General features: G+C 38.5%; 1 protein-coding gene across 1 annotated transcript; it reads left to right on the top strand.

Moving 5' to 3' along the window:
* Positions 1-72,616: 72,616 nt before the first annotated feature.
* PELI1 (pellino E3 ubiquitin protein ligase 1) lies at positions 72,617-130,611 on the top strand. Its single transcript, XM_081833598.1, has 7 exons — positions 72,617-72,952; positions 116,338-116,477; positions 119,507-119,636; positions 123,089-123,190; positions 127,153-127,350; positions 127,445-127,633; positions 128,176-130,611. Exons 2-7 carry the CDS (start codon positions 116,407-116,409, stop codon positions 128,740-128,742), a joined length of 1,257 nt encoding a protein of 418 aa, XP_081689724.1. The 5' UTR covers positions 72,617-72,952; positions 116,338-116,406; the 3' UTR covers positions 128,743-130,611.
* Positions 130,612-144,179: the final 13,568 nt, after the last annotated feature.

Genomic DNA, 144,179 nt, shown 5'->3' with positions numbered 1-144,179 from the left:
CTCATATATGGCTCTATTATTTTTATTAATGGAAAAATGTCCCAGCACAGATGACCTGAAATAGTAGATGGTTCCCAAATGCATTTCATTGACTTATAATACAGGTAGGCTTTTGGGGAAGTGCATTCAGTCTTTTGTTGCTGTTGAGTCCTTAAGAGTTCACTTTAGAGTTCACTGAGGAGAAATCACAGGGAAATTTGTTGAGTGCATCTTTTCCATTAATCCGTCCATTAAGAGGGAGACTTTGCTTCTTACCTACAAACTGAAAGTGGAAGAAATAACATTACTGAGAGGAAACCAAAGAATAAGAGGAAGGAATGTAGTGTGAAAGCACTTAACTACTTTAAATGAGGGCAGACTACTCCCCCACCTCACTTCCATCCCAGAGAACTGAACACACCACTGTGTGTACAACCACTGTGAGCAGCCATGAGAACTTATGGACAGTTAGGATAGGGACCAGACAAAGGACCCAAACGAATGTCCCAGTAATCGTAGATTCTGGAAATTATAGACTGATAAACTTACCATTAATCCCCAGCAAAGTTCTACATTGGATAGGTAAGCAGGCAGCTAGTGAGCACTTAAAAAAGATGACTACTAGGAACCAATGCGAGTTTACCAGGAACTGGTCAAGCCAAAATTTATTTCCTTTTTATGTATTTTTTAAAATGAAGTGTTTGACTAATACATGAGAATGCCAAAAACAAAGAACATCTTGACAAAAGGACATTCTATTTATCTTCCCCCACCTTTTTTCTTTTTTTTTTTCAATATTGGAGTTAGGATTCAAAATGAGCAAACTGAGCATCTGGCAGCCAAAAGAAAGTAAACTCTAGAGCCAGAAAGAGTTGGGTTTGATTCCAGGCTGTACAACTTACTAGTTGTGTGACACTGGGCATCTCTGAGTCTCAGTTTTTGCAACTGCAAAATGGGAATAGAGTATCTACTTGACAGATAAGAAAGAAAATGCAAACAGAGTATGCAGCACAGGTGCTCGAGAAAGGGAAGCTATTATTAAGATACAATGTAAAATGTAAAAATTCAAATATAATAAACTCAGGAAAGAGAAGGACTGAACTGAGTGATTTCTACAAAAAGATTTTTTTAATTTACTGGAAGTTCCGTGTGAAATAACCAAGTAACATGTTTTAAGTGCAGACTGAAGTTTATTAATATAAGTATGTGCAAACCCAAAAGGAAGAGTCCCTTGATTCCAGTTGGTCAGATCCTATCGAAAATTCTTTGTCCTTTTTTTTTTTTTTTTTAAGATTTTATTTATTTATTTGACAGAGAGAGACACAGCGAGAGAGGGAACACAAGCAGGGGGAACGGGAGAGGGAGAAGCAGGCTTCCCACGGAGCAGGGAGCCCGATGCGGGGCTCGATCCCAGGACCCCGGGATCATGACCTGAGCCGAAGGCAGACGTTTAACGACTGAGCCACCCAGGCGCCCCTCTTTGTCCTTCTCTGAGGAGGATACTTGAAAGATAGCAAGGAGACATTAAACAACATTTGGGATAGCGGGAGACCCAGAAAACACAATATCTGAAAAACAGTCAAAAGAAACGGTGGTGTTTATCTAGGAGAAGAGATTACATGATGGCTATCTTCCGATATTTGAAGAGCTGTGATGTGCAATAGGGTATAAACTTGGTTTGCACAACTCCAAATGGTAGAATTGGGACAAATGATTGGAAGTTGCAATGAGATAGATTTTGGACTCAACATGTAAGTTGCTCAACAATGCAAAGAACATTCTTGAACAATAGCAAGCTTGTAATTACTGAAAATATTCCTGCAGTGGGGAGGGGCCAGCTCTCAAAGATAGTGTAATAAGAGATTTTTGCACTGGAAAACAGAGTGGCCTGGTTTTAGATTAGTTAGTAATACACCATATATATGCCACCGTCCACCCAGCAATGGCAGACATGACTAATCAATGATAGCTTTTTTTCCCCTATTGAACTAAACTCAGCCTGGCAGTCTTTTTGCATGCATGCTCCAAGCTATCACCACTAATTAGTTCATCAAAGTTGACAACCCACCTAACCTCGATGATCTCTTAGAGTCTCAAAGACCCAATAACTTAGAAATCTCCCCATATTATAACTATGCCCCCATATTATAACTACTATAACTTTTATATAACTGTAAAACATGTCTGTAAACTAACTAGAAGGAGAGCCCCAGTTGAGTGCAAACCTATATTCATGTATCTGTGTATGTGTGTGTGTTAATGGCTGTATATGTGCCTTTGTGTGTACGTATATGTAGGATAGATCATAGACGACTACACAAAACAGGAATCACATGAGGGAAATGACTAATGATCCACGAGAGCCCTTAAATAGTGAATCCCAATTGAACCATGCCAACTGTTAATGGCATTGTCTTATGAATACCCACCTCTTTCTTGTCCATAAAGTTCAACCCTTGGGCGCCTGGGTGGCTCAGTTGGTTAAGCGACTGCCTTCGGCTCAGGTCATGATCCTGGAGTCCCGGGATCGAGTCCCGCATCGGGCTCCCTGCTCGGCGGGGAGCCTGCTTCTCCCTCTGACCCTCCCCCCTCTCATGTGCTCTCTCTCTCTCTCTCTCATTCTCGCTCTCAAATAAATAAATAAAATCTTTGGGCGCCTGGGTGCTCAGTTGGTTAAGCGACTGCCTTCGGCTCAGGTCATGATCCTGGAGTCCTGGGATCGAGTCCCACGTCGGGCTCCCTGCTCGGCAGGGAGTCTGCCTCTCTCTCTGACCCTCCCCCCCGCATGCTCTCTATCTCATTCTCTCTCTCAAATAAATAAATAAAATCTTTAAAAAAAAAAAAAAGTTCAACCCTTTTCTTACTCTCTCCCACCTCCTATAAAATTTCACTTCATTTTGTAAGCTGTAACTTTTGGGACATCAATGGCAAGTTGGTATAAAAAGAGAGAGAATTTGAAGGGTTGGCAGAGATAGGGCTGGGGTACTTAGTAAACCCTCAAGAAAATGGGGGATTTTATTATTAAGCAGAAGTAACCAAAGAGGTCAATAAGAAACTAAATTACAATGTCCAAGGTTATAGTGAACTTAGAGTCCAAGCTAGTGGGCAGCAGGAACCTCTTGGGAGGGGTAGTAGTAGAAGACGGTGGTAGCTCATATTTTCGCTTCCCAGCTAGCAATGAGGAGGAAGAAAGAACCCAGTCAGTCTAACTTCCAGGAGAGGGACAAACATACAAAGGCAATTAGTTAGAGAAAAGATAATCTTTTTAATAAATAGTGCTGGAATAATTGGGTATCTATAGGCAAAAAATAAAATACCTTGATCTATACCTCTTACCATATGCAAAAATTAACTCAAAATGAATCACAGACCTAACTCTAAAACTCTGTGGAGTTTTCTTTTTCAAAAAGATAAAGCTATTTAAATTTTAAAAGTGAGTGTTTAAAGAAAAATGGAAGTAAATAAGAGTATCTACAGATGAAGTGCAGATATGCAAAAATCACTACGGGGGCACCCCTTTGCTACAGCCTCCTCGGGCTCGGGAGGGTGTCATAGCCGCATCCAGGCAGGATGGTATTTAATACAGAACTCCACTCTCAGGAGGAAAGTCAGCATGCAATCCAGGAAACTCTACTGGAACTCCTGTCGTGTGGGTGTGGGAAAATCATGTTGGAAGAGGGTGAGAAGAAGCTGCCGTCTGCAGCCCAGTGCTCCCCAACGCCCAGATCTCAAGTGTAGGAGACAGAACGTGAATCCCAGACGCCACTAGTCAACACTTGGGTGGCTACTTTAAAGCAGCCTGGCCTGACAAAGTGGGTTCAACTGGACAAGCCAGAACATGAAAAGTAGAACTGGCAGAACCTGCCGCTAAGAGAGCTGAGAAAGGTAGGGGCAAGTTGTCTGCAGCTCATCTCATGTCGTAAATTCTCAGTTGTGAAATTATGACACCAGTTACGTCTTCCTTTATCAGGATCAAACTCCAATATGTCACAAACTATAAAACAGCTATGTAACAAGTATTGTAACACACCAGTTGATTTTCTAAGAAAGGAACAAACAAAATAGTCCTTCCTTCTTTACCCTTAAAATTCTTATAAAGGCAATATACATTGTAAGGCTTAAAAGCATTAGCTATGGTGTCAAGTTACGTGGGTTTGAATTCCAGCCCTGTCTTCTATTAGACCTGTAAGCTTTCTGAATCTTAGTTTTCTCTTCTGTGAAATGGGGATGACCCAAAACCAAAACAAAACGAAACAAAAAAAACGCCTTCCCGCAGATCAAATGATAATGCACATGAAGGTGTCTCTTTCATGGTGCATTCAGCACATAGTAAGCACACAGACTTATGGAGCCAAGAGCATCTGAAACCTCCTATCTGATGTATTAGCAGAGCAAGACCCAGAGACACGGCTGACCTACCCAATATCTCGCAGCTACATTAGGGGCAGACTTGCTTTTCAAAAACTGAAGTGCTGTCATTTTTTACTTCAGTTTCCTTTCCTCTCTTGGTGCTTGGGATCATTTTCCTTGTGCCTCTTCTTCTACCAGCCTTATAACAACTTGCACCATATTTTACTCTGATTTCCCATGGCTTCACTGTGACCCCACATTCTTTTAGCACTCCTACATGATGAAAGCTGCACACCATCTGTCATTTGATGAGTGTGCAACAGTCCCTCAAGAGCTTAGTAAATGCCTTTTCTATGAAGCATCCTTCTGTTTTAAGCATAATGCAATGTTATAATTTAACTTTCAAGATCCACTCAGGAGAGAAGGGATGATAAGACAGGTCCATACATAAACATTCTCCCCTGGGCAGCATGACTATAAATATACCAGGATGTGCCCTTCTTGAGCTAACAACAAATTGCCTAATGATCTTCCATTTCCAGGCTTTTAAGAACCCTTCTTTCAGAAAGAAAAGATAGTTTGGTTTCTACATCATCTGTTCATATAACGGGCATAGGCTATTTTTCCAAACAGATTTCTAGTCGCACAAACTAATACAGGTGCAAATCTCCTTTGCCTTCCCATTTTCTCAAAGTCTATAGGGTTGAGATATAAACTACAGCAGGTTTTACTAATAACAGCTCACCAGAAGGACAAGCTATTTGGAAATTAGGTCACATCTTAGGGCTTTCTGCCAGACTCACACACAGGAATAGTAACATTATTGCCAGAAGTATCTTTGAACACAAAGAACAATGACAGATAATGTTGTTCTGCTGGGAAATGCTGAATGGCTGGATTCTTATAGGGTCTCTTGGAGTAAAGTTTCCTGACATAAATAAAGGGGTTGTGGGGACTGTTTTCAATGTCTTCTTTTCCAAAATAGACTACTTCTCTACTCAGTTTCTCATTATATTTTATATTCCCTGTGCCTAAAATGCCCAGCATGGCGTAGGGGATTAAAATGTACAGAAGGGAAGAATGAATGATCTCTTTTCTTTCTCTTCCTCTTTTCCCTCATCCCCATATTGCCTCAGAGAAACACATACATAAACACAAGCTTTAAGACTCTCCCTTTGGGTTCTGTTCATGAAATTTGTGGGACATTTGGTCAGGGCTTTGTATTATCAAGTGGCCTTTGAGTGCTCAGCACACCACCCATGTCACACCACCTGTCCTTCCTACCTGGGAAAGTGGTAGACTGCAGAATCTCAGGCCTCACCCCAGACTCAAAGTCTGCATTTTCATGTGGTCCCCAAGGGAGACTTGTGCACACATTCAAGTTTGAAAAGCACTAATATAAAGCCTACTTGAATGATGGATCCTCCAAATACCAACTGCTTGCTGGTCTCTAGAAATGTATAGCCTCAGATTGCATTTCAAGTAGCTAATTGTTTCCAGAAAGGAGAAAAAGACAAGGAGGCCATCATACTTCCGGTGCTTGCAAATTGACAGCAGTCCTTGGATACATAGCAAGGGACAGAGCATCTGTTTCAGGGGACTGAAACTCACAGTTGGCATAGGCAGGCAAGTGACACTCACTTCTGTACATGTCAGCAAGACTTTGAAACTATCCAGGGCCTCTTGTTCTTTTTCTTCTGTGCATTACATAAAAATTGTTGCCAAAGCATTTCAAAACTTAAAATTACAACTGATTGCCTGGTTGTCTATTAAAAGAATAAAGATCTTGGAAGGAGGTGGGCAATAAATTCCCATTCCAGAGGAAATCAATTGAAAATTTTAATCTGTCAGCGGTTAATTATTGTATGTATTGATTTCCATGGCTTTTAGGGCTCTTAGGGCTCTTAGCAGCAACGGGGGAAAGGCTAATTGTTCTGGAATGTGTGTGCACTTGGAGCATAGCCCCAGGGAACAGGGAGCTTGACCGTTAGTCAAGAGTGTGTTATAAACAAATTATAGGCAAAGATTCCTTTATTGTGATAGAATTCTCAATTTCAGCAACTCTTTAACATTTGTAAGGCAGGCAATACCAAGGATGGAACAAACGTTTAACAGCCATCTGCTTTGCATGTGGAATTGGACAGACACATGCAGCATGGTGCTTTAACCTTCATTTAAAATACTATCAGCAGCATTGTTCAGTGAAACCCTCTCCATCAGCACAAACTCAAAGAACATGCCGTGCCACTATTCTGCTGTTATGTCTTAAAACAACTGACACATAACTGATAAAGGATGAGAGAAAATACTGGAAACATCTAGGATACGTGTTCCATTGTAGATAGAATCTCATCTCCGTATGTTGGTTCATGGAGTTCCTACTGCTTCCAAGCTTCCCCCAACCATATTCATTGGTTCAAATCCTTCATATATTTCTCACAGACGTTCTCTGTGGAACTTTCTTAGAGCTTGCAGATTGGAGTTCTCTTGCTTCCTTGATGTTCTCATCACAAGTTATGTGATCTTGGAACTCTTTCTACCTTACCTTATAGTTATTTGACATGCTTTATCTCTGCTGCTACACTGCGTAGTTCTGCGAGCTACACCTTATTAATCTCTGTGGCTTTCCATCCAGCACAGTGCTTGGCATGTTGTGTATAGTCCCTAAGTAGTTACTGACTTGAACAAATAAGGGTGTATTGAGTACTCATTATCCAGTATCCCATAGCCCAGTGTGACCACAGAGCAATCAACAAGGAAAGCAAATATTCAGGGAAAAACAATGGGACTCCACTAGAGCTTTAATTCTCTTTTGTCAACCAGTCAACAAATATTTAACTAGCACTTACTGTGTACCTTGAAAGAGGAAATTATGGAACAAGGAGAAGGAGGTTACAAAGACAAAATTTTCGGGGCAGATAAAAGGCAAAAGTATGAAGCAGGCAGTTTTATCTATCATCTTTTGTATACCTACTGTCCTCCTTCCTCTGATTTCCTGCTGTCTTCACTTTCTTGTCTCCTTTGCTACATCCTTGTAAGTGCATCTAGTGTAATTCTTACCACTCTATATTATAATTCAGTCTGGAAATTAAGTTTAAACTTAGGCCAGAGTTAGGGTTCAAATATGTCTATTTCCCAGCAATGACCTTAGAACAAGGCCTGAGTTCTTAGAAAACAGAGCTGAGAGAGAACTTGAAAAAGGCAGTGATCACTTAGGACTTTGGAAGAGAAGGGGCCCAGATCCGTCTGCATCAGCACCCAGAAAACAAACGTAGCCCTCAGTGAAAGGGAGGGGCATTCTCCCCATGTCTGCATGGATCGAACTGGATTGCAGTGAGACACGGACTGAAGGACTAATTGTATTTTTGGCATTCATCCATTCAATGTTCACGTGTCTTAAGCTGCTAGTAAGTGGCGCTGTTCTAGGCCCAAAGGATACAACACTGAATAAAATGGACAAAGCTCCTGCCCTCTTGGAACTTATTCCTGTTGCGTGCTGACCAGAAGGTAGCGTCTATAGAAACATATGTTCTTTTAAAATCTACCCCCAGGTGCCTGGGTGGCTCAGTCGGTTAAGCATCTGCCTCAGCTCAGGTCATGATCCCAGGTCCTGGGATCGAGCCCCAAGTTGTTGGGCACCTTGCTCAGCGGGGAGCCTGCTTCTCCCTCTGCCTGTCACGCCCCCTGCTTGTGCTTTCTCTCTCTGTCAAATACATAAATAAAATCTTAAAAATAAATAAATAAATAAAATCTACCCCCCAAAAGGAGAGGCAACTGGCTGAGCTTGAGAAGAAAATGTGGTCTCAGCCATTCTTCTGGCCCAATTTCCTCCTGTCTTTTACTTCTACATTTGCTTACTGGGTTAAACTAGACTCTTCATTTTGGAGCAGGTCAGACTGGAAAACCATAAGAATTCTCTACTCTGAACTGTACTAGAGACACTTGCTACTAGTCAGGCTGCCTACTACAGAGAGGTATCCCCTGTGAGGTTGTTTTCTGTAATTTTTTGAAAATAACGTGAAAAGCTTTAAACTAGTGTAGCAAGTCACATTGTTTTCTTCCACCATTAAATGAAAGTTTGGAAGTCAAAAATCAAGAGAATAAAGATGCCAGACTCCTGGCATCCCTGAGTCTGGAAAGCAGTAGATCTCAACAGGCAAGAGCTGAAATGGGAAAGCATAAGTAGTCAGTGTGGGAAACCATGCGAAAAGCCTGGCAGGAAGCTAGGTTCCTACAAATGTAAGCGGGGCAAAGCCTGCAAAATCTGGGTTCGTTCTCTTAGGAGGACCATATTTGTACTCATGGGCTGATGGAGCCTGGACAAATTTGGGTTACATTATAACTTATTTACTTACTTTGTCCCCTTTTAAACTACAAGCACATAGATAATAGGAACCTGATGTCACCAACACCTCGAAGAGCGATGGGTGCCTATTAGGCCTAGCTCCAGTGCTTAATAATTATGTGAGAAAGGAGAGGGAAAAAGGAAATACCGATTGCAAATATTTAAGATGGATCTGGTTTTTTTTGCAAATGGCAGTAATCCAGAGCAAGCCTGGTGACAATGTGATAAATCTCCATCAACAGCAGATATTACAATAAAGTGGGGAGATTGGAAGAATTCCAAAGATACTTGGAGAAATGGAGGCATTATTGGAATAGAACTTCCAGTTGCAACTGCATTTAACGAAACACATTGGGTGTCTGAGCTGTGGCGTGTGTGCTAAAATCTTTCTGATACTTTATAGTCACACCTCGTGTGTCAGGTGCTAGATTGTGTGTTATTGATCATAAGGCCCGCAGGAATTTAAAAAAGAGCTCATTATCAAGGAAAGTTTTCATCTACCCAGTTTTTAAAAGAATCAGTATTACAGTCTTGGCACTGACATACTGAACTTAAGAAATGGAGAACCAGGGATGCCTGGCTGGCTCAGTCAGTAAAGCGTGCAACTCTTGATCTCGGGTTTGTGAGTTCAAACCCCATACTGGGCATGGAGCCTACTTAAAATTAAATAAAAATTTTTAAAAAATTTAAAAAAAAGAAATGGAAAACAAACAAACAAAAATAGAACACAAAACTGATCAGCACCTCAACCAAAAATGAGGAAAATGATTAAAGGATTACACAAAGTGAAAATCTAAAAAGAATGGTGAGGATGCTTTTGTTTACAAATAACAGAAATAAACTCTGGCTGCTTTAAGTAATAAAGGGGACTTGATAGAACAATAATGGCAGAATGATAGCCAGCCAGTTCACCCTAGGATGTGTGTATGTGTTTGTGATTGGTTGGTGTTCATGCTGTACCTTTTGTTAAATATTTTGGCCACCCGCTCTGGACACTGGAACTCCTCATAGACTCCAAGGGCAAGACACAGCCAGCTCTCAGAAATGGACTAGAACCTGTGTATCATACATGGTAATTTTGGCAACAAGCAACAGAAAACTCTGACTCAAACTGGCTTATAACAGTGGCTGGCAAATGACAACTTGTAGGTTGGACACTGTCTTACAGGAACACATTCGTGGTTACTCATATATGTATCACGTAGGGCTGCTTTAGAGCTACAATGGCAGAGTGGATTAATTGCAACAAAGACTGCATAGACTACAAATCTTAAAATATTTACTATCTGGCCCTTTAAGAAAAAGTTTGGTGACCCCTGACTTCTATAATAGGCCATTTATTATCTAATATAGTTGATTCAGTCCAGGGTGGGCTCAAAAATGCCATCAAAGCCTCAGGATTTTTAGAATTCTTTTTGCTGCCATCTTCCGTATTGCCTTCATCCCAGGATGGTCACCCTCATGGTGGCAAGAGAACAACAATGGCAATTAGGACTATGTGCTTCCTTGTTCATCTCCAGCAAGAGGAAGAGTAACTACCCCCTTCCCCGGATATAGAATACAAATTTTTAATCAGATTGGGTCAATCAATTCAGGATGTATGCCCATCACTAGATCAATACAGTTGCCAGACGAGGGCCATGCACATGTTGTCTTAGACCAGTTTGCAACCCCCTCTAAGAATGGGTGGATCCAGAATGTGATCAGCATTGCTTAGAAAAGAGAACGTAGAGAGTAGATGTTAAGTAAGCAAGCAACAGGCATTGGCCAACTATGGGGAGCCTAGGAATCTTCCCATCCCTCCACCTCTATGTCTCTGCTTCCCTCTTTGACCCTGATTCACTGTTCTTTCTCATCAAGCCTCTTTCTTCTACTTCTCCCAAAACATGGTGGAAAATAAAGCTGTCAGTAGCTCAGATATTTAGTATTATGGTCTTATAACTGAAAGAAACAGATCTCTTTTTCTCCATCTTATTTTTTGGTTCCTGGAGAAAGATTTTGATTGGCCCAGCCTGGGTCAGAGGAGTATCTTTCAATCAAAGGTGAGATCATGTTCTGGAATTGGAAACTCTCACCATAACCAAGTGGACAGTGGTAGAGAGAGGGTCAGGTCTGGAAAACAGTGTTGTGAAGATGAGCCAACAGGTGTCTGCTACAGTATGTTCATTTCTTTATGTCAGATTAAATAATCCAATACTTTCTATTATAGGTGATTGTGTACATTAGGATTATTTTTCATTTTGAGAAAAACAGACCCCAAAGAGCAGTCATTTAAACAGGATAGTTTTTCTTTCTTTCATACCAAGTGGCAAAAGTAAGCAAGTTGGTATGGCACTTCTATCCACTCATCTGCTGTGTCGCCCTTGTCTTCATGATCCAAGATGGCAGCTGGAGTTCCTTGTTAGTGTGTCCACAGTGGTAGCAACGGGACGGAGGAGGGGATGGGGAAGGGGCAAGAGGTATACAACAACTACCATTTAAGGAAAGCTCCAGAAGTTGCCATGTAATACTTTCACCTAGTCCTTTGCAAGGGAAACTGGGAAGTAGCCTTTTTCTTCTGGACAGCTAAATGCCCAGTCTAAAAATCAGAGGTTCTGTTACTATGGAAGAAAAGAGAACACATATTAAGTGACAAATAGCAGAGTGATCATAGTCTCTGCATAGTGATCATTCATTTTTAGAACACACAAGACTTTCAAGCTAAAAGGGTTTACTTTGAACTCTGAAAGGGAAAAAAACAGTCATCATTAAGGAATTTAAAGGAGAGTTTAATAATACAACTCGTGTCTTTTACTCCCATAATTAGAATTTCAGTGCATTAAAGTAACAGAAAAACACACAAAACCCAGCCATTGTTTGCTTACACCACGTATGGCCTTCAAATAAAGGTAGTGGTGTGTTCTAGTGAAGAACAATCTCCCAGACTATGACAACCCATTCATGTCATTTTAGACAAAATTCTGTGGAATTCTATAGCTGCTGTGGTATAAAAGGAGACAGACTAGCATTCCTTCAATTCAGACTCAGACTTAGAAACACAAAATGCTGAAAAACTATTATTTAAGCCCAAGAACTTCTCCTATCAAACTGGAAATGTCCCTAATGACCAGGTGTATTTGTTCAACTAAAAGAAAACTGTTCTCAGTTCTACTTCCTACAGTGATAGCTTGAAAGGCTCCATCAAAGCATTTGTAACTTGCCTATCAAATTCTGATTGATGGGCCTGTGCTTTTCACAGCCAGTTTGCTATGGAAAGAAGATTCAAACAATATTCTCCCTGCTACCCTGGTGACTGCACGAACCTGACTCAGTCCATTTGGATTTAGAAAAAATAGTAAAGCTCAGGTCTCTTACCAGTGAATGAATGGAGAGTAGAGAAAGGGATTTTTTTTAGCACCTGGAAAGTTCCCGCAAAACCAGGCCTTGCTGCAGAGGGTGTGTCAGTGTTCAGGGCAACACCCTTCCTACAGTCAGGGAGTATAAGAGCATGTACTCAAGTATTATTAGGTGACAAGAATAGAACATTATTCTAAGCAATAAAGTGTTATTCAAATTCTACCAAAGTACACAGATGCCGTAACAGGGTAATTATTCTAAGAAAGGGTGTTTAATTTAGAAATTACCTAACCTTCATGGTTTCTATTTTTTATGACATTTGTAATCTAAATTAGCAACAAACCTGTGTCTCTCAAGCTTTTACATCAAACTCCAAACCTGATCTGCAATTTTATTTTAGGATCAGCGATCCATTTACTAGTGCTCAGTCTGTTTCAGAGTTTTAAGGCCAGTCTAGGGCCAGGTAATCTGCAGACAAAGGGTAGAGAAGTAAAATGAATGAGTGCTGTTATTTTCAAACAAGGCAGAAGAGTAATCATTTCACCATTGGACTCTCTCTTTCGCCCTGTGGTGTTCCTAGAGATCTGGGCAGAAAAGAAAGTCACAGCACAACTGATGTTTGCCAAGTGTTGGGATTTTGGCCTCTTGATGCAAATCAACAAAATAATCAATCTAGTGTTGGTTATACTTAATTAAGTCTTAGATCCTCTGCAAATTCATGTATTAATTCATTATTTTGGCAATAATTTTTTCAAGTACTTGTCCATACCTGGCCCTGTGCTACACTGTGGATATACATGCAACGATCAGAAAGGGTCCCATCTCCAAGGGTTCCCACTACCATCCAGTGACAGTGATATTCATTTCAGTTACAGGAATAATCAGCATGTTTATAGAAAAGTGATTAACAGAAAATGATCATAACAATTAGATGGAATTACAAGTAATTTGTTTAATTGTCCAAATTTCCTATAATGTTATCCTATTCCTATAATGGTATTATACTCCTCTAATGCTTTTAATAAAAAATACATCAGAAATTTCAAACCCTAGTGTTAAAAACTGAGTGATGAATTTTGATCAATCAAAGTTACTCTAAGGAATAGAACTGCCACTGTAAATCAGTTGCTTTTTAAAAACAAAAATTAATTGTGTAATCATAATAACAAATTCTATCTACCATATGCATAACAGTTATTACTGCAAATCCACTTAAGGCTTCCCTGGAGTAGAGAGAAGGGCATGGGTGAAAACTAGAGAACAAAATAGCTTATACTGTTTTAGGCCTTCTGATGAAAAGGACGGCGAGATGAATGACCCTTTTTAATCTCTTTGCTAAGTATGTGTCACTTAGTAAGGGCCCATGATGTCAATGGTTGGGCTTACCAGAAAACACTCTTGAGCAGCCTCAAAAATTTTGTCATTAGCACATGTAGTCCACCTTATATTACCAAGAAAAGTACTTCCTAAAATGTCTCAGAGAGGGAAGTATTCATATAAACACGTAACAGCTCTGTTGGTCATCAGACCTAGACAGATGGTGTCGATGGTTTTACCCACAAACCAACTTGCTGTGAGAATCCTACCCACTTTCAGCTGAGGATGCAGGTCACATGAATTCAAGGCCCCTAACAGTGCTATGAATACCAGGAGGATGATCCAGACAGGGCTATGAGTATTATTCATGAAAGACGGTATAGGACAACTATTGAGTTGTTTTGAGCAGGAAACCTGATGAATTCAACCCTTCAACTAACTGCCTTTCTGATGCCTTCAGAGCAGAAATACCCTGGTTATTTGAGTATTTATTTATTTATTTATTTACTTATTTAAGATTTTATTTCTTAGAGAGAGAGAGCGAGAGTAGGAACACAAGCAGGGGGAGTGGGAGAGGGAGAAGCAGGCCTCCTGCCGAGCAGGGAGCCCGATGTGGGACTTGATCCCAGGACCCCGGGATCATGACCTGAGCCGAAGGCAGACGCTTAACGACTGAGCCACCCAGGCGCCCGGTTATTTGAGTATTTAAAAGGAGGCTTTACCACAAAAGAAGGGATGGCAGGACAAGATGCTTATCAAGTTCTTCAAAAGCAACAATTGAAGTGAACAAACTGTTGTGGGTGCTTTTACTATATGAATTTGCAAAGTTGTATGCTCATTTCTGTCACCAGGAAGTAGGAGATAAAAATCCCTTTTAAAATCACTGAATCAACACAGATATGATCTTTACAGACTTTTCTCATTTCTGTCACTCCTGTCTCTGAAGATTTGAACTTTTATTCATTCAAAATATTTATTGATTTCCTACCACGTGGCAGGCAATGATCTGGTGCTTAGAATGTATCAGTGAAGAAAACAAACAGGGATCTGTGTCCTTATGGAAATTACATTCTAAGTAGCAAGCAGAAAATAAACTATAAACACAATAAGTAATTCCACTAGACATTAGAAAGGATAAGTGTTATGGAAAAGGAAATATTAGACCAGGGTAAGAGGCTCAGGAGTGTTAGGTATGGAGAAGGAAGGCAAATCCAGTGTAAATAGGTGGCAGGGTGGGGCCCATTGAGAAGGCAACAACTGAGCGAACGTGTGAAGGTGAGGGAGTGGGCCGGGTGGCTGTCCAGGGAAAGCATTCCAGGCTGAGGGAACAAACATGCCTGGGTGTTTGAGGAACAGCAAGGAGACCAGAGACCACTCCAGTATGGCTGGAGTGGAATGAGTGAAGGTGAAGTTAGCAGGAGTTGAGGCCAGAGAGGTGATGGGGGAGCAGGTCTCTGGGGGTACATAGACCTTTGTAAGGATTTACAACTACTCTGAGTGAAATAGGACATCATTGTGAGGTTTTGAGCAGGGGAGTGACATGATCTGATTTGCATTTTTTAGTATCTGACTTAATTCTTGCAGCTAGACTGTCATAGAAGTGAGGGGCAAGGGTAGAAGCAGGGAGGCTGGTTAAGAAGAGATTGCAGCAATCCAAGAGAGAGGTGACAGTGGCTCAGACCAGGGAAGTAGCAGTAGAGGTGGTGAAAAGTGGTTGGATTCCAGATATATTGAAGTAGGAACCAACAAGATTTGGATGTGAGGAAAGAAAGAGAGTAGATGTTAGTTGAATTAATCATTGTTGGATCAGTCAAGGATGACTCTCAAGTGTTTGGTCTGAACTATTAGGGATAGAGTCGCCACCATCGGAGGGGGTGGAGCAGGCTTTAAAAGAAGAATGAAAGTTCAAGTTTGGACTTGTTAAGTTTCATACATCGAGTAGGCAATTGGATAAAGGTCTGGAGTTTAGGAGAGAAGTCTGAGCTGGAGATACACATTTGGCAGCTTATAGATAATATTTAAGGCCATGAAATGGGGTAAGATCACCAAGGGAGTGAGCAAGGAAGAGAAGAGGCCCAAGGAGAAAGCCCAGGGGCCCTCCAAGATTACTTAGTCAGAGAGAGGAAGAGGGACCAGCGAGGAGACTGAAAAGGAATGCCCAGTGAGGAGGAGGAAAACCAAGAAAGGGTGTGTCCTGGAAGCCAAGTGAAGACACTGTTTCAAAGAAGAGGGAGTAGTCAGCTCTGTCAAATGCTCCTGACACACATCTAAGTTGTGGACTGAGAACTGACCTATGGGAAGCATAGGTTACTGGTATCTTTGGAGAGAGCAGTTTCAATGGAGTGTTCATGGGAGAAACACCTGTTTAGAGCGAGTTCAAGAGGTGAGAAGAAGAGAGAAATTAGAGGCAGCAAATATAAATAACCCTTTAGAAAAATTTTGCTTAGAAGAGAACAAAGAAATGGGGCTATAGCCCCATTTTTCTTAAATGTTTTCTTCTTGTGTTAATATAAAAAACTACACAAGAAACAACACGTGTTGGCGAAGATGTGGAACCAAAGAAACCCTTGTGTACTATTGGTGGGAATGCAAACTTGTGTGGCCACCGTGGAAAACAATATGGAGGTTCCTCAAAAAATTAAAAATAGAACTACCATATGATCCAGTAATTCCACTGCTGAGTATTTACCCAAAGAATATGAAAACACTAATTTGAAATATGCACCCCTATGTTTATTACAGCATTATTTACAATGCCAAATTATGGAAGCAGCCCAAGTATCTATTGACAGATGAATGGATAAAGATGTGGCATAAATGTATATATATATGTATGGAATGTAATGGAATATTACTCAGCCATAAAAAAAGAATGAAATCTTGCCATTTGCAACAACATGGATGGATCTAGAGAGTATAATCCTGAGTGAAATAAGCCAGTCAGAGAAAGACAAAAACCATGTAATTTCACTTATATGTGGAATTTAAGAAACAAAAAAAAACCTGAACAAAATAAAAAAGAGACAAACCAAAAAAAAAACACCAGACTCTTAACTATAGAGAACAAACTGATGGTTACCAGAAGGGTTGTGGGGGGGGGATGGGTGAAATAGGTGTTGGGGATTAAGAGTACATTTATCGTGATGAGCACTGAGTAATGCATCGAATTGTTGAATCATTACACTGTACACCTGAAACTAATATAACACCATATGTTAACTATACTGGAATTAAAATTTTTTAAATAAATAAAAACAGCATGAAAAATTAATAATTACCAAATGAATGCCCTGTTGTTGTTGTTGTTTTTTAAGCACAAATGTGTCCTAAACACGGTTATTTACTATGGAGTTATTTAACAAACTGTTAGTACTGTGTTCTGTACAAGATCATTTCAGAGATTACAAAATCACCTCCACTATGAAAGATTCTTTATGAGAAGAGATCTTCTCCAACTGATATATGTTTTGGTGTTTCTTACTCCCATCCCTTCTCAAAATGCTACCATTCATCTGAGATGGAGTACTGCAGTGAAGCAGGAGAAAAGCTCTCTTTGTTACCATACCTAAGACCTTGGTAAAGTCTCCTTGCATCCAATGCCTTACTTCTAATTGTACAAGCGAAAAGGGAGTGAGTTGGTGTGCGGGCACTGTGGGTGTTGCAAAGATGGGGGAGGGGAGAAATAGTATCTTCGATGTCAGATCTTACTCTGGTAACCAATTTTGCCTGCAATATTGATGTTTTGTTTTAATAACTAAGACTAATTTCAAACCCAAAGGGCTCTGTCTGCACACACATATGCATGCGTGCGTGCGTGCGTGCGTGTGTATTTTAAATGTTTCCTTTCTTTTGGAGGGATAAGAACAGCAGGAATTCTTTGCTGTTCTGCTCTTTACCACATTCAAACTATTGTCACTGTCTAAGCCATATATTATGATACCTAAGTCACAGCCAATATTCTGAGACTCATTTTTAAAAACCTGATTTAATTAGGGAGCTTTGAAAGCATCCTCAAAAAGAGAAGATAATATGAATATTGCATCCACGATCATAGGTAAAGATCATCTCTAAGTAAAAGGAATATTTTTATCTTATATCTTTTCACTAAAGTGAATCATTCAACTCACCTTGCTAGGTAAGCAGTTTCATTTTATAAGAATAAATGTTGAAATAATATTTACTATCTTAAGAGAAGAATTTATAGCAAATGGCAATTTTTAAAACTACTGCTAACTACTAAAGTTTCAGAATTGCAGGTGTCCTAAAATACTATGAGGTTAATATTGCCATCATTCCTATGCCAGAAACTTTCCCACAGGGTGACGGAAAGCACTAGCACTGGGGACCCCAATGACTTTGATGACCTGCGCAGGCGCAATGAAGGAGTGGGTTCCCCCTCCTGAGTCCACCTGGGCACTGTGGAGGCCGGCAAAGTGCAGGGTTTTTATCTAGGAGGAAGTGACTCCCATGGTGGAGGGTCTGGCAAGACAGAACATCAGGAGGATGCAGGGCCTTGTACTCCCATGCAGTGCAAATGCTATGGGGCAACTAGGACTCCATGCAGTAGAAGCTCCAGTTCATGGAGTGCTACATGCTCAGGTCATGGTGACCTGCAAAGGTGGAGAAGTTCCGGGACCAGCCAGCCTGGTGCTGCTGCATTACAACAACAAAACCAACGACTTGATGGATGTCAGGAGCAAGTATGAGGATGAGCACATAAACCACATTACTTCCATGATCAAAAATATAAAGGGGTTCCTCTCTCTCATTCATTGGGGAATGAGAAATTTTGCCTACAGGGCCACCAGGTACGGGAGAAGGAATCTCTTGAAAAGAATGGAATGTCTTATCTTTTAAGCAAAACTAAGAAAAGACGAAATCGAGAACTGCAGTAAGTTTAAATAATACGTTGGTTGCTACTGGATGCTTGGCTCCGTTATGCATTTTAATCCCTAGAAATGGAAACAGAAGAAAGTGGCACTAAATCTGAGGTGAGGGCTAACACAAGATTTGTCTAGAGCCCAAATTTCATGTAATGAGAGCTTGTTTTGACTCTATGGATCTCCCTCGTCTCCCTAAGCCAGAGCCCTCTGAGCTACCAGATTGCTGGTGGTTAGACGGATAGCAATGGCTGGCAGCTTCCCTTAACGTGCCACTGGTCTGGTGCAGTTTGAGGAGGGGTAACTGTGTTTGTTGCCAACCTCCCGTATCCTAGCAGTACCACCACACCATTTTCCGTTGGCCAGGAAGCAAGAGCCATGAGGTTATATCTAGTGTGAAGAGAAAGAATATTTGGGTGGTATTTTTGTTTTGCTTGGTTTGATACTAATACTCAAGGGCCTGAAATTGATTAAGATGTGGAGCTAAGGGAGGAGTGGTCAAGATTAGAGCTTTGAGAGACGCCTGCTCGATGTGCCTTTCTCGCCACTAAGGCACGGCTATGCTTTTTTTGAGGTTCCTGCTCCTCACATCTTTTAGCCTGGCCCCCACATGATACATGAAGAGCACAAGTCACATGGGTTTGGGAAGTGGAGCTTCTCTCTCGCCCACTGCCATGAGGGCCTCTGAGCCTGTCTTCCTCTGCTATTCTGCAGGAGAGTGGTGGGAAGGGCAGTGACACTTTGCCCTTGAAAAGAAAGGGGATTTGAATTCTAATACGTATCAGTGTCTGGGAAGGCACAGTATAAGTTGGATTCTTGGCTGCTTAATTAGGAGGAGTTGTAAAGTACTGAATTTGGCAAGACCTGTGTTTTTTGTTTTTTGTTTTTTCCCAAGCAAATGGAATGAGAATCTAAACGGGGCAAGCATTGCTTACTTAGCCCCCTGAAATCGCAGAGCCCCTGTGAAGATGCCCTGGTAACAATGACCATAAGGAAGCTATGGATCCCTCAGCCCAAAGGAGGGGCAGCATTCCCTTTACCAAATACCACTTCCTGTCAGCCCAGAGGCCTCTGGGCCATGCCATTATCCTTCCTCAGCACTGGCATCATGCTGATTAGGATCTTGTTCCCTTTCTACTACCTATTACTTACAATAATAACATAGCCTGTATGTTTGATGTTTCAAGCCTATGCTATATTTTCCTAGTGATTAAAAAATAAATAAGGTTTACTACCTCCTCCCCCAATAAAGCCCCAACTAGGAATCAGTCCAGTATTTGAATCCCAGCCCCTCCGTTTACTAGCTAGGTAGCTTTGGGCCAATTATTAACCAGCCAGGTCATGGTTTCCTCGCTGGTAAAGTAAATAGGAATCATTTTGCCTAACTTCATAGGTAAGGAGCAAGTCATTTAATGCAGGTAAATCACTTGGTAACCAGTAAGCTTTCAACCGTTGGTGGCTATCAGAGTTCACTATTTGGATGAAGAGGATATGGTTAGGAGCCCTCCTAGATAGATCTAGCACAGGAGGATCTGCAGCAAAGTGTGCAGTGGGTAAGGAGAGTCGATGCAGCAGGTGCATCTCCTGTTCCTTGGGAACTCCCAGGAACTGCCACATCAGTCCCAGTGCTGCCCCCAACACGCTCACCTGTGCTAATAACTTTTCTGGTGGAACTGAAAATACATGGAGAACTTTGCGAGAAAGTCAACTGTGGCTAACTGTAACTAATTATCTATTCCCCTGAGAACCCCATACTACAAGAACACACAGACACCGATCTGGCTTCAGAGCAATCAAGAGTCAAAAGGTAGGGCAACCCTAGAACACTATTTTCCCTGGGCTAGAGCAGAGTCAGAGATATTTTGGGACCTATCTTCATGGTAATTATTTCTAAGAACCTTGATAAAATGTACAAAGCTAGATTAGGAAGTAGCAACATGAAAGCGGTGGTTGGAGAGAAGGGTTCTCTAAGAGAAAGAACTAATTAATTGGTTTGACTGGAGCTTCTTTTATATATTGATTCCTACTACTCCTTGGTCAGCACCTCCTTTCAGGTGATGAGAAAATGGTGAACATAGAGCAAAAGGACCTGGCAGGTGCACAGAGCTAAGCTAACAAACATCCTTACTGTCCCCAAAAATATTTTCACCCCTTGTTTCTTGGGGACTGCTTCTTCTCGGGGTCCTTCCCACTACTTTCCTGGTAATAGCACCTAAGAGGCTATGAAACAAATCCCAAATCTGGGTGAAATTTATAGCTGAAAGAATATAGTCATAGGCTTTGGGGTGACACAGAATTGGGCCTCTCCTAATACCAGCCCAGAAAATTGGCTAAGTTGCCTAACCTCTCAGAGCCTTGGTTTGCTCATCTGTTAAATGAGTCTTAATAAGGTCTGCTTCTCTGGGTTGTTGGCAGAATCAAATGAGAAATGTATACAAAGCCCCCAATACTGTGCATGATACACAGAAAGCACTCAGGAAGTGGTAGGGCATTATCATTAAGTAAAAAGAGTAATGATTCTTTAATGGCTTTTTTTAACATGGGAGTTTCTGTCCATCTCAAATACAGGATGATAAACCAATCATTAATAGAGTTTGTGATTATGCTGCCCAACCCCAGTTCCTGTGGAATGCTGAGTGTAATCAGCCTGAAGCCCTCAGCCAGGTCCCTGGGCCTGATCTTTAAATCCAGCATCACTATGGCAAAGAACTGGAGGAGGGGAGAACAGCACCACTGTATCAGATATGCCCTCCTTCCCTTTTTTCCTAAAGCCTGTTTGCTCCCTTCTCTTGATAACTCTTCAGTTCCCAGGGAGCAAAGACTCTTGGGAAACAGGAAGTAGCAAAAAGCCTGTGAGAAAATCCCCAGATGAAGATCAGCAATAATCTCTCCAGACAACAGTTTGGTCAGAGGAGGGAAATTCCCCACCAGCCCTCAAAAACAGTCCCTCAAGAAAGCTTAGGGAAGGTTAATTTGGGAAATCCCCTCAGAGGCAACAGAACAGAAACGGAAATGTGCTTCTTGAGAGAAATCTAAACAGAGTAAGACAATCAGTGGCTGCCTGGGGAGCGCTCTGTGTAAAGCCACACTGCTGCTCCTGCCCACCTTCCTCCTTTTCATCCTGATCCTGAGGGTAACTCCGAAGGTTCCCAGTTGCCACAGTCACTTGATACCCACTCTCCTCCAGGCTCCCAACGCAGGGGAATTAATGGCACAATTCTTAGCCTCTTGGCATGGGCTGCTGCTAAGCCAGATTCACTTCCAGTTAGGACCTTCTGTAAGCCCTCCCTCCCTTTCTTCTCCCCTCCCCGCCCCCCCATGGTAGACTATCAAGCCACAGTTGTCATACTGCGAGTTTCCCATCAGGTTTTACTGAGTTCTAATCTGATTGTGACCTTGGGGTCACATTTCTGAGCTGCTGCTAAGCTCCAGGAGGCAGGGAGAAATCCTTCCCACAGGAAAGGGAAAAAAAAATCACATAAACCTCGTTCTATGAAGGGCAGAGAATGGAATATCCACTGCTGCGCCGTAGCAGAGAAAGTATATAAACACTGTAAGAAGGGGATCTGGGGAGGGGGCTGGGGAACTGTTGGCTCCATGACTCCCCCATCTCTACATGCAGCTGAGGCCCAGGTCAACCAGCTCTCCACAAATCATTCCCTTCCCATAGGACTTCTATATGGTGTGTTTTTTGTTTGTTTGATCTGTGACTTAAAATGACCACTTTAGGAAGATGACAAAAATGAGATTTTAGTAAAAGAGAGAGGAAAGTAGTCTCCTTCGTGACAGCTGAAATTTCCTTTACTGAATACTTACCCAAAATAGGTATCAAATTTTGGTAAAAAGGAGTTTTTAAAGGAGAAAGTACCCTGGGTTTCAAGTCCTATAAAATATTGCGTTCTATTAGACTGTGTGCCCTTTTCCATAGTCAGAACCAATCACTGTGTGATTCACAATTACAGATTGTACTTTCAAATATTTTTTGACTCCTAGAGAACAATCCTGCCAGAAATCATTTTCCTGGTATCTTCAAACAAACATGGTTCTTACTCACTTCAATTCATGTGGCTTTGTTAAGATTCTCTTTCCAAAAGTTGTAAACATTCTCAGCCACCTACTTTTCCCCATGCTTGGAGTGAGCCAGAAAACTCCAGACTCGGGTTTGCGTGTTTCTAAGCAATTAGAATAGTCTTTAAATTCATTCGATAGGGGCGCCTGGGTGGCTCAGTCTTTAAGCATCTGCCTTTGACTCAGGTCATGATCCCAGGGTCCTGGGATCGAACCCCACATCGAGCCCCACATCGGGCTCCTGGCTCAGCGGGAAGCCTGCTTCTCCCTCTCCGGCTCCCCCTGCTTGTGTTCCCTCTCTTGCTGTGTCTCTCTCTGTCAAATAAATAAATAAAATCTTTAAAAATATAAATTCATTCTATATACACAAATAATAATTATAATAGTTACATTCAAATGACTATCAAAGTCTCCTGTGCTTGCAAATTCTAGATAGATCATCAACATGCCCTCAATAGGTATTATTCCATTTTTCATTTGAGAGCCTAGGAGGTATTCAATTCACAGTTCTAACAAGACCAGGGAATATTTCCTGATTTCAGGGGGAAATTTTCATGTGCTCTCAGCTCTACTGTAGTTATGAATGTGAAATCAATTAAATGATGATGCACATCAGCAAAAAAAAAGAAAAGAAAAAAGAAAAACAGCCCTTTAGTGCAGGCACAAATGAAACAGATTCCAACATGGGTCTGAGAGTAATAAATAAACTAATAAAAAAGGAAAGCATGGAGCAACTTTGTTGGAAGTAAGCTGTTTGCCTTTGCCCTGGAAAGTTTATAGTGTTTTAAACAATTGTAAACATGTCAGTATACATGGATACTGTCTCCATAGCAGCATAGCAACAGTTAAGAGTTTCTCCAAACATACCCAAAAGGAAACTAAAAATAGCTTGTCTTCAATATCAAAATACATACATATACATATTCAGACAACAGTACACAGAATGACGTGTAATTAGAAGTTCTGCAGACACCAACCTTTCACAAAAGCACATTGCAGGTAGTTTTAAGAAACAATGAGTTCGGTACCTTTAGAAATGGGGTGGAGACCAAAGAGTCCAAAGGAGGGAAAGGCAGATGCCAACTTGAATTCTAAGATCAGAGGCTCTTGACCCTAAATGCCTCCAACCATTGCTTTGCCAGCTTCACCTGACATATCCCTTGCTGCCAAGGGCCCTCGCATCCTGTTCACCTCAGGCTCCTACCATTATTAGAGTTGAGGGTATGATACATGGTCTTAGCTCCATGTATCGCAGTGTTCTCTCATCTTCTTAAGTGTTCTAGCCAATGTTCTCCATCCTCCTGATGGGAGGGTGAACAGTATTTGCATTTTTAAAAATAACGGAAACCCAAATGCCACACTTTTCCAATGAACTTACCTCACCTGACAAACAGTGACAGAAATAGTGATTCTGAGATGAAGACAGCATGTCAGTACATTTTTGGGGCCTTCACCGTCTGTGCTTTTTATTTATAGCCAAGTATTACAAGTAATTCAAAAACATCATCTAGCGGCGGGGCACCTGGGTGGCTCTGTCAGTTAAGCGTCTGCCTTCGGCTCAGGTCATGATCCCAGGGTCCTGGGATCGAGCCCCGCATCGGGCTCCCTGCTCAGTGGGGAGCCTTCTTTTCCCTCTTCCCCTGCTCGTGCTCTCTCTCTTTCAAATAAATAAATAAAATCTTAAAAAAAAAAAAAAGCATCATCTAGTGGGAAATATTATTGTAGGGTATATATAACTTATCACACAAACTTGGACACTTTTTAGAGTGGGGGGGGGCTATTTATAATTACACTGGGGAAACAGATGTAAACCAAGACAGACCAGGCAGGTCCAGATGAACAGTGGGTCCTACAATGTCACATACAAGTATAAGTGTCTTGAGGGCAGGGATGATGTTTTAGTTACTTTTGTATCTTCAGCAGCAACTGTCGTGCTTTACACTTAGAAAGAATGCAATAAATGATTGTTAGATTAAGAAATTCTATAATTAGGTTATGTTTTTGTAAAACTTTTAGAAGTACTTACATGTAATACTACAGTAAAACATGAACGTATTTCTTTTTTTCAGTCCACAGACCATGTGTTGAGGTTAAATAAAATCCCACGGAGCACTACAGGGTGACTCTTACTTCATCATCTAATCTTCTCCTTAAAAGTAAAGAGGATAAAAATGGGGAAGCAAAATATATCTCTGAGTCACAAAGAAAATAATTCTATCAGTCTGAGGTGGTGTATGAAAGCACCAGAAAAGGGTTGGAGTATGAATGCAGATAAGAAGCAATTTCATAATTTCTACAATGGTTATTATCCTGGTTTCATTTTCTCTGCCAGGAATGTTGATCCCTGGGGAGAAATGGAGATCAAGTATTGGATGAGTACACTCCAGCTGGGAAGAATGCTATTTGTCTTTCATGATGAGGAGTTGAGAAGAGTACTAGCCATTGGTGAACTCCCAGGAGCGAAGGTCAGAGCCTCTTTACTTTGTGCCCAGATCTCCCAGCAGCACAGGGAATGTCTTACGCAAGTCCCTTTCCCATCTGATGGACTGCCAGTTCTTGGTTTATAAGCTGCATCAAAGGATTGCCATGGGAAGTAATCATTACATTCAAGAGAAGCACTTAGCAGCCCTCCTATGAGAAGCACTATAAATCTCCCTACCCCTCCGTGGAGAGGCAGCAGAGCTTGGCAGGTGGTGTGGTCTGTCAGGATCTGACTCTGCAGCTCTGGTGTTTGTTTGGGTTTGCAAGACAGATCACCCTACAAGGTGTTGCGTCAACTTTCTGGGCCCCGATTTCATCTTTTAAAGAAGGAAAATAATAATTGTACCTGCGTAAAGGGTTGTTTGTGAGGATTAAATGATATGCATGTGAAACACCTAGAACGTGAATGTGAGCTATTATTCTTTGTTAGGCAAGGGAACTATTGGAGACAAATTTTTAATTAAAGGCAAAAATTATGCTTTTATGTTTCCAACCCCAAATCAACCCAAATGGGTATACCTAATGCCAGAAGGAAGCTGCCTGGCCAAGGTATCTCTCATCCCCCTCCCCAGAATTTAATTGCTTATCACTCTAACATCAAGGGGGCTTTGCATTTATTATTATTATTATTCATTAAATTTCATTAGATCCAAGCTAGTTTATGGGCTGGGCTGTAGCTAGCCACTCCATTTCAGGGAAAGCTGAAAACCTGCACTAAAGGAATAATATCTCTATTGAAATATCTAACTTAGAGGTTAGGAAAGCTCCAGAGAAGTGAGGAGTTTTTTTCACAGAATTATGTAAGGCTTTATATTTAATGCATTTCTGGTGTCTGAGCGGGGGGAGGGGGTGGGAAATAGGCCCTTTATAAATATCAAATCATGTTGTTGTCTATGAAGAGTGTGCCAGTTGGTTACATAGAGCCAAATTCTGTTCAGTTTGATAATTACTGAATATGACATTCATAGAGGTTCTTTTTTAATTCTGGGAATAAGAAATCCAAAAACTCATTAAATTATGAAATGTTTCAACCCTATTATCCTAATATAATCACCCCATGGGCTACACTGCCACAGGAAGTCTTTGGGACAGCTCCTGGTGTTTAGAAAGTCTCAACAACAGGGATTCAATTCATTTAAAAGCCACCACAGTGTGGTTTTAAAAAGGAAACACCTGATTTAGGGTTATAGTTAATGATTCTAAGGAAAGATACAGTTACTCACACCCAACACAGAGTCTTCTGTCCAACAAATCCACACTGGTGTTCAAAGAGAAGGACCCCCAAAAAATCTGTTTAAGAATATTTGGGGGCAGGAGAATTGGCCACAACATCTGTCTGTTCCTTTTGAGTAGTAATAGTAATAGTAATAATTCATTTACCTAGTTATATTGCCATTTCTTCCTTAGCCACGTTCAGGGAAATCTAATTATTTCTCACAAAATAGGAGTTTCTAATGAAACTGTTATTATTCAACACATTTAATAAACAATAAAGGTCTACATAGTACCTAGATTTTGTCTTTAGGAGCCCTGTCTTCATGTCCTGCTTGAAATGTCCTTGCACTAATGAATGGAACTAGCATGGTAGAGAGAAAGTACTTGGGACAGGGAGTCAGAATTCTGTGACTTATAGCTACATACTTGAGCAAGTTATTCTGGCAGTGAAATGTTGGACATTCACATGGTCTCAAAAAATCACCCCATAAAGTACTTCTTTATTACAAAGGGGAAAGATACCTGCATAATGGACACCATCTTAGCCCAATGATCAAACGCCATGGTCAGTAATGGGCAAACTGACATTATGTGACCTCATCCCATGCCCATGGCAGATGGTTCTCAGCACGGTTTCCCAGGAAGTCAGGGCACAGCCTCACAATCTTTCTCAAGACTGATGGCATCCTCCTAGAGAAGAAGTTCGAGAACCTAACATGGTGCCAATGTCATCCCACTTCGGCCTGCAGATAATAAACACAGCATAAAGTAGTACCACTTCTAACAGTCACGAGGGCCTCCAGGACATCTCCCAGTTGGCTCTGTAGAGGTAGAAGTCCTCGGTAGAGGAAGCATTGTAGATCCCAGGGCCTTACGGATAATATAGTCAAGATGGCTTTACTGACTGAAGAGAAAAGAAACTGTGTGTGTGTTTGTTTTTAAGCCAAAAGCAAAACCAAACCAAAACAAACAAACAAAAACAAAAGCAAAAAAATGAGCTGCCAAGTGAGACACAATCTATTCAATATCACAGATTCTTTGTGATAACTGTTCTCATTTTTGAGGCCACTTTGCTGACAAGGATCATGTTCCCATATCCTACAGAAAGAAAATTTGCTGTGGGAAAAGTGGGTTCTGCTCAGTCCATTAAGGTTTCAAAATTGTCCTCCAAAATTAAAGCTTAAAACGTACTCATTTGAATACTCCCAATGGTGGCAAGTGGACACCCTTTAATGCTGAATTTGTGCTTAGGTGTCGCTTTTCCCATCTAACAAACTGGTTTCTTCTTGTTACTTCTCAGCTCAGCTCCTTATCTGTTTCCGTTTTACCACTTATCCCAACTGGCAAGTGTTTTTTAAATTTGTTTGTCAGCATGTTGTTATGGGGGTGGTTTTGGTCTGTCTTTCCAATTACATCAACTCCAACAGAGCAGGGACTGTTTCTGTCTTGTGCATCACTGAATCCTCAATTTCTAACACACAGCCTGGCACACGGGGCAGTCAGTGGATATTTATTGAATAAATGAATCAATAGATGAATGAATAACTGAGCAGAGCTGATTTTTTTTTAATATCTCAAGTTATTTGGCATTAAGTCTATGGAGGAGAAAAAGAAGTAATCAACTTTCTGTGAAATGGCTAAAAATTGAGGTGAAACACTAGTTTTACGTGATTCCCAAACCCTACCCCTGCTTCTAAAGGCAACTCTAAAATAAAAAGTTCCAAAATGCTTTGAGCAATAGTGTCGTTGCTAGAATAAGTATATGTCTCCCAGTGTGACTCCTTGAAGGATAATACTAATTTGAATGTATAAATTGTGTCATTTTTTTTTTAGTTGTGTCTGTTTTTAAAGCAAGTTTTATTCATTGCCTCAGAGTCCTGCATGCCCCAAATATCTTACATAACACATGGAGAGGAATGTTCTCACTATAACCCTTACTTTAGAAAACTCTCTGGTTGTCAGCTGAAGCCCATGAACAAAGTGTTCTTTCAGTGCCGAGCAGGACCACAGCTGAATAGCAGATCAGATTAACCAATGCCACCATAGATGTAATGACATCCTTAGAAACCCGAGAGTCCTCACTGAAAGAACAAAGATCAATATTTCGTTTCTTATATTCCTTCTGGGCATTCCATCACATTTATGGCCTCCTGTTCTGCCACTTCCCTCACTTCTAGCTCCATATTGCTCTTCTGGGAAAATGAAAAGGTCAGACTAGAAATAATAGTCATACAAATATAAAAGCACTTTCAACAAAACGTAAAGTTAGATCACACAATATTTGTGCTTTGTTAACACCAAGGTTTGCCTTTTTTTTCCTAAATACATTTTTTGCTGATATATTTTCAAACCTTTCAATGTACTTTCAGTACAAGCCAGGTGGACTTTACTCTTGATTAACTCTCAGGTGAAAGGAAGAAGCAAAAGTTATACCTAATTATTTTATATCCATTTTATTCACGGAACCCCGCAATCCTAAGCATTGCAATTAAACTCCTGGCCTCAACCATTCCCAGATATAGACTTTATACACTGCTGCCAAAGTTCCAACTCACGCAATACACCAACCTCCTAACTTTCACACGTTTAATTTAATTTTTTACATGGGCTGAAAACATTCTTTTATTGAAAAACTATATCCAGACATATAAAAACTGTGTATTTATTATTAACACCTTTCATTTATGTGACTTTAAACACCTTTCATTTATGTGACTTTACATAGTGTCATCTATGAACGGTGCTGCAAACACATCTTTAAAAGAAATAACACTGCACTTATTCATATCCAGTACTACCATCCTTATAAACATCTGGCATGAATGTTTAGATAGTGTTAATTTAATTTTTCAATAGAACAAAAAACTAAGACTAGTTTTGGAATAATAGACTTAAACCATCCACCAAAACATTTGAGTTTGGAACTGATGGTGCTGATGGCCCAGGTGGTCAGAGGGGACTGAAAGCTTTAACTCTCTAATCACGTGGTAGCCTCCACTGGCAGCCAGCCTCCATCTTTAGGTAGGATCCAGAAGGCACATCATTAACATAACACAAGACACCTTTGTTGTTCTCATCACTTAGGAAATTCTAGGGGTTTTAGGAACTGTGAGCTAGAACCATGGGCAAAGACCAAATATATGTGACAAATATATTTTGGTCATCCAAATGACCAAATATATATTTCTTATAAATCACAATGTTATACAACCTTTCCATTAATATCACCAAGAGGCTGCCAGGGTAAAAATGGAAGTTATCTGCCAAACAGAATATATTTAATGAATGACCCATATCACCTGAGCAAGTCCACAACCAGAGGATGATGAGACAGGGCCAACCAGATTTTCAAAAGACCTGAGTAGCACATAGCACTGAGTGTGACAAGACTTCCCATCCCACATTCCTGTGGCCAATGCGGTGGAGAGCACGGAGAATGGAAGAGCTAATGGTTGCAACCTACTGCCTTCTACAACTCAGCCAGACATCACCGTGGGCCTTCTTGTTCTCTGGATTGTGAATAATCATTTTTATGCCTTCATTATTTTCCACAAATTTATCATTTGTGAAAATAAATTCCCTGGTCATGATAATGAGATAAACAAAAATGACGGACTTTTTTTCAACCTACTGGAGCATATTTCATTTTTTTTTCTTATGACACAATCCATTTTTATGTTTTTAAATTACTCACTTCTCAGGAGCCTAACCATCCTGTTGAGCAAGAGAGAGAGAGGGTACCTTGCCTGAGGTGCCCAGGCATTAGCTGATTAGGCCTCTGGGCAATGGTACCACCACCGTAGCTCTGTCGCAAGGTTTCCTTTCCATCTCTTCCCACAATGCCCTGTCCCCACACACCAGCCCAGCACGCCTGTCTCTGAGGGCCTTGGGTCTCCAAAATGATCCCTTTTTTTTTTTTTAAGCCTCATACAAAGAGGCCAGCCATGTGAAGGGTCCAGCCTCATGCAAAAATGAGAAGCTGAAATGTTCCTTTGTTTCTATGCCATCTGCCCCCTCTCACATCCCTCTCCTCTGACGTTCCAACAAGGAGGAGGAACAGGCAGAGGGAGATGGTCCTGGGTTTGCAGGAACATAGGAATCTTTATGGGATCATCTCTTTCTTTGGGCCTCAACCTACCTCTTCAGAGTCTGCCAAAATTTTCAATTGGCAGGAGGAGTCAGATAGCTCAGTGGAGCCAGAAGGTGATCCCACTGGCTTAATGATTTGTTATCCAATTTGTGTTTGGAAATTAATTTATTGGTTTGCAATTTCACCTGATTGTGAATTGTCAATTAATATTTAATAAGACTTTTAATTCCATTAGAGTATTTCATGTTTAACCATACTTTAAAAGAATGTTTTATACCTTGTTCAGTGTTCCCCACTCTCCAGTTTTCCACACACTCAGCTCTTTCAATTTCAGAGTATATTAATCAGGGTAACACTAATGCCATGCTAGATAACTATCAAAACGTCAGTGGGTTAGTACAATATACTGGGCAGCCTTTGCTAGGGTCTTCTTCCGTGACAAACAATCCCCAAATCAACAGCAAAGGCTTATTTTTTGCTCATGGTGTATGTTGACTATGTGTTAGTTGCAGCCCTGCCCCCATATGTCTTCTTCATCTGGAACCCAGACTGAAAGCCTGTAGCCTGAAGGAGCAGCTTCTACGTGAAGCTTGCTGTTCTCAGGGCAGGACAAAGAATAATAGTGGAGTCATGCCACCGCTCTTGACGCTTCTGCTCACGTGTGGTCTATATCAATTCTGCTGACATTTCACTAGCCAAAACAAGTCATATGGCCAAGTCCAATATCAATGAACAGGAAGTACAACCTTTCTCCCGGGAAACTCGCCACCATAGACCCCTGCTGTACAGCAGCAGATAGTTGGGAACAGTAGTACAATCTATCAAACAGTAGAATTTTGTTTCTCACTCACATGACAGTTCAGTACAAGTGTTCCTGGTTTGTAGGCAGCTTTCCTCCTTGTGATCATTCAGACTCAGACTATTTCCATCACGTGGTTCCACCATGTGTATCCAGCCAGCAGATGGGGAAGAAAGAATGGGAAGAAGCTCGACACACTTTTTAAAAGCCTGGGCCTAGAAGAGACACATATCCCTTCTGTCACATTTATTGGTGACCACCTGGATGCAAGGAGTCAGAAAGATGGTGCACACTGAAAAATGTAGCCTCTGCCTGAACAGCCACCTCCCACAATAACTCCACTAGGGAAGGAAGAGGATGAATTTTTGGTGATCTCTTCACCATTCTTGCCACACAAAATTTCAAGCTCCCTATCCTGGACATGCTTAGGCTTTATTTCTAGACCCACTTATGCTGAAATTGGAATGGCCAAAAAATATTCAGGATCTCATGGTTTGGTTTTATTTTTGTTGTTGTTATTAATACAGATCTTACTCAAATAACAAAGCATCAGCTACTTAGAAAATTGCTGTGTTCCTTTTCTAAGATAGATGTTTATCCTATCTATCATGTTCCAAAGACCAGTATAGAATTTTATGTTTTGATAGTTCAGAAGGAAAATATTAGTAATGATTTTCACAGGTTGCCTGCTAATTTTCCATCATCACTTTGGGGTAACACAACCACTAACATAGTTGTGTTTGTCTCCAAACCCCTGAATTTGCACATGCAATCACTCAGTTGCTTACCTACCCAAGTGAAAAGAATACTGATTGGTTATTTACGAGACTGGTGAGTAGGAAGAGGGGCCTCACAAAATCGGGGATGCAAATATATAGACTAAATTGAAAATTGGCCTCAGTGACCACAAATACCTAGCTAAAGTAGTTGCTTTTGCAGTCAACCGATAACCTTTTTATCACTAAATCCCCCAACTAACTGCCACTCACTCTCTAATGAGCCCTCTACTTTGGCCTTCTCCAAACCTAATGGTAACCCAGATGCACAAGATATTGGCCCAGAGTTCTTTGCAGACATAGTCCAGGACTCCCAGAGAACTTTGTTTTTACCTCTTTAACAGCATAGTCACATTCTGTCTTGTACCTTAATGGTTTGTATACAACCCTTCCATCTTCTTCTAGATAACAAGCTCCTTGAAAACAGGATCCACACCATGTTTATCTTCCTGTTTCCCACAACACTTACATGGCACATAATCAATCCTTAATTCTTATTTGTTGATGTGAATTAGGTCAAGTTCCAGATTAATCCAGGCCCAAACCTGCAACTGAGACCACATTCAGATGGTGTTCCCACTAATTTGGCTGCTGGGCACCCACATTGCATTTGCTAGGTTGAGGGCCTTCAGGCTGCTCATACCCTCATACCCACTTCTGTCTTCCTTTTCTTTTTTTTTTTTTTAAGATTTTATTTATTTGACAGAGAGAGATACAGCGAGAGAGGGAACACAAGCAGGGGGAGTGGGAGAGGGAGAAGCAGGCTTCCCATGGAGCGGGGAGCCCGATGCGGGACTCGATCCCAGAACCCTGGGACCATGACCTGAGCCGAAGGCAGACGCTTAACGACTGAGCCACCCAGGTGCCCCCTGTCTTCCTTTTCAACAAAGGTGCTGATGTCACTGAATTTTGCCTCTACAGCTTCACGTGCTAAGAAGAACTTGAGAAGGAACGGGAAATCTCTGTCCAGACCTCACCCTTAGCTTCCTTTTTTCCTTTCTTGGTTTCCATTTTGGTCATGTGACAAACATAGGAAAATGTTTTGGAGTTCTCACTATAAGGCTTCTGAAAACGTAGAGAAGCCTCCTAAACCTCTGGGCCTCCTTTGTGGTCTCTCCTTACCCTTACATTCAGAAGCCAGAAAGGTCATCCTGTTTCCTTCAATTCTTTAGAAAATTGGAATTTAAACCCAAACAGACCTTTCCAACTTCTCTACTGTGAGACTTTACACATCTCACTAGTATCTGTGAAGAAACCAGAATCCAATGTTACAACAAAGGAAAGGGAAGGAACCATGGGAAGCAGCAATGACGTGATGGAAAGAACCATCTAGGCAGGAATGAAAGGACTTTGGGCTTGATCTCTGGCTCTTTTCTTTTTCATCTGGCTGACCCTGGACAAACCATATCACCCTTCTGGATCTCACGCCTCAGTATATAATGCGCAAGCTCATTAGGGTACCTCTACAGTCCTTTCTGGGCTAGGAAGTAGGAGACACTAACTAGGCAGGTGATGGCCATTATACTGGACCCACCATCTCCAGTCTACCAGAGGTGTGGTTTTCAATCCAAGCATCTGCCATCTGCCTTTTTGCATGTTGGCTGTCAACCCATCACCTGGGCTAGATGTAAAATCTTATCCAGTGAATTAAGTGACATTTCTCCCATTTTCCATTTAGAAGAAGCACAAAAATACACATCCCACCCCAATAAAACAGATTTTAATTTTTTAAAAAATGTGACTAGTGGAACAATACCTTCCCAGCACCACCACCTGATAATATCTCTCCAACTGTTTACTCCGGATGGAACAATAACAAGGCCTAAACTTCCTCTCTTCTGTATTGAGCTTAAAAGTAAATAATGGTCCCAAGTAAAGAAAAAGCTTTAATTTCTGAGCTCTAGTTGGAGCAGGGGGGTTCTGTTGTTTGGCAGGATGTTCTAGTGAGCTTCTCACGATAGGAGTTAGGGCATTATCTGGCAACAGGAGAAAGGAACTGAAAGTGTTCTGCATAGAAAATGTAAAATTCTATCTCCCTTGTGGGCACAGGGATTTGGGCATATATGTTGTATTTAGAAGGGAAACAGGGTTGGGGATGGTTCTTACTCTTAATTTGAATTTGGGCTACTCAGTCTCTGACAATTGCTGCGCCCGCACTTACGTATGTGTTTGTGGTGTGTGTGTGTGTTGTGGCGGGGGAGGGGTAGAAAGGAGATGCTCTCCTGTTCATACACCCAGAGCCTGCAGGCAGAATAGAAAACGTCCGTACATCCCAGCAGTGAAGAAACTGTGGAGAGAGCCTTTCCTGGAGGGCCAGGTCCTGCTATTGACCGTCCTACGGAAGTTTTTTTTTTTAAAGATTTTATTTATTTGACAGAGAGAGAGAGATATAGCGAGAGCAGGAACACAAGCAGGGGGAGTGGGAGAGGGAGAAGCAGGCTTCCCGCCGAGCAGGGAGCCCGATGCGGGGCTCGATCCCAGTATTCTGGGATCATGATCTGAGCTGAAGGCAGACACTTAATGACTGAGCCACCCAGGTGCTATTCTTAACTGAATAACTCACACCTTGGGAAATGCTGTTGTGGCATCATTAGACTACCTGGTCAGACAAAAGGAAGCATCTGATAGTGAGTTTAAATTGAATTTCCCCCTTTGGCAGAAAGTTTCACCCGAGGCCAGCTGGTAGAGAAACTAAGAAGGAGAACAGAGGATTATTGATTTCTTAGGTGGTGTTACTGTTTCTCTTTCCATCTCATACCTTTTAGACCTGAGGGGGAGAAATGGGAATGGGTTTTCCTAAAAAGAGGAGGGTCAGGGAAAAGCTGGACTAAGCACTGGCAAAACCGAAGAATGGGCCCCTCTCAGAGAAAGGAGACAAGAAGAGTCTTTGAAACGCTAGAGCAAGGTGAAGAACTAAAGTGTGCCTACAAAGAAAACTTATGGACAATTTAAATTGCTTCAGTGATTTTACCTTACTCTGCTAGAACATGCATTTTCAGCAGGGGTGGTATCACCCCAAGGGGGCAAAATTGGTCCTTGGTAGATATAAAATCTTGGTATAAAATCTTAGATATCACAGTGGTTTGTGGCCCTCTAAAAGGCTACAGTAAATAAACAGATATACAGTGTATTGTGGTGTTTAAATTTCATGGGCAGGGATGAGGGATGGGATGGGGTGTAAGTAAGAGGAAAAAAAAGGTCTAAAAAGTCTCCTTAGGGGGTGATAAAGCGCTAAGGAACGGAGTACTAGAACAATCATACTTACCTTCAGTTTCACATTATCCACTTCTGTTTGTAATTCCCTCTAGTCACTTCTATCCGTCCATTAAAAAACACACAAGTCTTGTATTAGAGGAGGTGTGGGGAAATAGGCCCCCTTCACGTGGGCTCCCAGTAGGGGCCACATAGAGGGAGCAGCAAGAGGCCAGGGATTCCACTGGGGACAGGCAGTGATAGAAGCAACGGCCCAAGGCAGAGAGAAACACTGGTGGGGAGGGCGGGGAGAATATCGTGGGACAATTCAGGAGCTGACAGGAGGCCAATCGCCTTTGTTGTTCTCAAAGTATGGTCCCAAGATGGGTAACGTCAGCAATCACCCGCAACTTGTTAGAAATGCAAATTCAAATTCTCAGTCCTGCTCTAGACCCGTGAAACAGAAACTCTGGAGGTGGGGCCCAGCCACCTGTTTTAACAAGTCCTCCAAGTGATCTATAGTGAGTCAAATTTGAGAGCCCCTGAGCTAGAGGCAGGTGACCCAAGAGAGTGGAGCCATCCTTTAGGTGATAGAAGTAAGTGCAAAGTGGGGCCTCAGTAAATGAAAATGTCCTACTCTCTAGTTTTTAGTCATCTTTTAAAATTTTCTTTCAGATCTGATTAATATAAACATTGCTCATTTTCATAGGCAAGGAAAACAACTCGACAGTCATATTTGCTGAGTACAAAATGGAGGGAAATCTACACGAAGCTGGCTAATTAAGGCCACGTAAGTAATCAAGGCAAGCAAGTCAGGGACAATAAATCTCAGACGTGGCTGGTTCTGCTATCTTCACTGATCACCCAAACTGAATGATCAGCAGTTGCTTCTTTATTTTTTGCTATGTGGACATTGACAAAATGTTCATAAAGTATTCCTAATTCATAGCAGAAAGATTAAGGTATTTGCTCAAATCTCTACGTTGGGAAACTAAGTTGCCTATTCAGGATCACACCATCATTGATGGGCAAGATCCAAGCTCCAAGATTCTGATTCTAAACTTGCGAAGTATCAAGTTCAATTTTTTCTTTCCCTTTTAATTCTTTCCTTCTTTATGAACTACAGCAATTTAATGTATAACTTTAATTTGCTCTATTTATGAAACATTCATAATATTTGTCCTGAAAAATATTGCCTTTTTAATAAGAGGTAAATTAAGGTTGAATGCAAACAATCTGGTAACAACAGACTTGAATTTGGCTCATTTTGCTCCTTAGGCCCCTGCATATTGTATGAGCTTGCAAAACCCTGTATTAAAACCCAGGTTCGTGATGATGCTTTTTCTCAGAGTTAACTTCCATCAGGGACCTACTAATCACAGAGTAATTATAGAAGAAACTCTAAAGAATAAGGACTTTCCACCAGCCACTCCAGTATTAGTCCCTCCCCCAGGTTACACTATGAAGGTAGACTCCAGTGAAAATACACCAAGGATTTTTTTTCTTTAAAAATTTGTTTGCTGTGATTAATGTTTAGGATATAAAAATTATGCCTCCACGTTATTCCTGGTTTACATCTAAAATGACCTTGTATCAAGTGTTTTGATTCCCATGATAAGGAGGTAGTGAGGATTAACCTAGAAGGTAATTGGCTTCCCCTGCACCCCAGGATTTAAATTTACATTTACACCCAGGATTTCTTTTTTATATTGTTATTCCCCTTTCTCCTACTGGGCCAGGTGACATATCACTTTTACAATAACTTCTCCCCTGTGTTTCTCAAAGGCTCATCCTGGCCTAGATCACACACTGAATTTCAGATCTGTGCAGTTATCTGAAAGCTCACAGCATCTTTCTTCTCGTGGGCTTTTAATCAGATACTGTTATACCTGGGTACAGAGGTCTGCCTCAAGCCAGCGCTCACTCCCAAGCCCCAGATGCAGACTGACCAACGACCTAATGAGAATGTATTCCTGCAGAAGAAAAGAACCCCTCTTGAGATGTGCACTCTTTTGTGAAGTTCTTTAATTGCCTTTTTTTTTGAACAAGTGAGACAGTGAGTCACTAAATGTTCTATTATCAAATGAGTACAGATGTAAGGAAAGCCTTTTTTTGCATTCTTTTTGTTATTTGTAACACTGAATTAGCCAGCTAATACACACTTAATAGCAGGTGTAATCCTCCTTAAGGACATTTCTTAAGGATCGCCAACCTCAAGGTGTACCTGATTTTATTCAAACTATGAAGTGATGATATCCAGTGGAACCTCTATGTTCCCAAATAGGTGCCTTGGTACAAACTGTAGATAAACAAGTCAAACCACATCATAAAAGTAAGTTTGAGCTACAGATAATAAGAGCTAACGTTTATTGACCTTTTTAGTTTTTGTTTTTTGTTTTTTTGGCCAAGGAACAGACCTATATGTTTTCCATGTATGAATTTGCACTTCTTAACATCCTGATGACAGGTGCTCTCATTATCCCCACTTTACAAATGAGGACAGTGAAGCCCAGAAAGGTTAACTTACACAAGGTCACACTGCTGGGGGGTGGCCAAGCCAACTCACAAGAGCTCTAATATGCCACTTGCAAAGATCTCCCCCACCCTCACTCTTCCTTCACTCCCTCCCACTAGTCCTCCTTCCCACCCCTACCCCATGCATTTTATACTGTGGGGTTAGCCTGGAGCCCCAGTTGCCTCCAAGCTCATTTGTCTCCCCAAATCCTACGTTCCTGGTTAGCCACATCCCTGCCCCTGGCTGGAGTCACGCAGAAAGTCTGAACATCTGACACACATTGGTCATGCCTCCTCCCTTTGGGGACTAATTTCACACTGTGCTTAGTGATGCATACAAGAGCATTATCTCCTGCTGCAAGCAGCAGTCCCTAGGGTATCGTGTACCCTGCCCAAGGCTAAAATTGGGGAAACTGAGGCACGCTAACAGTGCAGGAGCAACTTAATTCCTCAAATGCTTGGCAGATGAGGTAAAGATGAGATGGATATATTTGGACTCATGTTTCAATCTGGTGGCTCATCTACCACACTGCCCCTCCCCTCAAGCCTTTCTCCCCTGAGGACTTCTTGGTGGGGAGTTGCCCAGCCCACAGCCAAGCCAAAGCAGACTGGCAGAGCACTGCTAGGGCACCACACCATTTCTAATAAAGGCAAGTGACTACTGCTCCTTCCTCTCTCCCCTTATATGAGTGCCCAGTGGATACGGGGTATCTGACCTGTGTGTCCTACCTTAAGGACCCTGAAGTATTATTAATTATCGTTAGCTGACAAAGCCGACAGGATAAAAAAGAAAAGAGCCTGTCCATGAATAGTAAACATGTCGTCCTCCTCTGCACCCCACCCCACCAAATACTTGTGTCAAAAGCAGCTGGAGACCACAATTGTTCCATTCAACATTTGTCCACTTGAGACCATCTTGGGGTCTGCCTTATCTCTGCCAGCATCCGAACTCATGGGGAGTGTTAGGATGGGTCCATACTAGAATGGGTTTATCTTTGCCGCGTATGACTTGGACCATATTGAGGTTATCCTCCAAAACTTATTTGAGGAATGTGTACTCTAACATCCAGGAGTTTTAGAGCCTACTTGGGGAGAGCTTTAACAGTAGGATGAAGCACAAAGCCGGGCTCCTGGTAAGGCTGAACTGTGGCATGAATAGTTTCTCTTCATTCCACAGTCAACACAGATTTATGGCATCTGCCAGGTGCCAGGCCCTGGGCCTGCAGAGGTGAGCACTACAGACAACGTTTCCTGTCCTGATGAGACTTTACGATGGCTTGTTCTGGGAGGATTCTTGGACATCAACTATTTACTTTCAAAAGATTCAGTGGGAATTATTTTAATTTAAGAAATACTCATGACAGCTGGTTTGGGGGCAACTTTTCCAAACATGCTGTAACAAAATTGGCAATTTTAGCTAAATCACACCCTGTTCTTCAGACACTTGACTTGCATTTTTCTTTACTACAGTAAATTTGTGTTCGGAACGTGGAAACTTGTAGGGACCAGCCACTCCGGCTCAACCTTCAAGACAGCTTTTCAGGCTAGGCTTCATTTTCTAGAAGAACAAATCCTTGAACTATTTTCATTGAAAAAGGACAGTAACTGACAGGACTGACTGGACAGGTAGGCCATTAGTGACCACTGGTGAAATGAAAGGAAGTCTGCTCCCCTAATCGCCACTCTTCCCTGCCTCCCCCTCCACACACAGAAGCCTGTGCAACGGGAACTCCTTCATGTAAAAAAGGTAGGTCAGATAGAGTCAGTGTAGGGTAATAACAACCTGGGGACTCCCCTAGAACCAATGCCTACCTCTGGGGAGAGAATGAGCACATATCCTGATGAAAGCAGTCAGTGTGGGTTTTATAGCAAATTGAAAGCACAATCAATAAAGCTCAGGGGCTTCAGGGTATCTGCAGACTTGAATTTTGAGGCAGTATCTCATCCCTCTGGTCACTCATGAAGATCTTACATGTAGGCTCAGGAAGGGATATGTGTCAGTATTTGTAGATGAGATAAAAACACTCAATACTGCATGGACCCAAGAGTTCTCCATGGCTCCATATAACACACGTCCCCAGAATGCTCCATAGGTATGTTATGTAGTGATTTCTATTAATTAAATGTGTTATAATTTTGATGAAGCCCTGCCCCTAGCCTAATTCAGATGCTCTCAGGCACATTGGGTAAAGGGTGGGGGGAAGGATAGAGCTCAGCCATCTGGCAGCATTCCATAAAACTGGACAGATTTACCATAAAATATGGCACTGGGGCAAGTGGTAGATACAACTTTATACCCTTTTGAGGATGATAGAGTGTATTTCCCTTAGATTCTGCCTGGATATTTTGCCAGGATCAGGATGTTTTGGAGAGGCATTGCCACCCTGACTCCAAACCCCAAATTAAAATTACAGCAAGTAAAATTAGAGAGTGTCACGTGCTACTTTAATTCTGAGCTGCTGTTCTTTAGTGGCTCCTCATTTAAGAGTACATAATTATTTTCAAATTATCATTTATCCTTTCATGGTTAAATTAGATTATCAGCTAGAACTTTCAGGGAGATTGGAATTCTACATGCAAACTAGGTTCTTCTGATCACTATTTATGCTCCTTTTGCTTGGCTTTATTTCCTGAAACTTCAGATCATCTGTTTCACAGATAACCATCCTATGACACTGGGGAATATTCAAATGGAAACGATCGGCACTATTTCATATGGCATATATGTAAAAGACATAGTTTGTCTATAACAGAAACTTAGCATTCAGTAGCAGTATAGGCTTCCAAGAATATTAAAATATTTCTTTAAGGCAATGTAATTCACGTGACCTCTAACTTCTTAATTATACCCAGGTGTGTGCATGAGTTTTTGTGTGTGTTTTCTACACGTTATTTTAAAAAAAGAGAAAGAAGCCCTTCAGAGGGTCTCCGCCTTTATACATGGAGACAAAATGACTTAGAAACTCCCTGGATATCCTCTGATCAACTGTTCTCCTTGCAATTTTGACAGCTATAATGCTTCTTAAAACACCAGGCTCCTGATATTCTTCTTCTTTCTTTCTAAAGAGAAACTGTGACTTTATTTACATATACAGTCAGTATGATAATTTTCTAAATGTGTTTCTACCAACCCTGCTTGATCTCTGTAGTGTCAACTGACAAAATCTATCCCTTTCATAGGGCCAAACAGCTTTCAGATCCCAGGTCAGTGGTCACTTCTTTGGGGGAAATCAGAAGACTTTAAAGAAGTGGAAAAGCCTGGATTTCCTCACAGAAATTGGCCTCAAGGGACGATCTTACAACCTTCATGTTTTCCTAATTCCCACCAGCTCTGTGATCATTTGATTGGTGTTCATCTACTCCATGGGACGTTATAAACTCCATGAGGGTAGAGTCTGGGTTAGTTTTATGCACCATTATATTCCTAGTACCTGAAACAAAGAGCTCAAAAAATATTTGTAGAATTAATGAATGTAAAAATATATATATATGTGTGTGCATTGATAAATAAGTGAAGTAAAGAAATTGCTCAAAGAGGCTTTATCCGTAATACTTTATAACCTCACTCTCCATTCAGTAGCCACTAGCCACACGTGGCTATTTAAATTTAACCTTAAATTAATCAAAATTAATAAAACTAAAAATCCAGTTCCTCAGCCACATTTCCAACACTCAATAGTCACACACAACTAGTGGCTATTGGATAGCACAGATTATATTTGACAGCGCCGATTACAGAGCATTTCCATCATTGTACAAAGTTCTAATGGACAGCACAGCTCAAGGAAAGCTAAAATTCTAGTCCAAGAGGAGTATTATTCTTCCAGGCTCAATCAGCTCATTATTATTGCTGCTATCACTAATATTAACTGGGTGACTTAGACCCCTTTCCTATAAAACTGTTCTCCACTTGATGATTGAGCATAATCTTCACCTCTTTTTCTTCCGAATGATCGACAAACCATTTGGCTGCTTTGATTTGTAAGAGTCCAAGCACCTAGGTGGTTCTATATACTTTCCCAAGTACCCAAAAGAATCCTTGAAATTGAGAAAATCCACTGTTCTGAAAGTGCATTTATTATACAGGGCAGGTCTCTATGTGCTATACTGAGAATAAGAATGGGAAAGATCTAGTGTGCTCTAGAAGTCATCATTAGTCTACAAGGAATTTGGATTTGTATTAATTTACTTAATTATGTTAAGTGCATGATTGCACGCATTCTGAAATTGTAATTATGTGTTAAACTGGTATAGCCTTCCAAATGAATAATATTCAATATGTTTACCAAGATTTTTTTTTATTTCCACAATTAAGCATTTTTAAAAACGTAAGATTGTACTTACAGCCATCTTATCCCATACACTATAAGCAAATATTTTGTCTCTGAGACCAGAGACTAGAAAGTTGCCAGGGGGTAGGATAACAAAACTATAACATTTATAATTAATTAAAAGTAATAATTTGATTTAAGTACCCATACAAACAAAAGCATCTTTAGGGATGATACAAGTGCTAGAAAGAAGGTAAGAGACTGGTGAAGATGATATGATGTTCAGATTCAGGGACACAAACCAGGAAACCGAGCACACTGGGAGAAATATGCAAATTTCTAGGAAGCTTTGTCTCTTGTAATAAAAAACCAGGTTCTATGCCTCATTTTAGCAAGCTAGACTCTATATAGTCCCATTTTTGTCCATCTCTATTAAAAAGGTGGTCTCCAATAAATACTATGGTTACCTTAACTACACCCACATGTTTTAAATTATATATCACAAACTTTTGTCAATCTGCATTGTAAAATACCAAAACCAGCTTTTGAACCAAATACATTTTACCACACCATCATTATCATGTCCCAGGTTTCAGTGACAGTTAATACATTCAATGAATACTAGCACTCTTTTTGACAGACAACAACCTCAATGTCAAACATGCTTGTCAACATAGCTAAAACACTATCATTTATTGTATTCTGATAACTTCAAATTTTCATACCACAGGTGTTCCAAACCATAGGAAATCAAATATTTCCCTAATACCACACTTTAATGCTTCAAGCCCTACAAACTGAAAAGTACACAATTAACTTTTTTCTAGGCACATTTGTGGGGATTGCACCTGTGCCTACCTGTGAACAGCCTCAGATTCTCTGCTTCACTCTTAGCCTTTATGTCTCAGGACTTTTTGTTTACAAAATGCATGTCACGTTTGGCAAAGACGAAATTGTATGGTTCCACCACTGGGCTTTTAAGCAACTCAGATCTTGTTTCTTAGAAGGTAAACCTAGGAGTTGTCAGAATGCCACACAGCAAGTTTATCAATAAAGAACTTTAAAGAATGGGTTTGGAGGTGAGAGGCCAGATGAGTAGAAAAAAGAATTGAGAGGATTCATGCCCCTCATCTCTGCTGATTTCCATGTGGAATTCCAAGACCAGCCCATTCCTTAGAAATCTGTCTTAATAACTGTTATTTTGCAGGAATTAGACACTCAATGTCTTCTAGCTTAAGGGATGTAATATTTGATGAGTGAAGTAAGGCTACTTGACAGATAAGGAGGGATGAGTGGGAACTGTGATAAGCCCCACCCGAAAACATTTAAATTTTTTTTAAAAGTACATAAAAGATAGCACAAGCCCATTGAGTACAATCTATGGAGGTGCATATTTGAAGTTTCTACTTGAGCATAGGGCAGAAACCAGAGTTCCTTGCTGGACTTTGCATTCCAATAAAAGTCACAAGGCCATGCTTTAAAAGGGGCCAGAGAGTCCATTTAGAACAAGTTTTTCAAGTTTTAGGTTGTAAAATTATATCTAATTACAAACTAACTTTAACCTTTCTTCACCTTTTCTCCATCTCTCAAATCCCTCAACCTTCGGTTGGCTTGATCAAAGCTGCTTCACCCAACACAGCCACATCCCAAGTCCTTTCTGACCACTGGTGTTGTAATCCATATCATGGAGAGCAGATTTAGAATTTGCCCCAATTTTGTGTGAAACAATAACAACAGAAAGGGAATTCTGAGATCCTTTGCAAGGTTTGAAGGTGCTGTATTCCTGAAGATGATCCTCTGACAGGTGGTATTCCCACTTCTAATGGGAACAGAGTATTTAAAATGGTTGGGCTTACACTATTCCACTGTAAACAAACAGGTACTGTATTCAAATCCTGTGAGATTTGGGGCAAGAAAATAATCTTTCTACTTCAATTTCCTCAACTTTTAATGTGAATGATGATGGTACCTAGCTCATAGTGTTGTTGTCAGCATCCTATGTGTTGATGCATATAAAGGTGCAGTGCATGTCACCTGGTAAGTACTCAATAAATAATATCTATTTTATTGTAACACTTCCCACATCATTTGCTAATAATCCTGAACATTGATGATACAATGCCAATGAGAGCGAGAAATCTGGTATAGGGGTTAATTAGAAGATACAACATAAGAGGAAATGGATTGAAAACAAAGGAGATTTTATTTATTGGGTGCTCACAATGTGTCAGATACTATGATAAGTGCTTTCTTTATATGTATTAGGTCTCATCTACTTTTCACAACATGTCTATGGGCTATGAACTTTTAATAACCGCATTTTGAAAATGACTCATATGGTGATTTGTACTACAAAAACCTGGCTAGGTTAGACTTAGGTTTCCCAGAAGCCACTTCCTTGTATGGTTCTGGGTTTGATTTGGCCAAAAGTGCAATTCACATGAGATTTGGAATGCAGAAGTAGAGCAGCAGCTGTTACTCTCTGGAGGTCATCATGGTTAGATGCAGCAGTGGGGACCCAGAGATGCCAGTAGGTTCTCCTCCACTCCACATCCTGCTTTTGGAGGACCTCTGGCCCTGCTGATGAAATGCAGCATCACCAGATGCTTGCATGCAAAACTTGCAAGGCAGAAGCTCCCCATGGACTTCTTTACAGCTCCCTCCTCACAGGCCCATTCCAGCAGTTAGTCATGGCTGTCATCTCAGAGGGACTGATCTTCACTTCCACAGGGTCTCCCACACCAGCAGTTCTGTTTCCCTAATCAAACCTCGACTGATACAAGGTAGTAGCATCAGGGCAAGATTAAGTAGCTCACCCAAGGTCACTCAGTGCATGATGGAGCCAGAATTGGAAGCCTTCATCTGCCTCCAGAGCCCAGCTCTTCATCACCACTATGCAGCATTGCCTAGAAGGAGGAAGGAGAAGGAAGGGAGGAAAGAAAAGAGGATTATAAATTAGGAGGGAAGGAAACAGAGGTAACATGGCTAGAAGGGGTGAGAAGGAAGCAGGAGGGAAACGATGAGAACTAGATAGTAAGCAATGGGGAGAGGCGGAGGAAAGGGCAGAGGAAAAACATACAAAGGGGGGACAGGGTAGCAGCCTTCTCAGCTCTACTTGCTCTGCCAATATGTCCTCCTCAGCACAAAGAGGGAATTTTAAGCATGGCTAATACATGCCAGAGAACTGCAGTTCTAGTGCTCAGTTGTTAAGGAAGCAAATGCCCTTTTGGTTTTATTCTTCTATTAGAAACTGAATCTAAAGTTTCATAAAGGTTGTTTGTTTTTTGTTTTTTTTTTCCAACAGAGGACCTAATAATGTCTCAAATTACTCACTCTTTTCTTTAGCCTCTGCTATTTAATGTTTTACAACCTTGCATAAGTCATTGGTAAATATCAACTTGTAAGCCAGCAACCTTTGTTATAGACTGTTCATAAATTGAGAAATCAAATAGTTTTATGCCACAGAACAATGACTAATAATTTAATTACAGATCATCATGTTCAGCTGGGGTGATAATCAATTTAACTATGTGATATTCAACATGAGGAATGTGGCAAACTTTGCACATAATTCCAAAATAGAAGTGTGAAATATCACTTTCCCCTGTGACTACTTGGTTTACCCTAGATATTTACTATGTTTAATATTACAGCTGCCAAGGAGGCATAGAAATTAATTTAAAATCTTGTTGGACTTTATTTTCTACTTTGAAGCAGCTAATACTTTTAAAATACCCTGTTCAGGGTACAGAACGTGCTCTCCAAGTGTCCTGATGTGTATAGAGGTGAGAGGACATTATGCCTGACTTTGAGAACAAATCATCTCGTCCTCGCCATCATCCCGAATGATTGCCCATGCATTGCTCCTGAATTGCATTTTAAGCATTGGTCAGCATGCTTTTGGCAAGACTGTGCCAGGAGAACAGGTTTTATGAGAGGACAGTGATAGAAGATGTGATAATCTTGCCCTAAAACCATCTCTTCTCTCCTTGGGGCCTTGTCCTCCTCTAAGCTCCATGATGTCATAGTCCACTCAAGGGACCAGGTTATAAAGGGACAAGGGGATGCCAAACTTCCTTTTACAACTGGTTGCCCTCTTCCTGCCCCAAGATGAGGTTAAGAAGTGCAGGCTTGAATCAACATTTTTTTTTTTTAATGCTGGATTCATTTCACTGGATTTTGGTGAGTTTTGCCTCTTAAAATGTTATCACAACCTCAAAATGACATCAGAAGGCAAATTTCCATTTATTATTTATATAATATTTATATTATAAACCACTAACATAGGAAGTAATTATCTTATAATTATCATTATCATAAATAATTGTTCATTATTTGCTATCACTGTGAAAAGAAGGGGCAATGTTAGTCCCCTGGAGCTTCTGGGGCTGGGCCTGGAAACCACCTGAACCCATCCAGCTCACCCATTCAGCAGCCATCACCACGTGCAACTGTGCACATGGAGCCCTAACACCTTCAGCCTTTGTCCTATACCTTTTGTATGCCCCCTCTCATATCTTTTCTCTTTACTAGTTCTCAGCCTTCCCAGATTCTAGCCTCCTGGGTTACTTCCTTGTCTATCACCTCAGGCATAATTCTGCTGACCACTTCCCTGGTGCTAACCTCTGCCTCTCCCTCTGTTCGCAATTTGGACACCCAGTGAGACCATGGGTTCCCACTCCTTACCTCAAACCCTTCCAAGTAGCAACTTCCCAATTCACCCAGCAGCAAGGGGGACTTGAAAACAGAAAGACATGGTGTTCCCTTAGGTAAGCCTCAATTCTGGGGGTAGCTATTAATAGCTTGCTCTAGTCCCTGCACTGGGGCTCTGGAGGATAGTGGGGCCATTGTGGTGTCAACATTATACCTGCACTAAGGTTTCCTCTACCTGAACCCTGGAATACATGACAGGGCAGTGGGGTAGCAGTGGACAGAAAATATGGGGGGATTGCAAAGCAGGGAGATGGACATTCAGAGATCAAGCATGTTTGCCTTGCCTGAGCTTATGATCAGTAAAGTTTTCCTATACCAAGGAGGCAGGGCCCAATAAAGACCCAGCTCTGCTACCTCATTCATAGACTTCAGTCAGACTTTTTCTTACTGGATTCAACTTGTACTCAGCTTCCACATTTGGGTTTGGTCAACTGGCAATGGTTCGAGCTGTACCTCTTGGGTTAGGGTTAGAAGGTGATGGTGATCCTCTGTTACAGACATTGATTTGCCTTCTCAGGAACACTTCAAACATGCTTTGTAAAACACACGTGCTGTGTAGCTGGGCAACAGCAATAATCCCTACACCCACTCTTGCATGGGACTCTAGCCCTCAGCCCAGTCCAGTTAGCTCCAATCCCCAAGAAAGGGATTTGAGCAACTTTAGAGCAAGTATAGTAAGAGAGAGACGGAAGGAGTTACTAACGTTTATTAAGCCCCTGTTATAAGCCAAGTATTCTTCTAGACATTTTGTTCATAGTATCATGAACATAGCATCGTTTTGTTCATAGTATTTCACAATCCATAATAATTTCCACGAAGTCAGAGAAATTTGCTGTTCTATCTCCAGTGCCCAGAACAGTTCCAGGCTGATAGAAAATTCTCAGAAAATATTTGTTGAGCTCACATAGGACCCAGATTTTGGTTTCTAAATGCCATTCCCTAATAAAAGGAACCAGGACTCTTTGGAGAGATGGCTGATTTTAGAACTGGAGCAGAGAAAATATAAGATGAGCCTAGAGCATCTTATAGTACCAGAAAGCAAAGAAGTGCTCAAAAACACAAAAGGGTCAAAATATGTCAAAGGGCCACAGGAAACACCCTGAAAGTGCTCCCCATGGACAAAGCTGGAGCAATTTGAACAGCAAAATAAATAACATAGCATTAGATTATTACCTAAAATATAAAACATACATGAGTCCATACTAATATAAATGAATAATAATTAATTAATTAAGAAGAAAAAACAACTCTTCCTTACAAAAGAATTTCAAATATTATATATGGACAGTGCCCCTCCAGGAGGCAGAGCTTAATCCCCCACTCCACACTCCCATCTTGACTGGCTCCAACCTATGTCCAGCCCGGTTCCCAGAGCTCCCCATTCTAGCTAGGCATTTACAGCTTGTCATGACCTTGTCACTGTAGGTATCCCAAGTTAAGACAATCTTAATAACTATTTGCTGCTTAATATAATCAAGTCAAATTCTGCCCCTTTATACACAATTTATATTAAAACATTTGAGTATTTTATACAGTTATCCAAGGGCTCAGAAAATATTTTCTTTTTTGTCTTAAGGTTTGAGTAATAACTTATATTTATTGAAGTCATATGTGTGGGCATATTGTTCACTATAATCCTATAAGTATTATTATCACTCATTTTCACAAATAAGGAAATTGAGAGTCAGTGAGGTTAAAGGACTTCCCTATACAACTAGTAAGTGGTAAAGCCAAAATTTAAACTTATTCTGATTCCTATGCCTATATTTTCCCACTGTGCCATGCTGCCTTATCAAAAAACAAAACAAAAAAACAAAAACAAAAAACCCAAAAGTTCTATAGATACAGTATTCCATATGCAAAGCACTGTGAAAACAGGTAGAGCTAAAATTATGTCTACCAACTTTGTTTCAGATTCTACATGTGTGCTGAGCTTATTGTTTCTTGCCTGATGATTTACTTTCTATACTTACCTGACAGAGAAGGTAACAGATGTAGTGTGAGAGCAAAAAAGAAACAAAATGTGTCCTGATGCCAAAGTCAAAATTAACTCTAACAAGACGGAAAATTTGAAAGAGGAAATTTTCTTTTTGATAGAGTTTAGTTTGGATTGCCCATGCTTCTATAACAATTTATAAATCATAGAATATTTTGGTACTCTACCTTGTTTTTTTTATTGTTTCTTTAATGGAAAGGTTTGCAAATTTTTAAAAAATAGATAGTTTAATGGTTCTCAGTTATTTGGTTTCATGCCTTTCTTTCTCTACCAGGTTCTATGATCTGTGGAGACCACCATGTCTTATTCATCTTTTTAATCCCCACTGCCTGACAAAAAGTAGGGACCCCCAAAATAACGATTGAGTGAAGGAATAAATGAATAAAGGAACAACAAGCAAATTATTATCAAGTCAAAAATAGTCCAAAGGAAGTTGGGCATTTACAGATGAAGTCTCTTCTCTCCAACCAGAGAGTTCTTTCCAGTCCTCTATCAATGCTTTTGATAGGACAGATTTTCTTTCCTCAAGGCTACAGGGTGCTTAAAAAGCAGATTCAAATTCAGTTAACACCCACTGAGAACCTGCTATGTGTCAAGACAGTTCATGTACAATAGCTTATGTAAAACATCTAATAACCATGTAGCTATTATTATCCCCATCTTTCAGATGAGGATGCTTAGGCTCAAAGAAGTTAAATGCTTTGCTGAGGGTCTCACAGCTAATAAGGGGCATGATTGGAAGCTGAACCTGGTCTCAATTAAATTTCAGCACTCCACTCCCCTGCCGTTTCCCCACAGTGTACTAACTCAATGCCACATTTTGGTAGAAATTGTGGCACACCTTTTTCGCAGCTTAACATCTCTGAAATAGGAATGCATTTTATAAATGATAGCCTTTAAAATTCCTTGAAATGTAGTAATGGTTTCTCAAAAAATATTGAATTCACCATCTTTATCCTGTATCATTACCTTTGACCAAAAACTAGTATTAGAGACCTCTATTCTGTTTGTAGTATCAAAAGAAGGCTGAAAGAGCCTAATTGCAATAATTTAAAGAACTGTAGGAAGACAGATCTGATCAAAATCCTTTTCTGCATTATTTTTTTTGTCACTTAACAATCAGAAATTCTGGGGCGCCTGGGTGGCTCAGTTGGTTAAGTGACTGCCTTTGGCTCAGGTCATGATCCTGGAGTCCCTGGATCGAGTCCCGCATCGGGCTCCCTGCTCAGCAGGGGGTCTGCTTCTCCCTCTGACCCTCTCATGCTCTCTCTCTCTAATAAATAAATAAAATCTTTAAAAAAAAATCAGGAATTCTTAGCTTAGTTAATAGCAGTTTAATTCGCTAATTTCCTCTTAACCTCAACTGAGATCACCTCAGAGGCAATGAGGGTTTTGACTGGGAGTGGAGTGGAGGGCATTGAGGGAGTTGATACCATCTGAGAGGACAGTGGGGTACTGTAGGAAAGATAAGAAGGTTCCTCAGGGGAATGTTAAACAATAGGGACAGGTTAAGGAGTGGAGTTTAAAATGAAATAAACATTTTAAAGAAGGTAAATAAATACACTCAAAATAGAGACTACCATACATTAATAAGAGTATTTGTAAGAAACTATGGCAGGTAAGCAAAGGGAAGCTGTTATTTCACATTTATGAATAAGTTAACCAAATGCTCAGGATGAAGTGAAATAGTCCCTAATTTATATTTAGACATCAAAACCACTTTTAAATCACCCATTATTACACTGCTCTAAAACAACTGTTGCCTTTTGTGCCGATTACCACCAAAAGCACTCTCAAAATTGAATATCTAGGTCTTGATCAAAAGTATCTAAGAAGCCAGATTGCCTGCATTTGACCCAGGGTCATCGGATCCACTTTTTCTGTCTCATCTGGGAAGATTCATCGATCAACTCAACAAAAATTTTGTCCTGACCCAGAAGTCCCAGGTCAATTTCCAGGTCAAGACCAGTGCATCTGTGCAAGCAGTTCAATGCCCTGTGGGCACAGCAATGGAGTACTCTCCTCTCACTGGCCTAAAGGGTCTATATCCCAGTTTATTGGGTAAGCCAAATGGACTTCAACCCACAGTTCCTTTTCTTTAAGCATGGGTGGCTATGTTTTGTATCTCATGACCCAACATCATGGTTGTTGCTAATTGGACCAGGGGAGGGCATCTAATTCAAGGAAAGCCTATTTGTAGACTACTCAGCAGCCTATGTATTCTGGTTCAAGAGCACTTTTTGATGGTTGCCTAACTTGGACCAACCAAGTTCTCTCTTTGAAAGATGAATGATTTAGGGTTGCAGAGATACAATGATGCAGAGAAAGACAAATGGTCATTGGAAGTGGGAGAAGAAGACAGACACAGAAGAGAGCATAATGAAAGGGAATAGCTAAGTTACTCTAGCGTAGAACAGTAGAGTAGATGTGGGCAACAAGGTTTGTGAACAACGTTCCAGTTCTATTTTCTGAGACAGCAGGCCATGGTTCTTTTTCCTGAGATATTTTGCTTATTCAGATTTATCCTGAGTACTCCTGAGCCCCAGTGCTTTGGTCAGAAATGGTTAAGTTTTAACCAAATGGTTAAGGTAATGTAGAACATGAATACCTCAGCAGTTTAACACAATGAAAGGTTATTTCACTTTTTGCAGAATTTGCTCCAGATTTAAAAGACTGTTCAGGGCATATGTTCTTCAAAATTCCAGATTTCTAGCTGAGAACTGATCACTGACTCAAATACTTCTCCCTACATGTGATGTAATACTTCTGCTCCCAGTAATTGGCCAAAGCTTATCACATGGTGCAGTTAATGACTGAGAAATGTGATTTTCCAAGTACTAGGAAGAAGAAAACTAGAAATATGAGTGAATCAGGTACCTAAATATGGGATACCTTGCTACCATATCTTTAACCTTTTCTTGGTGCCTTATGTTAATCATTTTACCCTTCCTATGCTTCACTGAAACCCATCAGGTAGTGTTACATTCATGTCATTTAACTCACCTTTGATTCACTGTCAGACACACCTAGTCACGCCTCTCTAGTCACTAGCAAATTTGATGCTTCACAATAAATCTAACAAAACTTGTAGCAAGCAGGGACTTGCATTGTCGAGTAGATGCTTTCAGTAGATGCTTTTTTTCCTTCTAAAATAAGAACAGTAGCAGAGAATGATGGATTTTTGCCATGTGCCAGGGAAGGCAGGGGAGTGGGGTGAGACTATAATGAAAGTTACTGAGATCATCTCAGTGGGACCAACTACTGTAATTTATTTCTTTGTAATTCTGTAATTTACTTCTTCTCTAGGAAGAGTAAGTTCAGTCTGAAAAGGAAAAAAGGAGGGGATGGGGCTAAAATTTACTGAGTATCTACTATGTGCCATCATCTCATACAGGTATCACCTAATTTATTTACCACCAAGCAGTATCTATGGGCTAGATATTACTATCATCCAGCTGATAAAATTGAGACATGAAGAGATTATATGATTTGCCCAAAGTCACACAGCTGTGATGACTGAGAATTCAATCCAGGCTTCTAAATCCAGATCTTCAAATCCATGCTTCCCACAATTTCATGAAACACAAGCAGCAGCAAACCTCAAATACATCCTGGAAGAAATAATCCAGATTTTGGGGGGCTATTGCTAAAGGAAATAAAGTTCAGGAAGGATTGAACTGATTTTAGAAAAATCCCAGAGGATTTTGAAGGCGGTGATCTCATGCATTTATGTACTCATTCATTTATTCAAAAAGATGTAATAAATGAAGATTAAAAGGAAGTGAAGATAAAAAGACAAAATGGAAAATCCCTGTTCTCAAGTTACTCACTGTACTTAGGCATAGCCTCACAAGTAAACAAACAATTATGATGATATAGTGGGATAAGAGTTATTGTAGAAATAAGCAAGTGGTGTTGAGGGTCCTAAGTCAGTGTTGCTACTTAGACTCTAAGATGGAGATTTGTGCACAGGAGTCTTGCCTTCAGGATTAATCACCTATAGGGGAAGTGAAAGAAACTGAACTGAACAGAAGAAGAAGTTGGACTATGATGCAGTCACAACAAAGTCCTCAGACCTTTCACAGGAGGATTATCGGGCTAGGATGGCCTGCAAATTGTCCCGACTGGGGCAATAGGACGAGGCCTCTATACTTCTGTATCAACTAGTCATTGCATATGGGCTGCCCATAGGAAGGAAGGCATGACCTTAATCAAGTGGCTCTCTTCAACCAGGGTCAATCTCCAAAATGAAACTTAGCTGAGATGTATCTGTTACTAACACTCTCTGCAGTTAGGAAATGAATGTTTCATTCCTGAGGTCATAGAGGAATCCAAGCAGCACACCACTGGACCCACCATAGCCACCTTCGTGGAAGGTTTTCCAGGGAGGATGGCCCTGGAGCTGAGTCTTAAAGGACAAGTAAGAGTTATCTAGGAGAATGGCACATATGAAGATATGACAGCCTGGGGAGAGTACATTTAGGACAGTTTATCATGCCCTTGGGAACAAATAATGCATAAGGGAAACCAGCAAATGCTGAGGTTTAGACGTAGAGGCCAGATTCTGCAGAACATGACACACTATGCTAAGGAGTTTGATCTTCTTCCTGAAGGCAATGGGAGGGCATTCAAAACTTTTATTCAGGGAGTGATATAATCAGATTTGCTTTGTAGAAAGATCATTCTGACAACAGGTGAAGAATATATCAGATGGGGATGAAACTGAAGGAAGAGAAGCCGACTCATTAGGAAGCTGTGACAGTGATCTCAGAGAGAAGAATACTTGAATTGACAAGTAGCAGTAGCAGTGAGGATAGATAAAAGTGAATATTAAGGATATTGCGAGATATTAAGTGGGCAAAACTGAGAAAACTCAAGAAATCAATTATGTGTTGTGGGTAGGGAAAATTTTAAAGTCAAGAGTAACTCAGAGGATGGTTCCATGTATTGTTGATATAAATCCAGAGGAAAACATGGTAAGTTCAGTTTTAAACATTTGTGGAGCATTCATGCGGAGATCTCCAGCATGGGGAGCTCCATCTGCCCTCTGGAGCTCAGGAGAGAAGTCTAGTTGATGACAGAGTCAGAGTCCACGTATGGATGACAATAGAAGTTATGGGAATGGAAAAGCGTGTTCTAAAATGTACATAGACACAGAAGAAAAACAGTATGTAAGGTAAAGAGGAGCAAACAAAGAATTGCTAGGAACGTAGGAGGAAAATCAGGAGAGAGGGATGTCTTGGAATTGAAAAGAGGGGAGAGTGTTAAGAAGTTCCAAGTGCAAAAAAAAAAAAAAAAAAGTTCTAAGTGCAGTTGAATGCCACTGAAAGATTTAAAAAAAGACAATTTTCCAGAATATTGAGTAAGTTGGGGGTCACTGGAGACCTTGGCAAGGAACAGTTCAATGACATGGAAAAGACAAAACAAAGACACTAAAGGAAACATGATTGACCTTAAGGATGTTGTGCTAAGTGAAATGTCAGTCACCAAAGCATGGATACTGTATGATTCCCCTTATATGAAGTACACAGAGTTGTCAAACTCACAGAGACAGAAAGTAGAATGGTGGTTACCAGGGGCTGCAAGCAGGGAGGAGGAATAGAGAATTACTGTTTAACAGGTATAGAAAGTTCAGTTTGGGAAATGACAAAGTTCTGGAGATGGATGGTGGTGACAGTTGTAGAGCAATGTCAATGTACTTAATGCCACAGAGCTATGCATTTAAAAGTTAAAATGGTAAGTTTTATGTTATGTATATTTTACTAAAAGAAAAAAGAGAGAATAAAAAGATTAAATGAGAGATGAGAAAATGTAGGGACTGAATATAGCCCTTTCTCAAGAAGCTTGGTTGGGAAGAGAAGGAGAGAGAGAAGGTAATAGCTAAATGAGGGTGTAGGGTCCTGGGGGGCATTTTGAGGAGAGAGCCAGTAGAGAGGCTCTCTGGAGATATCAGAGGTGCATCAAAGAGAAGCAGTTCTGTGAGCTGAGCAAGACAGAAAGATGGTGAAATGGGCGCTTGAGAGCAACAGTTGAATCTCATTCTGGTGAACACTGAGAAAGGTGGAGTAACGTAGCAGAAGAATGACTTTTGACCCATGAAGGATGAAAAAGGTCTTGCTCTGCCAAGATGATGAACTTCAGCTGAGAAAATTTAGTAAACCATTAATGCTCTCTTGAGGTTTAAAAATCAATATCTAGTTCATTTGACTGTTTTAAGCAGCTAATAGTGGCCCCACAGTCTTTTACAGATTAAATTGGTCAATCACAAAATATAGTGTGTCATATGCAGTGAATAGACACAATGATAATATTGTGATATGTAAGTTTTTATTTTCCCATTACATGTTGGGTGATGTTTTATCCAATAAAGGGCAAGAACATACACGAACTTTGAAGCTCACTATAATGTCAAAAAAGAGTATTGTCTAAATTTTAAGGAAGAGTATTGTCTGAAAGTCACACTCTTAAATATTTCCCTTTTTCACTAAATTTGTAAAATACTATATACTTTTATAGTATGTTATTTTAAATACCTACAAGAAAATTATATTCAAGTCATGGGTTCCCTTGAGTCACAAAGAAAAAAAAATAGTAAAGTAAAACAGCAAATTGTTTTCTCCAGAGTGAAAAACAGAGGGGTCTTTTTAGAAGCACCACATTTAATTCATATATTTTTAGTCTGTCTAAATGGTCTGGGCAAATTAGTATCCTACACATCAGAAATAATGCTCAAATACTGCACTGTATTTGTTTCTGTCTAGACATAAAAGTTTATAAATTACAAAGATAGAAATCTTTGATATACCTTTTCGTGAACATACACATACACTCGCAAGTGCTTAGGGAAGATCTGGCTGTTGGCCATGATTATGTGAATCTGCATCATTTCTTAGTTATATGAAGACACAGCACCAGGAAATCACATACAAACAGAAATGCTCTCTCACTTCCAGTCCTCTGACGTGAATTGAGTTTTGGGCTCTCTGTGGCAGTTTTTAGCTTTAGTCTATACGAATTTGTAGATGGTTATAAGAGCTCTCCTGTTGGGTACATGTGTGTGAACTTGTCATTAAAAAAACACCTTCAGGGTCACAATATGAGGTGGTAATAATGACACTAAAATAGAACTTTCTGTGCCACTATATGCATTAATCTCAAAAAATAAAGTAAATTTAAAATCTTTATTTGGTAAGAAGTATGTCATAACCATCACAAAGCATGTGTAACACAAGTATGACACAAAAACAAGTATGTCTTCGGAGCCACCAATATCATGCCCATTGTGTGTGCATGGGCATTTGGATATTGAGGCTGCGCCATATTAAAAATGAGAGCTCGCATTGTCCCCTGAGGTCTGGAACATGTGAACCAATTAAAAGTTGTAAAGAGAAAAAGGAAAGGAAATTAAAAGATTAGTCTTTCTTGAGCTGTCAAGTAGGTGGAGATAAGATTCCCTTTCAACATTTTCTTTTAATAAGCAAGGAATTTAGATCCGTCCTGTCTTTACACTATTGCTGCTAGAATGCTTCCTTTCCTTTAAAGGGGAAAAAACAGGGCATTGTGTTCTTTTAATGAATCTGCTATCTGAGCCTCATCTAGGTGTGTAAAGGACTGTTCTAGGCCAATTGTTCAGTTGTTGCTTTGACAAGTCCTGTCATACTGATTCAATATTTAAATGATTTCTTAGAAAATAAAATAAGAGAAATGTTTTTAAAAGGAGAAGTATATTCTCTTACATGGCTGAAATGCTGTCCTAATAATAGACGGACTCTTTCCAACTTACAGACTAATCAGTATATATGTGCTATTTGAAGCCTTAAACTGGAAGAAAGAACAGAGCATCTCTGGCATAATAAAACTTCATAAATAGATCTCTCTATGTTGTTATAAACTCAGATCATATTTCATAAAATATTTGAAGCCCATCAGAAGACCTATTCACAATCAGTTACTCTTTATTAATTAAATGCTCTAAGTCTTCAATGAGTGTGGGACCCACCTATAAAAACTCTCTGATGTTCCTAAGTACCATTTAGAAACAAAGCCAAAGTAAGATTTTCGTAAATATATTAGATCGTTACCCTCTATGGTGTCCAAACACTTTGAAACAAAAAATCAAAATGAATGGTTTAGCATGGTTTTTAAATGGAATATTAAAATTGGAACTGTCTTAAAAACTCTACAAAAAGTAGTCATAGCTACACATCCTCCATCTGTGAATTTGCCCAAGAAAATATTTTCCTTTTTCTCTAAACTACATCCATTTCTTTGATTTTTTTTTTAAATTAGCAAAAGGGCTTGAACAAAACTAACTTTATGCATAATTATGCTTTTGTCATTGACATAAAGCACCACTTCTGAGTGAACAAATATATATGTCTAAATTAAGTAATTATCTCCCACACAAAGTTTTCTTGCAACCCAAATAAAATGTTAAAGCTATTCAGTAACGAATGGTATTTTTTGTTTTTTGAATGTGGTCTATGATCATTAACCAATTGAAAATTTCTTAATAGCTATTTTTAAATTATTAACATTTTTCATTAAAAATACATCAAACACCTAAGCAGGACATGGGAATTTAAAAGAACATGCAAGTCAATAAAAGTAATGTACAATAGATGAAAACATGATTTTCTTATACTTCTAGAATACTTTTCATAAATAATTTTTTCAAATGTTCCCATGAATAGACTGGAGAGTGAAATTTTGTAATTAGTGTTTGAGTTATCTGAAAGATACTAGCTAAGCAATAGTTGGCTCATTTTTTTAAAAGTGGTAAACGAATGTATTGCTCTCAAATTACATTGAATGTAGTTTTTAGCTTTTTTTGTCTTTTTGTAGCTCAGAGAGCACACTATGGATCATGATTATCATCATGAGACCAATCATCAATGCAGCACTATAGGGAAAGTATAGGAAATCCAGTTCAACATTGTATGTAAGACATACTGCTCTTTAAAGTAAACCCTTGGTTTATTTGGTGCTGAATACCTGAATTTTAAGTTCAGAGATCTTTGAAGAACATCTGGTGTCCTATTTTTCTTTTTTTTTTTTTTTTAAAGATTTTATTTATTTATTTGAGAGAGAGAATGAGATAGAGAGAGAGAGCATGAGAGGGGGGAGGGTCAGGGGGAGAAGCAGACTCTCCGCTGAGCAGGGAGCCCGATGTGGGACTCGATCCCGGGACTCCAGGATCATGACCTGAGCCGAAGGCAGTCGCTCAACCAATTGAGCCACCCAGGTGCCCTGGTGTCCTATTTTTCTCACAGAAGTATAGAATGGGGATAAATCCAATATTTTACTTTCTTAATAGCTTGAATTCCTGATAAATTAAAATTTCTTATAATTTGTAGAACGCATTTTAGATACTGTATGATTCAGTATTAACACATAATCCAAGTTGGTATTAAGTGCTGGGACCATTTTTGTTGGGCCCTATGACACAAAATAGTGTTAACCTTTATTTAATATGTCTATTTGTCTGTTTCCCAAGATAGGAAACTTTATTTATCTGGTATCATTAGAAAAGAGGTATTCCACTTAGGAAAATTTTCCAGATACTTGAAGCTCATCCCTTTGAATGCACATTTCATTTTAACCATATCTACTTTTGACTTTTTAAAATAGGCAATACTTTCCCCTGCTTTCTTAAACAGAGAGTAATCAACATAATGTCACTAGTTCTTGATTATTGGGGTCTTAACTGTACATATTTTATTGTACCATTGTTACATTCAACCACTTTATGTATTCAACAGAACCCTCATAGGCTGGTGTAGTGTTTTCAGGGCCCTTTCCTTTTATACAGAATTGTAGACAAAATGCTTTATAAGTTCCTGTGTTTCTGGGGCTTTGTTAGAGTAGTGAGGTGTAGGAGCAAGAAATTAAGCTTTCATGTCAGACAGACCTGGATTCAAATCCCAGGTCCACTATTCACTAACTATGCAATTCGGGGGAAATTTATTTAATGCTTCGTAACCTCAATTTCTTCATCTAAAAAGGGGCTGCTTCTAAGTTACAGCATGGTTGCAAAGAATGAATTCAATAATAACTGTAAAGGGTCTGGTGCTCCCAACCCTCAGCTCCCTTCTGTTGTGCTGTTGGCCTCAGCTCCTACCAGCTCACTCCTCTTACAGTTCCCTGGCCCTTGTAGACCTTGAGAGCAGGAACCTCCCCAACCTGTTCATCGCTGTATTCACAGTCCCTGATGTCTGCCTTTAATGCCCAAATTGTGGTCTCTGGTAAAACGCTTGTATTTGAATCCTGACCCTTCTGGTTTCTACTGCGTGATCTTGGGCAAATTTAACTACCTCTCTCTACTTCCGTTTCCTTGTCTGAGAACTGAGGGGAATCATAATACATACCTCCTAGGATTAAATTAGCTATTTATGTAACTATCCTTCACACATAGTAAACACACAATAAATGTTAGAGTCTATAATAACTGGGGGTTAAAAAAATTTATTGCTTCTAATTTTCTGTGACTAGGGGAATGAAATATCAAGTTTATTTAGATGAGTTTAATATTAGAACATTTTCTACTTTATTGTTTGTGATCTTTAGTATATAGCTTTTTAAACATTTTTTCCTTTTTTTTTTAGCAGCTCAGAAGTTTTACCTTTGGGTTATTGGGTCCTATTTTGATTGCTGGATAAATGATCTCAAGATAATTAGGATTTTTACCCTATAGGACTATGAGATAACCTATCTTTTTGTTTCTTTTTTTCCTCCAGTGTCATTTGGTTCCATTTTCTCTGTTCCATTTATGAAGATAGATTTGAAGTTTCTTCTAAGCTAACCAGTTTGCCTGTGTTCAGGTATAGAAATGTTTGCCTTTTATTCACGTGTGGCCAACCATATCAATAGCCTAGGTCACAATTGGGCATGTCATCAGTAAAAATTCATAGCAGTTATATTTCTAAATCTTAGCATCTAACTTATTTCAAAATGGGATGCTTACATTATGTATTCCATTTCTTTATGTTAAGTATCACCTATTTGTCTTCAACTCCTAGCTCAGGCTAATCCTCCAGTTGAATAATCTGTTGGAATTTGGAATTGGAGAGTGAAAGATGAGGGTAGAGAGCTGTGGTTAAGGAATGAATAGCAACAAATTGCTTTGGATACCAAAATAATCTCATGAGTGTTATTATATGGTTCTAATTGAACAACGAAATTTAGAAATTGAGTAAACAAAAGTTCAAACTGAACTTGCAATTATGAAAGGGTTTATTTTTTTTTTATTTCTTATCAGTCCTACTACTTTATATGTATAGGACAAGGTTTTTACTGAATTTCCTGTTTATTCTTCTCAATCAGCAAGACCACTTCTGAGTGGCAGAGCTTTCCTGAATTCTAGTTTTCTGGGAGATAAGAATTACTTTTCATGATTTCCCTAAACATTGTTAAGTCTGGTCAGTAAGAAACTAAAATGTAGGTGTCTGTCATAGTAATGATAATCTTCATATGAGCCAAATTGCTTTCTTTAAAAGTATATAATACTAATGGGCTTTTCCAGTACCATTTCCCCCTCTACATCAAGGGATTTTTTTTTTTCCCACATCCTAGAGATGATCTTTGAAATTCTTAAAGCCAGAGAGAAACTAGTGAGTGCAGGCAAGATGTTCAATAAGCAAAGGGAGACCCAGGCTAGTGACCCATGGTTTAGAATATGCTATTTATGAGAGCGTCTTAGGAGAGGGAATTATAGGAGAGTTTTATGGGAATCCTGGTTGAGTCTGGGAAGGAGGCTGTAGTTTCTCACCATAGGGATATAAGTGTTGTGGTCAAGCACTATAGAATGTCTCTGTGACTTGACTTCAAGAAGTATCTTCAGCCCGATATCTGACCTAGAGAGAAATTTTAAGGGTAAGTCTGAAGAAAAATGTAGTGGTATATTTTCTGCTATTGCCGCTCAAGAGAATAGTATCAGGGATAAGAGGTGGGAAAGTAATTATTATGGTATATTTGGAAAATATGGCCATTTTCCTATGTGTTGCCTCTAGTATCTCTGATAATTCTTTACACCAGCATTTGCTTAATATGTGGAGAGCCAAATGTATGACTATAATTTACGGAGGCCTTGGGGAGCAGAAAATCTGTCTCAATATGTAAATCACCAGGCATTTTCAGTTTTACTTATTATACTGATCTGATGTCACTTAATTAATCAGACTCTTTATAAATTGTTCTCTGAGGTTCATACCTAGAGTAAGACAATTTTTTAATCCATATTCTGGACTCACTTGGTCTACTTTTATTATTTTTCCATATATTTTATGGGAATACTATTTTATGTATTTTCTCATACATATACCCTCAAGTCCAAGTAAGAACTTTTTTCCTTTTCATTAGTGAGGCAAAGGTTTTTCTATTTCTATTACTTCTCAGCTTCCAGGTAAATTGATTCTTCATCACCACACATCTTCATTAGGTAGTATGTCTCTCACTCCCCATTCACTGAAACATGTTAGAACTATATTCTTTGCATTTATTATGTACTAAGTCCTCAGTCTTTTCTTTCTTTCAAGTTAGATTTTAAGCTAGTTTTCTTAGACACTTTTATATTTATCTTTCTAGACCTCATGCCGTTTCCACGTCTACATATGACATTATTTTTCTCACCCAAGCAGGGTTCTTTCTTAGTAAAAATGTTAGCATATCTAAAACTCAATTTGTCTACATCTCCTACCACAATGAGTTATGGTTACACTTAAATCTACACATATTTTGAGACAGGATACCCCCATCAAGCCTAGCTCTAATGGGAATATAGTCCCATTGAACTTGCTAAAAAGAATAAGTTTATTCTTCTTTTTAGTTGCCCAATTTCTGGGGGGTTAGAAAAAGATGCTAACCCTGTTTTATGTATAAAGTTGATTCTCATTCTTCATGGAGTATGTATTCGTGAATTTGCCTACTAGCTAAAATTTATTTGTAACCCCCAAATCAATGCTCATAGTGCTTTCGCAGGTCATTCATGGACACGGGAAGAGTAGCCAAAAATTTGAGTCACCTGGCACCCTCATACCTAGCTGAGGCTGAACAAGGCAATGCTCTGCCTTCTTGTCTCAGCTCTCATAGTATAAATAAGTGTCCTTTTTGTGGTCCATTTAGCACCACATTGTTTAAATTTTTGTGCCTTTTTTCTTTTTTTGGTGATTTCAATGTTTAAAATGGCCCACAAACATGGTGCTGAGGTGCTGTCTAGTGTTTCTAAGTATAGGAAGGCTGTGATGTTGCCCTCAGAGAAAATATGTGTGTTAGATAAACTTCATTTAGGCATGAGTTATAGTGCTGTTGACTGTGAGCTCAATACAATATATACTAAATAAGTTGTCTTTAAACAGAAGTACACATAAAATATGGTTATCTATTGCTCAGTTAACTGAGATGTTGTGACCAGATGCTCACAGGATCTTAATCTTGTATTTCCTCTAGGAGGCATGGTTCAGTATTCACTAATTCAGTGTTCACAGCAGCTTTATAGATCATAACTACTACGAATAATGAGATTCAAGTGTGCATGTGTGTATGTGTATCTATGTAGCAAAATAACTGCAACTTGCTAATACCTCACTGAACAGCATATTAGAGTTTATAATGCACCCCTGAAAATCCTATAAGTTAAATCTAGTGAAATTATATATACATTTACCCTTTGATCCAACAATCTTATTTCTAGAAATCTATCCTGAAGTTATAGTGGCAAATAAAAGAACACCCATCACTGTGAATCTTCTAATGGAAACACACGACACCACCTTTGAAACAGTCTTGACAAAATTGAACTTGAATCTTTTATGCCTCTAGATCTAACTATCAATTTATGCAAAATTCAAGGAACAGAGGAATATGTAAAACATATGTGGATGCAAGCAGCAGAATCCAGACTAGACATTCTACTGACCTGAATTCCTCAACAACAACCAACCCCCTACACCCACGCACCCACCCACACACCCAAACACCACTTAGACCACTTAGACCTTAAAAGAGACTTAAGCACTGGTAGTCTTATGGAAGAATGTTCATAGCAGCTTTATTCTCAATAACAAAAACTTTCATTAACCAAATTTGCATCAACAGGAGAAAGGACACACATATTGTAGTAGTGATAGCAATTTTAAGAAGTAGACCAAATGAATCTCACAGACATTATACTAAGAAGAAGCTGGACATAAAAGAGGATAAAGGCCTAGAATAGGTACTAATCTAAGGTTAAAAAAAAAAAATCAACATAGAAGTTTCCTGTGAAGGGGTAAGAGACACAAGGGGACCATCTAGTGAGATGTAAATTCCTATGTGATGATAGGGATATGGGTTATATTGATATATCCATTTGTCAAAACTATACAGCTGAGATTTGTATGTTTAAATACACGTATAGGGCGCCTGGGTGGCTCAGTCGTTAAGCGCCTGCCTTCAGCTCAGGTCATGATCCCAGGGTCCTGGGATCGAGTCCCGCATTGGGCTCCCTGCTCCATGGGAGGCCTGCTTCTCCCTCTCCCACTCCCCCTGCTTGTGTTCCCTCTCTCGCTTTGTCTCTCTCTGTCAAATAAATAAATAAAATCTTTAAAAATAAATAAATAAATATAAATAAATAAATACACGTATATTTTACCTCAAAACACTGTTGAAAAAAATAATGGAATGGAAGTTAGAGAGTGGGTGGAGGTAGAGATGATACAAGGAGACGGACTGCTGGTCATGGTTGAAGCTGGGTGGTGCGCATATATATTATACTGCTTACTTTGTATATGTTTGAAAATTTCCATAATATGAAAGTTTTTTAAAAAGAGAGAATTAAGAGATAATAACAACCAATTGCATTTTTGGCTCTCAATTCTTAAAAACTGTCTGGATGTTTGAGGATATTAAGGAAATATTCAGGAGATTATTTTTAGCTGTGATAATCACGTTATAGTTTCGTTTTTAAAATAAAGATACCCAGTTTTTAAGAGACACATATGGATATACAGATAAAATTATATGGAATCTGAGATTTGTTTTGAAATAAACCAGTGGGTGTGGTGGAGGTAGAGACAAAACAAGGTTGACCAGGAGTTGAAAATTCTTCAAGCTGGATGATGGATACATGGGATTCATTAGACTATTCTCTGTTCTTCCGTATATTTTGAAATTTCCTATAATAAAAAGATCTATAAATAATGCATTAAAAACATACTCCCGTAAACTGAAAAACTCCAGGCTGCTAAGTCTGGTCAAATGGATGGAACCGTGTGACTCCGCTAATGTGCAATGATGATTTTATCAGAGAAGAGACAGGCTGGGGGCAGGAGTCCCGGCTGTAACACTAGAACGGGGCGTATGGTGACTCAGGTTGGGAGGCTGGGAGTTTTATACAGTGACACAGCAGGGTGGGGTTGTGAGGAAACTGATCTCTGAGAGGTAACTGTGGAGGCAGGACCAGCAGGAGACAGATGCTTAAGGCAGGTTGTGAAACTGAATGGGGGAATTATCTGAGAAAAGATTAAAGCAGTATCAGTTCAGGAGACCTCATTGGGAGGAATCAATCCTGAAAAAGGCAGAACTTAACTAGGAAAATTTTATTGGCAAAGTCCAGGATTCCTGTACGCAGGCCTACAAAGAGATGTTAAAACAAAACGAAACAAAACAAAAACTGATATAGAGAGTAGACTAAAGAAGACTACCAAGGAGGGTTTGGGTTATGGGGCACCAACATAGCTGGGAGAGCAAAACAAGGAGAATTAGAGGGAGCACCATGTATTGCCAACTTTAAATATGGCTGTTTACCCTAAACCCCCTCCGTACCCCAGCCTGGCTCCCCAGTATTCCCTAACCATGCCTCAAGAGTGTCTATATTACCACTCCAGTAGTATAGAGTGGTAATGCTTCACAGGTAGTGTGTCTCTTTTGTACTTGAACGCTAAGAAAGTAGTATTTTAGAAAGTCAGGTATGTTCTTAAAGGTATCAGTAAAAGATTTTAGAAAAGGAGGAATATAGGTAGTTATGGCAAAGTGTTTGAAACCGTTTTCAAAAATGAATGAAAAATAGGCTCCCACAACATGGCAGACTGGGCTAATTGTAGCCACATTTTCTCATACAAATACATAGACATCCTGGGTAAATATAACAACATAGCTGAGCTTGAGAGAAATCCTTATTGCCAGAGGGGAAAAAAACATTGTATCAGGAGAAGGGGACTCAAAGCCAGAGACCTAAATCTTGGCCTTAAGGGCCTGGGGCCAGGGTTTTAATGCCCATATAGGGACAGGAGATGTGTATTGTATTGGCAATGCAGAGATTAGAACTGGGATCCCTGCTAACACCAGGACTTTCAAATAGCTGAAAGCCAATATCCAAGCTCAAGGCAGTCAGGCAGAAGGAAATTCCTCATTTGTGGAAGGATCAGCCTTTTTGTTCTATTCAGTCTTTCAACTGATCAGATGAAGCCCACTCACATTAGAGTGCAATTCGCTTTACTCAGTTTAGTGATTCAAATGTTAGTATCATCAAAAAACACCCTCAGAGACACACCTAGAATAATGTTTAAGCAAATATCTGGCCCAGTCAGGTTGACACATAAAATTAACAATCACTAGTATTTATCTCATAGAGTTGAGTCAAAGATTAAATGAGATAACATAGAGCAGGATGCTTGGTCAAAGTAAGATCTTAATAATGCAATAAATGTTAATGGTTGTTATCGTTATTACTCTACACACTCTCCCTGGGGGATCTTTTTTTTAAAGATTTATTTATTTATTTATTTATTTATTTATTTATTTATTTGAGAGAGAGAGTGGGGCGAGGGGCAAAGAGAGAGGGAGAGAGAGAGAAGCAGACTCCCCGCTGAGCACAGAGCCCAAAGCGGGGCTCGATCTCACGACCCTGAGATCATGACTGGAGCCAAAACCAAGAGTTGGACACTCAACTGACTGAGCCACCCCTAGGCACCCCTGTGACTGGGGGATCTTACCCACTCTCAGGTTCAGTGATGGCATGAGTCCTCAATATTCATCTCATGCCTGCTAGATATCATCACATTCACTTCAAACTCTGTTGTCCAAAATGAAATTCATTATTCTCTACAAAGTTGCTTCTCCTCTTGTGTTCACTATATTAATGAGTAACTTCAATGTATAATGTCCAGTTACACAGCCAGAAACCTCAAAATTATCCTTCTCTCCTCTTTCCCTCACTTCCCACATCCCAATCAGCAATTGAGTCTCGTTCATTCTATCTCTTGAATGTCTTTGGTATCTGTTCTCTTCTTTCCATTCCCACAGCTACTTAGTCTGTCCATCATTTCTCACCTGAATTATTACATATTCTTTTAACTGGTCACCCTGGTCAAACACAAATATGATTTATATCACTCGTCTGTTTAAATTCTTCCAACAGTTTCTCATTGCCAAACTCCTTGGCATGGCATGGCATACAAAGACTTCTGTAATCTGATCCCAGAAAATTTACCTAACTTCATGATTCAGGGTGCCCACATCACACCCTATCATCTGGCCTAAATTGCTTATAGTTCTGCAAGTGGGCCATGCTATTTCAACTTCCATGTTTTTTCTTATAGTGTTATAGTGCAAGCTCTACTGAAAAGTCCTCATTTTTCAGGACTCAGCTCAACCACTACCTCCTCTTTGAAGTGTTTTCTGACTGTATTCTCATGTAAAATTGATTATTCCCTTGTCTACATATCCACTATTTCCAAAACATACTTCTAGAAAAGTGATTATAAAATTTTGTTGTACTTATCTATTCCCTTGCTTATAAGCTTTTTGAGGGTTGGAAACATGACTAATTAATCTTTACATCAATAGCTTGGCATTATGCTCAATGAGTATTCAATGAAAGAGTTAATGCATTAAATTTGAGGTATAAAAATACAAGTAATTATTCTATGAGCAGATAAATCAATAGGGATGGAAACACAATCTAAATCTTCTCTCCACAAGTTTTCCACTTCTCTCATTATTTAGTATTTTTTAAAGTTTCAAAATAACTGCTTGCATACGTGTTGGTTGGCCTAATACTGAGAATATACAGGCTGCATTCTTCAGTATATAAGCACATTCCTTTAAAACATTAAAATCTTAACTAGCTTGTCTTTGACATTTTCCAAATATATCTAAAATGTCAGAGACAGCATTTGGGGCCTACAAATCTTTTGAGTGAAAGCCCAGGCCTTCAAATTGTGTGCCATTCACAGGTTTAAAATAGGAACATGTTCCATGTTGACTGTGAGCTATTTGGAGACTCTGAGAACATTAAAAGAGAATAATTTTATTTTAGGGAGGAGGACTATTGGAAGGTAGAAGTTTTAAGAGATAACCTACATAATTTATGAATATTAAAATGCATGCCTCCCTCCCGCCCCAACACACATTATTACTCTCAAATCTGAGAGTCTTAGCAAGAGTTCAATATGCAGTCTAGGTCTTCCTGATCCCAAAGACAAGACTGCCTGTGTTTCTAGTAAAAAAACAACTTTTAAAGTACATGAACTAACAGGATATAATCATTTGTCAGTATAAAATATGAGAAATTTGGACAAAATATGAAAAGGTATGTTCATATGCTGCAGATGAAACATTTGCAATAAAAGGAGAAAAATAAGTTTGTAAGTTTTTTTCAAGTCATAAGAAAAGATTGGTGTATCCAATTCCCTCTACATCATTTACTAGCAAATTAGATTAATTGCATGATGTTTTGGAGAAGGGTATCAATATTGTGATCTTTTCCTTATATTCATATTCTAAATACCATTTTCATGTATGTTTGGAAGGAGGGTAGAAATACAGTTTTAGTTGATTTTTATATAGTCAGATGTGGAGGAAACATTGGAATTTACTGAGCAAAGTCCCAAGATCAAGAATTTTTTAGAATTTAAGACATCTAACAAAACCTAAGTTATTAATCCCCCAGGATCCACTTTCTTACTGAAATGAGTAGATATTTGAATATACCAAATTTGAAAGTGCAGATAAGCAACAAAAGGATAGCTGTTTTGGTCAAAGAAATGTTCAGTATTAAACTAGATACACAGACTGAGTAGATGATGGTAAGTGAAGGTACACTCATTTCTTTTCCTGTGACTGAAATTTCCTGAATTCAAAGCACTGCAGATTTTGAAGAACTATAGAGAAGTGTATGGTGAACACAATTTTAAAAAAGAGTCACTGATTTTCATAGGTAAATGAATGCCACCTTGATTTTCTACCCAACTTTGGAGTACGAACCCCATAATATGTCTAAATTGGGCTATCTCAACCTTATTATGGTGGCTGCTTCAAAGTAGTATATATTGACTGAGCATTTACTCTATTCCAAGGACTTTACATGTATTTCCTCTTTAAGAAAAGTTGATTGAACTAATAGTAGGGGATGTTCATACAAAAGATAAACTATTCCTGCAATTTTAGTGACAAGTACACGAACTCCAGAATTATGTTGAAGTTGCTGCCAATGAAACCAAATTTTGAGCAATGTGTGGGTCTGCCTGATTGTGGGAAATATACTTTATTTCATGAAACTACTATAAGCATGTAGCTATTCTGATTATATTCAGCTGTACATGCATAGAATACAAAAATAACAATGCCTATAAATAAGAAAGAAGTTTATTTCTCTCTCACTTAAAAGAGGTGAAGGGGTGCCTGGGTGGCTCAGTTGTTGAGTGTCTGCCTTCAGCTCAGGTCATGATCCCAGGGTCCTGGGATTGAGCCCTGCCTCAGGCTCCCTGCTCCTCAGGAGGCCTGCTTCTCCCTCTCCCACTCCCCCTGCTTGTGTTCCCTCTTGCTGTGTCTCTCTCTGTCAAATAAATAAAATCTTTAAAATAAAAAAAAAAGAGGTGAAGAGATAGAAAGTCCAGAACTTATGTCAGCTCTATGGTCATTAAGGATGCAGATTTCTTCATATTTCTGTTTCTACATTCAAGCATACCTTTTTAGGATTTCATTTTATCTCCACTGTTGACTTATTAGCTATACCCATTTGTTTTATTTTCTATGGGCATTCTAAGATTTAGAATGCACATTTTTAATTTATCACAACTGACCTTCAAATAATAGTACAACATTTCACATATAATATAAATTCTAACAATATAATTCCATTTCCCCCTTCCATCCTTTGTACTATTATTGTCAAGCATTTTACTTCTACATATGTTATGAACCCCATAAAACAGTGTTATATTTTTGTTTAAGTAGTCAATTATCATTTTTTTAAAATTTTTAAGTGGGGGTGGGTAGCCTTTTGTATTTACTTATATAGTTACCATTTCCAGAATTATTCATTCTTTAGTATAAATCCAAGCTTCTGTGTGTGTGTGTGTGTGTGTGTGTTTAATGCTGAAAAAGTTGCTTTAACATTTCTTGTGGTGCAGCTCTGCTGGTAACGTTCTCTCAGCTTTTGTTTTCTTTAGCTTTCCTTTTTTCGAAAGATATTTTCTCTAAATATAGGATTCTGTGTGACAGATTTTTTTTTCTTTCAGCACTTTTTAAAATGCCCTTTCATTGTCTTTTGACTTGCATAGCTTCTGATCAGAAGTTTATTGAATTTTTGTCTTTATTTATACATAATGTACCTTTCTTCCCACTGGCTGCTTTTAATATTTTCTTATCACAAGTTTACAACAATTTAATGATGATGTCTTTTGTAGTGGTTTTGTGAGTGTGTGTGCTTACTCTGCTTAGGGCTCATTGGACTTCTTGAGTCTCTGGGTTTATAATTTTTATCAAATTTTTAGCTATATTACTTCAAATAATTTTTCTGTTGCCCTTCTCACCTTTCTCTTATCTGGAACTCCAGTTGCACAAAAGTTAGAATACTTGGTATTATCCTACAGATCACTGAGGCTGTTTTTCTTTTTCTAGTTTTTGTTGTTGTTTTAGTTTTTTTTTTTTTCTTCATGTGCTTTACTTTGGCTAGACTCTACTGCTATGTCTTCAAGCTTACCAATCTTTTTTTCTGAGTGTCTAATCTGCTTGAGTGTTAATCCCACCCAGTGAAATTTTTATGTCCATTGAAATTCCATATTTTTATATCTTTAATTTCTCTCAGTATATGGAGAATATTTATGATAATTTTTAATGTTGTTGACTGCTAATTCTACCACCTTTGTCATTTCTGGCTTTGTTTACATTGACTGACTTTTCTCCTGGTTATAGATTACATTTTCCTACTTCTTTGTACGTTCTAGTTCCCTTGCTAGTTCCCAGGCATTTTCATGATCTTCCTGACTACTCCTTAAGTGCTGGTGTTCCCCAGGATGCTATTATTGATTCTTCCTTTTCTGCTGTACATACTCCTGGTGGGGTTATTTCATCCATTCCCATAATTTTGACTACCATCTATATGATGGTATATTCCAATTATAACTTCTGCTGTCCAGATCTCTCTTCAGAGCACACACACACACACACACACACACATATATATAGTCCACTTCTCCACAGAGATGTCCAGAATTATCTCAAACTCAACATATCCAAAGTGAATTCATCAAATTCCCCCTCAAAAGCTGTTCAATCTCCTATATTCCCTAACTCAGTGAATGGCATCACTAGCTCATAAATCTGTGACTCATCCTTCTTCTTCCTTGTAATAGATATTGTGGCTCCCCCCTTGTCAGCCTTTGTTCTTCGTTTTCTGGGCAATCACCTCAGTTTTCATTGGGATAGCCACACCTCCTCATCACAACTTGGGGGAATCTGACTCCTTTGGGTCTAGGGGCAGGGCATATGTCTTTATCCTAAGATAATTAGCCTCATGTCATCCCCTGGCCATGTATAGACACATGAACCAATTCTTGAGGCTTCTGGGAAAGGTGTTTTCTCTCCTTTCTAAGAGAGTTTTCAAAAATTTTACTCTTTTTTTTCTTTTCATGTGCCTAGATGGTGAAACTTAAAACCACAGGAATTTTTAAAACCACTGTCATTTGACCATAGGCTAATACTAAGTAAGGAGAGGCAGTGAAACAAGAGAGAAACATGACATCTTTGAACTGTTGAATCATTCAGCTCTGTAGCCCACCTTTTCACTGGACTTTCTATCTAGATAGGTAATATTGGTTTATTGGTTAAGCCGGTTAGAGTTGGGTTTTTGCTGCTTGCAACCAAAAGCATCATAACTATAACTTTCCTTCACCTTTCACCCCCAAACACAGGCAATTGCTCACTAGGTTCTATTAATTCTTTTAAATAGTGCCTGAGCACTACCCTCAGTTCTGTCTCCTGCTACTGTGAATGCCTTAGTTCAGGCTCTCCTCTTTTTTTAAATGCCTAAAATGCATTTCTAAAATACATATCTTATCAAAATTTCATCTGCTTACATCCTAGCATGAGTTTCCATTGCTTCTAGAAAAGAGTTCACATTCCTTAGCATATTGTATAAGATTCTTCATGATCTAAGCAGTTTCCCTTACTTTTTATGCGTCTCCTCTCACCACTCCCTCAACCCTGTTCTACCGACAATGCTGAACTCTTGGCATAACCAAAATACTGTACAGACTCCTGCCTCTAGCACTTTGCTCCTGCTGCCGTCCACCTCCACCTGCAATGCTTCCACCCACTTCTCTCTTCCCCCTCCTCCACCAAAGTGCACAAACATGCTGATGTGTAGTCATCTTCAAGCTCATATGTTCTTGGAAGCATCTCCTGACCTTGCTTGAGTCTGGGGCAGCTATGTACCAAAGCACCTGGTATGCTTTCCTGTTACAGTATTTATCACACTGAGTCCCTTTATTTACCTGTCTCCTCTGTGCATAGCAAGCACTTTGAAAACAAGGAATGTTTCTTTTACATTCTTGTATCTCTACTTCTGAGAACTAATAAAGTGCCTGGGACATAGTATACTCAATAAATGTTTTTTTGAATGAGTAATTATTTGCTGTACAAACATAAGGATTTCTGATCTTGAGATTCTATTTGAAAACCTCCAATTTTTCTTCCGTGACATGTGTTTCTGATTTATAAACATTAATCTTTTTCTTCCAGGGTATGGGTTTCTAGTTACAGAGAAGGAAAACAAAAGAGCTTGGGACAGGTTGCCTTTAGTCCTTTAGAGATCCAGTAACTGTATCCTGCCTTTCACCACCCTCCTCCAACACCAGTTCACACCTGGGTGCCCGATATGGGTGTAGACTTAGCTGACCAGCCCAACAGCATATTCAGACCTTGGTTCAGACTTCTGTTATTGCCAAATGAAAGTTTACCAATATAAGTACAGTAAACAATTTTCAACCTCCCACGTATCGTTTGAATTTATGTATATTTCTTTAAAAATCGTAGACCCTAAAATAAACAAATCTGGATTATTTTACACCGGGCAAGTAAAAAATACCAATCCTAATCCTGAACTTTTACCTTTGCTGGTCTTAAAGTTTGATGTGACTAAGTGAAAAAATTAACTATGGGATTCCGACAGTGTTCCTAATAGTTTTATCACTTAATTGTTAAGTTACTGGAAGGAACTACATTTCTACAAGTCTTAAGTAAAAAAACAAAACAAAACAAAAAAACCTTGAATTTAAAGCAGAGAGGATTCGTCTGAGGGAAGGGAAGGAAATGGGTATTTCTTTTTTTTTTTTTTTTTAAGATTTTATTTATTTATTTGAGAGAGAGAAAATGAGAGAGAGCACATGAGAGGCGGGAGGGTCAGAGGGAGAAGCAGATTCCCTGCCGAGCAGGCAGCCTGATGTGGGACTCGATCCAGGGACTCCAGGATCATGACCTGAGCCGAAGGCAGTCACTTAACCAACTGAGCCACCCAGGCGCCCCGAAATGGGTATTTCTGATTCAGAATTTTGAAAGAAAATGAAGCAGCAGGGAAGACCGAAATATCGGCAGGAAGTCAGATTTCACGGGGCACATGTGAGTGGTGAAGCTAGGAGCTGGGGGTGGAGCGAAGTAGGAAGGACTAGCTGAGGGCGGGATCCCTAACAGCACCTAAGACAAGAAGGGCCTTGTTCAGCCCGCAGCAGCAAAGAACACGTTCTCTTCCTCGGTGTGTCGGTGACCATAGTAACAGTAGGGGCCGACCCTCTCTCTCTCTCTCTCTCCTCTCCTCTTCTCTCTCTCTCGCGCGCGCGCGCGCTCCCTCTCCGAGCATGCGCAGTGCAGAGAGAGCCTGGCAGCATCTTCAACGAGGTTTCCGTTTTTTCTTCGGTCGGAAAACTACAACTCCCAAGAGACCACTCGGCGTCGCGTCACCGCCTCCCGCTGTGGCCCTGCCCGGTCCCCTCCCTCCTGCCCCGCCCTCCTTCTAGTCCCCTCCCCTCCCTCCGAGTGTGTGTCAGTGACCCAGAGGCGGTGTGAGGCTGAGGGACCGTCGGGGGGCGCCGCCGCGGCCGCCGCCTCCACCAGCAGCACCAGCCGCGCCGCGCGTTCGGATTTGCCTCGAGCCCTTCGGGAGCGCACCACAAAGCGGGCCCCGCGTCTTTCCCTCCGTCCGCGGCTCCTCAGCATTCGGCTCCGAGGCCAACTTCCCTCGCGGGGCTTGGCCGGCTAGCGAGGAAGGCGGCGACAGAACGCTGGGCTCTCTGCTCGCGCTTTTCGCGTACGCACACTTCACCCCCTCGCTCCGGATCTCGGGGCCGTGCTGGGATTGCGGCCACCAGCAATTGTCCGGTGAGTGTGGCCGCGGCGCGTCGCGGGAGGGATGGTGACGGGGCTAGCGAGGGGTGCGGGCAAGGCGGGCGCGCAACTTCCTCGGCGGCTGCCCGGGGCGACCGGCCGGCTCTCCCTGCCCGCCTGCGCGCCCCCGCTCTAGAGGCGGCCGGGAGCGGAGTTTGCGGCGCCGACATCCCGCGCTCTCGCAGGAGGAAGAGCCTTTGTCAGGAGCCGGCCCGACGCTCCCTCCCCCTCCGCCCGGGAGTCCGGCGCGCGGCGGCCAACTCCGAGCCCCGCGCCCCGCGCCCGGCCGCATGCTGCGGGAGGGGAGCTCCGCGGGGGCGGGGAGGAAGAGAGAAATGAAAGAGAAACAAAGGGGGCGGTGGGCTTTTCTTTTGTTTGTGCGAATCTGCTAACTTACTTCTCCTTCCTTATATAACGCAGACTTCCAAGTTAGTCATTTCTTTTTATTGTTGTGATTATTGTCATGTTCTCTGCGTGTCTCTCGCATTTCCTTTCATCTCTGGATCTCAGAGCGTTTAAAAACACTAATTATATACACCTCTGGGGTCCCTACGAAACAAGTTAATACGCCCGTTTTCCTAAGTGGGTAAACTGAGGTCCGGAAGAGCTCTCTAATTGATGGATACTCTTGATCTTCCGCCGCGCCTAGTGTCTGAGGACCTGAAAGCATTTATGAGTAAGAACTCGTTCTCCAATAACCCGTGGAAAAGTTAAAGATGCTCATTTTAGTTACAGGTTAACTGAAGTCTAAAAGAAGTCTGGGTAATTGTTAGGTAGTTCAAACAATAATTCTTCTTGCATAGTATTTGAATCTTAAAACCTCAAGGACTCTTGAAAAATGCTTCGAGTGTGGAAAATGCTGTAAATCATAAACTCACCTCACCATCTACTTTTAATTTTGTACACTCGGGTCTCTTATGAGGCAAGATGGGGAGCGGGAGGGCAGAGATTTTTTTTTTTTTAATGTAGATTTGACAGATATTAATCACTACACAGAAGGAAATGTGTCTTGGTTTTAACAGCATCAACAACCTTCCCATCGTGTAGTCATCAAACAGTATGTTAACAGATAATTGAGGGAGCATTTTATCCATAAGGTGCTGATTGTGCCATGGACTGAAGCTTTAAGTTTGAAAAGGTCATCTGTTTGTTTTGGTTCAAAGGCTGTGTACTTTTCCTCCTCTGCAAAATGTTATTTTGTTTTTGTAGCAGCTGATCTTTTGTTTCAGAACTGGCTTTGTCTTTTTCTACATTGAATATGTATTATAGTAGAAGAGGGATGTAAGATGCTGGGTTTTTTGTTTTTGTTTGTTTTGCACTGTAGTGTGAATTTAAATTTTTCAATTGTGGAGAAGGTTCAGTCTCTTCATTTCTTCTGCTTCAGTTTATGATGTTTCCTTTAAAACAGGAAATGTTTTCTCAGAGTGATCAGATTTACATCTCTCAAAACATTGTCCTCATTGTACAAATATATCATATGAATTCCTTTTGTTTTTTATTCACACCAACAACCTTTTCTGGAGGAAAATGCTTAACTCTGAGGACAAGCTTATTTATTTTGGTAGTTGAACCAAACTGGAGGGTACCAAAAATTTAAATCAAGCATCATTTCTAGTAGTTATTTCCTGAGGTGAATGATGATCAGAACTATAGTAACAGTGAGTACTTTCACTTATCCTAATTACTCTTGAATTTAACTTTGTGTAATATAGTTGCCCCCAGATTTTAGATTCTGGTCATTCCGTCAGAAAAGGAAAGTGAGACATTTGCTATTTTCATATTTCTCTCCAATCCTCTAACCTGTCCCCTTCCTGTTTAAAGAGGTCTTGAGTTTAAAACAAACAATTGGAAATAGAACAGTTAAGTGTATGGAAAGTTGCATGTAGTGAAGTGGTTTTAATGCCCCATCTAATAAATTTACACCTTTTAAAGAGAATACTGTCACCTAGGTTTTCATTAATGTGTTAGAGGTGCTATAATGCAATAATGGTAGTATTTGACTTAAAAAAAAAAGCTAGACATTGTGTCTTAGTGACAGATTTGGGGTGAAGGGGGAGAAGCTGTGCTCTCCTTAAAATTGTCATTTCAGTGACCTTGTAGTTAGTTGGTTATGTTGAACTTTTTCTGTAGCTTTTACAAACCAGATTTGCCAGAGGCATTTGTACTTTAAGGAAGCTACTGACACAACATCTTTGCTCAATCACTGGAGTCCAAAGGCGGAAGTTAGTGTTGACTGGCAAAGGCTTGCCCTGCAGTGTCCTGGTATCTTTGGGAACCCTTAAAGAAATGACTGAAAAGCACAGGTCAGGGAATGGAGTCTGGTACCGCTGAATGCTAATCAGGCAAGTTTCAAGGGGAAGCCTCCATAGGTTGCTATTTGACTTTGTTTCAGCATCTTTTCAGGTTGTCATAATGTCACATATTATTCAGAATCCTTTGATTCAAAATATGCCTTATGGTAATTGTCCAGTGGGTCAGATGATAAGGACTATACTATAGTAATCCTGCTTTGTGAACAACTGTTTGCAGACAGAAACTTCTGGGGCTGATGAAGATTTTAAGCCCAGACTTAGAGTTGAAAACTATCTTTCTAACATTCTCACACACATACATTTTACCATTGCACATCAGTATAGACCTACCCTTGTATTTATTAAATCAGAAAGATTTATATGGATTATTTTATTACATATATTTTAACTGTACAGTATATAATATATTAAAATTTCAAAATGACAGGTATATGATGGTACTAAGATAGTTCCAGGAGTTTCTTTGGAAAAATCATGTTACTCCAAAAGTTACATTTATGTCATTTAATTAAAAAGAATGAAACAAATTTAAGAGCCCGTGGAAAGAAGAAAAACAACAGAAAGAAGGAAACCTGATGAAGATGTTTTTAAAGAGTATAATATAAAAGATTCCTGGCAACATTATATAAGGGACAAAATTCTAGCTGAAATCTATAAACAGTGAATTCCACTTAGCACTTTCTGTTTATAGATTTCTAGCCATCTTTTCCAGATTCCCTCTAAATATATTACACAGGAAAAGTAAACAGAAATCATTCTTTCAAGGGATTTGGGTTGTTGGAGATTGTTTTTACACATGTGGTAAGGGGGAGGGTGGGCCATTATTGTTTTTCTTTAAGTTTGACCTCTGCCAGAGAAGGCCACACTAATGTGTGGGAATCTAAAAACAAGAAATATTGGTCACTGAAACCACTAGATATAATTCCAAGTTATGCCACTAGCTTTTTCTTACATTATCTTGAAAGACCACTTTTAATATTCCTTTCAAAGGTTGAAAATAATTGCCTAACATATTACACTTAGTAGGTCCTACATAATTTCTGTTGTTGTTGCTGAATTAATTTGCAGGTAATAAAGAAGCAGCAATGATTGTTTGAGGGAATATCAGGGAATTTGTGATTTTTTTATCCTTTTTAAATAGAAATAAGTAATCGAAACATGAATATCTGATTGGAGCCTTTTAATTAGCATAGCTTCCTTCAGAAATAAACTTAGAGGAAAAGAGCTTCGTCAGGTAATTTAAGAGAAATGAATTGTAAATGAGTCTAAGAAAATGTGATTATTTTTTCAGAATGTGTAGACGATGTTTTAGATTTTTTTCTTTGCTGCAGTAAACTCTGTTTCAAAGAACTAGAATTCTGTATAATACTCCTTATATTACTCCTGTAAGACTTACATAAACCTCAAAATACCATTTACAGAAAAATAGAATGTGTTGCTGTTGCCTATAAATGGGAAAATCCGGACATTTGTCATTCCCATTAATCTTGACCATTCATGGGGTTAAAAAAAAAAAAGAAATCTAAATTCAATACACTTGTAATTTACTTCCTTTTCAAAGAATTTATTACTGATTTTTCTTTTATAATGGACCTTTGGGATGTTGCTAATTCGAAAAATACATAATACCCCTAGTTTCCCACCATCTTCTGCAGTTTCTTTTCCTATCATTTTTTGGCTTCAATTTGCTTTCTCCCCTAAGTTGTCTAAAATAAGCTGAGAAATATTTACACATACTTGACAAGAAATACAGTTATTAATTATGTTAAATTTCAGCTAAATTTCGTTGTACAGGGTGCGTTGAATTTGTTTTGGAGATAGAAGTACACTTACTTTGAAACGGGGGAGGTAAAGCAGAGATAGCATATAAATTTCACCTTAGGTACCAAACCAGTTTCTTGGTGGTGGCTCCCTGCACTATATTTAGAAAACTGGGAGTGCTGTGATTAGCAATTTCTGCTATTGGGTGGGCATTGGACTTTTGACATGAAGGCCAAATATTCATTCATTCAGTATTTATTGGATGTCTTTTATGTTTCAGGCACTGGTCTAGATGCTGATACCACTCACACAGACTAAAAGTAAAACCTCTGCCTTATGGTGTTTACGTTCTAAACCAACACATAGGCAATAAAATAAATAAGTAAAATATTTCATGTTTTAAGGATAAATGATCTCATTTCTTTTTTTTTTTAAAGATTTTATTTATTTGAGAGAGTGAGCGAGAGACCATGAAGGGCGGGGGTGGAGGGAGAAGGAGAAGCAGACTCCCTGCTGAGCAGGAAGCCCTGATGCGGGGCTCCATCCTAGGACCCCCGGATCATGACCTGAGCCGGAGGCAGATGCTTAACCGGCTGAGCCACCCAGGTGCCCAAATGATCTCATTTCTTCAAGAAGTAATAACAAGAAATAAGAAAGGGAGAGGAAGCTCTAAGATTAAAAGAGACTTCAGAGGCATATCCACCAAATGCAGTGTATGGACCTTTGATCCTGCTTTGAGCAAACTAACTGTAAAAAGATGTTTATGAAAAATTGGGGAAATTTAGAGATTAGATATTTGATTAAAAGGAATTGTTAGTTTTTGTAGGTGTGATAATGTATTACGGGATTTAAACAAGAGTCCTTTTAGAGATCTAATGTATTTATGAATTAAAATATCATATCTGGATTATTGCTTTAAAATAATTTGGAGGGGAGAGGAGCATAGATGAACCAAGATTGTCCATATATTGAAAGTTGTTGAAGGTCGGGGCGCCTGGGTGGCTCAGTCGTTAAGCATCTGCCTTCGGCTTGGGTCATGATCCCAGGGTCCTGGGATCGAGCCCCACATTGGGCTCGCTGCTCCGCGGGGAACCTGCTTCTCCCTCTCCCACTCCCCCTGCTTATGTTCCCTGTCTCGCTGTGTCTCTCTCTGTCAAATAAATGAATAAAATCTTTAAAAAGAAAGTTGTTGAAGGTAGATGATGGATACCTGAGATTTTTCATATTCTCTCTACTTTTGTGTATGTTTGAAAATTTCTGTAATGAACAGTTTTATACACACACAGGAGAAAATAAAGCAGAGAAGGGGGAAAAGGGACAGGTGGGATGTGATAGGAGGAAGTTGCAGAACAGACCTCATTGAGAAGGTGATAGAAATTTGAGTAAAGACCCGAAGGAGGTGAGGGAGTAAACCTTGCAGATAACCCTTGGGCAGGACACAGGCAAAGAGAATAGCAAGTATGATGGCCCTGAGGTAGAGAAATCTTGTCTAGAATGCAAGAAACTACAAGAAGACCAGTGTGACTGGGTTAGAGTGAGAAAGTAGCAGGTGATTGGGTAAGAAAGGTAAAGGGAGGTGCCAGGGCCTGGTTGGTTATTTATCCTTGCTTTGAAGTAAGGACATTTATTTTATACACTTAACTAAAATAAGTCTACTTTAGTCACCCTGAAAGCTATACACTTATTTCAAGAATATTAGCATTACTCAAAATATTTTTGGAACTACCTTTTTTTGGTAATTGCCTTCTAAGCCAGTTTAGGAGCCACACATGAAAATAGCTCAGTACTTTATATTTGTTCCTTGTTTTTAAGGAAAAAGGGGGTATTAGCCACATGATACCTCATTTCATTTATCAGATATGACTCAAAGGATTTTGGACAGAAAGAAAATAGGAAATAACTTCAGGCTGTTTCTAAAATTCACATCCACTCTGAGAAGGCAATTACTATTTCTAAAAATCAAATCTACCCATAGACTGAAAAGGAGTTTTAATAATGTTGTGGACAATTGTAGCATCATTTAGAATAAGGATCTAACCTCTGAGAGTGACTAATATGGAAGAGACTATTATACTCACTGAAATATTTAAGTTTTGTCTGATGCATTAAAACACATACACATATACACACAAGACTGTGCACACTTCTTAATAATTAAGTACTCAAAACAATCATTGCAGGTAAGTTTCCGTGTTAGGTATTCAAGACTGAAGAGATGGCATTTATAATGTAATGAAGTTGTATAACTTTCTTTTTTTTTTTTCTAAAGATTTATTTATTCATTTGAGAGAGCGAGAATGAGAGAGAGTACATGAGAGGGGGCAGGGTCAGAGGGAGAAGCAGGCTCCTCGCCGAGCAGGGAGAAGCAGGCTCCTCACCGAGCAGGGAGCCCGATGCGGGACTCGATCCCAGGACTCCAGGATCATGACCTGAGCCAAAGGCAGTTGCTTAACCAACTGAGCCACCCAGGCGCCCAGTTGTATAACTTTCTTTTTGCTATGGCATATACTTGGGGAATTAAAAGACTAGCACACGTTTAGTGTTAAGAGACTAATCTGGCTCTTAAGATTTATATTCATACTTCAGTTCTCAGATTAGTAGTTGCTTCCGGAACATGATGATTTGCCATAATAAAGAACTGTGTTTAAATCTTTTATTATTATAGAAAAATTGATCTTATCCTCCAAATGTTTGAAAGGCCCCCTCAAAAAAAACCCTCCATAAATACGGATTTTTAAAATCGTCTATTCATAGGACAATATACATGTGGAGATTACTAGTTTTGAATGATTGTACACTAAAAGATTTAAAATGACGAATGATTTTCATTTTTTGTAGGGATAAGTTTTCCAACCTGAGAAACTAAACTTATTTCAATGATTTTTACTTTGTTGATAACATTGAATTTAAAAAACCATTTTTTCTAATTAATTATGCATAATAGGGGGGCACAATGTTTTCTTTTGTATTTTTAATCAATAATATGTAGGATTTAATGGGATTAAGTAGAATTTGTGAACTTTTATTATATAATAAATTGCAGGGGCACCTGGCTGACTCAATCAGTAGAGCATGCACTCTTGATCTCAGGGTTGTGAGTTTGAGCCCCATGATGGGTATAGAGATTACTTTAAAAAAATAAAATTAAAAAAAAATAATAACAAAATGAGTTGCATAAAGTGACTAAGAATATAAGTATGTAACAGTATAAGGAATACTTTAACAAAGCTCCCTATTTTAAACATTTTTCAGAAAAATCTTTAATTTCTTTAATTCAGTCAGGGTTTTTGGTCCTTTTAGTGTGTATATAGCATACGTGTATATGTAGATAGATAGAACCTTTCTTCATATACTGTATATACTATCAGGATTTAGATGCTAGACGGGATTATTTAATGTATTTTAAACACTAGCCTACTGGCATGGAACACAGAGCCCATGTTTAATTCTTAGGCTTTCCATTAACTCTGAAGGTCTTTACAGGCTAACTTTGATTCATCTGTAAAATACAATAAAAAGAATAATAGTTTTTCATGAAGGACTTTGAAATTCTATGATGGGACCATTGTGATGTGTGGCTCATTTTAGAAATTGCTTTCAGTCTCTTGATTTGGTAGTAGGATTATGAATCTCTTTTTCATTTCCCTTTTTGTGGAATAAATGAATAACTTATGGTGGAGGAGGAAGAGAAAGAGGGGGAGGGGAAGAGAAGGAAGGAAAGAAAAAAATTGGCTGTCACAAAATAGTAAACATGTCCATAGATAATTCTTGTAACTTGGATCTACTTAAGTGTCCATGACTTAATGAGCTCTAAGACTCAAATTTATAAATTAAGTAGAGAATAGTAATAATAATACAGCTTCCATTTCAAGAAAAAAAAGTTGCTTTGTGAAAGGAACATCTTAAATTTCATGTTGGCTTAAACTTTGTGATCATGATAAAGCCTGTACTTATTTTGGGAAGCAATAACAATAATGAATTGATAATAATGTTAATAATGATGGTGATGATAATTAACAGTAATGAAGAATTATTTGAAAATTCACTCTGTTGGGGCACCTGAGTGGCTCAGTTGGTTAAGCATCCCACTCTTGATTTTTTCTCAGGTCATGAGTTGAGTCAAGCTCTGTGCTCAGTGGGGAGTCTGCTTCTCTCTCTCTCTCTCCCTCTTCCTGTCTCTCCCTCCCTTCCTCCCTCCCTCCCTCTGTCCCTATCCACCTGCTCTCTAGTGCATGTCCACTTGCACTCTCTCTCTCTCTCAAATAAATAAACCTTTTTCAAAAAAAGAAAATTCGCTCTATTACTTAAACTCTGTAGATTTTTGCAGCATCAGGTTCCAGGATGTTCTTTTCAACTTGTGATTTGCAAGATATTAGTATTCCACATCTCTGCAGCTCTCACTTCATCTCTCTCTTACTTTCATCTCTTCCTCACTTTTTCACTGGCTCTGTTTATCTTCCTTTGCTTGCTTTAGTGCCCATTGCTCTTCCACCATGTTTTCTACGTGTCTGCCATTTTTTTACTTACAAAGTGGTCTTGGAATGAATGAAGGGTCTTAAAGAAGTCACAGGTAGATGACAAATATAACACTTGTCCTATTTGTGTCTTACCTACTTAGCTTCTTTTTATCTTTTCTTGCCCCCCTTTTTTGGTGTGTGTTCTAGTGGAGAGATAGTATATCCCATCAGCTAGGCGCTAAGAGATAACTGGGTGACCCAGAGGATATAGTACTTTTTGAACTGAATAATGTAGGGAGTAGTAGTAAACTCATTAAATTGAAAGCCTCATGAGTTCTGCATCCATCCAGAACTATACCTAAACTAGGAAAATTTGGTAGAATTAACAGCCTAGCAGAATTTCAAAGGCCATTTTCAGCTCTTGGTGTATGTTGTCTTTTCCAAAAACATCATTCAGGGACTTCATCATTACTGTAGTAATAAATGGCCTTGGAAAAAAACTGTGTCTGGACTTCTGATAAGGTGCTTTTTGACAGTTAAGAGGAAAGGATAGAAAGATCAGTAATATGGTAAAGAAGTTTATAACTTCTCCATCCTTTCATGGAATAAATTATAAGGTGATTGGCCCTGATTTTTTGCCACTTAGATGCTTGTTGTAGTGTTCAACATATCAGTTGGTTTAATCCTTAGAAGGCATCATAAAGTTTAATTTTATTTTTTAACAATAGGTTAAAACAATTGGAGGTGCTTTGTTGGTTCCTCAAAACCTTAGTGTTGCATTCCTGGTTCTTGGCAGATAATATCCACAGTACTTCATGTTCCTCTGGGTCTATGCCAGATTTAATGAACTGCATGTACTGGAAGCACTAAAAGCTGATTTTCTTTAATTTAGGCTACAGATAACATAATAGATTTTTCTTTGAATTGTTTCTCACTACTATTCTTTAAATTTAACAAAGGACCAAAACATCCAAATTCCAAAACTAGTTAAGTTTATCTTTCATGAGAAAATGCGTTAAATGTGCGTTTGTTTCATAAAGTAGTGGTTGCTTCTAATTAGAAACCACAGTCATATAGACAAACTTCATGTATCTGAAAGCTTTTTAAATTTATTTACTGCTTTACTGTAATTTTCATTTAAAGTGGGATGATTCAGCCTCTGAACTAAGTCCTATTGGTTCACCAAAGGAGCAATGAATTTTCATTTAGGCCCTTAAACTGTTCAACCTAGATCATGTCTGTAACTTCAGTGACACCAGACCTTTTTTTTAAAATTCATCACTGATAGTTAACAAAAAGAAAGTCACATTTTGTTAAAACTTGTTGGTTGTGTCTCTTTTAGAAATGGTATACCAGTTTATTTGTATATAGTTCAGCTCTTAAAGACCAGTCTTTAAAGGCTTTAGCCAGAACCTGCCTTCTGAAGCTGTCTGTAAAATGGCTTCCAAAAAGGATTTGCTACATTTCAGAACTGAGTAGGTTGTTAATGATTCAATATGCCCCCTCGTTCTCCTCCTACTTCTTAAATTGAAAGCTTCTTCATAGCATCTAGGTGCCCTGAGTCATCCTGGCTAAACTCTATAAAGAATTGTCACATGGAAAAACTCACCATGAAGTAAAATTGTCAGAAAACAATCTGAGTCAGAGATCATTCACTGATCACAGTGATACAACCTAGAGGTTGTGGGCTTCATTTAAATCTTTGAATGTACTTAAAATGTAAGTCTTTGTTATAGGACTTATAAATTATGAGGACTTGTTTATTCTCAGTTAAATTTTAATTGGCTTGATTTTTGCTATTACATGAAAAGGATTTTCTATTTTTTATTGAATAAATGTATCAGAGAGGAAAAGCAGGAGGATTCTGGATATAAACCAGTATATCAGGAGTCAAGAGACCTAGAGTTCTGGTCCATTTATTTGGTGTGTGACTCATATATTTCATTTAACCTCTCTAGGCCTTAGTTTCCTTATCTTTACAAGGTTGGCAACTCTATGGTAGCCCTCCTTGGAACCAACCCCTGGCAGATATACCTAATAGCTGACCCCAAATCATCTCATACTCCCTTTTTGGTACTACACTGTCAGCAACTAGATAGTTGGCATTCTAGATGAAATCTGTCACCTCAACGTTATAAGGTCTCTTCTAACTCTGTGATTCCATGATTTTAAATGACTTGCCAATAGAAAGTCTTTTTCTTAGTCTTTACTGTTTTTTCACATTGAACGATCAGAGTTGAAACTTTGTGAATTAAGAATTCTTTGTAGTCAGAGATAGCATGTTTGTGTTTCATGTAATACTGTAGACTCAATGTTTGTATCCCCCCAAAATTCACATGTTGAAACCTAATCCCTAATATGATGGTATTTGGAGGTAGGACTTTGGGACAGGATTAGGTCATGAGGGCACAGCCTTCAAGAATAAGATTAGTGATCTTATAAAAGAACTCGGATATCCCTCACTCCTTCTGTCAATGTGAGGACACAGTAAAAAGATGACCATCTATGAACCAGGAAGCGGGCCCTCCCCAGACACCTAATCTGCTAGTTTTGATCTTGGATTTCCCAGTCTCCGGTACTGTGAGGAATAAATCTCTTGTTTATAAGCCATCCATTCTGTGGTATTCTGTTAGAACAGCCAAATTGGGCTAAGATATATTGTGATGTTAAAAACATATATTGAAGGGGGCACCTGGGTGGCTCAGTCGGTTAAGTGTCTGACTCTTGGTTTCGGCTCAGGTCATGATCTCAGGGTCCTGAGATCTAGCCCCAAGTCAGCTCGGCAGTCAGCAGTCTGCTTCTTTCCCTTCTTTCCCTTTGCCCCTCCCACTGCTCTCGCTCCCTCTCCCTCCCCCTTCCTCTAAAATAAATAAATAAATCTTAAAAAAAACAAAAACAAATACTGGAGAAAATTCATGGGAACACTTAAAATTACAAATGAAGTGGAAACATTCACAGTGGTTAGTGATGACTTGTTTTAAACTCATTTCAACTCCTAAATGTTTCAATGGCAAAACTTCAGGTTAGTGAAGTTCAAAGTGATGTGTCTGTTTGAAGGGCACATAGTGAAGCAGAATGAATACTAGCCTGAGAGGCAAAAGGCCTGACTTCTAGCTCTGCAAACTTATTTTTTAACCTGGTTAGTGTCTTCATCTATGTAATGGTATCAGACCATTGCTTCTCAGACATTAATGTATTATGCAAATTATCTGGGGGTCATATTAAGATGCATTTTGTGGTTCCATAAGTCTGGATGAGCCTTGAGATTCTACATTTTTAACTAGCTCCCAAATGTGTTGCTGCTGTATACCATGGAACATATTTTATAAAACTATTATGATGGTTTGATGTTCTTCTGGCTGGGTCTTTAAATCTTAACTCTACTTCTTTTTCTCCGACTCCTTCACATGAAATTTTATTAAACTTGTTTTTGAAGCCTCATTTCTCTAGGTTCATTCCCTATTTTCTCAGTCTGATAGCTCCTTTAGTTTTGCTGTTTTTCCCTTCCCAGAACCAACTTCATAGGGTCATTCAAGTTAGAGGTAAGGTAGTGTACAAAAAGAGGCTTTGCTATAAAGAAAACTGGATTTATTTTTTTTTTAAGATTTTATTTATTTATTTATTAGAGAGAGAGACAGCAAGAGAGGGAACACAAGCAGGGGGAGTGGGAGAGGGAGAAGCAGGCTCCTCGCAGAGCAGGGAGCCCGACTCCGGGCTCGATCCCCTGACCCTGGGATCATGACCTGAGCCGAAGGCAGACACTTAACGACTGACCCACCCAGGCACCCCTAGAAAACTGGATTTAAATCCTGCCACCGATTAACAGCTCTGCTGCCTTGGGCAGTTGACTTAGTTTACTTAACCTCTCAAAGCTTTGAATACCTTCTTAATAGGGTTGTTGAAAGGAATAGAAATAATATATAAAGCCCTCAGCACAATGTCAAGCATAATGTAGGTGATCAAAAATTGGAAGCTGTTTTTATTCCTCCTGGCATCTTGATTTGTAGAGGTGGAAGAAGAGAGGAAAAGATCTGTTCCCCAACCCAGGACCTCTCTCCTCTGTGCCACATTTAAATTTTCAGCTGCCCGACAGACCTACTAATCCAAATTCTTCAAACTTACCATTGTCAAGAAGATCTCTTCATTCTTCTTTCAGTATCTGTTCTGCCTCCTTCAATCCTGATGGAAGTTAAGGTTTCACTCTATACATGCCCAAGCCAGGAATTTGTCAGTTCTGCCTTGGTTTCTCAAGTACTGCTTTTCTCTATCCTCATTTCCACATTCCCCTTTGCCTGGGCTCTTTATCCTTTCACCTGGGCTCTTTTTATCTGATCTTGTTGGTTCTAGTCTCCTCATGTTTTTCACATCCTCCTTCTCCTCACACATCCTCCATAGTGCTTTCAAAGTTATTTTCCTAAAAAAAATTTTTTTTTTCTTACAACCAGTATTTCTTAAAGGCTTACTATGTAGAAGGCACCGTGCAGGCATTGAGTATATGGTGAGAGAACAGAATGAGACAGTTCCTAATGAAAATCACAGACTAGGAAGGGCAGTAGATATTAAAAACAAGTAAATATACAAGTAAATACAGAACAGGGTGCTGAGAGAGAATAATAGGAGGGGACCTGTGTTATACTGTATATTGGATGGTCAGAGAACACTTTCTAAGGAATTAACATTTAAGCTGCTATCTCAAGAATGAGGAGCCAGCTAGGCAAAGAGCAGGGAATATTGCTCCAGGCTGAGGGTACAGCATGAGCAAAGATGCTGAGTATGTTTTAAAAGTGAAATGGTAGGACATGGTGGTAGACAGAATATAGAAAATGAGGGAGAAGGAGTTATTGAGGACTTCCAGATTTCCAGTGTGAGCAATTACTGGGTTAATAGTGGTGCCATTTACTGAAATAGATTAGGGATAGGATAGGTTAGAGCAGGGGGTAGGATCATGACTCTAGTTTGTCAGGTTTGAGAGTCTGAAAAAAATAAATATAGTTATGTCCATTCTCGCTCTGCAGTTAAGCATTTGACTCTTGGTTTCGGCTCAGGTCGTGATCTCAGGGTGGTGAGATCAAGCCCCGTGCTGGGGTGGAGTCTGCCTAAGACTCTCTCTCCCCTTCTCCCTCAGCCTGGCCCCTCCCTCCGCCCCCAGTTTGTATATGTGTGTGCATGCACTCCCTCTCTCTCAAATAAATAAATAAATCTTAAAAATAAAAAAATCTCCAAATTCTGTCTTGGCTTATAAAGTCCTTAAATTGTTGACTCTCATCTACCTCTAGCTTATCTCTCACTTCCCTTCATTACTGTGCATAAGTCATAATGAAATTTTCATTGTTCTCAAAACAGTTTTGAACCTTTGCATATGTTATTGCATAGAATAAACATCTCTGGTTGAGGCCTTTTTATCCTTCAAAGCCCATCTTGAATTTTATTCTTCTATAGAATTTTCTCCACCTTCTCCATGTTTAGGTTAGGGTCTCGGGCTTTTTTACTTTTTATTGTCATTTGGTTAACATTTGGTTAATACCTCTGTTATAGGGGCTCCTGGGTGGCTCAGATGGTTAAGCGTCTGCCTTCGGCTCAGGTCATGATCCCAGGGTCCTGGGATCGAGCCCCACATTGGGCTCCTGGCTTAGCGAGGAACCTGCTTCTCCCTCTCCCTCTGCCTCTCTCCCTGCTCATGCTTTCTCTCTCTCTCTATCTCTGTGTCTCAAATGAATAAATAAAATCTTTAAAAAAAAAATACCTCTGTTACAGCACTGATCACATTGTATTAGAATTTCTCTTTTGACTCATCTGGACACATTTCACTAAACCATGAGCTATGTGGATCCAGAGATCTAAGCTTATTGTTTTTGTGTTCCTGGGATCTAGTGCATAGGAGCTGCTCAAAATGAATGAGTGGATATGTATCTTATACAAAGCAGTCTGACCCTACCCCCTGAACTGGGATGAGTATTCTTTGCTTCCGTGGGGCCCAGATACTACTTTTACCATATTACATTGACATTAAATTGTTTTACATACATTTCTTAAGGACAAGAACTGAGTCTTGGTTTTCCTTATTTATCCCGATACTGTGCTAATGTGCAATCAGGAAAATTGCAGTAGACTATAGTGTCATTGTAGAATATCTCACCAATATAGCCTTCCTTGGATGGGCATTATGGGGGCTGGAGGTGGGAAGAAGGCAGACCCAATATAATTATCAACATATCTCAAATGTTTGCTTGCTGTTCTTGATGAAAAGGTACATAAGTGTGTTTAAAATAAAATGAAATCCCATTATTCCTTTGAAATGGCTATGGAGATCACTTACTATCTCCATATTATTAAATTCAATGATACTTTTTTCATTTATTTATCTTACTTGACCTCTCAGCAACATTTGACATTGCTGACTACTTCCTACTTTTTGAAGCATTCTTCTTCATTGCCAGGATGCCATACACCATAGACCAGCACTTTGATGCTGTTGCTTTTTAAAATCTCTTTTAGGAGTTGCTCCTGTTCTTTCAGATTCCTAAATTTTTGAACTTAATCTTAGGCTTTTTTCTCATACTCTGTACTCATTCCCTAGGTAACTTCATTTGTATGTTGAAGATTTCCAGGCTTATATTTCCAGCTCAAGCTCCAGACCTGTATATATAATTGCTTCTAATGCTCCATGGATGTCTCAAAGGCACCTCAGATTCCCATGCTCAAAGTCAAACTTATGGGAGCCTCCTGGCTATAAAAGTTGTTGAAGAGTGATTTATTACCCTTCATAAAAATTAATTTCCAGGGTTGTCTTTCTCCCCACCAAATTCTCTTTAGCAAAAAATAGTTTCTATACTAAAATAATTATTTGACAGTATAAATATCCAAGTAAATAGAAATTGGCTATCAAAAGAACCATAACAATAAATCTTTATTGAAGTACTACTATGTGCTAAAACACTTGGGTCTAATTCTCAAAACAACCCTTTGAGGTGGGTAATATTGTATTGTTGAAAGGTAGATTGTAGTGTTTATAAGTACTGACTCTTAACCAAGACTTCTCAGGTTAGCTGTATGACCTCTGGTAATTTACTGATCTGGACCTCAGTTTCCTCATGGATAAAACAGAGAAGATATTATTTATCTCCCAAGAACATAATTAGGAGTTAAAGAACTAATATGTAAAGCTCTTTCAAAAATACCTGGCACCTATTAGGATAAGCACTGCATACATGTTAATATCATTACTTACTATCTTAGACTTGAGGAGATTGAGCCTCAGTAGGGTTGGTCCAAGACTTACAGCTTTTAAATGACAGTGCCAGAGTCAACATAGACAGTCTGACTCCAGAACTCCCTTAACCACTCTATTTTATTTCATCTCAACTAATAATAATGTATCTCATCCTCTTGCACACAAGACTCTGTATTAATGATCTCATTGTGATCATAGGAGTATTATAATTCACTCTAGTACTCATACCTGGTGTTTAAAATGTAAAAGATCTAAAATATGCAGTTAAAAGCTCACTTGAATATGTTACGAGAAACGCAAGGATATACATCTTAATTCCATTTTATTCCACATGCATTGTTTTTCTCTTTTTCTTGTTAGCAGTTAAGTCACCAAAATCCCTAGAAAGTGGGAGTACTAATTTTATATATCACTCTAAAGTGTCTTTAGTTGTTGTGAAATTACTTATTCTTTTAAATCTTCTTTTGCTAAATATTTTCAGAATGACTTGGAAGTCAATAGCATGTCATATTCACATAGTATGCTTAAAATCAGTAATTTTTATGGTTATAATTACTCTTTTGAAATCATGTAGTTATTTGCCTATTTTTAAAAGTCATAGACATTTCAATTTCCCAAGGAGAAGTTTTCCTATTAATTTTTTCAGCTGCTTTTGGAATAGGAGCTTTGATTTCAATATTTTGAGGTCTTTGTATTAGATTCTGTATGTAGTTGAATTCTGCTTAATTGTGTAAGTTTTAGTCCCTCTCATTTAGGCCTTTAGTAAAAAAAGTACATCTGGTTACAGTTTCTATAGATGATTTACTCCCCCACTTCCCGGTTGCTTATTATTTTTTCCATTGTTGGTTTTTTATTCTTATTTTTTTGTGGCAAAAAAAGAAATTCCTTTGTTTTAAGACAATATAAAGGCAAAAGATAAAAGTCTTCTATAGCCTTTAAACTTAGCCAGGAGGGGATCTTGAGAAGGAGAGTGGACTATGAAAAACAAGAATCATTTATGAAGAAGAGTCTGTTTTACCATGTTTTTGGAACTGAATTCTGTGGCCTAGCGTATTTACTGTTGGGGAAACAAACTCTATTATGATAGAAAACTCCACTCAAACTGGCTTAAGAGGGGAAAAGTTTTATTGGTTTGTGTAAACTGGACCCGGATAGGTGTGGCTTCAGGACTGGCTCCACCCAAGGCTTTAATAATGTTAAGACTCCATTTCTGTGCTTTTCCTGGCACTACTTCCTCCCTGTTGGCTTTATTCTCCAGCCTGATCTGAGTAGAAGATAACTTTAATCCCTTCAGCCCCTAAATACCTGCAGGGTCATCTGTATCTGGAAAGAGTGACCATCTTTTTCCTAGAAGCCCTAGCAAAAGTCTCACTGCATCTTATTGGCTCAGACTGGCCCCCTCTGTGGCCACAGGAATGTGAAGTTTGGATTGTCTAGGAGTGAGCCATATGCCCAGCCATCGAGTTTGAGGGCATAGTCAACTCCACCAGATATACATAAACTGTAATTTCCAAAAAGGAAATGAGGATACCATTATATTACAGGAAGGGTGAATGTGTGCTGGGCAACAGAAAATAGATGTCCTTAACTCTTGTATCTTTTCCATTTTAAGAGTTAGGTCTCAACTAAAGAAGACCAGCTTGATTGGTTTTTTTTTTTTTTTCATTTAGTATTCAGTGCTAATTTGGAATTTGTATGACTTCCCTTCAAATTACTGTTTTAGGACTTTGCAACTTTGAAGAGCTTTGAGAATATCAAAATTTAAAAATTTGGTGCTACTTTAATAAATTCCATACTATTAATTTTCCTATTAGCTATAGTAATCACATTTGCTGATAACTAGTTCTTATGATATACAACAGTGTCTTTATGGATTCACATGTTTTTCTAGGTTAATACTTCTTTAATGCCTTAAGCAGACTGGGCTTTTAGACCAAGAAGTTCATAAAGAACCATGAAATCTAAGGTTCTCTGCTAGACACTCAGGGCCTTGGGGAGAGGAGGAGCAGTAAGGGGTGATGAGGGACACTAAAAAGGCTTTATGTATTCATTACTGTAACTGATTTTAGTCTGAAAATGGAAATTCAGTTATTACTGAAAAGGCAAATAAGTACCTATTGTACTTTTATTCTTTTTAACATCAAAATTGTGAAATGAAGTGGAAAATTATATTTACATTTCAGTCTCTAATATAATCTTTAGATAGCTCCTTTCATTTCTTTTTTTTTTTTTAAGCTTTATTTATTTTGTCAGAGAGAGAGAGAGAGAACGCACAAGCAGGGGGACCAGCAGTCAGAGGGAGAAGCAGGCTCCCCTCTGAGCAGGGAGCCTGATGTGGGACTCATCCCAGGACCTTGGGATCATGACCTGAGCTGAAGGCAGACGCTTAACCGACTAAGCCACCCAGGTGTCCCACTTCTTCCATTTTTTACATTACATTCATATATATGTGAATGGGTACAAATATCCCATTAAGGTTTTACCATCCTATAGTATTTAGGAAACTTTAGGTTTTTTTCTTTTAGATTTCTTTTTTTTTTTTTTAAGATTTTGTTTATTTTAGAGAGAGAGAGAGCAGGGGGAGGGGCAGAGAGAATCCCAAGCGGACTCCACACTGAGCACAGAGCCTGCCTCAGGGACTGATCCCAGGACCCTGAGATCATGACCTGAGACGAAGTCAAGAGTTGGACGCTCAACTACCTGAGCCACCCAGATGCCCCAAAATTTCTTGACACCATAGAAATACTTATGCTTTACTCACCAAATTAAAATGAAGACTTTAGGGGTGCCTGGGTGGCTCAGTTGGTTAAGCGTCTGTCTGCCTTTGGCTTGGGTCATGATCCCAGGGTCCTGGGATGGAGCCCCACATGGGGCTCCCTGCTCAGCTGGGAGCCTGCTTCTCCCCTCCCCCCTGCTCGTGCACTCTCTCTCAAATAAATAAAATCTTAAAAAATAAATAAAATGAAGACTTCATGAAATCTAACTTAAACATATATTTAACATTTTCTTTTCTTTTAAGTTCTGCAAAATGAGAAAACAATTTTTTCAGCTTTATAGATGTTTTCAGCTTTAATAGGAGATGGTACAAGATCCATACCTACTGTAATGCAAAGCTGGATATAAGGATAAGTGTTTAGGAGATAAGGAAAGACTTCCTCATTGGAAAACACATATCATATGGGTCTTGAAACATTACAGGTAAATAGTGATAACATTAAAACAACTATTACTGAGCATTTATTATATTCAGTTTCACTTTTTTGTCAAAAATATGTGATATATCATTTTTAAATCTGGAGAAAAGTTGGAAGAATTTGAATTGTGGTAGATCCTAAAGACACATGGTTTAAAACTTAAAAACCAAAAGTAATAGAGCTTATTGGGACACATCATATGAGAAGCTTTCTATTTCAGCCACCACAATAACTCTTTGTAGTATAAATAAAAGTTGAAAATCATTTCTAACAAAAATTACATTGTTTCTCAAGAGGTAATCAATGATTTGAATAAAAAATAGTACATGCATTGCCTTAGAAGGTTCTAGATTAATGTTCTAACATTAGTCATTAAAGAAATTCCTGTGATTATATATGGATCAGCAGTATTAGCAACTGTAGTCTGTACTCTCTACATCTTCTAGAATCAACAACATATTAATTTGCTTGGTTTTTATATATGTATTAATGTGTTTTACAAATGTAAGATCTTTAAAGTGGACTTTCCAAAATACAGCGTGACTTTAAATGAGTGGTCTTGGAAAATTTATAAATACTCTAAATGTTTACTGAAGAACATTTTCATAACCACAAAGAAGAGAATAATATATTTCATAGGTTATTCAGAAGTTAAGCCTTTTTTTTGAAGTACTAAGAGGAGTAATTAGACAAAACCTATTCAAATATTATTTTAATTGCAGTTTGAGTTACATAAAAAAGAGCCCAAATTAGTTTAAACAAATAAGATTTGAATCTGTGGTATTCTGAGCCTAGTATTTTTTCATTGAATGTCAAGGGTATGTTAAAGTTCCCACATTTATGTTTCTCTACAAAAGATTGTTCTGACAGTAAGTTTAAGTCATTTTCACAATTTATTGCTGTCTAAAAATTTCCCTTGACTTCACATTTTGTTCTGAATGTCTTGGTTTCTTTCCTCCACCTACACAATGTAGAAGGCAAGTGAAGCAGGAGTTACAAAGTAACACAGTAAATTTAAGAACCCTGGCTTTTTTCCAAAACAAAATAAACCTTTATTATAAGAATGCTTTTTATTGATACCAAAAAAGGTGGGGGGGGGGCTTTTGGCAAGTGTTCAGTAAATGTGTGAATAACCTAATTGATTTAGCTAGAATGAATAGGAAGCATTGCTGTTTGTCCTTGTAGATATTTGGCTCAGTAAACACAGTGATAGACCAAACACTTTATGGTCAAAGGTTAAGAAAAAGACAATCCAGTAAACTTATTGATCCAAATATCAGCAATTTTATGTCTGTGTCAGGGCCTTCAAAGAGAAAGAACAATATGTTAATTAAAATACTTTTTATTTCTATTAAAAAATAATTGTTAACTTACATAAAACCCAATTTTTTGACAAATGTTAATATGTGAAATGTACACATTTAAACATACTGTCATATACTCTACAATAAAACTCCAGTAAAAGCAGGAATCATTATTAGGACAAATAATTAAAGATGACAATAGAAGCAAATTAAGAATTTTTAAAAAATTCATTATAGATGTCACATTAGTTTAGCTCAGTCTGTAACTCTTTAAAAATGTAAAATTTTAGGGAATTTTTGAGGTCCTGTAAAAAAATTTTTTTCCTTAGAGGAAGAGAAGAAATGTTGATGGCAATTAAAATGCATACAGTACTTTTATTCATCCATCCATTCATTTGTTCATTTATGTGAGAGAGAGAAAGAGAGAGTACACACAAGCCCAGGGAGGGAGGGTGGAGGGGCAGAGGGAGAGAGAGAATCCCAAGCAGGTTGCATGCTCAGTATGGAGCAGACACGGGGCTCAATCTCACAACCCTGAAATCATGACCTGAGCCAAAATCAAGAGTCGGATGCCGAACCAACTGAGCCACCCTAGCTCCCCTACAGTACTTTTAAAAAGTACATTTGCGAATCCATTTTTACAGTTTTAAAAGCATAGAAGTATATCATGTATAACTTTATTTGCTTATAAGACTATTACATGATTTTAAAAGGATATCTCAGAAAAATTCTAGTGACAAAAAAAATGTTTTTCCTAATTTTAATAGTTCCTTTAGGAGAGGAATATTTCTCATTTAATCTTTGTAACTGTAACTCCTTGCACAGTAGCTGAACCATAGTAGGCACCATGTAAATGTGTATTGAACTAACCTCAATTTTAGAAATTCCAGAATAGGACAATGTTACCTTTCTGGGCTTTAAATCTATACTTCTCCCCTCCCCACACACCCACTTTTGTATCTCAATTTTGGTACAGATAGGTTCTCAGTTCTGAGTGTGAAGAAAACTGGTTGATATTTTCATCTCCCCAATCTTAGCTTGAGCTGAAATTACTTAAAAGGGAACTAGATTTAACAGCATACCATCTTTTCAGGTATCTACAGAATATAGTTTCTAAATTATATGAATGGGAAGAGTCTGTTTTTATCTGAGATGCCTGATGGAAAAAAGTCAATCAACCAAGGTAGAGAAACTTTCTGCCAAAACGATCTACTCCTATCTAGCGGTCAGTCCTAATAAATGTAGTTAGAGGGAAGCTAAATTCTGACTTTCAAATGTTAACTAAGGCAAAAGCCTAGATTTTCCAGGTTAGTTCCAATTTCAGGTACAGTAATCCTTTGACAACAAGGATTATGATTAGCAAAGTTGCAGTTGTTTCAGTCAAGCACTCAATTGGAAATAGAGTTTGAGAAAAACAGTTAAAACAGCACTAAATGAATATATTTTTAGCACAACAAAGTTCCAGAAGATACCCACTACCAATTCAAGCCATATTCACCAATGTTAAAAACCCGACTCACTTAACATTGTTTAGGAAGCATTGCTATGGTGTTGTAATCTACTAAAGCATAGTTTCCCAGTAAGTGTATATTGATGGAATCATGCCTCTGAAAAGTTTTCCAGTCAACTCCTTTTTTTTTTTTTTAAGATTTTATTTATTTGAGACAGAGAGATAGAAAAAGCGACTGACAGGGAGGAGAGGGAGAAGCAGGCTCCCAGTGAGCAGGGAGCCTGATGCAGGGCTGGATCCCAGGACCCTGGGATCATGGCCTGAGCCAAAGGCAGAGGCTTAGCCAACTGAGCCGCCCAGGTGCCCCTCAAATCAACTCTTGATGGCATGGAATTTGATGGGTTTTATGCTTTCATTCTACCTTGTGTTTTTTTTGTTTAATAAGCATCAGCAAAAGGGTTATTAGCAACCTGGGCTTTTGCAAATTAATATGGGGATGTTTTTCCTGGTCTTGGTAGTCTATCCATCGTTGAAAAAATATGAGGTCAAGAATTTTCTCTATTGTGAGGCTGTAAAGGGGAATCAGTTGCTATCATACTTTTTGTTTGCACTCAACTGATTTTTTTTTAAAATAAGTGTTTTATTTTGGTGTATAATACTAAAAGTCATAATTGGTGATTTGTTTGGTTTTCTTCCAACCTACCCCACCCAGCTTCTCATTCCTGTGAGTAAACTCAGACTTAGTCAAATTTGTCCTGGTTCTCAGTACCTTAAAGTATGAAGACCATGTCCAACACAGAACAGAGATTTCTTTTGATCAGTTTTGACCTGGCTGGTTTCAGATAGTTTCATAAGCATCTTCTAGCTGCATATACAGTTTCTTATTCCTTTTACATATTTGCATTGCAGAAGCATCTATGTAACTCATCTCACTTGAGGAGCCACATTACTGGCCTGTTCTTAATCCATTCACCATGAGAAAAAATAAAGATATAAACCCATCCCTCTCTGGTAACCTTCCTTAGGAAAAGAGCCCTCCCTCTGAGAGATGTTGAACAATACACAATACACAACAGTACACAAATGATGAGGGATCCCACACCAGTCCCCTATATTCATCAATATAGATTTTCCTAAATAGTGAAAAATTGACAAGACATGTGAGGAGAATCAGTAATGTGCCTGTGCCTTTGGGGCTTTCCATTTTGTCTTAATGCATATGGCATATATTTCCCTCTCCATATTCAGATTAACTTCTCACTCATATTGGTTTACTCTATTCTGAAAGGTAACTCTTTCTTTGAGATGACTTCCCAAAAATCCCTAAAGTGAGTTTTATGTGTGCTACTGCAGCCTTTATTTTGGGTCATACTATCCCAAATTCCACCTAAATTTGGCAAAACCTATTTTTCCATAATGTGGTGATAATCCAGACTAAAAATATGAATTTGACATAATACATTATTTTTATCAGACATTTTTGGCAGACAGCTTCTGGCCCTGGTTTGATTGATTGATTGACCTTTGCTGTGTAGAATGGTGGAAAGGACAGGGGCTTAAGTTCAGATCATAACTTTTGCCATTTAGTTTCAAAATGACCTTGAGCAAATTATTTAGCCTTTTTTCCTCATCTGTTATGAGACAGTTGTAAAATTTGAGTTTAATGTGTATTAAGTTCTTAATACCTGCTACTCAGCAGATAACACATGTTTGTTTTCTTCCCCTCTCTGAAACCTTGTTTAAAGACTTTTGATTAACTCCAGAATAAAGTTCAGTCTCTTTACCTTACCCTGACCCTTAAGGCCCACTATATTGGGCACTTCTTTGCCTTTCAGCTGTATCTCATTCGGTTATTAGACATTTATTCAGTGCTTGCTGATAGTGACTGAGCTTACAGAGACATGCTCCTTGATTTCCGCGGACTTACTGTTTATTGGTCTCCTAACCAATCCCTTGTTTCAGGCAACCTACTTACTTATCCTTTCTTGAGCACACACTATAGTTTTTTCTCCTTGCCTTTTTTGTCTTGATGCATGTGTTTCTTCCACCTGAACTGCCATTTCTCTGCTTATCAAAATCTAGTCTGTCTCACAAGGCCCAACTCAAATACCCCTCCTATGAAGATTTCCCTGGATCCTCTTCCACTGAAGTGGTAATACTTTTCTTTGAGGTTTTACAATACCTATGGTCTTTTGCTTTAATATAGTATCTGTCCTGTACTGATTTGGGTTGGGCTGATTGATTTATACCCTTTTTGCTAACAATAAGGAAATAAGTGGTGGTATAGGGAATCACACCTTTTGCATTCGTTTGAATACTCCCGTAGCTTCTGGTATTATTGTGAATGCTCACTGATAATTTGTTGGATTAGTAATTGCATTATTAGTTATTTTAGGTGCACAAAATTAAAAGTAAGGAGAGGGGCGCCCCGGTGGCTCAGTAGTTAAGTATCCAGCTCTTGATCTCCGCTCAGGTCTTAATCTCAGGGTCGTGAATTAAAGCCTTGCATTGGGCTCCACACTGGGTGTGGAGCCTACTTAAAAAAAAAAAAGTAGGGAGACCACAGCCCTCAGTTTGAAAACTGCTCAAACATCTAAGTTAATTAAATGGCAAGGGAAGCCTACAATTGCTGTTGTTAGTAGAAAAAAATCATTAATAATCATTTAATGGAAAGTACCAATCTAGAATATTGGAAGAGGGATGGCTCTTTATAATCTTGTTGTGTAGAGATATCATTATCTGGTAACCTAGAAATAATAGTTTTTAAACTATTTTTAGTTATTTAACCAATAGGACTGTAAGCTAATATTTGTAACTAATATTTCCTTTTACAATAAGGCGGTAAATGTAAGTGAAGTGTATTCCTGAGTTGTGTGAGTCATATTAATAAATTATGGAACATGTGGAGTGGGGCATGGAAACCCCCAATTTATAGCCTGTTAGTCAGAAGTAGAGATAGCCTGGGATTTGCAACTGGCATTAGAAATGGGATGGTCTTTTGGGACTGAGCTCTTTAACTTGTGGGATCTGAGTTAACTCCAGGTAGGTAGCATCAACTGAATTGAATTGTTAGACACCCACTTGGTGTCAGAGAATTGATGAATTGATTGGTGTTAGAGGATACACCATGCTCAGTTGCATTCATTGAAGGGTGATGTATGATGTCAGCAAAACATAAACCAAAAAAACTCATGTCTGCAATTAAAGCTAGATTGAAACAATATGAGGTTAGAAATTCCAAGCCTAATTGTCAATTTTGTGATTTCTGGTACAAAAAACATTTGGTTTGGGAAAGTCTTAAGCTCTGTGAAAACTTGTAGAATGTTCAAATAATTACTTCCCTCCATTTCTCTGGTTCAACAAGTAATAGAAGTTAAAATATTTAGAATTTTTTAACTTTTGCAAGTTCTAAAGTTGCATAAGTTCTTCTGATCTTTTATTCTTCAGAACATTAGTATTTGAATTCCAGATGTACACCAGCATTCAGTAATCTCAAGTTTATGGCAAGATTTTTTTTTTATATGGTAATATTTTGTTTCTTTGTTATTTATTGTAACAGCTTTATTGAGACATAATTTATATACCATACAGTTTACCCACTTTAAAGTGTATATACTCCACTGGATTTTAGTATAGTCACAGAGTTGTGCAACCATCATCACGATCAATTTTAGAACATTTTCATCAGCTGAAAAAGACACCCCATAGCCTTTAGCCATCACTCCTCAAACCCCACTTACCTATACCCTCACCCTAGTCAACCACCTATCTTTCTGTCTCTGGATTTGCCTATTCTAGACATTTCATATAAATGGAATCATATAATATGTTGTGCTTTGTGAGTGGCTTCTTTCATTTAACATGATGTTTTCAAAGTTCATCCATGTTGTAGCATCTATTAGTACTGTCACAAAACTTCATAAAAAAAACAGAAGTAAAATCAGTCACTTAAGTAGAAATTAGTAAAAGTGTATTGAGTACATATCAAAAAGACAGTTTGCAAACCAGGAGCACTCAAATCAAAACATGGAATGAGGCTCAGAGGTATATTGTTATAAAGCATCTTATATAGTGTGAAGGCATGAGTGTTTATTCTTTATGGTGGTTACTTGCAATATTGAAATTTTCTTAAAAGAAAGAGAACTGGTTACTGCTCACTTCTTATCAGTTTGGGGGAACTATTTTGCTTATGATTTTTAGAAGTGACCCAGGTCAAGGTAACTTCACTTATCTTGCTTAATAAGCTAAATTAAACTTTGCTTGTATGACTGCTCAGGGAGTTTTCAAGTCTGGTCACCATTTGTGTTTGATTCTAACAGGTCTTTATTCCTTTTTATTGCCAAATATTCTATTGTATGGACACCACATTTTGTTTATTCATTCAACAGTTGATGGACTTTTGGGTTGTTCCACTCTGACCATATGAATAATGCTGCCCAATGCACATTCATCCACAAGTCTATATATGGACATATGTTATCATTTCTCCTGGATATATACCTATGAGTAGAATTCCTGGGTCGTATGATAACTTGATGTTTAATCTTTTAAAGAACTGCCAGACTGTTTTCCAAAATGACTGCACCATTTTACTTTCCTACCAGTAGTGATTGAGGATTCTACCTTTTTCACATCCTTGCCAATACTTATTATTATCTGTCTTTTATTATGGTGGTAACATTTCCTGGTGGCTGTGAAGTGGTATTTCTTTGTGGTTTTGATTTACATTTCCCTAAACACTAGTGAGTTGAGCATTTTTTCATGTACTTATTGCTCACTTGTTTATCTTTTTTTAGAGAAATGTCTATTCAGATTCTTTACCAATTTTTAATTGGGTTTATATTTTTGTCATTTAATTGCAAGAGTTCTTTATATATCTGTACTTAGATATAGCTAGATCTATATCATATAAGTGATTTGCAAATATTTTTTCCCATTCTGTGGCTTATCTATGGCAGTACTTTTGATATCTAGGTTTCTTCGGTTTGTTTAAGGAGACTTCTAGGTTAGCGAAAGCCCACAAAGTGGGAGAGTGAACAGACAGTTCAGGGAGGCATAGCCCCTCTGATGAGCAAAAAGAAACCAATCTCCATGGTATGCCTGTCATCAAACTTTTATTTATCTAATTTTCAGCTCTCTCTTTATGATATAAATTATTATAACAACCAACACAGCAAATAATAAAGCTAAAGGTGAATACTTGGCTATCTCATATGATACTTGCACAGTACAAGGTATGAGTTACTTGTTGGCTGACCTGTTCTTTAGTGCTTGTGGTCTTGCCTCCAAAACTAATGAAACAGACTAACAGACGTCAAAAGATCTGGGTGGGGGTGGGGGTGGGGGGAAGGAAGTCAAAGATCTGTTGACTAGCTCCACTACTTAGCCCTATAACTTCATCAAATGACCTACCCTCTCTGGATATAGATTTTTCTCATCTATAAAATGAGGGAATTGAAAAGAAAATTGTGCAAGTTGAATAGGAAGGATATTTTTTAAGGTTCTTTCCAGCTTTAGAATGTGATTATATGGTGCAGTAATACCAGTGACTTTCTTCTCCTCCTTCTTATTCCTTTTTCCTTCCGCCTCCCCTTGTTGAAAAATCTTAGGCCTCCATATATCTTTTTCTCAAAAGGATTGGAGATAGATGGATTTGGCAAGTAAAAAACCAGGTACATGTAGACACTCAGTAAAGACATTATAGGATAGCCAATGCCACCTGTGTGAAGTTGCTTATGTATTAGAAGAACATGACCTACACATCACCAGTGAGGCAGAACTAAAGGATGAAATAATTTACACACCTGCTGTGGGTGTGGCTAGAGGTAAAGGGACTATGAAGATTAAGTCCTTGATTGCTTCCGTGGAAGTTTTCAGAGATCATTAGAGAAGAAGCACGCTCTCAGAGGTTAGTTGTGTCCAAAGGTGAAATCAAAACCTAGACTACAACTAATAAGAAGAAAAACAGGACCATAAGAAAAGAAACATCTGAAAAGGCCTAGAAATTGTAAGGTAAGTGTATTTTGTTTTGTTTAGCCTTTTTCCAGAATGATTTTTAGAAGTTTTCAGGGTACTAAAAGTTTATTATTGATCCCAAAGCTCAGCTGAGGTACTTGCCAGAAGTTCAGACACTGTAGATAGAGACCAGGAAGTTTATGACACCTGTAAACCAAGCTAGATATGGAAGAAGAGAGGGGGAAGGTCACTGAAATTCAGGTCCATTTGCCAACATTTGGGAACTTTGATTCCCACTAACCTAAGAAAAGTGCTTAAAGTTTTTGTTTTTGTATTTGACTGGTCTACATGATATTATTAATCAGACATTATTATAAATAAAGCACATGTGAAAAGCAAAAAGTAGGGACACCTGGCTGGCTCAGTAGGTAGAGCATCCGACCCTTGATCCTCGTGGTCATGAGTTTGAGCCTCACATTGGGTGTAGAGATCACTTAAATAAATAGAATTTTAAAAAAAGGAAAAGAGGGGCGCCTGGGTGGCTCAGTCGTTAAGCGTCTGCCTTCGGCTCAGGTCATCATCCGAGGGTCCTGGGATCCCACATTGGGCTCCCCGCTCCGCGGGAAGCCTGCTTCTCCCTCTCCCACTCCCCCTGCTTCTCCCTCTCCCACTCCCCCTGCTTGTGTTCCCTCTCTCGCTGTGTCTTAGTCAAATAAATAAATAAAATCTTTAAAAATAAATAAATAAATAAAGGAAAAGAAAGAAAAAAGTAGAATTCAGACTGGGAAAGAAGAGCTTGGAGATTTAATTCTAGCCTTCTCTCCCTTATGAATATGGGTCTTTGTCTCATTATAAAAATAACTCACCATACTCAGAAAATAGAGAGGTTTTGTCTTTAATGTTTTCTTAGAGTTCTTTAGGAAAATTATATTCCCTCAGGACACTATATAGTATAAACACAGAGCTTGAAATACATAAGGAACTTTTATACTCTTAATGCTCTAATTTTAATCATTAAGGTAGTTCATGAGCTACTGATACCTCAGTTACTTTAGTTTTTGAGCAAGAAACACACTCCCCAAATTAAGAGAGTTGATACATTGGTCTAAAGACTGTCAGGTCCTCAGGTTTTGTTGTAGACTCAAGTTTAAGGAATAGTCACAACTACATTCTATTTAGTATGAGTATTGGACCTGTCATGTCCGGCTTCTTGAGCAGTTTCATCGGCCCAGAATCACATGACAAGGCAGGATCACCAAATAGCAAAATCTTAGAATATGCCCAGGTCATTTTTACAGATGTATTTCCTGAACTGGACATGCATCTACACTGGATAGACAAAAGCAGACTACTGGAGCAGACTTACTTCAAGGTAGCCGGAGCAGGCCTGCTGCCAGCTGAATGGGCGAAGGAAACATTATGCAGATTTACTGAAGAACACCTTCAGGGGATATGACACAGATATGGAATGCTGGGAAGCAACAGAAGTAAACTTGCAGCAGTAACATAGGAGGGAGGGGGTATTTTATGCCAGGATGTTAGGTGACAAGGTATTATTAGACTTAGGCCGACCAAAACCATTTTTGTATAGGGGAGTATCAGCCCCTAGACTGGAGTAGGGCAAGAGTTTAATGGGTGGAGAGTATAGATGATTTGCCTGTGCAGCTCATTGATCAGGTATGAACCAGCCTTTACTCTTGTGACTTAATTAGCATGCTTTAAAAAAAATCTTAAATGTAATTAAGCAAAAGCAGGTTCACCTTGGACTGTGTAGAGGAATAGATGAGTTCCATGCACAACCCTTTACCTTAAGAAAATACATTTCTTAAGAAGAGGAATGGGGTAATTTGGAGCTGCAGAGAGTTAACTCTTCAAATGAAGTTTACAAGTCAATAAGTAGGGTGCCCTCAGTAGCTCTCTGATGAACCTTAAACAATCCCAGCTCACCGCTGGGTATTGCTATCGATCTTCCTCTTCATGAGCACCAAATGAATCTAATTTATTTTAAAATACAAAGCTAGAAATAAAAAAGCATGATCAATTGAAAATGTGGTTGAATGTTCACCTGTTCTTATGCCTGCGATAATGTAGTGTTTTGTAACAAGACCAAAAAAATCTGATTCATTAGATAATGCTAAATGGACACTATTTCTTTATATGTGAATTGCATTGATTTTTCTGGGTTTTTTTAATGGAATGTTTCTAACAGATTATACTAAATCTGTTAAAAATAGATTATTACACTATCATGAGAAGGTAGTTCAATATCTTAGTGATACTTCTGACATTTCTAGAGCATTTATATAGTTAATTCAGTCAACCATTTAAGAAATAGAATACTGCCTTTTCAGGTACCTTATTCCATAACTTGAAATTAAGCCTGTGTTAAAAACTGTTCTGTGCTTCCCTCTTACTTCCGTTTCTTCCCTTTTGGGCTACAAGCTTCCTTAGGGAGGACGTGAGGGAGAACTGAGTTCTCACTTCAGCCAATAGAATTTAGAATTATATAGTGTTTACCTATTTTGCGTAACACAGGCCCACCCACACACATTATGAGGTGCTTAAGTGAAAGAACACTGAGCAGACAGCTATTCAGTGTGTGATTCCAAGTGTAATTGGGAGATGCTTTGATACTGTCTGGATTTTATCTACTGGTGAGAAGATTGTTTATCTAGCTAAGCTGATAGCAGTGGAATAAAGAGGTAGGTATTCTGTAGCTTATTTTAAGTGTCACATTGTCAGTGCTTCAGGTTAAAGGTAAGGTTTTAAGAGGAATGATTTGAATCATAATCAGATTGCTTATGTTTAATTTTTTCACATTCAGCTTTAGAAGTGTTATGTATGAATTACATTTCCTTCTGTCTTAGAGAAAGGGTTGAATCAATCTCTAGCTCTGAGGCTTCTGTTTTTTTAGGGAGGCTTTACACTGTTAATCTCACCTCCATCAGTACTAAGAAAAATATCTACAGGTGTTTATTGCCTCTTGACTGTTGGTCAACAGAAACCTGAAAACTTCATGTGTAATATTTTTCCAATCCAAGCTAGTGTATGTAGGTGTTTTTTTTTTTACATGCTTTAGAACTTAATGTTGTCCAATGTTTTCTTTTGAATTATTAAATTTGTAAATTATGTTGCTCTCTAAAGAAAATTGTTTGGAAGCCAGAATGATGGTGCTGTCATTGTACTTTGGTTAGCTATTGACAGCTTATTCAGAATCTTGCTTTTTGACCATAAATCTCCTCTTGAGGTTCTCTCAAAGAGATCTAGGCCTTTGAGATAACTACAATTTACTATTTAGACATTTTCACAAGGTAGGGAAAAATTATAAAAAATTTTTTACAATATTGAGAGTCTTGCTTTATAAAGATTTTAAGTAATGTTCCTACCCTGAATGTTTTGTTGTTGTTCTTCTGATATGATGGGAAGAGATTTAATAATTTTAGATCTTAATTTTGATGAGATGGGACTCTTTCTGATATAAAATGAACAATCATAAGTTCCCAGTATTCTTTTCTAAAGCATTGTTTTCATTAAAAGAAAGGGTTATAATTGAGTTTTATTTTTCTTTTTATAGGAAATTTATTAAAAATTGAATCTTTTTGCTAGAATATTGACATGCTGCCCAGTAATGTGTGTGCATTTTTTGTCAGATTTTCTAATCTGTTTGTGAGGGGGAAGTATTCACTCTTGTACATGTATAAAATGGAAGTAACGAGAAAAGTTGCAAATTAGGAAAAATTGATCATAGTAATTTTGCATAATTGGGGTATTTATAATGTGATAATATAACAATAACAGAGTAGAGAGAGGAAATTTGTAAAAATACCTCAGCTGTATGTATGTATCATTTTCCTAATGAAAAGAGTTAAGTAGGAATACCACACTGAGTGATTTTGAATAATCACTCTGCTAAAAAATAGATGTTCTTAGCCTCCCACACACAATGTCTCTAAATTATTGCTATAAAAATTTATGGAGAAAACATTATGATTTGGTCAAAGAAAGATCAGCTGCTACTTTTGAGAACTTTTTGTGAACCAAAGAGAAAACTGAAATCCTCATAAGATGAACCTTCTTTTTGTTAGATGAATAATAGTTGTCATCTTTTAATAATGATCTCATTCTATAGCTAGCTAACCTTACTGTTAGACACAGTATTGAAGATTCAGTTGTAATTTGAATTTTCAACTACATTTTTCCCTTCCTTTTTAATAGAATTTATAATGGAATTATGAAACTATAAAAGAGTTAAAGTTAACTTCCCTATAAGAGCAAGGAATACATATACTAACTCTGACTTGACTTAGGTGTACTGTTTTTCCCCATTTTGAAAATCAAACATTTATACAACATTCAACCTTGACACTAACTGCAGTGATTTTTGAGGCCTTTGATTGTATTTCAGGGCCTGTTACATATTATGAGTAGTAGAAAACTAGAACTTCCGTGGTGTCAAAGTTATCTACCAGTAATAGATTATAAACATTTGTTTAGATACCAAGAAAAAAAGATCAGTCTCTGAGAAAATAAATATAAAATGTTGGAGCAGTATTATTAAGTATTAGTAAGACCTACTTTGTATGCCTAACTAAATACTTAGTGGGTATTTAGCAACTACTTTAAAAAAAATTTTTTTTACATTACATTAGGTCCTTGAGAATCCCTGGTTTAACCCTCACAGTTTAAATAATTTTAAGAGACCCAAAAGTCTATGACTTATGTATATAGTGACTGAACCAAGCAGATTGCCCAATGTCCAAATCTCAAAGCCACTTTGTTGTTCTCATTCAGCCCTGGTGACAAAATCTATGAAGTATGGAAAATATTGTCACCGTAGGTAGAGAAAATCATGTGCTACAGAATAGGTTTTGTAGATTCGAGAATTCATGAAGGACCCTGGATATAGCCCTCATGACTGTCAAGGGCCAGAATGCTCAGGTTTGGCCCTACACAGTCACAGCTTGGACTTTCAGTGTCTTCTCTAGTCTGAAGAAAACACTATCGTAATGAAGTAATCTAGTGAATAACTCAGGGAAGTCCTTGACTTTCTAGCTTTTCAAGATTTTATTTTTATTTTTTAAAGATTTTTATTTATTTATTTGACAGAGAGAGAGACACAACGACAGAGGGAACACAAGCAGGGGGAATGGGGGAGGGAGAAGCAGGCTTCCTGCTGAGCAGGGAGCCGATGGGGGGCTCGATCCCAGGACCCTGGGACCATGACCTGAGCTGAAGGCAGACGCTTAACGCCTGAGCCACCCAGGCGCACCTCAAGATTTTACTTTAATGAAATGTATCAGAATTACAGTTTGATGCTGCTTTTTCCTAATTCTTCTTCCTCCCAGCTCCCCTTCTATTCCTTTTCATAAACTATTTAAGACGAGGATTCATGTGTGTAGGTGGACAGAACTCAGATTCAAACACTGTTAAAGATTTCAGTTACATGTAAATGTACATATATTAACTGAATTTATATGTATTAACTGACTTAATCCTCAGAAAAACCTAATGAGGTAGGCACTATTATAACCCTGACTTTATAGATAAGAAAAATAAATGTAAATACATTAATTCAGAAGCTATGATATTACTGCATATACAGAGTATTTTCTAATAAAGCCACCTACAGTAGATTAATAATGAAGTTGCCCTTCTGTGTCATAACTTTTTTTTTCTTTTTCTTTTTTCTTAAAAATCTATGAAGCATGGTTCTGCAAAATTCTAGTCAGTGTGGGAAATGGGTCACTTTGGGTCTGGTATCACTCAGTCTGTTGAGTGGCCATACTTGAAGTAACAAACTTCTTGACCAACTGGCTGTGGATGGGCAGTTTCACATCAGAGAAAGGATGGGAGGCCTGGGAGGCTCTGTGACTTGATAGGACCAGCACAACGTGGAAATAGTGTACCTTTAGGTTGTGAGAAGGCTGAAAGGAGGCCAACTTTGAATCTTGAATTCATTTCAATGCCTTTTATTAATTTAAGGGGCTATTTTTTGTATTTTCTGATTTTATTCTCTTTTTTACTTTTGATTTTGAAGTAATTTTAGCTTATAGAAAAATTGGAAAACTAATTCAGCTAGTTTACATATATCCTTTACCCAGCCTCCTCTAATGTCAACAATCTATATAATCAGATTATATTTATCAAAACTAGGAAATTAAGGTTGGTACAATACGATTAACTAAACTATAGACCATATTCAAATTTACCCAGCTTTCCACTAATGTCCTTTTTCTGTTCTAGGATCCAGTTCATGATCCCATACCCCAGGCAGTTATTTCATCTCCTAATCTATTCCAATCTGGGAGTTTTCCGGTCTCTTATGACTTTGGCACTTTGAAGAGTACTGATAGTTATTTTGTAGAATGTCTGCCAGTTTGCATTGGTCTGATGTTTTCTGGTAATTAGATTGAGGTTATGCATTTTTTGGTAACATACTATGGAAGCAATGTGTCTTTTGGTGCATCCTAATCAGAGGATACATGATATCAAAATGTCTTATTACAGATAATGTTATCCTTGATCAGTTGGTTAAAATGGTGTCTGCCTGCTTTTACACTGGGAAGTTTCTGTTTTCTCCTGTATAATTAATGTCTTGGGGAGATATTTTGAGACTATTATTATTGCCTTTTTTTATTATTAATTTATTTGAGAGAGAGAGCACGCGCACACAAGTGGTGGAGGGGAAGCAGAAGGAGAGGGACAAGCTCACTCCCCACTGTGTGCAGAGCCCGACTTGGGGCTCAATCCCACAAGATCCTGAGATGATGACCGGAGCTGAAATCAAGAGTCCGTTGCTAAACCAACTGAGCCACCCAGGCGCCCCTGTTGTTGCCTTTTTTAAAATGCATGTAACTTGGTCAGTGTTCCAATAAAAATAAGGACTAGAGAAAACCCAGGTTATTCTCTTTCTGGGAGTAATTTAACTGTCCAAAATAATTATTACATAATACTCTTTTTGGAAGGGCCCATAACCCATAAGATTAATATTGTTAACTGCTGGAATATAAAAAGATGACGATAGGCTCAGTGTTCCATTTTTTTTTATTTCATGGGTTAGTATACATTTAAAGTGGTTGGGGGGCGCCTGGGTGGCTCAGTCGTTAAGCGTCTGCCTTCGGCTCAGGTCATGATCCCCAGGTCCTGGGATCGAGCCCCGCGTCAGGCTCCCTGTTTCGCAGGAAGCCTGCTTCTCCCTCTCCCACTCCCCCTGCTTGTGTTCCTCTCTCGCTGTGTCTCTCTTAGTCAAATAAATAAATAAAATCTTTAAAAAAATAAAGTTTGGAAAGAAACCATTTTATTCATTTTTTCCATGTTTAAATTTTATCCAAGGGACTTTTAAATTCAGCTTTAAACAATTAATTGAATTACTGAGAAAATTAAAATGGCTAGTCAGTATTACTTTATTCCCATGTTGGGACAATAGCATGTAACATGTAGCCTGTAATAGGGAGCTTGAGTTGGAACCTTAGTTTTCTTATCCATAAAGTAAGGGTTGTAATAGTTCCTACCTCATTAAGGTTGTTCTTGGGATTAAATCAGTCAATACATGTAAAGTGCTTAGAACAGTGCTTGGCACAGGGACAGAACCCATTAAGTTTTAGCCACTATGAAAAAAAAAAGGTAGCATAAGCATGAGTTGACTGCCAGTGTTGAGTGCTGACTTTAGAAAATGATGGACTTTTCCATGAATATACTCTTATCCGATGTTTTTGTTCCAAATAGCTGTCAAATCCCACTGAATTTGCTGCTTTCTGCAGACTTTTGTTTGGGATTTTAGTGGTTAAACCTAAGGGAATTTCTAGTCTTGCTTTTTGAGAAGCATATTCTCATTTTAGGAACTTTGGTAATATGAAAGGGTTGCACACAGGCCAAGTATGGGCAGAGACAGTAAAAATGTTTGAGGCCTTATTTGTGTCTTTTAAAATACATTTCTATGTGTAGGGAATTAAGTGATCATTTGAGGTCAGCCGATCAGGAATACTGCCCTGCAGTTTTTTCTTGGTTGTTACTTTTTAGAGAGTACATGAAGGCTTCTGTCCATAAGCTGTCTTAACTTACTTCCAATATGTGTTTTTCTTTCCGATGGTACCAGGAATTTGCCTTAGTGAAATACCCTGCTTCTCATGTTGGGTTCCTGTCTCCCTTTCCATTTTTTAAACAACCATGCAAAGTCCACTTCATTTACTGAAGTTTTTATTGTTGGTCGCTACCAGCAAACAGGATTGACAAACACAGTGAGCAGTGAGGAAGTCACAGTTTCAAACAATCTCAAAAAACACTAGTCATAGTTGCATAGTTGTTACTAGTCTATATTGGAGTGTAACTTGTTTAGTTTATTTTACCCAGGTATACTTTCTAGTCTCTCTCCTAAATGATCCCATAGTAGGGGCAGCCTATTCTTATTTAGGAATTAGTCCCAGCCAGTCATGTATGGGATTTGATTTGCGGTATCAGAAAACCCAGGCTACTTAACTTCTAGGAGCCACAGTTTCTCCATTTATAAAATGGGGATAAATGAGTTAATATATGTTGAATTAATATATGGGTCTCAGTTCTAGGCTTTGCCAGATAATTACCTGTTTGGCCTTGAACCCAGTCAGTGGCCTTTCTGATTAACACACTCAGTTCCCTTATCTGGAAAATGGAGTTAATAAGACTTTTCTAATTCACAGGGCTTTTGTGAGGGTCAAATAAAATAACCTTATGTGAAAGCTCTTTGCTAATTAACATTCTGTGCAAGTGCAAGATAGACTTTAATCCAAGGTTGATTCAAGTTGACACCCCTTTTGATTTAAAAAGATTCCCCTATGCTTTCCAAAACTTGCTTTTAATTTCTCCAGTTATGGGCCCCCTAGGTCAAGAAGATATTTGCTTATCTGGCCTTCACAGGTTAGCCTTTCTCTAAATGTCAGGCTACCCAGCACTGGCCTATAAGACTAGAGTGGCCACCCCAGCTCCAGTCCCTTTCCTTCCACCACTTAAGAGAGGCTGCTACAATATTAAAATATTTTAAATGCACAGAAATATTAATAATTAATCACCATCAAGGTAAGATGATAGTTCTTCAATTTTCGCTTCCAGCCACTTACCGATTCTAATAAAACACTGAAACTACAGCTACCTTCAAAGCCATTGCCTTCACTAACACAAGGCTTAGTAATAACCATTTAAGACATCAGTATGATGAGGTAAGAAAGCAAACATTTATTAAATATCTTACTATGTGCCAAGCACTATGCCAAAAATAGGGGAAATTCCCCTCCTAAGAACAAGCTGTCATCCTCAATTTGAGATTAGAACAGTGGTTCTCACAGGGTGAAGGGTGGGAAGGTGGGACATTTTTGATCATCACAACTAGGGATGCTCCTGGTACCTCTGGGGTGTAAAGGCTGGGAGTGCTGTTGAACCTCCTGCAGTGAACAGGCCAGCTACCCCACAATGTCAAAATATCAGTAGTGCCAAGGTTGAGAAACCCTAGTTTCGAGGAGCAAATACTGTCCGTGTGAAAGATGTTAACTGCTTTCCCATCAGGATGAAAATATGTTGTCCCTATAAGTATCAGCATGTCATTTGGGCTGTCCTGATGGGAAAGACTAGGTGTTCGCACAGGGGGTGCCCTGTATTTTGGGAAGGGGAACACGGACTTCACTTCCTCCATTGCATATTAAAAAGTTTAAAGTCACTGACGGGCAGTATTGTAACCTCATATTCCTGCAGGCTCCATTGTTTCTTCTCTCCTTTCTTTTTATGGAAGAATGCTGCTTATTAATCCTGCTGATTGTGAAAAAAGGAAGAAGGTGATTAGATTTTCACTCTTATTATCAAGAAACTGCTATAAATTCACCTCCCTTCAATCATAGCTTAATTGGTTTCATAAAACGGCTCCACCACAAATATACCAAAACAGTTCTGTTTGAGTCATCCTTTTGAAATCAGCCAAAGGGGAACTCTAGTGTAGATGGGAATCTGTTTCATTAGAGATAATATATGCAGTCCACACCATTTTTCACCATAAAGAAGCATTTCATGTTTTAAAACATTTTCCTTTTTTCTTTTTTCCTCTGCAACCCTTTGTGCCTACTCACTTCCCCACCAAAATAGAAGTGTTTAAAAAGATTATGTAAACATCTATGTAAGATCAGTTTTGTTCTTTGTTTAGTATTTGTTTTGCTTCTTTTTATTTTTCAGGGCAGGAATTTTATACTTGTGTTTAGTAGGTAGTAAGCAAAAGGCTGTGTGCAATGTAAATAAAAGAAAAAAACATGTTGAGGGAGCAATTTGAACGAAGATTGATTTCCCAGTTTTCCTTCTTTAAGTGAAACTGACAATTATATGTTCTAGAAAGTCATTCCTTTGGGAGGAGTTGATACAAAAACAATTGTACTTCACTGGCCTTAAAGGCCAAGTACAATTGTTTTTGTATCAACTCTTCGATTAGAATCCTTTATCAGTCAAATTTAATGAGACTATTTCTAAGAAATATATATTTTATGGCTCATTTTTTATGTTTTCCAAGCCTACACAGAAAATAATATTCTTGAATGTGTTTCTTTAAAACAATTTGTTTAACTTGGGAAGGTCCCTGCTGATGAGAACATGCTTACTTTCTAAGGATCAAGCAGAGTTTTAAAATAATAGGTATTATAGAAAACAGCCTTATTATTAGTAGGATTTTTTGCTATCCTTTTTTTCCAGTCTCAGGTAGAATTAATGGTGCTATTTAATATTCTTTTTGTTAGATCATCACATTGGGAAAGAAATGAATATATGAGGTCAGACCAACTAACTTAATTGAATATCAACAGGTGGGGCTAGTAATTGAGGCATTAGAATATACTTTATATAGATACCCATTTCACGGTCTCAAGTGAATTTAGGAATGACTTTAGGAATTAATTTTGAAGAATTCTATATTTTATTCAGATTTTAAATATAGAGAATATACAAGGAGGGTGGGTACAGGAGCACCATCTAGCAACTTAGCTTTGTTACAGATTCTAAACCACTGTAAAAATCATGACTCTTCAGAACATGTAAAGATTCTAACAATTCTTTCTGACAAACACATGTAAACATGTATTAGAATTGCAATGAAAGGTTCCAGGAGAAGTAGTTGTCATAGCATATGTTATTCATAGTTTAAGAATTCCAGTTATAGATCATTGGTTATATGCCATTTTGAATTTAAGAAAACTGTTTATCTTGGGTCATTTAAGTGTATAAACAGTACTACTAAAGTGTTTGATTATTATAGGTTTCAGATTATTAGATACAGAAATAAAAGCCAAGTTTGAGTGTGTTCCTGTATTGAAACTTTGATATCACTGATAAAATACCCAAAATCAGGCCTTCTAAGGGACCTAAGCAGAGTAAAAATAAGTATAATTGGAAATCTATTGTTTTTCTTGGCTAATTTGGCCAAGGTCTGTATGGTGGATATATGCTAGCCCTATCCCAGTTACTTGTCAAAGCTAAAAATTGTTCTTTTGCTATCGAGGTGATGGGACTAAATCTATAGTCCTAAATGTACATTACTTATAAATTCTTATGTTAGAACCAGATGGTCTCGTATTTTTTACAGCTCCAAAATTCTCTTCATTCTACTTTAGTCTCATCATTTTTAGAGATGAGGGAACATTGCTTTGTTCAAAGAGAGCTAGAACTAGAACATAAGCTAATATTTGCTAGCCCTGCTATACACGAGTATCAGCCAAATATGGGCATTCACATTTATCACTTTCAGATTTCAGCCATATCTGTGTACTTACTGATACTATTTAATACTATTAAATTGACTTACCTCTTTAAATAAGTGTTTTTAAAAGGAACATTTTACTACTATAAATGGAGAATTATCATTTCCTAAAAATAGAAAGTAACTCTAAATGGGAGTACAAATCAAGAAAAGCCACATTATTAAAATTTAATTTAAACTTTAAATTTAATTCTTGTTATTACATTTTTAATTCTTGCTATTCTTGGTCAGAAATGTATCAAAGCAATGTTTTTGTGTTTGATGGCAGTACCTTAATTGTCTAACAAGAAAAGCACAGTTAAAGCTTCTAATTAAGCTTTGCTTAGCTTTTTGTAATGGGATGCTTCTTTGAGGGGGGAGTAAGAGGGTATAATCTTGTTTGTATAGTAAAGTCTGATTTAATATAGATCAGAAGGTCTTGTAATATGGAACCAAAACTGTTCTTTGGTTAATTTGAATTTAATTTTTTTTTTTTAAGAATTTATTTATTTATTTGACACAGAGAGACACAGCAAGAGAGGGAACACAAGCAGGGGAAATGGGAGAGGGAGAAGCGGGCTTCCCGCAGAGCAGGGAGCCCGATGCAGGGCTCGATCCCAGGACCCTGGGAACATGACCTGAGCCGAAGGCAGACGCTTAACGACTGAGCCACCCAGGTGCCCCTGAATTAATTTGTTTTAGAACTCTTAAATTTTTACATTGAAGGTTTTAGTTAGCTTCATATTATTTCTTTTTCTAAATGGAGGATATGATCAGTATAGTTTATTTTACTGAAATAAAACATTTCTCTGGGGAGATGAGAGGATTTTATAGAGTATTTGTATGGAGGGATTGTGTTTTTTTAATAGTTCTTAAGCATGTTTTATTTATTTAAAATAATTTAATAAGTTTTTTAAATTTACTAACGATAAAAATTAGTGTGTCTGAATTGCTGGTTTAAATGTGTATGTCAGTTACAACGGATAAAAGAGGGTCAAATGGCTAAGCTTTTTCCTTTTACTTGTTCTTACTCATTGGGCTACAAATAGTCTGTTTTGCCTTCTCTCCAAAAGTGCTGCTATAGAGGCTGTATTTCACTGTACTATAGAAAAATACAAATAGGCATTTTTCATTCATTAGTTTCCTATGGAACTTGTTGATGGAAGTATAAAATCAGGAGACTGTCATGGGTTAGCTAGTAAGAGTTTTGTTGTGAAAAACCTTTGTAACAGGTCTAACAGGAAGACCATGGAGAGAACAGATATAGGAAATAACTGGTCCCATTAAGCTGCTGATGAAATAATCATAATAATATTATGGGGATTATTTATTGTAGCATTTTTTCTGGCTTATCAGAAATATTTTGTTTTTCATATGTGTGTCAAATTTATATTTCTTAATTAAGCTTTTTAATTTGGGATCATTGTAGATTCATATGTGGTCACAAGAAATAATACAAAGAGAGATTCTGTGTATCCTTTACACAGTTTCCTCCAATGGTAATATCTTGCAAAACTATAGTAAAATATCACAACCAGAATATTGACATTGGTAAAAATACAGAACATTTCCATCACCACAGGGGTCCTTTCTGTTGTTTTTCTGTAGCCATGCCCACTTCCCTTTTACTCCCACCCCCTCCTTAACTCCTAGCAAGCATTTATCTGTTTCCCATTTCTATAATTCTGTCATTTCAAGAGTGTTACATAAATAGAATCATTTTTGTAACCTGTTGAGGTTGGCTTTTTTTACTCAACATCATTCTCTAGAGATTCAGCCATGTTATTTCATATATACCAGTAGTGTGTTCCTTTTTATTGCTGAGTACTATTCCACAACATGGATGTACCACAGTTTAATCATTCACTCAGTAAAGAACATCTGGATTGTTTCCAGTTTTTGGCTATTATGAATAAGGCTGCTATAAACATTCATGTACAGGTTTTGTAACATAAGTCTTCATTCATTTCTCTAGGATAAATGCCCAGGTGTGCCATATATAATTGTCCTAAATATTCCTTTACATATATTTGAAACCACATCAGACAGTGTTAATAATTTTTGCTTTGACTTTCAGACATACTGTAGAAATTCAAGAAAAGGAAAGCTTATTGTATTACCTGTATTTTTACTTACCATGTTTTTTCTTCTTTTCTGATGTTCCAGGGTTCTTTTATCATTTTTCTTAGAGAATTTCTGCTAGCCATTCTGATAGAGTAGATCTGTGGTAACAAATTCTCTTTAATTTTCCCTCACCTGAAACTGTCTTGATTTCCCTTCCATTTTTGCTGGGCATAGGATTCTGGGTTGACAGTTCTTTTCTTTCAGCACCTGAAAAATATATGCTACTTTCTTCTGGCTTCTGTGATGTATCTTGGCATGGAATTCTTCAGGTTTATGCTCTGTGAGGTTTGTTCAGTTTCTTGAATCTGTGGTTGTGTGGTTTCGCTTCCCAAATTTGGCAAGTTTCCAGCCAGTATTTGAATACTTTTTCAGCTTTACTCTCTTTCCTCTCTTTCTGGGTTCCAGTGATACAAATGTTAGATCTTTTGCTGCGGTCCCACAGGTCCATGAGGCTCTGGTCTTTCTTCATTTTCTTTTTCTTCCTTTCCTTTCCTTTCCTTCTCTTCTCCTCCTCCTCCTTCTTCTTTTAGTCTGTTTTCCCTCTATTGTTCAGATTAAGTAATTTCTCTTTTCTGGTTCACTGATTCTTTATAATGTCCCTTTTATTCTGCTGGTAAGCCCATCCTAAAAAGTGAGCTTATTTTAAATTTTTGTTTCTTTGTCCAGACTTTTTTTTTTGGTTCCAGATATGTTTGCAGTTGTTTATTAAAGCATTTCACATTTTTATCATGATTGGTTTAAAATCCTTTTCAGGTAATTCTGATCCTTTTCAGGTAATTCTGATCTCTCTCATCTCAGCTTTTGTCTTTATTATCTTTTTGCATTGTCTTAAATCTTTCTAGTTCTTAATACAATGAATGGTTTCTGTTGAAACCTGGACATTTTGGTGTTATGTTCTGAGACTCTGGATGTTATCTACACCTACTGTTTCCAGTGTCTTTTTCTGTCACTGCCTTGGCTAGGGAATAGTGGCTGCCTCCTTATTACTGCCAAATAGACATAGAAGTCCAGTTTCCCTAGTCAGCCTTCATTGACACCCAAAGGGAAGGGAATCCTTGTTATTGCCAAGTGAGTGTGGAAGTCCAGGCTCCCCTGACACTGCTAGAGTAGAGGTGGGGGCATGTTACCAACCAGCAGGGTGGAAGTCTTGGCTCCCTACTTGGCTGCCCTGACAATACCCTGGTTGGGGGCGGGGGGCTAGGTTTCTTCCTTACGGCCTCATGAGGTGGAAATCTAGGCTCCCCACTTGGCTCTTGCTTGTATAGGCAGTGGTAGGGCCAGTGTTTTCTGTGGTGTTTGGCTACAGTAGAGTGGTTATTGTCAAAAGTTATTTCTCTTGCTAAGGCAGCCCCTTTCTCACTCCTTTAACTAGAGAGAGCAAGCTTTTGGGTGGATTTTTTTTTTTTTTTTGTCTCGGCCAGTTGACATTTCCAGGTTGCTGGATTCTTCAGCTCTTAATCTGGGATATATTAAGCATAAAGAAAACCCAGAGAAACTCAGCACTGTGTAATTCCTTGTGCCCCAAGGTCCCTAGCTGGTCTATCTTCTCTCTACTTTTCAGAATCTTCTTATGTTTTATATATAATATCCAGAGTTTGTAGTTGTAGTTAGTGGAAATAATAGGGAAAAATACTCCTACTCCATTTTCCTAGAAGTGGAAGTTACCAAATTTATATTTTTAAACGATTTAAACAGTTGGACCAAATATATAACCACTATTGGGGAAAATGTCATACACTTTGTATATTATATGATAACTTTGCATAATATTGTGTTCACAAGGACTGCTAGAAAATAACATCTTTATTTAAACTGAAATTCATTGTTCACATTATTAATGAAAACTTTCTCTAGGAGATAATGCAAAAGGTGTCCCAAGGCTCCTGACCAGTGAACAAAGATTTGAGAAAGACAGCCAAGCTCATGTTTTCTCCTGATCAAGAAAATCATCCATCCAAAGCACCAGTAAAATATGGTGAACTCATTGTCTTAGGGTAAGTTTTCTCCATCTGATGACACATAAAATTGAATAATATATAGTAACTTTGACATCTAGGTTAAAATTACTTTTTAGATTGTATATCCTATCTATGTCCAAAAATGATTTAAAGCTACAGGATAATATTACCTCAAAATAATATTGATAATGTTAAATCAAGAAACTCTTGGGGTGCCTGGGTGGCTCAGTCGTTAAGCGTCTGCCTTCGGCTCAGGTCATGATCCCAAGGTTCTGGGATCGAGCCCTGCATCGGGCTCCCCGCTCTGTGGGAAGCCTGCTTCTCCCTCTCCCACTCCCCCTGCTTGTTTTTCCTCTCTCACTGTGTTTCTCTCTGTCAAATAAATAAGTAAAATCTTTAAAAAAAAAAAAAAAATCAAGAAACTCTTCTAATCCTCATTTTTATGCCATCTCTTGTAAGTGCTCACATATGCATAAACTTTGCCTCACCCTTACCCCAGAAAGAATAAAGCTTCTTAAAGGTGAAAAATGTACAGTCTAAATGTCTAAAGTCATATAATTTTTCCATTTGTCTTCCCTATCCCATCATTTAGAAAAGTTTGCCTCACCTGACTTTACCAAAATCCCTTCCCCGTTTAGGTCATTTCATGTAGGTTAGTATTTATTTGTTCCTTTGTCCTTCTGAGGTAGTTGTTGCTTTGTGCTTATGGTCCTATTCTTCATGTGATAGAGTTGTACAGGCTAAAGATATGATGACTCTGAAGCCCAGAATCTCACTGCTCATTTGCTTCCTACGTATTCTCATCCATACAACTTACACAGACGCAATCTAAAGAATGAGGAACAGATGATTCCGTTTATTCAGTCTAAAACTTGCATTAACTGTCAAAACAGAGACACAATATAGTCTATTAGCTAGAAATTTCAGAAACTAGAAATTGCAAATTTTACTTTCCCCCTGATGTTTCTTTTCTTCTGTCTAGAAAACAGCTCTAGGAACAATTATATGACTTTAGACATTTAAAACAACATGTTTTAGAGTCAGGTTGGTACAAGGTCTTGTTTAAGTGAGAATATGTCCCTTGTTTCAGAGCAGAGAGTAAGAGAAAGTCGGAAGATAATATGGAGTTAATGAGCTTGACTAGAAGTCAGGAATGCTAGATTCCAGTGCCTATTCCAACATTGCTAGTTACATGACCTTGGGCAAGTCACTTCACCATTCTGGATCTTGGTTTCCTCTTCGGTAAAATGACAGACAAGATCATCTCAGGCTCTTTGAGACCTAAAAATCTTTTTTCTCAAAAACAATTTAAAAGATTAGAAAATTATATAGTAACTACAATGTTACCAACTTCACATCACATAGATCTTAAGGTATTAATGACAAACAACTTTTAACTACCAAAAATTATTCAAAGTTAAATTCTTCTACCAGGAAATCTGAGTCATTTGAAGACTGGAATTTAAAATTTAGTTATATGGTTTAAACTGCCTTTCTTAGCCCAGAAGTTTCTCAGTTAATCCTTGGCAATAATGGTTGTCTCTGTATCTGGCACTTGGTGTCTTAAAATACAAATAATACTTCTTTCCAGTCCTCTAGGAAAAATAAAGCTGGATAAGGTTGTCAGTTTGATGTTGTTACTACTTTATTAGAATAGTTTTGAGCTACAGAAACACAATGTTTGGGAATAGAGAGTATATCCCCAGGAGGGAAACAAGTCATATAACTAGGCAGACAGAACAGTCAGGACCCAAAATGGGGCTGGTGGCAACACACAGCCTAGAATTAGTACTGTATTAACTAAGGGGTGTGACTCTGAACTCTCAGCAAGGCTAGCAAGATCGGCAAGGGCTTTGTCCAACAGAAATCAGTGTGTTAATTTTTTAAAGGATCGGTATAATTTCTACATATGGCAGTGTGTAAAGTCCCTTCTCTTCCTTGTCAGCCACTAATGTAGGCCATTTTACAATCACATTCTCCTACAACCTCAAAATTGTCCCTGGTCTGTGCCTCATTTTCCCTCAGATTGACCAACTATAAATGAGAGACCAGGAAACAAACCAAAGATTTTGTCAGGGGGAAGGGAACAGTGAATGAGGAGAGATTATTATTAAGCCATTGCTTATGCCAAAATGAAGCAATGAAGAATTTTAAAAAGCCTGACACAAACGCCTGGATTCAGATTCTAGTTTTTCCATTGTCCCTTGTGTGACTTTCAGAAAATGACTTAATTTCTCTGAGCCTCTAAGGAATTCTATTCCCCTGAGGAGTAACTTAAATTCCAAATTGTAAAAGTTGAGTGATGCCAATCTCAAGAGTTTTTATGAGGATGAATTAAATGAGGTGCTGTATGGTAGAGAACCCAGTAGTGCCTAATACATGGTAAACACCCAAATGTTTTGTTGTGAACTTCTTTCCTATCCAGTCCTCACTTACTTGCTTATTTTCAGCACATGTATATGGTATCATGGAGAAGTGGTCATAAGATCTGAACGACAAAAATATGTTTAGTCACTATTTAGCAGGCATCTCAGTTGGATAAGTTTTGCCAATATAATATGAATGTGTATGTGCACATTCAAGTCCTAAGACTTATCAGACTTATCAAATGAGTCTGAAAATTTCAGACGTTAAGCTATTTAAAGTATTTAGTTGACAATTAAAGGAGATTGTTTTAGACAATTCATACTGTACTTTTAAAGGTTGTATTAGCACAGGCAAACATTCACTTTTAAAAAACATAGAATAAGGCATCAGATATGCCATTAATCAGCTCTTGATTATCTTGAATAAAAGAGGAAAGAAAAATACAGATAATTTAAGGCTATTTATAATCCAAAAAATACTTCTTTGTGACTGGGAGTGTAACCAGAATCTCATTTTGTTTCATGCTTAGACAGCTGGTCTAGGGATCAGCAATTACTGAAGGGAATTTGAGATACTTACAGTGTGCTAATAGATGATTAATTGAAGATTGATCCATATTGTAAAGCAAAATAAAGCATTTATTTCAGAATTGTGCGGTTCTTACAAGAGATCACCTACACTTTTTTCCCTCCCATCAGGTACAATGGATCGCTCCCAAACGGTGATAGAGGAAGAAGGAAAAGTAGGTTTGCTTTGTTTAAAAGACCTAAGGCAAATGGGGTGAAGCCCAGCACTGTGCATATTGCTTGTACTCCTCAGGCTGCAAAGGTAAAAAGCAAACAAACCCAAATTAAACTAAATAAGTTAACTTGAGAAATTGAAACACTTGTACATGTTGTTTCTGTTCTCTAGCGTTCCCTTCACATTCTGTACCAGAAGTTCCCTTTTGTTTCAATGGGAGCAGACACTTTGGAGACCATATTTGAAGGGCTGCCATATGGAAGGGCATCAGACTTTTTTTTTTTTAAATGACAAACCAGGATCAGTGGGTGGAAATTAGAAAGAAACATTCCCTTTTAATAAGAAATTTTTAAAAAGGTACGTTGGGACCAGGGCTTTATCTAGTATTTAGAATTATACAGCTGTCTACCCTGAGAAGTAGGAAGTTTCCACTGTTACTAGAGGGGCCTTGCCTGGGCTGAGCAAGGAATGTAGTATATAATAAGAGTACTCAGGTACTAGAAGCATTGTTTGGATGAGGTGATTTTTTTAAACTAAGGGTTTAATTGTGTGCTTCTTACAAGAGATCTTTATCAAAGATTCTGTGTATGCTCTTATTTTTTGTTTGCTTGTTTTATGACCCTCAAAGCTTTTAACATAGTGCCTTGAACAAAATGGACCTCAGTTAACTATTAAATTGAACCAAAACTATAAAAGCATATACCCAGTTGTATCTACAGTATAACTTCTCAGTCTCCCAGCATATTTAATGCTTTTAGCTCCTTTTTCTCTCCCTACCAAAATCTCCAGAACCTGAGCCATCATTTCGGGACACTTAGGCTTTTCCTGGAGTGAAAGACAATTTAGAGGGAATTTTAAATCTTCCCATTTCTGTGAATTCCTCTACTTTCAATTTTGTAACACAGAATTTGTATTTGATATTGTGTTGAGTGACTAAAATTACAAAGAGTCTCTCAGCTTCTGGAAGTAATTGTATCCTTAGCTAGGTAGCCCCAGGATGTGCATTAATATTTTACCATCTGAGGTATATCTTTGTAAGTTAAACAAGAGAGAAATTGGCATATGGTGGCTTGCTTTAGGTCATAGCTCCAATCCCTGAAGTTAATTGAATTTGTTTTGTATCCAGCATGGTGACTAGAACAGTCCTCATGTCTTGATGAGGCCTCCTCTATTACTGTTTGAGACCCAGTGAATATAGAAAAGGGACAGTTTCTTTTTAAGTGTTTCTTTTTGCTCCTTTGCAGAGAAGTGTTGTGCTAAGCAGGTGGTGAGAGTGAGTGAAAGCTAATGACCCAGGCCGAGGAGCTCTGTGCCAGAACTGCCCTTGCAGCGTGCTCTTGCATTTGGGGTACGCCACTTCTCTGTGCAGGGTTGTCTCCCATGTTGTCCCCAACCGCTAATGCCATGTAAGCCTGCAAATCACAGCCAGAAAATGCACCTACATAATTCCAGGTGCCCCTTTCACAGCTAATACTACCTCTGGTTGAGAACCACTAGCAGAGGGAAAATAGTTATGATCCCTATTTCTAAAATACCCTATTCTGGCAGTCATCTGGGATAAGGTTGAACCCCGCCTTTCAGTCCAGTGAGAATTTAACTAGACATAGTTCTTATTCTTAATCTAAGACTAGGTTTAATAGCTAAAAAGCCAGAGATTACAATCTCAAAGTACACAAAAACCTGTGTTTTTAAATCCCTTTAGCCATTAAGAATACATTACTTCTGGGACACCTGGGTGGCTCAGTCGTTAAGCGTCTGCCTTCGGCTCAGGTCGTGATCCTGGGGTCCTGGGATCGAGCCCCGCCTCAGGCTGCCTGCTCAGTGGGAAGCCTGCTTCTCCTTCTCCCACTCCCTCTGCTGTGTTCCCTCACTCCCTGGGTCTCTCTGTCAAATAAATAAATAAAATCTTAAAAAAAAAAAGAATAATTACTTCCAAGATTTTGGGCAGTATTTGATTGGAAAATCATTGCTTTATGCTAATTAAAGTAATTATAGTTTTTAAAATCTATAAAACAATTATATAATGTTTATTTTAAAAACATCAACAACGTGCATGGGAATGATCTACATTGTGTTAATGAGGTGTTGTATACCTCTATGAAGATAGGGGAGTGAGAGAAACATGTAAGCAGCCTTGACACTGCTGTTGAATTTAATTTCTTTTAAGAAACCAGAAGCAAAAATGGCATTGTTATGGTTTGATAAAGCTGGGTAGTTGGTACCCAGGTGTTTTATTTATTCTCTTTAAATATTTGAAAATTCCACAGCCTTAATTAATTTTAAAGCTATTATTTTAAGGCTTTATCTATTACAGATTACCTACAAATTGAAACCAAGTAAGGTTTTATAATGCCAATGTTCTAATTAAGAAACATTTTTTGGGGGCGCCTGGGTGGCTCAGTCGTTAAGCGTCTGCCTTCGGTTCGGGTCATGATCCCAGGCTCCTGGGATCAGCCCCACATCCGGCTCCCTGCTCGGTGAGGAGCCTGCTTCTCCCTCTCCCTCTGCCTGCCGCTCTGCCTACTTGTGCTCTCTCTCTGTCAAATAAATAAATAAAATCTTTAAAAAAAAAACAGGGCCCCTGGGTGGCTCAGTTGGTTAAGCGACTGCCTTTAGCTCAGGTCATGATCCTGGAGTCCCAGGATCGAGTCCCGCATCGGGCTCCCTGCTCAGCAGGGAGTCTGCTTCTCCCTCTGACCCTCCCCCCTCTCATGTGCTCTCTCTCTCTCAAATAAATAAATAAAATCTTTAAAAAAAAAACATTTTTTGAATTTAGCTTCTTTGCTTTGTATAATCATTCTTTTGTGTCTTTGTATCTGTTTTGTATCTGTTTTCCTTTTACGTAACCTATTTCCACTTCCTTTGTTCAGGTTTTCCCCCTTTCTGATATTATCTTCAACTCATATACATAGAAAACGCCTGAAAACAAAACCGAAAAGTTCTTTTTAGCAATGTCTTTAGTTTTAGTTTGGGATAAGTCAAAAATACAGTCGTAAGCATTGTGTCCATTTCCTTTGGTAATATTTAATCATCCGATGAATTTTTCTGTATTTGCCCAGCATATGGCAAATGTTTGTCACCTGTAGAGTCCCAGAATGATTAAGAAAACCATTTAACTCTGCTTGTTGGTAACTTGTTTATAACTCTTCGAGTTACTTTAAAAATAAGAATCTTCTTATCTTGCAAAATTCTGTATTTCCTCCTTATTAGAGCATGAGCGAGTACTATTTTCAGTTTCTGCATGGGCTTTGATTTTGATTACTTTATAATTTAAAATATTTATAAGGGAGACCTAGATTTTACAGTGTTTTTATACAATGAAATTAATGTTCTTATTGTATAACATCTTCAAGGTATTCTTGAAACCCCACTCAACCTGAGTAACTACTGTCACAGCTGAGGTTACAGAAGAGTTATTAATTTCTACCTTAAATTTTGGGAGGAAAATATGTCAAACATGTGATAGATTACTTTTCTTTTTTGAATTTGATTTGATTGGCCTACCAGCTAATTTTTGCTATTAATCTTTTCTTTCTTAGGCAATAAGCAACAAGGACCAGCACAGCATATCATATACCTTATCTCGGGCCCAGACAGTGGTGGTTGAATATACTCATGACAGCAACACTGATATGTTTCAGGTACTATAACATCTGAATTATTTTTGTCTTAAAAAAAAAAAAAAAAGTTGAAAACCTATTGTCAGTGACTTTTGCTGTGGTCAGTTTCATGATTATCCTATTTAGTCATGTATTACATTAAAATATATATTGATTTCTAAATCTCATATATAGAAGTCAGCATAGCATGGTTAAGAAATGGGCTCTGGTAAACATTACTTAACCACTCTATGGCTCACTTTCCTCCTATGAAGTGCAGATAATAGAGCTTCCTTCATATGACATTTAGGAGGCTTAAATGTGTTGTTAGTACATGTAAAGTGCTCAAAGCTGGGCCAGGGAGCTGGTAAACACTTAGCTATTAATAATAGTGGTTATAATAATAGCTCAGTTAGCTATTATCCAAAAAAAAAAAAGAACCAAGAAATATTCTGCACATATTTATGACCGTTTTTGCCACTATTTCCCACCTTCCTCTCTAGGTAGGAAAATGTACAGGCAGTCTCTAATTGTCCATATCACGTTTGTGATCAGACTTGTTTTTCAGCACACATTTGCTCCAAGCTACTAATGCGGTAAAAGGTTTGTTTTTTTTTCTCTCCTTTTTGTACCAGTCCAGTGCTGATGTTTTTATAAACTTGATAGATGATAGAACAGTCAAACCCAAAGATGTAAACAGAATCCATGCTGTCTTCTCCCTTGTTTGGTTTTGTAAAGCCCTGGATTTTTTGGAAACAAATAGGACATAAAGTACCTGATAATGTTGCTCTTACAATTACTGTCCCAATGACTTTTCAGTTTTTCTTTATTTTTATCAAGATTGAAATCTAAAGGCCTGGAGATGTCTTTAATTATAACCAATAGCAAAGTATTTCTCATTGAGGTCACTTATCCCCCCGCCCCAGCCCTTCTAGTAGAATACTGAATTTTTTAGAATAGTGTCTCTAATATCAGAAAATGGATGTATGTTTATCTTTCTTGCTATTGCCAAAAAAATTTAAGATAAATAACACCCTTAATGAAGATGAAGGTTGGGATCTTAATGAAAACCTAACACAAGCTTTAGGATGATTTTCCACATTTTATTTCGCTGACAACCAGTTAAAATAAATATGCCTAATTAGCTTTTTTAAAAATCAAGATGCTACCTAGATGTTTGACCCCAGACTAGAATTTTAGTTTCAGAAAATACCTTGAATTAATTTGTTTACCCCTTATTTTTTGTCAGTAAAGTTACTGAAATCTTGTGAGTTAAAGGTTACAAAGTTAGTTGGGGGCAGAATTGGGGTTAAACCAGGCATTCTGATTTCTAGAACAGTGTCTTTACCATCTTATGAAGGTCCTTAAATAAGTTGCACCATTTTTGTTTTCTTCCTTTTCATAAAGGAATAGAGAGTTTTTCCTAAGTAGTAGTCATGATGCTCCTTCTACAAAGCATTATACCAATGGAAAATCCAAACATTTCTACATTAAAAACCAGAGATATATCCAAAACTACCCTGATAAATTAGCCAGTCTTTGAGGAACTGGTTTTATAATCATTCTGGGATTGCCTGCCTTCCAAACTGAACAAGAATGTTTATTGTTCAATTCATCAGCTGTTCAAACTCCAACTCTGCATTGGTTAACACTATGAAGTAAATAAAGACATTACATGTTGATTGTATTCATAGATGCTACACTGGCAGTCTAAATGTGAAGTACAAGCTTCTGATTGGGTTGAAGAAGGGTGAGGGAAAGACTTCATAGCAGTGCCTTTTTATCCAGACTTTTTTTTTTTTTTAAAGATTTTATTTATTTATTTGAGAGAGAGAGAATGAGGGAGAGAGAACACCTGAGAGGGGATAGGGTCAGAGGACGAAGCAGACTCCCTGCCGAGCAGGAAGCCCGATGCGGGACTCGATCCAGGGACTCCAGGATCATGACCTGGGCCGAAGGCAGTCACTTAACCAACTGAGCCACCCAGGCGCCCCGGAATTTTTTTTTTAATCAAGTTGAGTAGGGATTTTGTCAGTCCAGCCAGTAGAAAGGCATTCTGACAAAAGAGATGGCAAAGTACACAGTGTGGTAGAAGATTGACAAGTGAGTTGCTTGTAGCTAGAATATACTTTTCGTGTGATTAGCAATGATAGGAAATTAAGCTGGATCAGTGGGAAGCAAATTGTGAGGTCAGTTTCTAATTATTACAGAAATAAACTAAGAAGTTTGGATAGTCTGTAAGGAACCATTAGGGTTTTTAATGAGAGTGGGAGGGAATGACATGATAAGATCTATATTTTTAAAGCTAATAGTAGCAGTTAGAAGAGGAATTACTAAAATTTATCTTAACGCACAGTTATATTTTGGCATCTGATCATGATCACATAGGTTTTTTCTCTTTATAGATACTTAAGATTTCTTCCTTCTTACCTGTCTTGACCAATATTGCTTTGATGTCTTAAATCTCCTCTAAGACCCAGAGCAAATCTCAACTCTCTTGGAACAATCTCTCCTCCCAAATAAATGCCACTTCTGAATATCGTGATTCAAAAAATCAATCCTCAATCCATTCCTGGGCCTACATCTTTTAGATCTAAAATAGCCTTTTATTCTTAGAAATATTTTTAGTTTCAAAAGTCTGAGACCATTTTCTTTGTATATCCTTATCTTAAAAAGCAGGAAAAGGGACATCCAGTCCCTTTTGTTAACCAGCCAGTTTTCTTCTAAAACTATCCAAACTAAAGAAAGACTTATACTTGATAGGACAAAAATGCTAAAAGGATTTTATCCGAAAGTGTGTGGTTATGAGGAATTCTTGAGGCTCAACTATGCAAAGAATGACTTTGAAGTGTCATCATCGTTGTAGAGGGTCAGTGTTTTTTCTCAGTATCCACTTCCTTCAATTTTATACTACTTTATAACAAATACATGAATGAACTCATCATTTTTAAATGTTTACTTTAAAACCCTGTGACACTTGTCAGGTCTGTCATCTCTTCCACAGATTTCCTTTTTTCTTTTCATTTTTAAATGTTTACTTTAAAACCCTGTGACAATCAGTTCTGTCATCTATTTCCTTTTTTCTTCTCAACTTTCATCTTTCAAAATGAAAATTAATATATTTCCTAGCTAGTACCTCTGAAGATGTTTTAATTTGCCAACCCATCCACCAGAACTCTTATCTGGGAACCTTGTCTCTCTTAAATATGGCCAAGAACCAGGAAGAAAATAAAAAGGACATCCAGGCCTATAAAATAAAGGCCACAAAAGGCCATGCACTAAAATTCCTTTTCTTTGCTCCCTGGAGAATCCTTTAGGAACTTACCAAGAACCTTTTGAAATGCTATCCTTTAAAGTTTAGTTTCTCAGCCCACAGCAGAATAATAGTGACTAGTTAGAGGAGGGGTATGCTGCCAGAGTCAAGTATGCCCAACAGCAAGAAGTGATAGCTGACAACCTGACAGAACACATGAGAATATAAAGTATATATAAGACCTCAAAGAAAGCTATGTAAGCCCATAACATAAGGATCAGCCTTCTTGTACACCTTTATAGCACCTGAAGACATCACTGCATTCAGTGTAATATAAATGGTATTTATAGTTTATTGTCCTGGAGACATCATAAAAGATTTACTTGTATGTTCACTATATTCTGTTAAAGAAGGCAGAATAATACATGGTAGGCATATTTCCATCCAAAGGGGTTAAAATTAAAATCTGCAGCCATCTAGGAATCTCAGCCATCCTAAACTCTGCATTCCCTGAGGGTTTCATATATTCTGGATGGTAAGTTCCCATTTACTCCTATGCTCTAAATAATTATTATGTCAGAACAAGTTTGACAGATTAGTTTTCTAGGGTATAGATGCCCTCAGAGTTAAGTATAAGTTTGAGCTTTAGAAATTTCAGAGGCTTAATGATTTCATCTTCTTGTACCTTTCTTGAATGGATTTTCCACTGTGTTCCTTTCAATAGGTTTATAGATATTTCTTTTTCCCTTAGATTGGTCGGTCGACTGAAAGTCCCATTGATTTTGTGGTAACTGACACAGTTCCTGGAAGCCAAAGTAATTCTGATACACAGTCAGTGCAAAGCACTATATCAAGATTTGCCTGTAGAATCATCTGTGAACGGAATCCGCCCTTTACAGCACGGATTTATGCTGCAGGATTTGACTCATCAAAAAACATCTTTCTTGGGGTAAAAAGCTTTTTCCTAAATGGTGCATTATTTTTAACCACTTCTGTTTCCAAATTACAAAGAACTGGAAGCTCACTATTCTTATTGCTACTAGGAGAAGGCTGCCAAGTGGAAGACATCAGATGGGCAGATGGATGGTTTGACCACTAATGGCGTTCTTGTTATGCATCCACGCAATGGGTTCACAGAAGACTCCAAGCCTGGAATATGGAGAGAAATATCAGTGTGTGGAAATGTATTCAGCCTGCGGGAAACCAGATCAGCTCAGCAGAGAGGAAAAATGGTAAGTATTGAGATGTAGCCTCTTATTTAGCTCCAGTAAACACATTGGGTGAGTTGGACTGAATGTATTACATAATTCCCAAAACTCTCAAATGCTGACAAAGAGTGCTAAGTCTGACCGCTAAATATTATACTAGAGGGTAATATCTTAATATTTCAATCAGGACACTTTAAAAATTTGTTCTTTCATATTATGTTAATATATTTCAAAACCTAAGCTTTCCTAAATTAAATAGCACTGTGTAGTTTCTATTTATATCTCTTTGACCATGATGTATATGGGAAATATTAGACTTACTGAGTAGCCAGATGTTTTAATCATAAGTAGTCTTCACTATAAGGCTGAAAAGAAATATGTTCCTGCTCCACATTTTATCCTTGATTTTCAAACTTATATTTTTCATGACTGCCATTAGAGTTTCTTACATTTAGTAACAATCACAGGAAATCTCGATTCTTGAGTAAGGAGCATGTAAGACCAAAACTCTCATGTAAAAATTGAGAACACAGTGTTGAATGTTTTTTGATTCTTGTTTCTTCTAGGTGGAAATTGAAACCAATCAGTTACAAGATGGCTCATTAATTGACCTCTGTGGTGCAACATTGCTGTGGCGTACTGCAGAAGGCCTTTCCCACACTCCTACAGTGAAGCATTTAGAAGCTTTAAGACAGGAAATCAATGCAGCACGACCTCAGTGCCCTGTAGGGTTCAACACACTAGCATTTCCTAGTATGAAGAGGAAAGATGTTGTCGATGAAAAACAACCATGGGTGTATCTAAACTGCGGCCATGTACATGGCTATCATAACTGGGGAAACAAAGAAGAACGTGATGGAAAAGATCGTGAATGTCCCATGTGTAGGTCTGTTGGTCCCTATGTCCCTCTGTGGCTTGGATGTGAAGCTGGATTTTATGTGGACGCCGGCCCTCCAACCCATGCATTCAGCCCATGTGGGCATGTGTGTTCAGAAAAGACAACTGCCTATTGGTCCCAGATCCCGCTTCCTCATGGTACTCATACTTTTCATGCAGCCTGCCCCTTTTGTGCACATCAGTTGGCTGGTGAACAAGGCTACATCAGACTTATTTTCCAAGGACCTCTAGATTAACAGACAGTTGTCCTCCAGGACTATATTATAAAATTTATAAGCTAAGTGAGTTGGGTTTTCCAACCTGTTGTCCATGTCACAGTTTCTCTGCTCTGGTCATTTGCATTAAGATGAAGAATTTTTTTAAACATTTATAATAAGTAGTAACAATTTCTGATCAAAAAATCTGGGAAACTCAAGAAAAAGAATTTCTGAAAGTACCAGACTTTGAATTCTGAGTTTTGAAAATATATTTTGAGGATAAAAAGATGCAATCTAATTTGTTGCCTTCCTTTTAGTGTTTTTGAATCACCCATCCTCAGTGTTGGAAAATTGTTTTATATAACTGAGGGTACTGTTGGTTCAAACTATGTTAGTTTACAGTTTGTTGCAAACATTGTAAAATACAGCAACATGTATATTAACTTTTTTCTATTTATCTTTATTATAGAAAACATCTTAGAATGTTCTTGATAGAGTAGCATGGTAACGATGGTGTCACACTTTCGGTGTGAATGGTAGTTTAGCAAGCATAGCTCAAGGATTTACAAGCTTAGAAAGAAGGACAAGAGAGCCTCTCTCCCTGCCCCCTTCTAAATATGGAATTTGGTAAATTAAAATACTTTGTAAAACCAAATTCATATTAATTATTATTGTGTAAGAGGTGTTTGTTTTTAACCACATTGAATATAATCAGGAAAGTTTTTTCTTAATGTTTCTCTCAAGTGTAGTATATAACAAAAACTTAATGCTAAGAAACATTTTATATGCTCCTTTGAATATGCAATTTAATCTAGATTATCTATTTTTCTCCCATGATAACTAATCTGTTTTTAGTATCAGCAACATTTGGCAAGTTTATTTTTTAGATATAAACTGTGGTTCATCTGTTCACTGTTTCTAGAAAAAAAAATCATTCTCATGAGAAAAAGCATAAATTAACAAGGAGGAGAGTGACTTGATTTGCTTTTAGAAAAAGAAATACTTAATTGATTATTCTGTTTGTGGTCTTATCCAGGCATTAAGAAATGTAGAGAGATATAAAGGGTTCAATGACAGTAGTGCCCCCCCCCTTTTTTTTAACCTAGCAGACCAGCCTTAACTTTGTGGGCTTTGAATCCTAAGGAGAGTTGCCACCATGTGACTCAAGGAAATGTTTGGTTGGCAGATGAGCACCAGTGACAGCTGAGTAGGGGAACATACTTGCATGGTATGTTTATTCTCTAATTCCAGTAAGTTCTTTGCTTAAAGAAGCAAGAAGACGTTTCTTCACTCCCTCCCCTCCCCTTTTTTTAATGCACCACAAAGGAAGTATAGACAGTTGCACTACATCAAACCCTTTGTGACACTTGTAGAAATCAGTACACTTTTAGATTAGACAGAATCTTTTTTTTTTTAATCTTTTGATTTGTTTTTCCTTCAGTTCGCAAGTTGTGTAATAATTGACTCTAGCAAATTTTCGTATGTGGTAGTATAGCTTTAATTTATCATAACTATTACTATACTGTTCTGAATTTTCTTTTGGTTTAAAAAAAAAAAAAAACTGTTGCTTAGAAGCCATGAACTATTTTACTTTAATTCAACTTGTCAAAATTTCCTTGTTTTTAAAAATGGTCATTTGGGTTCACTCAGGAAATGCATGTCAGGAAACTTGTATTATAAGTTTACTAGTTGTGATGTATCGTAACTGCTGTTACCCCCTTTTCAAAGAAATGTAATTGATTTTGAAGTTTTCTAGATAGTCACATGCTTTGTGACTAATGCAAGGAAATCAAGTCCAGTGTTGTATTTGTTCTAGTCATTTCTATTCAGGCTATATATTGTAGCTAATTTTTATTTGCAATTAATTTATTCAAACTAAGTAAATACTTTTCAAAATAGATACTTGAATTTGTCTCCGTGAGTTCGTTTTTGCATAACTGAGAGTGGGAAACCAGAAATGAAAACTCTTGGACAAATCTACCCCCCACTTCAAAAATATTCACTTGAAATAGATGAAGAATTTGCATTTAATGTAACACTTTAAATCTCTGGTTCTCTTGGGAAAGCATCTCTGACTTATTAATAAAGGAACTTTGTTTAGTGGTTGAATAATTGAAGCTTTGGTAAAGTCCTGCTAGGGAGTTGGCTGTCTGCAAGAGTGGGATACTAGACCTTTGAAACAGTGCTTCACTGACCATGAAAGGTTCATGTTCTTCCCAGAGTGCCTCAGTTCCCCCTTCCTCCCAACTATGAAAAGTCTGGTTCATTTTCTATCAAATTCAAGTTTGTTTTTTTTTAATAATTTTTTTAAGGATATTTATTTATTTATTGAGAGAGAGAATGATAGAGAGCATGAGAGGGAGGAGGGTCAGAGGGAGAAGCAGGCTCCCTGCTGAGCAGGGAGCCCGATGCAGGACTCGATCCCAGGACTCCAGGATCATGACCTGAGCCGAAGGCAGTCGCTCAACCAACTGAGCCACCCAGGCGCCCCTATCAAATTCAAGTTTTGAAAACTCAGGTAATTTAAATCATTAGGTGTTTTTCTGTTCAAGCATTTTGAATATTGGTTCTGTCATTTTGTTGATGCCTAATGGAACACTTTTAGTTACTCAGTTGTATTAAGGGAATATCAGTATTCTGGCCAAGGAGAAAAAGTTGTATTTAGGTCTCCCAAATGTACTCGAAAGAAAGATCATCTTTACGGCTTAACTCTTTTATCAAAGTGATTTTACCATCTAAATGTTCCTTAATTTGTATAGGGAATTTCCCTTCATCAAACATGTTAGGGTCATGAAGTGAGACAGGGTAAATATCCAGAAGGAGGAGTCTTTTACCAGACTATCTTCTTGAAGCTGTCATTGCTTACTTCTACCACTTTAAAAATATTCTGGTATATGTAAAACAGGATAGGAATATATAATAATGTAAATAAGTATATAATTACATCTAACATGAGTACTCCTACTCTAGTTTTCCCTCAGGATACCTCAAGAACCATGGGTGATGCATGATCTTCTGACACGTAGACTGAGTGAGGGCACCAGTGAAAATCCATCCGTTATTTCTTAGAACTATATTTAGCATATCAATTTAAACACTTGGGCCCCTCATCCTGATGGATCATCTTGTGCTATCCCACTTTAGAGACCACTGGCTAAGAGATCTATGATCCATTCTTTCATATTTATGTTCCAAGCATTAACCCTGTGGCATATCAGATCACCAAAGTACTGCTTAGTGAACTATATTACTCTGTCTCCCACTCCCACTTTCAGAAATAAGTATACTTTAAGACCATGCCCTCAAATTTTATCTACACATTCTTGCAACAGGTATTTGAATATCTGCTACACACCAAGCCACACTGGGTGATTTAACAGGAAAAAAATCCTTGCTCTCATGGAGCTTATGTTTTAGTGGGGAAGAGAGAAGTGAATAAGAAAAATAAAAGACACAGCATGATGGATAGTGAACAGTGCTGAAGGTTCAAATAAAGCAGGAAAGGGAGATAAAAAATGTCATGGGTGATGTGTGTGGAATGTTTGCAATATTAAAGAGGAGGGCAAGGGAAAACCACACTTAGGAGAAGAGCATTTAGGCAGAGGGAATAGCAATTGCAATAGTCTTGAAGGAAAAGTGTGCTTGGAACATTGCTGTAATGGCAAAACGGCAGCGCAGCTCTGTAGTGTGAAAGGGAGGAGTTCATAGGTAAGAGCAGAGAGGAAAAGGGATGAAACTAGATCATGGAGTGCCTCCTGAGGCTTGACTTTTATTCTGAGTGAGATGGGAGCTATAGGAGGATTTTGAGCAGGGAAGTGACATGATCCAACTCACGTTTTTATAGATGCAAATAGACTGAAGTGATAATGGGGGGACCAGTTAGACCCTTGCAGTAACCCTAGAAGGAAATGATGGCAGCATGGGTCAAAGTGGTGGTGGAGGAGCTGGTTTGAAAAGTGACCAGAACCTAGATATATTTGAAGACAGAGCTGACAATTATTGCTGGCAGATCAGATGTAGGGCATAAAAGGAGAGGAGTCAAGCATGACTTGGCCTGAGCAACTGGAAGAATAGAATTGCCATTTAAAGTGGAGATTATGAGAAGAAAAGTTGGGGGGGAGGTCGCACTGCTTGTGGAATCAGGAACGTAGCCTTGGACATTAGGTTGAGACTCTCCTATTAGACAAGGTACTTGCCAAAGGTAAGCTGTCTCCACTTTTGTTTAAGCTGCTGTCAAAGTTCTTGACCATCATGAACAAAGTTCTCCATACACGCTCTGTTAGCTTAGAAACAAGAGGTGTTTCTCCTTGATGAATGGCAAACTTCCTGTCATTAGAGAGTTGGGATACCTCTCATGTTTCGCTCTTTGCTTTGGCTGCCCTCTGAGGAAATCAAGTTCTGTTTTCAACTACAGTAACTTCCTTTAACCAATGTATTCTGATACAGTTTTTCTCCCTTCTCTTAATGTACATCTTTTTCTGTAGCTCTTGCCTTTAAAAAAAAAAAAAAGTCCTTTGAATTTTAATATTTTGCTGCTTCAAATTCTTTCTGGCAGTGGTAAAGCACAAGTTGTGTTTTGTTTTTAAAAATTTTTTGAATATTCAGATGTTTACAGAAAACAAAGAATTCTTGAACCTATAAGTCCAGATTTCAATATTCAGATTCCCTTAAAGAAATATGCCTGTATTTTTGATAATATTGTCAGCAGAAAATGGAGTAAATAAGATCTCAGGGTATCAGAGTTTTCCTAGTAATTGTTGTAAAGCATCATGTCCAAACATTCTGTTAGATGATATGATGGGAATGCTGGTCTGTTTTGGTTGACATTAGATTGTAAACTCAGCTATGTATGTTAAAATTAAACCAAAGCATAAGATAAATTCCTCACAGCTAACATATGACTATTTGTTATGTGTCAGGCACTGTTATAAATGCACAATTTTAAGTATATTATTTAAAGCTGAAAACAGCTCTGTGAGGTAGGAATTCTTGTCTCCGTTTCACGACAAAAACCAGGTACAGTGTTATCTGGTAACTTGCCCAAGGTTCACATGGCTCACGACTCCAGGAGGTGGAATTTGAACCTTGGAAGTCTTGCTCCATTCCTGTGTACGCAGCCACCATGTTTGCTCCTTCCTCCTTTTTTATTGAGTGGGATTTGGAGTCTATTTCTTTCATAATTTTAAAAAATGATTTAAGGTAGCTAACCAAAATTATAATTAAGATTAAAACATCAATAGCAAAATTTTTTAAATGAACAACAACAAAACAAAGGTTTGGTATTATAACAAAGTAAGATAGAACCAGAAGTGGTGTGAGTACATGAATGGATTTAATGAAGACCTGTAAACTTGCTAAATGTGAGTCATAAATCAGTTTAGCACAAAGATGTTTAGCAGGTTATTCAGTAAGGGAAACATGAGCAGTTATAAGTTCCAGGCAGCTGCTTAGAAGGTAGCAGCAGCAAATTCACTGATGCAAAAACTCATGATCATTTCTAGTCCTGCAACCAGAGAAGTTCACATCCAGGAAATAGAACCATTCCTTCATACAGGTGGATTCATGCAGGATTGTCTTTCTGTGACTGGCTTATTTCACTTAACGTAATGTCTTTAAGGTTCATCCATATTGCATATTGCAAAATTTCCTTTTTTAAGGCTGAATTGTATTCCAGAGTATGTATATACCATATTTTCTTTATTCATCTGTTGGACTTTCAGATTGTTTCCACATTTTGGCTCTTATGAATAGTGCCGAAGTGAACATGGGAGTGCTGATATCTCTTCAAGACCCTGATTTCAATTCTCTTGGGTAAATACCCAGAAATGGGATTGCGGGATCAAACAGTAGTTATATTTTTAATTTCTTGAGGAATTTTTTAAAAATTTTTTGTGTTCCATAGTGGCTGCACCATTTTGCATTCCCACCAACAGTGTGCAAGGGTTCCAGTTTCTCTACATCCTTGCCAGTGCTTTGTTGTCTTTTGTTTTTTGAAACTAGCCAACCTGACTGGAGATCCTGGGTGGATCAGTCGGTTTGGCTCAGATCATGATCTCAGGGTCACGGGATTGAACCCTGTTTTGGGCTCCCTGCTCAGCGGGGACTCGTCTTCTCCCTCTCCCTCTGTCCCTCCCCGCTGCTGTGCTCTTGCTCACTCTATCGCTCTCAAACAAATGAAACATCTTAAAAAAAAAAAGAGCCAAACTGACAGATGTGAAATGACATCTCCCTGTGGTTTTGATTTGCATTTCCCTGATGATTAGTGACATTGAGCATTTTTCATATACTTGTTGGCCATTTGTATATCTTCTTAAGAGAAATTGCTATTCAAAGTCCTTAGCCCATTTTCTAATTGACTTATTAGTTGTTGTTTTTTTAACTATTGAATCATACATTCTTATGTATTTTGGAAATTAAGCCCTTATCAGATATGGTTTGCAAATAAATTCTCCCATTCCACAGGTTGCCTTTTCATTCTGTTAATTTTTTTCCTTTGCTGTGCAAAAGCGTTTTGTTTTGATATAGTCCCACTTGTTTATTTTTGCTTTTGTTGCCTGTGCTCTTGGTGTCCTATCTGCTCCTTCCCCACTGTAATGATAGAACACACTGAAAGAATTCTTTCCCAAGTTGATGAGCTATCATGGTGCCTGGTCTGTGGTAGATGCTCAAAAACTATTTCTTAGGTAATTGTAGGAAACAGAACTCTGAACCATTAAGCTACCAAGACGGTCTCTAAGTAGGAGCATTAAAAAAACAGTCAAAAGAATGAAGGTTACAGAAGCTATGTGATCAGAAAATGGTTCTTATTGGCTGAAAAGATAAAAATGGAAAACGTGGAGACATCACAAAAAGTGACAATAAGTAGGTGACTGGGCAACAAGAAGAAACCCAGGGATGATGCCAGAAGAGAACAAAAAGGATTCTCCTGGAGAAAAGAGAAGGAATATCAATTACAGCCCAAAAGTATGTCATCCAGACTTGAGCGCCTGTCATTGGTAGGAAGGGTGCAAAAAGCAATTCAAGATTGAAAGGGAAAATTAAGGTCTGTCCACCTTAGAATTTCCTGAAGTTCCACTATATCATGTTACTGTGTAACTATTAATAAAAATACAGAACATGAAACTAGAAGGGATCTTGGCAATCAAGTTACAGTTGAGAAACCAAAGCCTAGTCAGGCAAAGTGGCTCCTGACTGATAAATCTGATACTAGAACCTCTGTTTCCTATGTCCACATAATTCAGGGACTTAAGTCACCAAGATTCAGTTAAATTCCCAAGTTTTGTTTGTTGAAGCAGAGATAACAATGTTGCACTTTAATAGTTTCTATTTTTAAATTACAAGTGGCAATAGAGTCAGAACATCAACTATCATTATGTTCTAAACAATGAGTCCCGGGGCGCCTGGGTGGCTCAGTTGGTTAAGCGACTGCCTTTGGCTCAGGTCATGATCTCAGGGTCCTGGGATCGAGTCCCACATCGGGCTCCCGGCTCAGCGGGGAGCCTGCTTCTCCCTCTGACCCTCTCCTCTCTCATGCTGTTTCTCTCTTGCTCGCTCTCTAATAAATAAATAAATAAAATCTTTAAAAAAAAAAAAAAAAAAAACAATGAGTCCCAACTGTAAGGGATGATCTGCTTCAGAATTCTTTCAAATAAAAGGCTGCCTAGTTTGGAAATGAAAGACAAGAGGAGGAAGTGAGAATCAAAGCCTTGTGCCATAGTTTCACTAATAGCCCTTTGGTACTCTGCATGAAATCATGCAGCTAAGGGGAGTGCTCACTCAATAACAAGGCTTTTCTGTCACTTTTTCTGTTTATTGTGAAGTTAGCACAGTTGTTTTGCATACCACACGTCTGCGGGAATGCAGCACGTTCAGATACTCCTCATTTTCAGTTGGCTTCTTTGTCAAATGACCTTTGGAAAATGAGTTGAAATGGTGATTGCAATATCTCATTAAAATGTTAAAATTACTATATTGCCAAGCAACTCAAAATCTTTTTTAATCCACGAGGTAACCTAAACTCTAAGTGCCCATAAAGTTGTCCAACGCTTGAATCACAAAGGAGAGATCCCTAGGTAGAGAAACAGGAGTTGACAGTAGTACCTAGCTGTACAAGGACAAAAGAAGGAATTTCCCGCAAAATGGCTATCAAAGATCTACAGCAGGTAAGAGCTCCCACGGCAGGGATGGGCTCGGGTACAGGTGAGAAGGGGTACGGGGAGGAATTCTTAGTAACATGTTAAGATCTTAGTAACATGATAGGAGGGGTCTTAGTAACATGTTAGGATCCCTAAAGTAATTACTTCCAGAGTTGAGTGTAAATAAGGGTTGGGGATGGGGTGGGGCATCAGAATTTATTGTGCATCCCTCATGAGAAGTCATAGTAATTATCCACATGTCCAGGTGTGGAAACTATAGGAAGGAATCACAACATCAAGAGATTGGCAGTTTCTTGGAGCTCTCTGTCCCTCTGTCTCTGACACACACACACACACACATTGGCAGTTTCTTGGAGCTCTCTGTCCCTCTGTCTCACACACACACACACACACACACACACACACACACACACACACACACACACACCAAGCTGCTTCCGATGACGTTTTGAAAGAAACAGTGTTCAGTTGAGTGTGTAAATTCTAACAAGTTTGTTAGTGTAATTTCTATATTAGTCACACTGCATGAATGCAAATGTTAATTGTATTTTTGTTTGATTTTATTCAAAGAACTCAACTACGGCAGGAATTCCTGAATGAGGTGTACTATGCAAAGTCGGTATCTTGTTGCAGAGGTAACAAATATAACTATGAAATGATATCTGTGATGTGATGAAACGAAAGTCAGACACTGCTCTTGAGACATGGCCTTTTGCAGACAAGCACTAAAAGAACGTTTACTGCTTTGGCATGTGCTACAGGAGTTTAAAAGTTTGAGAGTTTATAATCAAGAGTTTGTTTAAAGGTGCTTTTATGGTTTCATTATTACTACTGACTTCAAATATGGCCATATTTATTTACCAGAGTGTTTTAATTCCTCTTTAAGTACAAAAGGACCATTGAAAATGCCTGGGTGGAATTTCACAAACACAAGGAATTCTTCAGACAAGGCATGAGTCCAAGCCTTAATCCAGTCTGGCCCCAGATACCAGTCCTTAGATGTTCTTTTATCAGAGTAGGTAACAATGAGCAGTTATTCGCTGTAAATAAACTGGAGACTGAGTGAGGGGAGTTCAAAAATACTGAGATAAGACGTCCCCTTTTGGAGAGGATCCCATTTATACTGAAGCCAGCATTTCCTGCAATTTTGCAACATGCTTTTATGTTTAGCTCCTTGGCTCTACTGTGGTTAAGAATCTCATTACCTGCTAACCTATTGGAACAAGATAATCCGACTCTTTGGCATCAATGAATTAATACTCATTCTACCTCATCTTAATCCCTTAGGACTTTGGTGCGGTCCTTTGTGTGGAATGAGACTTGTCAGAGCAGATGGTCCCAGACTAATAAATTTCAGTTGAAGAGCTCAGTAGCCTCTTGGAAATATAACAGAACCAGAGAATCTTGAAGAAATTCTGAAATTATCTTCAGTTTAAGTATTTTTTAAGTCATTCAATGGCTAACGAAAAAGATATTCCAAATTATTCATAGCTGAAACACTTCTGAAAGGGTCTATGTAGTTTGAGGGGCCAGAGTTCAGTGCAGTGATGCAACATTTGAAATCCTCTAACAGATTCCAAGGAACTATCCCTATTAGCCTGTATTGCAATTTAGTTGTATGTTGATCTATGACACCAGTTTGAATATCTTTTTGATCTGCAAAATGTTTGGTTGTGCTGGGAATTTGAAGACAGTTGATCTTAACCTTTTTATTTATTTCTTCATTATGATGAATTAAGCCTGCTCACCCATGAAATATACTATAAAATGGGAGAGACATGAATGAGAGAATGGGCAGGACATGTAGTAGTTTAAATTTTTACTAAGAATATTACGTTAATTTGGGGCGCCTGGGTGGCTCAGTTGGTTAAGCGACTGCCTTCGGCTCAGGTCATGATCCTGGAGTCCCGGGATCGAGTCCCGCATCGGGCTCCCTGCTCGGCGAGGAGCCTGCTTCTCCCTCTGACCCTACCCCCTCTCATGTGCTCTCTCTCTCTCATTCTCTCTGTCTCAAATAAATAAAATCTTTAAAAAAAAAAAAGTAAAAAAAAAAAAAAGAATATTACGTTAATTTGATGTATGCATTATCGTTGCTCATAATGGCTGACACTTTGAGCTATAAGTCAACTTGCTGGATTCTGAAATACCCTTGGTCTGATTTGTAAGTACACCAGTAATCACAGGCCCCAGCATTCACTGAGATTTACACACAAACAAGTGAGAACATTTCCAGAAAATCTGTTTTGTGACTTTGTTTTTTTTTTTTTTTTTACAGTTTCTCTTTATGTAGAAAGGTGATAGAAGTCTTTATTTATTTGGAGAACTAGGTATAATTAAACAAAATGGAATCTTATGCAGTGACATCATCTTCCTGGCTGGCAAACACTCTGACTTTTAAGGCCCTCTTTCATTTACTTGTTTGCATGATTTCCAGCTAACACAGCATTTCTGAAATGCCTACATTGGCTTTTTGTTTTCTGGTATTGTGTCTAAGCAAACTAAACTTATATGGGTGCCTGCAAAGTAATGCCATGTTTTTGGAGAATTCCAGGAGATGAGTTCTCTAAGTAAAGTTGGAGATAGTGGAATTAGTTTTTTAATAGCTCTAAATTTCTGATCCTTTCTGAACCAATTATCTTCTCATGGAGAAAACTATTTTAGGACCAGCAAACATGTATCAGGGGCTAATATATACAGATCTTCCTTGATTTACAATGGAGTTGCATTCCAATAAACCCATCATAAGTTGAAAATATCTTAAGTTGAAAATGCATTGAATACTACTGAACATCATAGGCCTAGCCTAGCCTTCCTTAAATGTGCTCAGAACACTTACATGAGCCTACAGTTGGGTGAAACAAACCTTATTTTATAATAAAGTCTTGAATATCTTTTATTTATTGAATACTATACTATACTATACTATACTATACTATACTATACTATACTATACTATACTAAAGGTGAAAAATAGAATGGTTGAATGGGTACAGAATGGTTGTAAGTATATTGGTTGTTTACCCTCTTAATTGCATGGCTGACTGGGATGCTGTTGCCCAGCATCACAAGAGATCAAACTGTCCATCAATAGACTGGAATAAGATCCAAACTTAAAATTCAAAGTACAGTTTCTACTGAATGCATATCACTTTTGAACTATCATAAAGTCAAAAAATTGTTAAGTCAAACCACTGTAAGTTAGGGACCATCTGGAATGACTGGATCAGAGTGTGTAAGTAGTGCAATGCATCATGATCAATATGATTAGAAAAACAGCTCAGAGCAAAATTCTTTCTGGTGTCTTAACTCTGTAATGTGGTTTGGACTTGGATGACTGTGACTGAAACTATGTCTCTGATTTCATTCTGCTTCTTGAAGACCAGGGGGCCTTTGGTAATAGAGTAAGGGCTCCCCTCTTGAAGGGAGGTCTGCGAGAGAATAAAATACTTGCAGGAGACAAAAGTTTGATCCTTCATAAAACCTGAGATTGTGACAAATAAGAGGGTGTCTTGCATATAGTCAGCATGCAGTTAAATATTCATTGAATATTTGAGCAGAAGTGGACGCTTCATCCTTCATGAATGATGGAGAGCTATTTTTAATTTTCTAGCAACTTAAGATCGCAAGACAGGAGATAGGAACTCCACTCCTGAGTGGAGTAGGAAAGTAATAAGGGTCTATGCTGACAGTTAAGATACACCTTTTCTCTCTCCTTACTCTGTGGGACTCCTGGGGAAACCTCAAAGAAGGAAGCCTGTTGACAGCTTAATTGGAAAGCAAGAGCTGATTTTAATTTGATCTCTTTCTCTGAATGAGCATCACAATTTACAGAGCTTTGTTAAACTTAGTAATTATAAAAATGTCTGAAGAGAGGGATTCTTTCTTTTCACTCACCATGAGAGTTGTTTCACTGAAGATCTCTTAATTGCCTAACTAGTCAGATGAGTTTAGCCACTGAGAAAGGGACACATGTATTGAATACCAGATACCTACTTTGGATTCATGTATTCACTAAAAATGTATTGAGCATCTAGTAAGCGAGAAACACTGGGGATATAAAGATGAGTAAAATAGACATAGTCCCTACCTTCACAATGCCGAAAATCTAGTAAAAGGAAGTGGATAAATAAACAATTACAATGTGATGTGTAAGTGCTATGACAGAAATAAGATCTAAGTCTTTGTGGTTGGCAGAGAGCACATAGGAGGAGTACTGAACCAAACTTGGGAGGTCAGAGAAGGCTCTCTAGATGAAAGTGATAACAATCAGGGACCTGAAAGAAGGGGGAGGTAGCCAAGGATGAGGGAGGGTGACAGGTGAGGGCAGTGGGAATAGGATTCCCAGCAGAGGGAACAGCTTAGCCTGTTCAGAGGCTCAGCACCGACAGAGAGTAGCATGTATTTGAGGAACTGAAGTTGAATGTGGCCAAATGGAGAATAAAAGGAGGGCAATGGCAAGAGAAGAGGCCAAAGCCACAGGCTGGAGACATATCAGACAGCTTTCGTAAGAAAGCCAAGATATTAAGCTTTATCCTAATGGCCATAGGGAATCGGGGAATGCCAAGAGCACATCTGTACTTTTGAAAGAACACTCAGCTGTACTGTAGAGAATGGGTGTGCAAGACTGGAAGCAGAGGGTAAGTTTTAGAATATAGCCCCAGGGAGAGATGATGGAGAAATGCATGAGAGAATTAGCAGTGAGAATGGAGAGAAGTGGATGCATCTGAAACATATTTAACACATTGAAGGGTAAACTTGGCAAGCCTTTATGATTGATTAAAGAGGACCCATGACTGTCTTGGGCAGCTAGACAGATGGTTGTTTGTTTACCGAATTGGAATAACAGAAGAGCAGGTCTGGGGGTGGGGGATGAAGGTAGTTTGAGATCACTATAAGATATCCATGATGCTGCTCTGTGGCTTGTTGAATGTATGACTCTGAAGCCCCAAAATGAGATCCACCTTGGAGAGAGTAATGAAGATTTGGGGATCACCAGCCTGAGGTCCAATAAGTTAATGAAACTTCCCAGGAAGCCGTGACCTAGACAGACAGGAAGATTAACATTTATGGGGTAGAGTAAAAAAAAAAAAAAAAACCATAACAAAGACTGAGAAAGAGATGTCATTGGGGGAAAAAAAGATGAATGATATGGAAGCCAAGAGAAGAGAATGCATTAAGGAAGGGTGGTCTACCGAGTCACATTACTGAGGAGCAAAGCAAGTTGAGGACTGAGAAATATCCATGGATTTGACTACAAGGAAGGTGTTGGTGACCTTGACAATAGCATTTTTATGGAGTGGTGGGAGCAGAGACCATGCTCTGGAGGTTTGAGAAGATCCTGAGGGAGGAAGAGGTGGAGACCTTGAAACGTCAAGTAGTTTGGCTATGGAGGGGAGGAGATAGGAAGGGAGAGGGAGAGAAGTGAAGGAAGGGAGTTAGAGAGGGAAGAGGGAGGGGAGCAGGAAAGCAGAGAAAACTGGACAGGAATGCAAGTCTGAAGGAAAGTTTTTGTGTGTTTGTTTTGCAGAGGAGAACTACTTAAGGATGTTTGAAACTGAAAGGAAGGTGCCAGTGGAATAAGGGAGGAAGATCATGGACAGTAGGAGGGTAGTGTCTGAGGAGGATGGAAGAGACTGGATCCCTAGCACAGGGGAGGAATTAGCCTTCAGAAGCTAATCTCATGATAACTGGAAGAAAGGAAAAAAAAAATGGGTGTGGATATGAGTAACCTTGGAGGTGGATGATTGAGGGGGGAAGTCTTATCTAATGGATTTTTGTATTTTTCCCTCTGAAATAAGGAGAGGTCAACTGCTGAGAGGGAAATGGGAAAAGGAAACGAGAAAAGTTTGAAGAGCACGAAGATTTGAAGTGGCTACTGGAGAGAATTGGACACACTGCTAAGCAGCACTGAGGGCCCAGGTGAGGTTGGAGAAGGTAGTAGGTATTGGCTGTGATCTGCTTAGTCATGTAATTTGACCACCAGCATTTAAAGCTCCCATGATTGGTATGGGGAAGAAGTTAGAATGATCCAACTTTGTTATATTCGTTAGATTAGGTTGCAAATGATGGAAAAGTCCAAGTAACAGTAAACATGAAACAGGTTGATTGCTCTCTTACATAAAAATCCAGGTAGACTAATAAGGCTAGAATAGAGCACCAAGGTGTCAAGAACCAAGATTCTTTCTAGCTCCTAGTTTTACTCTCCTCAGGATTTGACTTCCATATCCTGGTCCAGCAGTTTCTCCAATTCCAGCCTTTTTGTTTGCGTTCCAGTCAGCAGGAAGAAAGAAGGATCAGGAGAAGCTCATATGCTACTGATACTTAAATCCGTTGGCCGTAGAACATGGAATGTCTAGTTGCAGGGGACACTGACAAACAGACTTTATTATAGCCCAGTTCATTTTAAATTAAAGCCCTGAGCCCAGACCATAGGAGATACTAATAGGGTTTATCAAGGTAGGGACAACAGAATGGGGGTAGGAAGAAGAGGTATGCAGAGTCTGGTCAGATGCAAGATCTTTCAAATATTAATCTCTGTTCTCTTGGACTGGGGGTTGGGAGTAATCAGAATGGTTTCTAGCATTGTGTTAAGATAGCCCAATGAGGTTTGTATCAACTCTACTGTGTGGAATAAGAAACTTAAGACTCACCCAAGAAACCGAAGCTGGCAGGGCTCAGTCCTGGTGAGTTTGACTCCAGTGCCCAAATTCTTTCTGCTGCTTCCACACTGCTATTTGATGCCAAAGGAAAGAAATGTCCAGCATGGGGACAAATACCCCTCATCAATCCTTCCCATGCCTCAATCCAGGATGCAGGCAAGACTGAGTCAGTAGGATTGTTTTCCCCTTTAGAAGTGATGGCCTCTCTACTGGATGTATGGTATGTGTTTGGGGTACAAGGCACGGACGGCACAGGCAAGCTGGAGAGGCAAGATGGACAGCTTACAAAACCAGCATCAGTGCAAATGAAAGGAACAACCACACGGTGCATGGAGAAGATTCTTGGCAAGCTAAAAAATACTTAATGTCAGCTGTCAAGCATTCACTATCAGATTCTGTGCATCTGCATTTTTTGGTTTATTTATTTATTTTTTTTAGTAAGCTCTACATCCAACGTGGGGCTCAAACTCACAACCCTGAGATCAGGAGTTGCATGCTTTACCGACAGAGCCGACCAGGCGCCCCTGCATTTTTTTTTTTTTTCATTTCAGAAACTTTTCTTTTTCCCATTTTAATTTACTTTTTGAAAGTTAATGCTCATGCCTGGTACAAATGCAAAAGGTACAAAAAGTATACAGTAAAAAAATATGTCTTTTTCCCT

The sequence above is a fragment of the Leptonychotes weddellii genome, chromosome 10 (assembly GCF_054177405.1).
Source record: "Leptonychotes weddellii isolate Sample4059 chromosome 10, ASM5417740v2, whole genome shotgun sequence".
Classification (NCBI taxonomy): Eukaryota; Metazoa; Chordata; class Mammalia; order Carnivora; family Phocidae; genus Leptonychotes; species Leptonychotes weddellii.
The sequence above is the reverse complement of the archived record's forward strand: the minus strand, read 5'-3'. Positions and strand labels throughout refer to the sequence as shown.

Coding starts and splice junctions, on each gene's coding strand:
- PELI1 (XM_081833598.1), top strand. CDS start 116,407: ATGTTTTCTCCTGATCAAGAAAATCATCCATCCAAAGCACCAGTAAAA. Junction 116,478..119,506: donor GGTGAACTCATTGTCTTAGG/GTAAGTTTTCTC, acceptor CCCTCCCATCAG/GTACAATGGATCGCTCCCAA. Junction 123,191..127,152: donor GCAACACTGATATGTTTCAG/GTACTATAACAT, acceptor TTTTTCCCTTAG/ATTGGTCGGTCGACTGAAAG.